Below are 121896 nucleotides of genomic sequence, written 5' to 3' on the forward strand. Positions count from 1 at the left end.
CACTTGTAGAGCTCAGCTAAGAAGAAGTCGAGACGTTTCAGCTCTTCAAACATACCTGCATAAATAAAAATAAATAATCATCAGTGCTTGGAAACAACCTCAATCCAACCCCAATGTTTCTATTTGTTCTCACTCTGCTTCTTGTCCCAGATGAGCAGCTTGTTGAGCTCCGGTACGACCAGGAACGTCTTCCAGCCCTGACGCTTCTTAGATTTCAGGATGTCACCAAAGATGTGGTCACCAACGTAAAGGATGTCTTTACCTTTGACCTCCAGCAGGTCACTGATGAGGTCTGAAGAGCCTGCAAACAGTAAAGAAAGGGCTTAATAATGAATAATAAACACTACCCCTAATGAACAGCAAAAATGGAACCACTGAATTCATAGCATTTACATATTTAATTACCTTCGTCATCTTTTTGACTTCTACTCTTTGACATTTCTAGAAGGTCATTTCAAAATGTGCACTGTTTGGGTTCACATATACAGATAGAAAATCAAATCAAGATTTATTTATATAGGCAAGGCAAGTTTATTTATATAGCACTTTTCAACGCAAAGGCAATTCAAAGTGCTTTACAAAAAATGAAAGACATTAAGCATTAAAAAAGAAAAGCTAATAAAATAAACATTAAAAGGAAAAATACATGGATAAAAGTTACAGTGCAGTCTACAATATGAATAGTTCAATTAAACATTAAAAGAAAAAGTACATGGATAAAAGTTACAGTGCAGTTTAAGATATGAATAGTTCAATTAAAAGCAGCGACAAAAAGAAAAGTCTTCAACCTGGATTTAAAAGTAGTAAGAGTTGCAGCGGACCTGCAGGTTTCTGGGAGTTTGTTCCAGATATTTGGAGCATAATAACTGAACGCTGCTTCTCCATGTTCAGTTCTGACTCTGGGGACAGAAAGCTGACCAGTCCCTGAAGACCTGAGAGATCTGGATGGTTCATAATTTAGCAGGAGGTCAGTAATGTATTTTGGGCCTAAACCATTCAGTGCTTTATAAACCAGCAGCAGTATTTTGAAATCTATTCTTTGACACACAGGAAGCCAGTGTAAAGACTTCAGAACTGGAGTGATGTGATCCACTTTCTTAGTGTTAGTGAGGACTCGAGCAGCGGCGTTCTGAATCAGCTGCAGCTTTCGAATAGATTTTTTAGTGAGACCTGTGAAGACACCATTGCAGTAGTCGAGTCTACTGAAGATAAAGGCATGGACAAGTTTTTCCAAATCCTGCTGTGACATTAGTCTTTTAATCCTAGATATATTCTTTAGGTGATAGTAGGCTGATTTAGTAACTGTTTTAATGTGACTGTTGAAACTCAGGTCAGAGTCCATGACTACACCTAGATTTCTGGCTTTATCTGTTGGTTTGAACATTGCAGACTGAAGCTCAGCGCTAACTTTTAAACGTTCTGCCTTGGCTCCAAAAACCATTACCTCAGTTTTATCTTTGTTTAATTGTAGAAAGTTCTGACACATCCAGTCATTGATTTGTTCAATGCACTCAGTGTTTGAATTGGAGCATAGTCTCCTGGTGAAATTGTTACGTAAATTTGTGTGTCATCTGCATAGCTATGGTAACTTATTTTGTTGTTCTTCATTATCTGAGCCAGTGGTAGCATGTAGATGTTAAAGAGAAGAGGCCCCAAGATGGAGCCTTGAGGAACCCCACATGTCATATTTGTCAACTCAGATGTGTATTTACCTATAGAAACAAAGTTGTTTCTATCCTTTAAGTAGGATTCAAACCAATTTAGAACTATATATAGCACATTTATAAACGATTTTTGGTCGAGCCAAAGTGCTGTACATATAATAAAAATAGCCTACAGTAGAGACATTTTACAGCAAATACAACAGCACCGATTGTTCAGAATATCAGTATGAGAAAAAATGACACCCTCTATACTTAGACCTATAAAATAGAAATCTCAACCAGCTAACTCACTATGAATAAGGAGTGAGGAGATAACGTTTAAAGCATTGTTTAAACTATTTTACAAAGCTTAACACCACCAATAAATTAAGCAAATAAAAGTACATTAAATTGACTTGAAAAATATAACTAGGTAACAATAAATAAAAGAGTAACATTCCAACAACATAGATGAATAGGACTTTCAAAATAAAACATTCTGTAAAAATCCATTGTTATTTATTACTTCAGTATATTTCATGTAAGAGTTTAAAAAAAAACAATAATGAATCAATAAAAACAAGTAAATGAACGTCACCTCCGGAGTACACTGTTCCATGTTGGAGGTCTCCGGTGTACGTCCCGATCCGAAGCTTTCCTGTGTTCTAGGCATTAAATACAACATATTACCAAAACCTGCTCAGTTCATTGACACTACCATGTAACTCTTTAATATGAAAGATGTTTTTTTATACCGTGTCCACTTGTCTCAGCACTGTCCCCTCTCCAAAGAACAGAGGCTTTTTAGTGTCCACCACGATGAGGTCGAAGTACGAGCGCCATGACTCCTTTTGATTTCCAGACAAAAAATGAAGAGTCATGTTAAATCTACATAATCCACTTAATATCTTCTGAATATTCAAAAAGAAAAGTTAAACCGTATTACCTCAACATTACTGTCAAGCAGGTATTTCATAATTGCCTTGATAAAGAAGGGGAAAAAAGCATTTAATGTCTTCACTCTTATTTCATGTAATTGGACGTTTAGTGTAAAGCAGGGGGTGGGGAACCTCCGGCCCCCGGGCCATATACGGCCCGCGAGACCATTTGGTATGGCCCTCGAGGTAATTTATAAACACTCCTTGAACACAACATGAGCCTCACCCTCCGATTCCACCGGGTCCGTCTGCGTCGGCGCCGCGGTTTTGGTCCGGCCTCCTCCGGTGTCATACCCTACCAGGCGCGTTTCAGAATCATTTCAGAAGCGGAGCGTCTTGCCTGCCGGCTCGCAGTTTTTGTTGATTTGGGCATATTTTCTGGACAGGCTACTTTGTACAGACAAAGTTAATAATAATTGTAATATTCCAGTTATAAACGACATGAATCAAAGATGTGTTGCTGTATTTTAGTGGTAAACATTCATCATCATAATTATTCTATATCATTTACACAGTGCCTGTAAACCGGAGGAGAACGCTGGCATTTCCCTACTTGAAAGACTACAGAGGGACAGGGTCTGCTAAATTAGTTTATTTTGGGGATGGGCCGGATGCTCAGACCGGTCCACAGCCTGCCCGGTGCCACTGCGCGTCGCGTCGAAAAATAGACTTGAATCCTATTTTGAGCGGAGCCCAGCGCCGAGACGCTTCTGGGACGCTTCTGAGCCGTAACGCGGCACGTCTGGTGGAATAGCACCCATTGACTAGAGTGGCCGCGATCTTGGCGAACGCCGTAACGCGCCCTAACGCGACGCAGATGGACCCGGTGGAATCTAGAGGCAACGTGTCATCACGTGGTATATGTCTCGTCTGACAGGGGTGCTGACGGAGAGCACCAGAACGTCGCTCCGGCACTTCCAAAAATTGCAGTAGGCATAAGGAGCCGTACACATGCCGCAGTTTTTGTGTGGCTGTGTCTTTAGTTGAAAGCCCAGTGGCGATCTGTTCATCTGTCATACTGATCATACAGTCAATAACTTTGTTGTTATTAGCATCTGGTTAGCTAGCTATGCCAACGAATATAAGAAGCTTTTTCTACAGCCAGTGAGGTAAAGGCACATCTTTATATGATCATTATAGTTATAAAAAAATAAGAGAATAAAGTAAAGAGGTATAAAATACTATGACAGTAAAATAAAAGTTATTAATAAACAAGAATACAGTTTGAAAGGAGAGTGATTTGTAAAATATCCATAAAGAAAAAGAAAATCTGCTTACAGTTCTGTTTCATATGGGTGTTGAGAGATGTATCCATAGATCTCCTAGTGTTGCTCTCAAAGTGCACCAGATTGATGCTATCAACATTTAAAAAAAAAAAAAATTCTCGTGAGCGCATGCCCCCGGACCCCTCTAGATGAGGTTAGGTCCCCCCTTCACTTAAATCATGTTCACATGGATAGGAAACTAAATACATTTGCACACATCTTGTGTCCATATCTTTCTGTTTTGGTGGTCACGCCACAACCGTGCACGTGCATGCATACGCGAGTCATAGTAAGATATCTGGATCAAGAGGTTGCTTTTTCTTTGCACACATGAAAGAAAGGCCAAATGAATGTGCTGTGATTTTAGTATTTTTAAGCAGAGGTCAATGATTTGTACGGCCCTCGAAGGATGTTGAAAAAATTGAAATGGCCTTTGAGAGGAAAAAGGTTCCCCACCCATGATCTAAAGGCTCACCTTAGTGTAGCTGTAGTCACTGTTGGTGGCGAGGAAGACCTTGGCCGTCACTTTGAGTCGGGTTAAGAGTACAGGGAGATTTGGCTGTAAGGAAACAATAATTTATTATACATTTCAACCTTTAATTTGAATAAATCGGTGCATATTCGTTAAGTTTACCCACATCTTTGATAACATATTTCTCCAGATTCTTGACAGTGCATCCCTTCATGGATCCCTAAACAGCAAATGGATACAGCAAAACATTTAGAGAAAATGGCACACAATTCTACATATTCTATAAGAGATATGTTAATTAAATTCACCGTATCATGAATGAAGTCCATCGCGTCTCGAAGATCCTGCAACATACTTCCGTAGGACATAAACAAGTTGCTGTGCTGGAAACCTTTCTCAAGGCAGAAATAATTGAAACAGCAGAGAAAGAGTTCGACAAAGGATTCACTTCTTAATTTAATCAGAGGAAGAAACGGGAGGAATTATCAACCATATGAAGTAAACACTTACTTTGTGTATCTGGAGCATCTGGTGAAGAAGTCCACAAGGCAGGTGTAGAGGTACGTCTCTGCAGAGTGCATGGAGGGTCAGTTAGTGAACACCGATATCATGTATAAACATACTTCCGTTTAGTAATTTAGTTTAAAAGCAAACAAATAATAATTTAAGGGTTTCGATTAAGCAAAAATACCATATTTCAACCTTTTTACAAGTGCATTTAGTACCTGAGAGGTTGAACAGAGTGTTGAGGATGTAGAAACGGTCCGTGTCGTCTCTTTGGATGAACTTGTTGGGGTAGAATTTTTGAATATCTTCTCTATGGATCACAAAGATAAGAAAGGTCAATGTTACACATGCACTGTCTCGGTGTCTGACCTCACCTGAGCCTGGGTTTACAGGTCAGATTTCACTAATAAAACATCAATTTAACATTTCTGTAATTCTGATAAGATTTTATCTTTACCCATTGAGGAAGGTGAAGCCATGACTGCAGACTAAAATATTCCCGTTGGAGTCCACCTTCAGGAGGTTCCCGTATTTGTTGTCGATCACTAAACCACTGAGGGTTGGGAAAAAAGAAAAGGATGTGTGAACAAAGGTATCAAGACGTGACATTAACAACTTATCTGCTAAATATGTCTAGGGGGGGGATTTGATATTATTTGAAATGTTAAATTAAAAAAAAAATGCATATCCTGTTTCCTCAAGCCCAAGGCGATGTTATGTCGTCATTTTTGCTTGATAGTTCCTCAATTATTAATCAATAATCACAATATTTGCCGATTCTTTTTATGACAATCGACTTATCAATTAATTGACTTAACGTTTCATCTTTGAGTTTTTGCTTATTTTGAACATATTATCATTTTTAATGCAGTAATGCCATTGTAATGTGAATGACCTACACACATTGTAATTATGGACTCAAATAATATATACACACAAGGTATATTCAAGATTCTGACAGTATAATTTGTAAAAATGATTTAAAGAAATTCCTTTGATTAATAATTGCCATTTGGACACATTCCTAGTTTTTTTGTTTAAACCAAGTCAATCCTGTTCCAGAGGCTAAATAAATAAAAAATCCCTTTTTCTTTTCATCTTATGTTTGCATACAATGTCAGATAAAATGATATATTTATTGTTGCATGAATTGATGTAAAACTAACCGAGTGGGGAAGCTGGGGTCGTATGTGTAGCGCAGAACACACACTTTTTTTTCATCACAGGAACTTGAATTTCAGGACTTGTCTACCTTGTGTATCTTGTAGTTTAAGGTCCTGGCCTCTTTTTCCTGCTTCTACAGAGCTGGGTGGTGAGTGAAGATGTTATCATTACCCTCAACTATCTCCACCCTTGTTTTAAATGACTGCAAATTACAAATAAAAGCATCCAGGAATAACTTTTTACAGACTGTTGTGTAACTGTACATGGTTTCCTGTGTCACCCGTTCCCAGATGCTTGTCTTTTATCAGCGACACCCTGACAGTCACAGAGGCTATCTGCAGCACCTTCAGTCTCAACCCTCCCTGAGAGTTCATACATATAGGGTTGCTGTAAATAATTTACCTGGAAGCTGTGTGTTGTTTCTGAGCTATGAGGATGCTACGTGATCAATCCTGCACCTCAAGGCTGATGTGGAGCAAGTGTTACTGACAACCCGATATCACGGCAAGACGTGAACATGTGACGATTTACCATGCTGGGAGACGTGAAGATGTCACGAAATGTCATCCCTTCAAACGTGACAGTTACACGGTATTGTTAACCCATGTTAACCATTGGAGAAATAACCGGAAATGCCAAGCAAATGCTACCCCGACGGTCGGTTGTTATTGTCAATATTAATATAATAATGATTTATTTTGTAATAGTCACACTCGATTACGCCAATTTTCTTGTTGCCCCAGCTGGTCGACACCTCTTTTAGCAGAAACAAAGGCTAAATTAATGTATTAAATCGATGTTAATCCATGCGTGTGGATGTGGAATTAACGGATGTGACGTTGTGCGATTGAGTTGCCAGGCAACAGCTTCGGTTCATGTTAATTTACAAACTCTTCAACTACAACCGTAGTTATATTTAAAAACATGTTGGAAGGCCTCACGAAATACTTTAATGCAAATTAAAATGTAAATGTGAAGGAATGTGTGTATAACAAAATACATCGGTGATAAATGAAACCGGAAACTGACGTAGGCAAGATCCTCAGCTCGATGATTGGATGGTTTAGCCGCAATGCATGCTGGGATTTGGGGTTTATGTGATGTGAAATCTGAAAACGTTTTTTAAAAACAAAATAAAACTTTATTCCGAGTGTGCTTGCTTTTCTCTTTGAAAGTCATCACACAACAGCATTGTAATACACGGTTCGGCTGCATTACATTATACATATCTGCCGTAGTTATCTATTTATAGAGCCCTGCTGAGAAGACTTCTAGACAAACAGGAAGAACTGCCGCCAAAACTGAAAACGTGACGTGGATCATAAATATATAAGCAATTAAACATCTTACATTTCTTTTCACACAATACGTCTCCTTGCAGTATCAACACTAATTCGGCTGACTTTTATATTTGATCCAATTGGTAGATCGGCTGTATTTACACCATAACGGTGCAGAGCTGATAGAAAGGGACACCTGGTGGTTAAAGCACGTTATTGAATTTTATTATTAGATATTAATAGGATCCCTATAAAGTATATTCATTACTCATTATTCTCAACTAATAGTTAATTAAAGACTGTGTTGTCACAACAGACTATATAATGACTAGTTTCCAAACCCCTTTCAAGATTTCAAGATTTTCTAAGCTAAGGTTTATTGACATATTATACACAACGACGGTGTAGTTATGCAATGAATGAAAAACTTGGGTCGCAGGTTCCTCAACAGTGCATTACAAGACATCTATCAATATTGTGTGTATACCTCCACCATTATACTGTCATTCTGCACATTTCTTATACTATCTACATCTTATAAGAGTATAATACATATGTATAATATCAGTTTAATAATAAACAAATAAGTGCTTAAACATAGTTAACATTGCAGGAAAGCAATATATTAGACTTTAAGTACTTTGTCAGGCTTAATAGTATCTGTAGATACAAATGTCACTGTGTGTGCTGTGTGCTCTGCATGTGTGACCATTACAGAGGGTTTCATCCCTCCATATTCTTCTTCTATACCCCCAAAGCTTTTTCTTATTCAAAAGAAGACCTTAACCTAAAGTACTCTTTAATGTTTGAATTAAGCCTTATTAGTTTGTCTGTTTTGCACATCCTCCTATTAATATCTAATAATAATTAATAAAATTCAATAACGTGCTTTAACCACCAGGTGTCCCTTTCTATCAGCTCTGCACCGTTATGGTGTAAATACAGCCTATCTACCAATTGGATCAAATATAAAAGTCAGCCGAATTAGTGTTGATACTGCAAGGAGACGTATTGTGTGAAAAGAAAAGTAAGATGTTGTTTAATTGCTTATATATTTATGATCCACGTCACATTTTCAGTTTTGGCAGCAGTTCTTCCTGCTTGTCTAGAAGTTCTCTCAGTAGGGCACTATACATAGAGAACTACGGCAGATATGTAATACTTAATGCAGCCGAACCATGTATTACAATGCTGTTATGTGATGACTTTCAAAGAGAAAAGCAAGCACACTCGGAATAAAGTTGTATTTATTTTTTTTAAAACGTTTTCAGATTTCACATCACATAAACCCCAAATCCCAGCATGCATTGCGGCTAAACCATCCAATCATCGAGCTGAAGATCTTGCCTACGTCGGTTTCCGGTTTCATTTATCACCGATGTATTTTGTTATACACACGAATTCACATTTACATTTTAATTTGCATTAAAGTATTTCGTGAGGCCTTCCAACATGTTTTTAAATATAACTACGATTGTAGTTGAAGAGTTTGTAAATTAACATGAACCGAAGCTGTTGCCTGGCAACTCAATCGCACAACGTCACGTCCGTTAATTCCACATCCACACCAGATCTACACGCATGGATTAATATTGATTTACTACATTAATGTAGCCTTTGTTTCTGCTAAAAGAGGTGTCGACCAGCTGGGGTAACAAGAAAATTGGCATAATCGAGTGTGACTATTAAAAAATAAATCATTATTATATTAATATTGACAATAACAACCGACCGTCGGGGTAGCATTTGCTTGGCATTTCCGGTTATTTCTCCAATGGTTAACATGGGTTAACAATACCGTGTAACTGTCACGTCTGAAGGGATGACATTTCGTGACATCTTCACGTCTCCCAGCATGGTAAATCGTCACATGTTCACGTCTTGCCGTGATATCGGGTTGGTTACTGACTCAAAAGTGCCTACTTGGACAGCGGTAGCTACTGTACCCAATAGAGTCTGGCTGCAGACCGCATCAAGGAGGCGGATCGTATAGGGGCGGATCCTATAGTGAACGACGGGAGCCGGCTCTCGCCCGCAAACGAGCCGCTTTGTTTTGTTTTTGCGGAGGGATCTAGATCGGCATGAAGGCACATTATGCAATGTGCAATGTGGACATTATCCCGCTTATTACACATGGCCACATTCTCAACAAAGTAACGACATGACTCCCAATAATAATTGAAATGCTTTTATGGATTTAGAAAAATATTTTATTGATTTAAAAAATAGTTTTATGTATTGATTTAAATTGACATGCATCCGCTAAGAAAAGTAGTCCGCTGTTACTGTTTGAACTAACGTAACAACGGCAGGAACTGCTTCTATAGTGTTTTTGAGGAGGAGAAAACATTTCCCAACTTGGGATCAATAAAGTATCTTAACTTAAGATGATCGATGGCTACTGCCATATTTGATAAATGTGCATCTGAACCTTGACAAGTGCATGTTTCAGGCTTATCAATTAACAACAGGAGGGGTCACAGACATAAGACCAGCTGTTAAATAAAGCTCTTCTGACCTTAGCTGTCATGTGGTATTAATGCTGCCCATTATGGACACAAGCAATTTTCACCCATGTATTAATTATATGTTTTAAATTTGATAACACCAATGTGTTTCGTATCCCCTAAACCTCCAGGGATGTATACAGTTTAATACTGGCAACTTCTAATTGTGGGAAATACGAAAACGTCTTTTAAAAAACTACATTTCCCAGTAGAGACGTGCCATAGAACATGTTGCGAAACACACAATAGCCAGCAAGTGTAATTCTGGGGGGGAGGGCCGGGCTGGACCCGTCCAAGTCCAGTTTTGGATAGTCTGGCGTGGTTCCATTCCATTTCAAAGAGCTGTTTGACAGCGTAACCTTGTCGCACTGTTTTGTAAAGCAAGGCGGATGTTGTAGTCCCAAACGATAGCTGGGGATTCTGGGTAGTGTAGTGTCTTCGGAAACTCTGTAGTGTCTAAACTCCGAAAAAACTATTTGTTTCTCCGAATCGAAGGTTAAAAACACAAAAGCATTGTACACAATTTAAACCAATCAATATTGTGTAATTAACAAGGATACACTGATGTTTTTTAGTGGACGAGTAATGGAGATATCACTGTGTAATCATTTGACAGTGTGGGGAATACTTCCGGTTTTATTATGAAAACTTCGAGACCGGAAATACTGTTTTCACCCACGCTAACTTTACATGGAAGTTGCCCCATATACAGTACACGTTCTCCTGGCGAGACCTCAAATCATCTTCGTATATCTATCAAACTGTAGATCCTACACATCCACTGGACGTAGATTATAAAAGTACAATATACACTTCTCGCTAGAAATCTAATAAAAAAGCATTTTAATGGCCAAACTATTCCACAATTTAGGATTTTCCAGAGAGGGTTATTTGTGAATAAACGACCCTCCGGAGCGTTTGCAATCGACAGGAGCATGTCGTTTCTTACACGACCATTAGAGGTGCTACACTTTAAAACGTGACTCTGGGTCGTATTTAGCTGCTGAACAATCGACCTATATGGTCGTTTTTTGTAGGAGGACAGGCTGATAATAAACTGAAGAGCCCTTTGGGAGCCGAAAGAGCCGGCTCTTCTTGGTGAGCCGTGCCAAATGATCCGGCTCACTAAGAAGAGCCGGAATTCCCATCACTAGAATGAATGACTTCTTCTGGGGGATTTATAAAAGCAGCTGGAATCCCTTAAATTGCTATTGGATAAAAAAAGTTAGGAAACGTCCCTATACGATCCGCCCCTATACGATCCGCCTCCTTGCTGCGGTCTGCAGCCAGACCCATCTCACTGTACCTGCTGATTAAATCATATAAGTGATGGGGGGGCAAAGCCTCAGAGGAAAGTGACTTGTGATAGGGTGATTATTAATACGATAATACTTTAATGTCAGTTCAAGTCTGGATATTTGACTTGCATCGCAGCAGCTCCATTTGTAACATCAATATGGACACTATACATACAAAAAAACACAATCACTAGGCCTAATAATAGGTTGGTTACTTGTTAATTAAGCTTTCCAGATCTGAGCAATCAGTCACAGATTTAAAAAAACGTTTCCTTTCCACTTTGTTAGTTTGTTAATAACTAAGTTGATATGAAAAGCATTGGGGCTTAGAGGTACTGTACATACCCGTGTAAGGTATTATATTGATCTAAATCAAATGGACTCACATCTGGTCAAAGTCTCTCTTCAGGCTGGGCTCCTCAGAGGGGATGCTGGGTAGTTTGTCCATGGCGTCCTGTCAACTTTAGACGATGCCTGCTGATGTGCTGTGTGTTCACATGCAACTGCGGTCTGCTACTCAGCACTTTTTGCGGCGAGTCATCAGAACAGCATTGAAATGGTCAAATTTACTCAGATTTTGTAGGCGTGTACATACGTGTTTTTCTCTTTTCCGTAGCTTACGCAGGTTGGCACTGCTCCCTGTAACTTGTTTGCGAGGTAAACGACTGCCTAACGCGCTCATCCGGCTTCTGTCTGTTGAATTTGTCACGCACTCGTCTTGCAAGACATTTCGCTTTTACCATGCAGATTGTGTTATCAGAGGCGCACACATGTGTCGGGGCTGCAGCCTGCATAATACCAAGGAGTTCCCGATGAGTCAGACCCGCTGTGACCCCGCGGTGTTCATCAAAACTACAGTTCAGATGTTTGGAGCATGCATTTGCTATGAGTTTGTTTGAAAGCTGCACTGCACAGATGTATCGTCAGCAACATATACTTAACGTATCGAAACTTCATTTATGTCCCATTGAAAACATCAGCCATATGTGGAGCAGACCACAAATCAAAGATCAGTGTGAACAGTTATCGAAAAATAAAGGTTTCATCATCTCCATGGACAGATATCAATCAATGTAGTCAGGAAAAATTGAGGACTATTTATTTGTGTTATTGCTCATTATCTTATAATTTAAAGGCCACAAAAGTTATTCTTGTTGGATAGTGATAACAACTTTCTATTTTGGGAAGGGAACCTTTTCTGTTAAAGACTATATTCATAAAGCTTTGGAGAAGAGACAGTTTGCTGTTTGCAGTGCAATGTTTTATGTAAAAAGTTAGTATTTTTTACAACTGTCGTTTCACCACTGCAACAGAATATTTGATCCTATACCGTCAGTTCTGGTTGGCTCGGATGTGTTTGCATCAATATAAATGAACTGCCCTTTATACAGTAGGCATACACTGTAATTACTCATATGATTATACATCATAAGAAAAGGGTTACAATAACTAATTCAATGGTGTAAACACCTGTATTTGTGAGTTGTTTAATATATAATAATATGCATTTTGTGATGACAGTAAGTCAAATATCAGCCAGTTGTCATAATAAGTCATGCAGTAAACTTAAGTTGCAGGTGAACACACATTGCTTATACAAAAACACACAATGCAAACACAATTCAATTTGTGCTGACGTTTTTGCAACTGGACAATGGATATTTTATCCGTTTAGCCGGAGGTTAAACATGCAGACCCCACTGATAACCAAGGACAAAGATGAACACAGTCTCACCTGTCAGAGTTCAACATAGGACTTAACCACCCAAAAACAATACGCAAAAGACAAGTAAAAAAATAGAGTAAAGCAACTGTTGTTACTCGTGCTGCATTGTTCATGTGGCTGATTTAATACATTTGACCGTTACGTTTTATAATGGAATTTAATAAACTGTATGACTGTATGTAATTGATACATTTAAAGTCCTCTCAGTGGGATATAACATAACTTATTCAGGCTAAATTATTGGGTGTTGTACTTGATGACCTGGTGATTGTGATCATAATTTGGTGCCCATCAAGTTTTTTGTTGTTGAGTTTTTCCTCCCTAATTTTCCAGATTTGTACGGCATCCTCAGAAACTCTGCTGCAATTTGGAGCCCTGTCAAATGTCTTCATCTCAAGGACTTTCAACTGCACTCACAGCCAAAAAGTGGTTACAAATATTTCAACTTTCACCAAGATATTAATGTGCTTTCCACTAAGAAGGGAGAAGCTTCCCCAGCTCATAACACGCCTATCCAGCTGCTAATGCACTGGTATTCAAATGATTTAACGACTGAGTTGGTATTTCCAATGGAGAACGAGCTGACACTACAGCTGAGGGTCAATAACACACAAGTTAAAGTAAGATGTCATAATTAATTAACACCATCATTGAAATCCTTAATAAATGGTTAAGATCGTATTGGTGAACAGATAATGAACATTACAATGAGGGCCTTGTTACAGTACAGAGACCTGACTTTTAAAATAAAAAAATAAAATATGCATTGGACTACTTGTGATTACAGTGTCTGATTTTGAAGAGAATCACTGCAGGTATGGTGAAGAGGATCTGTGTTGTAGACATTTACATGCATTTACAAGATGCTTTTAAATGTTCCTTTGATGCAGTCAGAGCTTGGTAAAGCTGCATTCTCCCACTATGCTCCCTTTTTATGGAATACGCTGCAAGTAAAACTTTGTCTAGAGGCACTTCCTACTGTAAATGCTTTTAAAGGTATGCTACGATTAGCCCTTCATGAAACATGTAACTGTTTTACCTGATGCTATTGCTGATGTGATTATGCTTCTTGCCACTGCACAAATGGCCTTCTGTATTTATATTTGAATTGTATGTTTTTTTTGTTTAATGCCTTTGTTTTATGTTGAAACTTGTTGTGTGCCGTGTTGGTCAGGACTCCCTGGAAGAAGAGATCTTGTATCGCAATGGGACATTCCTGGATAAATAAAGGATAAATAAAAAATAAAATAAAAAATGAACTGTAATATCAAAGGACACACAGGGGGGAGCTCTAACCACACAGCCACACAAGTGTCCCTGATGACATCTGTGGGAGTAGAGGAACGTTTTTAACTGTCATCCTATACAAATGATAGGCTGCTATGCAAGAGAGCCTTACGTTTGCTGCCTTGTAGCTTCATTGGTTGAACATTAACTATTTTTCCTGTTTCTTAATTTAATCTAAAGACTTCCCCATGAATAGAATAAATCAACATTTTGGGAAATGGGCTTGGTTGCTCTATGACAGAGTATTAGGTGAAAATATTGATAACACCCATCTGTAGGGTAAATGTGAAACTAAAGCCAGCTGCATGTGAGCTTTTGACTGCAAACAGCAGGCAGGGATTTGTCCTGTTTAGGTTATAAAATCCCCATACCACCTCTTCTATAGCTCATTAATCAACACATTATATTTATTTTGTTGAATTCATACACAAAGTTGAAAAAGTCATCATTTAACAAGGGTTTATGTCGAGTAACATTTCTTAGCCTTAACACCTCCAATTGAGTTTTAAATGTATATTCTTTCCCACAGTAACATGATTGAAAATAAAGGTTTATTTCAAAGTTATTATAACTTATTACAATGATGACCAAAACATACAAAATATAACCAAAGTTGTAAATAGCACAACCATACGGGGGATTTTTGAGGCTGTATAACTAAAAGCTAACATCAGTATGAAAATTCTCACACACTGATGTGAGCAGGTTTAATGTTAGACCATATTACATGAGAAATAATGGGAATGTCATGAACAGAGTAATACAATTAAAATGACTGCAATGTGGCTGTGAATAACTGGCTTAGTAATTGTGTAATATATGCGAGTTTATGCAAGTTATATAGCAATAAACAATTTAATATCTCACAAGGTAATTTAGCATCAATGATTTGTTTTTTCAGGAAGAAAACCAAAAACTAACGAACATACCAATTGTTTTTTTGAGAGTTTCCGGGAAAATGTACTGTGTCACATAAATCAACAGATATGAAACCGTCATGGTAATAAAGACTTGAGACTTCCTCCATGTTGCCCCCCTACAGAGAGGACACCCTGGGTCTGAGTCCCGTCCACATGTGAGCTATCACTTGAACCTACAATCATCTGACCCCTATCTTGACTCACAGTACACGTATCTCCCCGAGGAGAGGAAGGTAGCGAGGGTGAAACCCACCACCCCTCACAGCCCCTAGTTACATGGTGTGGGTCCAAAGATCGCCTCCTATAGAAGTACATCAGTGATCATACATTTTGAGGTCAATAGCGATCAATACCTGGGTGACAAATGACCAAGGGAATGTAGTAATTGTAATATTGTGATTAATAGAAATACAAATCAATTATCTGTAGGGTTAAATAGGGAGCCAGCAGTGTTGGGCTAGCAGAAATTAAAGATAAGAGACATAATGGGTTTCCTTATACAGCATGTTTACCCAAATGGATGCCGCATAGAAATGGTCCCACCATGATCATCAATAGCATCAACACAGCTCCGAATACAGCTGCAAAATTGCCTTGAGGATGTTTGCTTTCTGTGGAGGGAGACAGACTGTGTTAGAGCCCGAGGACATCATTAAAAAAATAAAGGAAACAAGCTAAAAGTTGTATTTAATTTGTTTTTGATGGAGCCACATTCATTCAAGTTTAATTTGTTTTCTGTTCTTGTACACTCACCTGCCAAAATGTGTAAAAGTCTGGTTCCCTTTGCACTGAAATTAAAAACGTCATATACTGTATATTATGCCAATTAAGTTGTCATTGGGCAACGCAAACACCATTTGTACGAGTGAGTACAGGCGGCTAAAAATGTGCTTATTATCTTGTCAATTCATTTAAACCCTTTGGAAAACGGCATCCAATCAGACAAACAAATAAACCAAATGTAATTTATGTTACAATAATTTTTAAAAGACCTCAACAACCTCAATAGTCTGAGCACAAACACACAACACGTTAGAGAAGCTACATTTATTTAGCTGTTGGCAGTTAGATTGGGATCAGGCTTCTATGCAAATCTCTGCAAAAAGTTTATTAAGTCTCAAAATATTCTTTTAAGATACATCAACTCCTCTGAAAATCCCGCACGTTATGGCGGTGATTTTAAACCTTTGGTGGATTTGTAACCCAAAGTGATTGCAGACTGCCTGATATCACATTGACCTAAGGAAGGAGCTGGTGACGGCTGTCCATGCATTATCAGTGGGAGGCTTCGGATGACACCTGCATCTAGATAGACCACTGAGAGACTGAAGACTCTTAAAACCTGCACAAGGACAGTCTGCTGCAGGAGATGAAAGCCTGCACAACTGCCTGAGAGGCTCTTCTTACGGCTTGACGCAAGCAGAAGTGGCTGACACTGCATGAAAACAGGAATTATAAGCCATTTTCACACAACTGAATCAATTTACACAAAAAAGTTACCCATTCCCCAATCTAAACGGCTGATGCTGCACAAACGCAAAGCCCTGCCCAAACGTATAGGTACAATGAGTTATCACTGTCAAGGTATAATGGTTTACCTTATAGATACAACCTATAATAGTTTATTTTTGCAGTTCAAAGGACGAAATAAATACTTGGGCACATGAAAGTCATTCTGGTGACAAGTTTGAAAGTTCAACCCTGCTCCTTCAGAGTCAGAGAGAGAGAGAGAGAGAGAGAGAGAGAGAGAGAGAGAGAGAGAGAGAGAGAGAGAGAGAGAGAGAGAGAGAGAGAGAGAGAGACAATAGAGCTCAAAGAGGAGAAATTAGAGCACTGAGATCAGAGCGGGAAATATAGAGATGCGCTTCATTGTGCTCAGGAGGGGAAAGTGACAGACACTTATTATAAATGGAAACTGTGGGATATACTTTACCTGCCACAGGCGGGGGAGATGGATGACTTGTTTTATAGCCACTGAAAAGAGCGAGGAAATGGGAAAGTCTGAAATTATATTAGAAAAGAGCTAAATCCTCAGTCCAGAAGCTGTAACATCAGTTTAAAAACCTCAACCACCATTAATTTTCCAATTCATATTTTTGAAAACAAAACAGTCCCTAAGTGAGGTGGATTATGTTTTTAGCCGTTTGCTAATGGAGGACAATATGACACCCTTGGTATTAAAACACTTACTTTGTATTATTTGATATACACAATATGCCTACATCTTTGAAGATGCAAAACATATTTTTTATTGTGAAACAAACAAGAAATAATAATTAAAAAGAGAAAACATGAGCGTGCATAACTACTATGCATAACCCAAGCCTCAAATCTCTGGCAGACTGAAACACAGTTTCCTCAAGTATTTCCCTGTATTTAGCTCCATTCATCACTCCTATTTTTACCAGCTTCCCAGTCCCTGCCGATGAAAAACATCCCCACAACATGATGCTGCCACCACCTTGCTTCACTGTGGGGATGGTGTTCTGAGGGGGATCAGAGGTGTTGGGTTTGCGCCAGACATAACGTTTACCTTGATGGCCAAAAAGTTCAATTTTAGTCTCATCCGACCACAGGACCTTCTTCCACATGTTTGGGGAATCTTCCATATGCCTTTTGGCGAACTCCAAACATGTTTTCTTATTTTTTTTGCGACTCTTCCATAAAGCCCAGCTCTGTGGAGTGTACGGCTTACTGTGGTCCTATGTACAGATTCTCCTCTCTCTGCTGTGGAGCTTACCAGCTCCTTCTGGGTTATCCTCGGCCTCTTTGTTGCCTCTCTGATCAATGCTCTCCTTGCACGGTGTGAGAGTTTTGGTGGGCGGCCCTCTCTTGGCAGGTTTGTTGTCGTGGCCATTTTTTTCATTTTAAAATAATGGATTTAATGGTGCTTCGTGATGTTCAAAGTTTGTGAGATTTTTTTATAACCCAACCCTGTCTCATACTTTTCCACAACTTTGTCCCTGACCTGTTTGGAGAGCTCCTTAGTCTTCATGGTGTCGTTTTCTTGCTTAGAAAGGCCACTTGCTGTGGTATGGAAGACTGAGGCCTTCTACAACAGTTGTATAATAATAATAATTAATTAATATAATAATTAGAGATAATGAGGCACTTGATTGCACACAGGTGAACTTTATATAAAAGCTTATAGTTAGGGCTGATTAGATTCAGCCCCTAGTTTTGCTGATATAGGCTTAGTTTGTCAGGGGACATCTTCCTTCTCTCTGTCTATACCTGTGTACTCTCATGTTCCGATTAACCCAGCTTCCCCAAATGTCTTTCTTTTTGGTGTCTACAGTATACACGCTGGGATCCGGAGTCATGGATGATCCTGCGGTCCTGTGTCCTGGATCGCGAGCCCTGGATCTTGAGTCGTGGCTGTGGTCCTGGATTATAGGTCCTGGATGGATATCCTCGTGGATTCATCTTCCTATTATACACACATGCATTTCCAAACATTTGGACTACCTATGTTGCAAATGTAGTATCTTTTCAATTTACACACGGCATCTATTGCACGTCTGTCCGTCCTGGGAGAGGGATCCCTCCTCTGTTGCTCTCCCTGAGGTTTCTCCCATGTTTCCCTTTAAACTGTGGGTTTTCTCCGGAAGTTTTTCCTTGTACGATGTGAGGGTCTAAGGACAGAGGGTGTCGTATTGTCATACTGATATTCTGTACACACTGTGAAGACCACTGAGACAAATGTAACATTTGTGATATTGGGCTATATAAATAAACATAAATAAACATTGATTTAAATAATTGTGTGACTCTGAAGGTCTTTGTATGGGCTCAATAGCAAAGGGGGTGAATACATATGCACACATTAAAACGTGCTCTTTTTTTCTTTCACTTCACCAATTTTGACTGACTGTGTGGGGTCTTGCCATAAAATCCCCCCAAAAATATTATATTATTTTTGGTTTTAATGCAAGAATAGAAAAAATGGCAAGGGGTGAATACTTTCACAAGGCACTGTATATTGAACATTTTACGAAGGTTTGGATCTGTTCTCTGATGACAACCACAACACACAAACCAGCTGCTGAACGTCACCTATTGCACGGTAGAAGACATTTTGAGAAGCTGGGTGTCTTTTTGTTTGAGCAAAACACAGACGTGTGCACTCTCCAATTTCAAGAAGATCACAGAATTTAGCAAAATCATGTCACTTTTAAAAGAAGAAGTAAAACCTAATAACACATAACTTTCCTTCTGGATACAGCATGCCAAATAGTAAATGTCACTTCAGCGTGAGATTGGAAGCTGTTATTTATTTTTCCTTTAATCAAAATGGCATTTACTGTTATCCAAATATTTACAGTTTTACCATCTACTGTGCCTGCAAACTTTTTATGCACAGTAGTAATTGTATTCATATCCAACACAGTCCATTACAAATGAAATAAAAGTTAACACCTCAGAAAAGGACAGGTTTATCTTAATGGAAAACAACTAATGTGTGAAGCTAAATTGAGCCAAAGATCAACATTTGATGAAGTTACTTTTGTTTGGAGTCCTGCTGCTGTGACTCAGTGTCTCACATTATCAAAGATTGCCAACATCCTTCTGTCACTCAGTTCCTCTTGCATCGTCTTCAAATGTGCCATCAGGGGGCAGTAGCACAGTGTGTGCCCTCCATGTGTTTCTGTATGCATCTCTGAGTCAGGTACTTTTTTTTCCCAGGCCATCATAAAAACGCTTGGCAGAAGAAACGGGCACTCACAAGAAGTTGGGCCAAACTTGTAAGGTCCTCCCAAGTAGACAGAGTCATGGCAACGCTTGATCACGATGAATAATGAATGACTCACAAGTTCACTTTACAAGGAGCTTTTCAGGTTCAGACACACACTCACTATATTCTCATTATCCGAGTGTGAATCGCAGTCCAGGCAAGGTGACTTTTACCAACTGGTGCTTTGCAACTCTTCTACCGCTGCTGAATATTTCCAGAAATAGTCATTGTTCCCTGCAAGTAATAAACTCAGACCTTTCAAATGTAGCCTAAATAAAAAACCATGTGAATGCAGAAAATCGTTTCTTCAACGGTTGGTGGGTGTAGTTTAGTAGAAAGAAAATATTTCCAACATGAAAACCGCTCACAACAAGGTCGTGGGTTATCAACAGAAACCAGATCATAAAAGAGACTGATGCAATTTTATGTTTGGCACTTTGAGCACCACAAGCCGTGTGATGCCAAGTTTCATTATATTCAAGCGAAGGCAGACATCACTCAGGCCTATATACACACACAACACTTCCACACAAACAAGATGATATACAAACAATTCTGGTATGATTTTTTCCTTTTATAGCCTGTAAAACTCAAACTAACATTTTCTGATTTGATTAACTGAAACAAACCAACATATAAACGGCTGTAGTTTAACAAGAGGGTCATGTGCGGTACTGTTCCTTTACTAAGATATTATTCCAACATATAGATAGTTAGCATCTTTTTGTCTAAAGGTGAAAAAATCTGCCTACAAGCAATTCCAAATTCTGCTTATATTAATTAAGATAATAACATACAGTACAATAGATACATTATCAAACTATTGATTCTACTGTATCACAAATCCTTGACTAACCACAGCTTGTCATTTACATTTACAGTTCTTAGTTTTAGGGGATAGTTGTGTCCTTTGTCCAGCCTTATGCTAAGCTAACCGTCTGTGGGCTGTAGATGCAAGTTGTGGCTGGTTCAAAATCTGACAGTCACTCTTGCTTGGAAAAGCTTATTTTCCCATTTTGGGATTTTATCTGGGTCTGGGAGTGTGTGAGAGACTTACTCTTCTCATGTCACCAACCAGTTTCCTGCAGCCAGAGTCATCTGAAGAGGCATTTCGTTATCTGCAGGTGGAAGACGGGACAGGCTAATGGATTTACAGACCAGAGGAGATCAAAGACAGTAAAGATAGAAAAGATGTCAAACGTGGGGATGAATCCTCATCAGTAAGCTGAAACACCTTAGCATAGCTATTGATAACCCTAATGCATTCAGGTTGTCTTTGTCAGACGCGCGCACACAAAAACACAAAGATCAAACGTGCAGGGCTTGTCAAATTTGTCCTCAAAGTGCCAGTCACAACGGATCAATTTTCTTATCTCTAGTGGCAGAAAACCAACTGCTTCAGCTGAAGACAAAGAAAGTTTAACAAAAGGCTTTTTTTCAGGTATTGATCATTATAACATTCATTATTGTCAAATATATGTTTGTAAAGTCACCAGAATCTTGTCAGTGTAACAGCAGACAGTACACACTCTCACTTTGTATGATGCATAAGCCATAAAACACTCCAGTGTAACCAGACAGACCAATAATGCTGTATATTTCTGCCCAAAAACGCAGGCTTGTTGCCCATTCTCCATATTACAAATAAGCTATAACACATTCACAAACAAACCAGCAGAGCAGCAATACACACTCTGCTCTCAGAAATTAACTGGAAGCCTGAGAGTCAGAATCCCATGTTTTATACTTTGCTATCATGTCCTTGTGTGGCACTTTAAAAAGATTGCCTTTAAATCTCCAGCTCAACACCAATAGCTCTTCTGTCAGGTGGGACATGCCCGAAAGCCCTCTGGCTTCAGGTATCGAGGACATTAGAGGAGAAATTGGAGTGAAAACAGGTGCAGAAGCCTGCTGGCTAGTCAGGTGTCCAGTGTCCATATGACTCAAAGCTAAATAAAACATGTTCAATTAATTGTTGGCACAATGGAGATGTTGGGTTTTTTGTGAAACATGGGGGAAAGGATGGATGCATGCAATTTAATAATTACACTTATTAAGCTCTGAGAGACGATTATATTTTTGTTCAATCTGTTTATTTCTTATTTATTCATCCATGTGTGTTACTTTTATTGCCATTGTTGGTGGTTCGTATATTTAAAAATGTTCATATATATTCTTGGTTAAGAAAATCCACTTACTTACCTAATCCATGTTGTCCCAGGCGGGAGATAAGACAGCAGCAATCCTCCTTTGCCCCTGGCAGTGGTGTTTGGCCATGGCTTGGGCCTGGTCCCATGTTGATTTTGTTGCCCCTTTCTTTCGCCTCCCTGTTGGTTTCCATCTCAGGGCAACTGACCGTTGAGCGGCCCGACCAAGCAAGGAGGCAGAGGCAGAGAATGCAAATATAACCCGGTGTGGGCATTTATTCATCGCTGTGGTACAGGATACACAGCCTCAATATTGCTGCCCAGGTGAACACAGTCACCAGCCACAAGGATCTCACCAACACTACCAGCCTTCGCCTAAATACACACCCACTAATCAGCAATTAGACACAGGTGAGGGGGGAGGAGACAACACAGGGCACTAGGTGAAAAATAATCAGGAGTAACAGAAAGAACGGGAGGGGGAACACTTTTCAAAATAAAAGACATGTGCAAAATACAAGGCCCGAAGCCGTTAGTCCGGAAGGCATCCTCAGTATACATGTCCAAGCCAAAGGGATCTCTGTGCCTTGCTTCTTGCATGTGGTTGGAGCATGTGACTCTATCACCAGAAGGACTCTGTCTGGAGGCAGGAATGTAATTTGCTGAATGATACGCTACATGAAGTGCAACAATGTATTTCAGTTAGTTTGATTTCTGTTAAGAAATGGTTCCTTCATCTGTCTTTTTCAATCTTGATTGAAATGAACAAGTAACACTGTTATTTACCTTACACATGCACCTTCAATCAATCAATCAATCAATCAATCAATGTTTATTTATATAGCCCAATATCACAAATGTTACATTTGTCTCAGTGGTCTTCACAGTGTGTACAGAATATCAGTATGACAATACGACACCCTCTGTCCTTAGACCCTCACATCGTACAAGGAAAAACTTCCGAAGAAAACCCACAGTTTAAAGGGGAAAATGGGAGAAACCTCAGGGAGAGCAACAGAGGAGGGATCCCTCTCCCAGGACGGACAGACGTGCAATAGATGCCGTGTGTAAATTGAAAGATAATACATTTGCAACATAGGTAGTCCAAATGTTTGGAAATGCATGTGTGTATAATAGGAAGATGAATCCACGAGGATATCCATCCAGGACCGATGATCCAGGACCACAGCCACGACTCGCGATCCAGGGCTCGCGATCCAGGACACAGGACCGCAGGATCATCCATGACTCCGGATCCCGGCGTATATAGACACCAAAAAGAAAGAAATTTGGGGAAGCTGGGTTAATCGGAACATGAGAGTTCACAGGTATAGACAGAGAGAAGGAAGAAGTAAGATGTCCCCCGTCAAACTAAGCCTATTTCAGCAAAACTAGGGGCTGAATCTAATCAGCCCTAACTATAAGCTTTATCAAAAAGGAAGGTCTTAAGCGCACTCTTAAAAACGGATAGGGTGTCTGCCGCCCGAACACAAACTGGAAGCTGATTCCACAAATGTGGAGCTTGATAAGAAAAGGCTCTGGCTCCCATTGTACTTTTAGAGATTCTAGGAACAACCAACAACCCTGCATTCTTGGAACGCAATGCCCTAGTAGGACAGTAGGGTATAATGAGTTCTTTAAGGTAAGATGGCACCTGCCCATTAAGGGCTTTGTAGGCGAGAAGAAGAATTTTAAATTCTATCCTGTGTTCTATAGGGAGCCAGTGTAAGGCAGAACAGGAGTAATGTGGTCCCTTTTCCTAACTCTGGTTAGTACACGAGCTGCAGCATTTTGAATCAGCTGAAGCGACTTGACTGACTTCTTGGTACTCCCTGATAATAAAGAGTTACAATAATCCAGCCTAGAAGTAACAAATGCATGGACTAGTTTCTCTGCATCGTTTTGAGGCAAGATATGCCTGATTTTTGCAATGTTACGTAGATGGAAGTAGGCAGTCCTTGAAATTGATTTTATGTGGGCGTTAAAGGATAAATCCTGATCAAATATAACACCAAGATTCCTTACAGTCTCACTGGAGGCCAAATTAATGCCATCCATAGTTAGTATATCTTTAGGTAATTTGTTTCGTAGATTCTTCGGGCCAAGTACAATAACTTCAGTTTTGGTCGTGTTTAACATCAAAAAGTTTAAGGTCATCCACGTTTTGAAGTCCTTAAGGCAGTCTTGAATTTTATTTAGATGATTAATTTCATCAGGCTTGATTGATAAATATAGTTGAGTATCATCCGCATAGCAATGAAAGTTTACAGAATGATTCCTTATAATATTGCCTAACGGAAGCATATATAATGTGAACAAAATAGGTCCGAGCACTGAGCCCTGTGGCACTCCATGGCTAACTTTGGTTTGCGTGGAAGATTCATCGTTAACACGTACAAACTGAGAGCGTTCAGATAGATAGGACCTAAACCAGCCTAAAGCAGTTCCCTGTATGCCAACTAAGTGCTCTAGTCTTTGCAATAAGATATCATGATCGATAGTATCAAATGCAGCACTGAGATCGAGCAAAACAAGAATAGAAACAAGTCCCTTGTCTGAGGCTATTAGAATGTCATTTGTGACTTTAACCAGAGCTGTCTCTGTGCTATGATGTGTTCTAAAGCCAGACTGAAAATCTTCAAATAAATCATTGTTTTTTAAGTAATCACACAGCTGTTTTGCGACTGCTTTCTCAAGAATCTTTGAGAGGAACGGAAGATTAGAAATAGGTCTATAGTTGGCTAAAACCTCTGGATCGAGGTTGTGCTTTTTAAGAAGCGGTTTTATCACTGCTACTTTGAATGATTGTGGAACATAGCCTGATAATAAAGACATATTCATAATATTTAATAAAGAAGTGCTAATTAATGGAAAAACTTCCTTCAACAGCTTAGTTGGAATTGGGTCTAACATGCACGTTGATGGTTTAGAAGAGAGAATCATTTAATGTAATTGTTCAAGGTTTATGGCTGAAAAGCATTCTAGTTTACTATCTAGTGTAATATTAGAACTTACGTTTCCGGGAGCTGTTGATAACACTATACTGGTCAAAGGCAAGAGGTCATTAATTTTGTTTCTAAGAGTAATAATGTTATCGTTAAAAAAGCACATAAAATCATTACTACTGAGTGCTATGGGAATAGAAGGCTCAATCGAGCTGTGGCTCTCTGTCAGCCTGGCTACAGTGCTGAAAACAAATCTTGCATTATTCTTATTCTCATCTATTAATGAAGAGTAGTAGGCTGCTCTCGCTTTACGCAGTGCTTTCTTATATTCATTGAGAGTAGTATGCCAAATTAAACGAGATTCTTCAAGTTTAGTGGAACGCCATATCCTTTCAAGTTGTCTAGACTTTTGCTTTATTTTGCGGGTTTCGGCATTTTGCCATGGAGCTAATCTATGTTGTTTTATTTTCTTCTTTTTCAAAGGAGCAACAGAGTCTAATTGTATTCGCAGCGCATCTATAGCACTATCAACAACATGATCAATTTGGGGTGGTGTACATTTTGTATAAGTTTCCTCCCTTACATGTAGACATGCTTTCGAGTTAAGTATTGGTGGAATCTCTTCCTTAAATGTGGCAATAGCACTAACAGATAGGTTTCTGCTGCAAGAGCTTTTGACTAATGCTTTGTAGTCTCGTAATAGCAGCTACTTCAAAAGTTACTAAGAAATGGTCGGATAAAGCAGGATTATGCGGTTCGACTAATAGTTGCTCAATTTCAATACCATAAGTCAGAACAAGGTCGAGAGTGTGATTATAGCAGTGGGTTGGTTTATTTACACTCTGACAGAAACCAACAGAATCTAATATAGAGTTAAATGCAACAGTAAGGCTATTTTTATCATCGTCAACATGAATATTAAAGTCACCTACAATAATTACTTTGTCTGTTTTAAGAACCAAAGTTGATAAAAACTCAGAGAATTCTGATAAGAATTCTGAATAAAAGTGCTGTTCAGCTCAAGTGTGCTGTTCAGCTCAAGTGTGGAAGCTTAAAATCTGCATCACAAAGTGGCAAAATGTTTGGCACTGGCTAGCTACAACACATGATAGCAGCTAGTTTGCTAAATTAACCATTTTTGTTAGCACTCATTATTCCCACAATTTATTTTGTACATCTGTTCTTTGACATTGATCCTTAGTAAGTCTTCTTTTGGCCAAAAGAGCAGGGGCAGGTAAAATGGCATCTTATAGTGAGGCAGCAGGAAATGGGAAAGACCAACTTTGATTGCCCGAGGAGAGTCTGACATTTAGGGTCCTTGTGAAAAGTAATTATTTGGGTAATTACGTTGTTGTTGTTTTTTATTTGAGAGTTATTTTAGGTTAATAATATTTTTTGTGTATGAATCTATGATTTTACAAAGGTTGATTTTGACCATAGAGTTAATTGTTTATTCCTTGCCCCCTGTGTGCCTGTGCAGGCCAACCCTGGTCTATATAAGCCTTCCAATAAACCTTGCCTTTGCTGTTTTAGGTCAAAGAAGCAATGCAGTAAAGCTTGTGTGAACATTTTCAAAAAGTATGACAATAAAATAAAAGTGTAAGTTCAGTCTGAAGTCAAGGTTTGTTTAATGAGCCACCATTTAGGTTAACAGTTTCTTTCTCAAATGCTTGTATTTTTGTTGATTCAAATTGAAATGTAACTTCAACCTCTTGAAGTCTTTGAGCCTTACAGCTTGGTCCCTGACAGTCGAGATTCTCAGGTAGGCCCGTCATGCATGCGGGGAAAAGACTAATGCTATTTTGTTTCACATCGTATTTGACACTATTTCCCCTGTTGTTGTTGCTATCTAATTGGTTATTTGGAGTAAATGGTGTTAGAGCATGAGTGATGTTGGGTGCATGATTGCTGAGCTGCTCTATAATGTGGTTGCAGAAAACAGATTGATTCAGGTTAATAATTAATCAGTTATTTGTGAGAGTGTTGGAAGCAAAAAAATTGCTCTTGTTTTCAGCAAGTAAACTACATTTAAAATTGCTCTCAGGCAAAGACTTGGATTGTAATATAAACTTCCCAACCCTCATCAGTTGTTACAAACTTTGGATTGTGGCTGAAAGATTATAGGCTGGCCGGACTCACACATAGAGATAGGGGTAAGAATGTAGACATCTGGAGGAGGCTTAGAGTAGAGACGCACATTTAAAGGAGCCAGTCAAGGTGGTTCGGATATTCCTTTGAGGGTTTTTTGGAGAAATTGTAAGCGAGACCAGGTTAGACCTTGAACACACTGGCTTGGGAAACTCCTCGAGACCCCAAAGGCAACATGGAAATTGTTGCTGGGTGTCGGTGTGTCTGTACCTCCTTGCTTTGGCTTCTGCCTCCACCAAAGATAAGTCCCAGGAAATGGATGAAAAAACGACAATCTTATTTTGTAAATAGGCTTTTAACAACCACATTGTAAATTGTAATAAAAGTCAAATAAGCATATTGAACCATATAAATACTGCTGTAAGACAAATAATAATAAAAAGTAATTGTCTGCTTTGAAATGGAGAACATCAAGAAGAAAGCCTTTTCACTTTCTTTTGCAGGAAAAATATGAACATGTTCTGGTGCTCTCTGTGTTTTTTAATAATTAATTATTCAGGTGAATTTGATTGCATTACTATCAACTGTCAAATTTGGTGGTGACCTTTTAAAATGTATGAGATTGAAGTTACTTACCCACAAAAAAGACCTACAGGCATATGTAGGAAAAACGTAATGGCAAAAATAATATGTTAATAGATTAATGCCAACACTTGTAATCGTTTTTAAATGCTCTTAAATGATTGGCTGGAGTCCACTTTAGTAGTAGTAGTAGTAGAACCTTTATTTATCCAGGAAAATCAATTAAGAACAAATTCTTATTTACAATGATGACCTGACAGGAGGCAAAGGCTTCCTGAGGGGATGGGGTTTGGGAGGAAATAAAAAGACACACTCTGGGCACTACAGAACCCAGGAGACAACACAAACACATAGAGCAAAGATGACAGGCATAGCAGTTGAACATATAAAAACTTTGCCAAATTCCCCACCAAAAGGTTTGTTGCCCTCGTGTATTGTGTTACACATTAAGCAGCATTTGTCAGTCCCCTGAGGATGTGAAGTTATTAAAAAGATGTCCTGAAGCAAGAGGAAACCTAACAAACAAAAGCAATTTCTCCCATCATCATCGTGGGAATTTAAAGTCGGTCAATGTTCTTCAACAAATAATGTGTATTGTAGGTCTTAAAATAGTGCGTTAGTTAAGTTTTTGTTGGCATATGTGTCTACTCTAAGTAAACATGCACGTGAGACACTGTAGGACAGAGTGAAACGATCTGAAAATGACTTTCTTCCATTAAAAAATCATCTCAGAAAAGAGGTTGAAACGAATGGCCATGACTCACAAGAAGAAAGTATTTAGGTCAAGGGTGTTCTTGATGTTTTTGGTCTTAATGGACCGGTACCTTCACCCAAAAGAAACTAGGAAATGACTGCAGAGCATTTTTAGGCTGCTTCTGTTTACCTAAGCAGGCAGCTTACTTTGCTACTTGCCTTAAAAACGACATGTCTGTCAGAATAATGAAAACACAGTCCAGTAGGTAAACACAAGAGAGGATTAAAGTGCTGCCAACTCTGTAATTGTGTAAGGCAGCTTATTCCCTTTTTAAAGTACATCAGAAAGGAGAGGGATGCACAAATACGTAAGGGCTGAAGCCCACAACTCTGAAACTAACTTTCTTTTCATGAGCTTAACAGCGGTTTTTATCTGCAGGATTCAAACCATACTTGATCTGAATGACATTTTACAGTTTAGGAATGATTTGAGATGGCATTTCATAATCATGACAGGCAGCTTACATCTCTAATGTAGATATCAAATCAACAGAGTAAATATGATGATTGATAAATGTCATCATTTTTCTGACATGCACACAAACTGAGCACAAACTTTTTTCTAACAAAATAAATACTGTTGCAGTGGTCAAATATTACATTTGATTACAAAATGACGTGCTTTTTCATGCTCATGTTTAAGCAAAGTATTCTGCCTTCTGTCCAAAGTTTTGCAGATAAAATCGCCTACAGAAATAGGTTCCTTCCCAAAGCACAACTTTTCATAGTCATTCAGACAGAAAGGCTCAATATGCACGGAGGTAATTTTACTGCAAAGTACCTCCCTTATGTTCTCTTATACAGGCCAATAAAACTGAAAGTGAACCTCAGACATCCGACAAAGTCTGTCCTCCTCTGGAGTGACAATAAACATGATATTTAGAGCTAGTTGTAATGTTCCTCAGTGTCACACAGGGATCTATGTGTTTTGCTTAATTGTAAAGCACATTAAGTTCTACACTTTAGTCCTTAATGACACAATAAATGTGCATATCAAAATGTTGCCTCTATATTATGTTTTTATTTATACATTAACATTTAAATATTGTATGTGGAACTTGACTTTTTAATCTGGATTTGCATTTTTTAATTCTCCTATAGACTTGTTACAGTATTGAAATGCATGCGGTTCAATTTTCTCTTAATGTTTTTTTCTTTATCGTTGAATCCTTGTTCCTGGAATAGCTGATGTTTGGACATGGGATGCCTTTTTTTATCCCAAACATCTGTCTGCTGTGTATGTGTCATCTGAAGGACATTTATTTGTATCGGGGAAAAATGTCAGTACTTACTTACCTCACTAAATTATGTTTCTCCACACCTCCTTTGAGACAGTCTCCACATTCATTTTCACCACTAGGGGGAGCAACAACTAGTTTCTGATGCACTGATACAGAACATAAATGAATAATATGTGCATGGCCAATATGAATGCACTTTATTTAATTATAGTTCATTGATCATAAATCTCTGATTGAGTGAATAACTGGCCTCTAGGACTCTCATGGGACTCTTTGAGCCTCTACGGATCATCCCAGATCTCCCTGAGCAGGGCCTTAACGTGTGAGTATATAAATAATGATATCGAATTATAAATGATCTTATATTATGTCCTACTTTTTACTATATTTTTAATTTTTCCGCCTCCAAAATATAGGATTGTTCATGAACATCCTTTAATTTTTGATATTTTCCCATGATTTTGAATCTTTGAATCTTGTTATCAGATATCCCCTGAAAATGATATCTCAATCTTAATGGGACACACCTGATTATTTAGGCTATATGTGAAACTCTACTTCATAATATTATGATTTTACAGCTATAAACATCAAAGATAGTTAACACTAAACACACAAATGAATTTGGTTTCTAAATTAGCGTGGCGCAATGTGAGCCATGCTATTTGCAATTTTACAATAATCTTTGTTCTGGTTGGAAAAGCAAAACCTTGTGCTGTGATGTAAAGTTATATGGCTGAAAAAAACGTTTTGTAAGTATAGGACTTGATTCTGTAGATGGATAGAAAGTTCTCTTAACGTTCAGATTCATAAATCAAAATGAATAACTGCTGGTGAGCCTCGGTGTTAAGCTGCAGAGGTTAGGGAGCTTCTGATTAAATGACTGAGGGGGGGGGGGGGGGCTAAGGGCAAATCGGACTACTTTCGGTTAATACCAAGATTAACTGGAATTAATAGGTGCAAAAAAGTATATAGCAATACAATATAGAAAGATCACTTAAGTGAACAACTCCAGCTCTTCCTTCTGTCTCTGCCACACACAATAATAACAACGTTTTCCAAAATAGGAAACCCTGTGGCTTGAATTATTGCAGAATGTCTCCATTCACTGGACTCCACGCTCACAGAGAGGAGAAAAGGCTGTAAAAGGTGGGGGTGAGTGTCACGTGGTATGCAGACCCAGCCAATCAGGATGAAGTGCGCATTGCGATCCTGTGCAGAGGGCTTGTTTTATTAAAGGGTTGGTAGTGATCAATGAGCGAGTGGAGCTATCCATGGTGTTGAAAGTTAGTTGGATGAATGATGGATTGCCTTTGAGCACTTTGCACAGCTCACAGCTACACGTTTCTAGCTCCCGTTCAAAAACAATATGTGATTTATTTTAAACTCATCCTCTTTCAACTTTGCAGATGTTTTGATTTGTGTATTGGTGGTGTATGATGTATATCAGAGAAAGACAACTTTTACGAGTCCAATGCAACTGAAGCTCTTATTATAGTCCCAATACAAATATGAAAACATAACTCCCATATTGTCTAACAGCCCTAAGACTAAATTTGTTGTTGCTGCATGCACCAGGACATGTGGATGATTGGGTTTCAGCATTTGCTTTATGCCTTCACAGCTGCTCAATCTCGGGCAGTTGGCGGTATTTCCTTAGGGTGATATAACTCTTCTTTTCCATTAATAACGCAGCCACCAGCGGTCACATCAATCTGTGGCTGCAGACACGAGCTCTGGCCATATAGGTGCTACAGGCCTGCACGATCACATGGTCAGCGGCCAATGAGCTGAATGGAATCAGCACCGTGTAACTCAGCGGTGACAGCGAGCTACGTGTATTTCCTATGAAGTCAATACATGGGAATAAGTCAGGGATTTATGAATAGGTCCTGGCTGATGGCTGTTGTGTGCAAAAGCTAAATTACAACCGTGTGAATGGCAGTATCTCATAATGCAGAGGTGTTTTCATATAGTGCAGTAAACAATGAGAAAAACACCATTTATGTGTTTGAATTTACACTTTAAAAATATGTTTTGCCCCGAAGTTTTACAAAGAAGTTAGGCCTACCTCAAGTTCAGGTATTTCTAAAAATGCAAGAGTACAGGTATATAAAAGATGAAAGCAGTAATATCATTTCTGTTGATCCTAATGGAATGAGGCTGGGCTTCACGTCTCATGGTTGCAACCTTTTTTTCATGACGTCGAGACAGTTGTTTTGGTCCCCTCTGCCCAATCGGAGGCTGTGCTCTCATTCTACCGGAGCCGAAATGGGTCTATCCATGCAGCGGCTCTGTCCTCCCGTAAGTACCATAACGCCCTTCGTGGGGTGCTCTGTGGTACCCGACTGCTGCTTTAAACGGTAGCACTGACATGGAAACCCCATTGCAGCTGCAGAACGATTTCTTTCCAGAGCAGCAGTTCCAGCACTGTAAGTACCAGCACTACTGCGGGCGGGAGGATCGGATCGGCAAGCAGCACGACCAATGCTGCACCTGCAGTAGCTGCACCTGTGATGCGAGGAAAAGCCTCGTCTTTCGCGGGACGTCGCCGACCACTGTGGGAACTTTGAGGACACCTTCGGAAACGTCTTCGAGACAAGGTTGCCAGTACAGCGTCTGCGAGTTCACACCCTCTAGTCATGGTAGTTCATCCAGGCATCATCATCCTCACCATCAGCAGCAGCATTGCCGCGATCGTCAGCGGGGCAGCCTGGGCAGCAGCCACAAAGACAGTAACTCCTACAATGAAATAGCCATGAGCAGCTGCAGATACAACGGCGGCGTAATGCGGCCGCTGAGCAACTTGAGCTCGTCCCGCAGAAACATACACGAGTTTGATTCCGAGTCACAGCCTTTGCAGCCCATCTCGGGCGCAGATGCGTCGGACACTTTAGTATCCAAGCCGGACAATAATTCCACCACACTGATGCCTTACGCATCGGGAGACGGAGGGGGAGGCTGCGGCCACAGCGGCGGCAAATCGGGGAAAAAGAGGAACCAGAACATTGGGGAAAAGCTGGGGCACAGGAGGGCCTTGTTTGAGAAAAGGAAGCGGCTCAGCGACTATGCTTTAATCTTTGGGATGTTTGGGATCGTTGTTATGGTTATAGAGACTGAACTCTCATGGGGAGCTTATGGAAAGGTACGTATCCACACAGAAGCCAGACACTTAATTTATGACGCTGACGGAAGAAGTAATTAAGACAGAACTTGTGCAAAAAGTGTTACATAAAAGTTATGTAAAACACTTTGTCTTGACTCACTGCAAAGTGTCCCAGGTAGTCACATTGTCACATGCAGGCCAAAAGGCCCACTGCTGTCCATTCATCGACCCTAATAGTAGAAGAAGATATCTCATGTCAGAATTTGTTGCAGCATAGGCTACACTTTAAGAAGCTGCATTGTTACTTACGTATGTTTTTTCAAGCTTGTGTCTTACATGTTATAGTAAGGCTGATTTACCATCATAAGAATGTGCTTTTATGTCATGATGTTGCTTGTTGTTTGGCTTTAGTGTTGTTGCTCTTTTCCAGGAGTCCCTGTATTCATTAGCTCTAAAATGCCTGATAAGCCTTTCTACAATCATTCTCCTGGGGCTGATTATCATATACCATGCAAGAGAGATACAGGTAATGTTGTCACACCTTTATTATTCTTTAACTGTTGGTGTTGAATGGTCATCAGTCAGTACATGTCTCATCACTTTCAGTAAATGCTCCATTTGAAGTGAATTAACCCATCTTTACAGGAAGTCACTATGGTCAAAATGTCCCAACATTTGCTGTCAGGGATGATGTTCTTTATTGACTTTTAAAATGTGCTAAAATAAGTAAGTTGTATAGACAACTGAAGTGCAATATGTTTTATCTGTGCACTGTGGGACTCAACTCAATGAATTCATATTATTCTTTTTCATATTCTTTTTCTTCCCAAAGTTACCATGAATAATGTCTGTCCCAGGATATATTGAACACCAAAAAAAGCCACACGACCCTGAGATTGCATAAATGACAGTAGAGGTTTTTGCCCAGTAGAGTCTTGTCGACTGATGATCATCTTTTGAAGCGCCATTAACAGTTCATTATACATTTTGATAAGATTTAGGAACTCCTCGCAAGGCTCAGTGGATGAATATAGATTGTCGGCGTCCCCTGAGATGTTCTAACACTTTGGCAGTTTTATGACCTTGCCTCGGAGCATTGTTGCATTACTTACAGTTCTTCCTGCGCTTTAGCACTTGTGTCTTTGTGTAACAGCCACAGAATGAATGGTGCCACTGTCTGCAGGGTGGATGTATGTTGCCAGAAAGCTTTCATGTATCAGAAACTGTCTTTTCTTTTTAAAATTAAATCAACCTAAAAGGAAAACTTGTCTTTTAAAGAAACCCAACTCAAGCATTTTTGTCAAATCTTGAATGACACAATGTGTAACCATGTTAATGGGGGATAACGAAAATGTTGATTAAAAAAAACAACCTTTAGTAGAATTATATTAGCTGATCCAGCTTTTTTTTAATATGATTATATTTAAGATTGAGAATATGTTTCAGGACACAGTAAATGTTACATTTTTCACAATTTATCTTTTGCATTTAAAGTTGCATTATTCATCAGCGTTGTTGGAAAATGCAGTGCTTACTAGTCCCAGTGGAGAATCAGTTATTGAAAAAGACCAACAGTGAAAGTGTTGCCCCCTTCACAAGTTTCATTGTAAGCCTTTCTTTATGAGGAATGATAGAAACACACAACATTACCATATTTCAATGCATAACAGAAGAGTTGTCCTTTCCCCAGCAGACAGTTCCCAGTAGCTGTTTATAAATTACAAAGCATACTGTAAGTTTGCATGAGAGTATCATATATCAGTCTTCCCTCCCATGGCCTCCGCACCTTTTACTTAATCCTGTGTAAATTATTCAATTCTTAAACTGAACTTGCTTGTGTTAACTTTTCTTGATGATAAATAATGTAGTGATTTAGTTGTGACTAATATCTGGCAAAGGTGCATTTTTCATCACGGCAGGTTTCCATTTAGAGTTTTACAACAGATTGTGTTAAATGAGTAGTTGTGCCTGCTGTACGTTTATGATCGTTGTAAACCAGTTAAGTGCTTAAGCTACACACTTTTATTCACTGTTTCCCATATATTCTCGCTGTCATGGTGCAGCAACACATCTGTATTTGTCAATATAGTGATAATAGCAGTTTAAAAAAAAGCTATAAGCCGCTTTATTTTATATAGTAAATGGTTTTTAAGCAATACAATTTCCTTCACACTGAAATGTTCATTGTTAGCTCTTAAACAAGCTTTTTCCCCCACATTCCTTTAATTGTCAGGAGCTGCACATTTACCACACCGGAAGGCTGTTTCAAACCTCTTTGATCCAGACTCCTCTGACAGTCACGTCGATATCCAAAACATTTCTCACCCCAGATAGCGCTCTCTCGTTTCACAATAACATTGCCTCTTTTGCTGACCCAGAAAGGTTTATTGAGGCAATTGTTTGCCCTTGAGTTGATTACTGCAATGCACTCTTCACCATCCCCTCTTCACAATGATTTATACACCATTTATTGAAACGTTGAAGCCTGAACACTTAAATGAATCAGAAAATGTCATCACGTCACTGCAGTGTTACTCACTCCCTGCTCCTTCTCTATAAATGTTGATTGTAAGGTCTGGCCTCTAATTCATCAAGTCCTCTTCGAAACAAACTATCAGCCAGTTCCTGGAAACTGACTCCGTCTTACTATTTAAATCCAGTTCATGGTGTTTATGTTTCAACTTCCACAACACACTCCAGCTGCTCCGTAGCTTTCCTGCCTGAGGGACTTCAGTGCCTGTTGTTGCTAGTCTGTCAATGCTTTGTTCCTGCAGACTGACCTATGTACTTGCACAACACACACACTCACATGCACACACTGTTTACTATTGTGTTCCCTTTTCAATTGTCTGCGCTTTCGTCATTTGCATCTGATAAACATATGTGGTTTGACTTCATATGCATTCATTCTAAATGTTTACATTTGATTTGTCCTGTCTGGTTAAAAGCCATATGTTTCAATGTACCCCTGACCCCTGTTTTTAACACTTGTCGTTGTTTCATTTGCAAACTTGTAGTCTTCTTGTCCAACTGACGCTGACTCAAGTGATGTCCTCAGATGCAAATTATGAGACCTCTAGAAACCCAAAAGGCATGTGATATATTGTCAGTTCCCCTTTAAAAATCTGCCGAGCTAAGCTAATACACTGAAATGAGTACAATTCCAAAGCTTATCCAGAGCATCATACATTATACAACTATCTTCAGATGCTGTGCTGTACTCCAAATGACCAGTAAATGGACTTCGACATGAAAGCATCAATGGAGAGCTCTTTTACGTTATAGCGTTCCGACATAGAATTTCACTGAACAAACACAAACCTCCTGTCTAATTGACTCCATACATATTACAACCATCTCACCCTGTTATGTTATTCAGAATACTGAATGTTCCTGTTTTGTGTACCCCACTTCATTTTTGTTATGCCTACACGAAGCAAAAGTGAAATTAGTAAAGTGCTTTTTCTAAAGTGCACTTTTCCATGTGAGAATTGTTGATCCTGCAGTGAAATAGATTATGCATGCACACCCATGTGTACTCACAGGTGCCTGTCAGATGTAGAAGCATAAGTCAGGATGATGAAATATGTCTTCACCACTTCTAGCCCCTTAAAACGGATTTACTTATCGCTAAAGACGGTGCCCTCTCATGTTACGGGGTAAACCAACAGGAAGTTATTCCTCCTCAGAGTGACTGCAATCTCAAAAGGTCAGGTCAGAGAGGTCAGATGTTGGACACCAACTGTCATTTGAAATTGTTTATGTGCTGAGCTGCGATGGCAGTGATGGTGTAGAGCTAAGTGCATTAACAGAGATGAAGTGTGTTCCGCTAAATATCCATTGACATGTGCAGCCGTTTACAATCAAAATACATCATATTAATCCTTTGTACATATTGATGTTGTTCAGTGTCTTTTTGTACTTCTTCTTCAAAGGTTATTGGCCTGATTTATCCCCGCTGATGTCTCTTGTAACAGCTGGCGATCCGCCTGAGGAATTCTTAGACTTTTCAGTTGAGTTTTCTGCGTTGTCAGGCAGCGACTTACTGTATAGGTCGAGTGGAAGTCTATAGCTGCTGCATGCCTTTGATTCGTCATTGTCAAAGTCTGATATGAGCTACGAGCTGGGAGCATCGTTCTGCTCTCGCTGCTGAGATAGTTGATGAGTTCAAGTTTTCTCTCCTTATATCAAAGGCTTGTTGCCGAGGGGCATTTGTGTTAAGGCCATTGTTTTGTCGCCATACCTTGTCATGACAGTTCTGCTGAGTTTTCTTAAACTAATGCAAAGTGCTTTGGGGGCTGTTCTGTCTTTGATGTGTATACTTTTTGTGATAAAACTCCAGCACTGATGTTTTCACAGTTGCACAGCGTTACATTTTACAATCTGCAGAAAAGATCAAATAACAACAAATATCCAAAACTGTGCCAGTGAATCCTGCCAAAGTCAAACTTGGCCGTGCTTGTCAGACCGCCTCCGGGTGCGTGTATGTGTTAGAGATATGGTGTAACTTCAGGACATGCTGTGCGTTTCTCACTGCGAAATCTGTCCTCTACCTGAGACTCCAGACAGGAGTCAGATAACCACCACTGGCTGGTGACCTCAGAGTTTTCACTGAACATACAGGATTTCAAGGGCAGAGAAACGCCGCCTCCCATAGAGCTTACATTCCTTGAAATGATTGAAGCTTTTCAATGTGACTCACATGCAGATGATCTTTAGGTTATTAATTTGTTGGCCGCAGCAGCAACACTTTAAAGAAAGAACGATTTATACAAGCTTTAACTTTGGCTCAGAGAGGCTTAACTTTGCTTGAATAGAAGAATGGGTATGCAAATGCGAGACTTAATTTAAGAAACAGAAGCAAACTGATTCTGCAACCGCTTCAGATTTACTCAGTAAAGTGGTCTCTTAGTGGCTCGCTTTGATATCATAAATAAAGCATTGCATTAATCGAGCAGGACCTCTCAACCTAATTCACTAATGAGATTGAGCGATTTCATTTTCAGTGACAAGATATATGTTCCCATCTCCACATTACACAGATTAAATATTGAGCCGGATTCCATTAGTTATATTGAGCGTTGTGAAACCAGTAACCAACCCAGCTTAGCATGGCAGGTGAGCTCCTCTGATACGGCACAGTGTTGACGCATGCAGGCAGAGAAGGATCTCAGGACATATTCAGCCGTATTGTCTTTCGACCTGACATGAATACAACTTCCTCATGATGATGAAGGGGCATGCACTCTTAGAGATTAGACTGCATTTTGTGTCCATCAGAAAACAAGCTGAGAGAAACGTGACTGCTGGGTTTGCCCTCAAATTGTCCTCGTTGTCACTCACTCAGTGTTTGTTCTCTAAGATGTGTTGCACCAAGCAGGGGCTTAATGTGGGTGCTCTTGTGCTTTGTCTTCACTGTGAGGAATACAGATTTATTTGGAAAGAGACGACATTTTGTCCGGGGTCAATGTTAAAATGAGGTTTAGAATAAGGCTTGCATACTCCAATGTCCATAATAATAAATAAGAACACAAAACCTTTAAGAAAAGTGTCCTTAAAACAATTAATTCAATGTTTCTGTTTAATTTTAACCGAAGACAGTTAGTTTGTGTCTGTGGTCCGCCCCCCTCTTTGAAATGTCTTAACCATTTTTTATGGATTTCACTGAAATGTTGTGCAGTGATTCATAGTCTCCAGAGGATGAACAGATGACTCAAGCCTATTGATTCCCTGACTTTTCCTCTAGCGCCACCATGCGTTTGATATATGGTTTTGATTGAAATGTCTCAACTGTTTGATTACAATTAAATCAGTTCAGATATCCATTTCCCCCTCAGTATACATTTCTTACCTTTTATTGCCACCATCTGGTCAAAAGGAAATACCTACAAAACATTCCCATCAGCCTCAGCTGTACTTTGTGTGTTGTGATGACTAGCATGCTAACACACTGAATAAGATGTTGAACATGTTAAACACCAGCATGTTAGCTTTATCATTAAGAGCAGAAAGGAAATGATATGGGTAAATGAGACCAAAACTATCTGAATGCCGATGCCAGTAATGTTTAGTGAGAGGTTGTGTTTACTTGATTAGTCATTTAAATCAGGTTACAAACTTTCCATGATTTCAATTTGTATGTTTGTTGGGTTCAGAAACTGATGTTCCTCTTTGTGTTTGTGTAAGGTGGAAGTTCCTTATGACGGATCTTCGTTTGTTTCTCCTTTTTCAGTTTTACCGACCTTTCTGTAGTAAAAGGCAGTATTATAGTTTTTGTTTGATGTGTTGTGTGGTGTGTTTCATTCACATCCTTAAATCCCTCTTCCGTACACATGAATGATATTTGATTTATATCGTGATATAAACAGATAGACAGTATCGTCAAAGGCTTGTTTTGTCAACCGTGTAAGTTAGCTAACATTTTAACTCCTTTTACTTGCTGTGTTTCAATTATTTGGCAGCCTCCTGTAGCTAATTTACAAGTGTCCTGTTTCATTATGTCTGTTTTAATTCCTAATTCTCAGTGTCTTCCTCTACATCGTATTATGATTAAAGACATGCAGTTTAAGGTTTTTCCACTGCAGATGTCATTTCCTCCACCTCCCTTTACTTCCACATGCTCTGAAGTAAAGGGCCCTTGAGTATTGTATTTCAGCTCAGCCATTACCATAATTGCTTTTAACCACCAAGTAGGCTTTCCTTATGCAACCTGCGCTTAAATGTTTAATTGCATTGTTTTGAGGTAACAAACTTTTTAACTGCTTTTGAAAGGACGCCTGTGTTGTTCAAAATGTAAAATAAAACGCTGCTTGTGCAGTGTGCAAACAATAGATGTAGATGCATTCAGAACACTAACCCTGTAAGTAAGAAACCGTAGCAGAGTGGAGTCACAGCTTGTGTTTCCATGTCTACATTACACTCACTTGCTAAGCCCTACAGGGCGAGCTTGGTTAGAGTTACACACTTCTTTGACAGATGTCAGTTTGTTAAAAGAGCTCGGTGTCGCTCATTTGATATGAACAACTGCCTCTGAACATTTAATGAATGTGTTTTCTGTGTTTGGGGAAACTTTGATTGTACCCTTTAAATAAATATAAATGAGCTGCAGCGGCTTTGTGGGTCAGATGAACCGTTTGTTCGGGGCATGTGTTAGCTGTAGCTTGTTTTGTTTTTGTTGTTATGGACCAGCTTGTTGACAGTTCTTGTACAGTGGCTGTTGGACATATAATTGGCTCAGAAGCAGTAATAAGAGTGCAGTGTTTGTTGTTGTTGGGTCAGTGAAGTCTGTGTGTTGAAGCGCAGCGCTGCAGTAGTGCTGGAGAGCCTTAGAGGCTGTCAAACTGAAGCATGTGGAGCATTCATGTATGTCTGTGAGAAAAGTGGCCGTGCACACCATTATTGATTTGTGCTTTCTTTGTCCTTGAACATTTTGAATAAGGGCTTTAATTTCAGAATGAGAAAAATGACTACTTCAGCAATTCAATTTGATGTATTACTGTGAAATTGACAATCTAGGTCACTGATCCCATTAGCCCTCTAGGATTGGGACAGTTTTCCTTTTTTCTATAATGAACAATTCCAGGTAAGACTAAATGAAGAGTAGTTGGCAAAAGCCCCAGTTGTGTTGTGTGCCTTAAGTGTGTGTTAGAACATTGTACTTTAAAAACCACTGTTCAATAAATCAATGTATACAGTATTTCAGGATTAAACAGCTAAGGGACTGTACGACAATTAGTTCGGAGGGGAGTGTGGGGCAAAACCTTATGTGTGACCCCAGGGTTGTTGATACGTGACACAGAGAAAATAAAAAAACATTATACACTACATTTCAAGTTTGATTTCAAGCTTACTTTAATGTGATGAATGTAACTTTAGTTCCTATTTAATGCAGAATAAAAAAAAAATACAAGCTAGTAAACCAATTCATTGCTCTGTGTACAACAAACTTTATTTGCCATGGCGCACACGAACAAAATGTTTTTGATCTAACTTTACTGCAAGAAAAGGAAGGATTTAAATATAAATCCAAGCCATTTAAGAATACAAAAATTGAGGCCGTCCTCCTTTATAAAATCAAAAATGACATAACCCTCCAACTGTTATAACCCCGGCATCATTCTCCCAGTTATTTTTGTGTGATCCCTAACATGTGAAAGCATATCCCATTCTCCCTCACTCTTTTTTCTAAGTAATGCCATCAGCTATTTGTGGAGTTGAAAAAATTAACTTGAAATCCAACTGCACATTTTAAATATTGAAGATGCGCTGAACTCAAAGATGAATGACGCACAACCCTTTTCTTAGCGATGCCAAACTCTAAGCAAAAACATTGTACTGTATGTGTGATATTTGCATTCAAATTCAGATAAGTCCCCAGATGTTGTATAATTCATTACTATCCATATCAAGGAGCTGTCCAACAAATTATAATCATGTGCAGATTTTTTCTTTCCTTTTGAGAGGCTTCTGCTCTCATGGCAAATACAGCCTGCAGGAAACCTCGCCTGTATTTGCTGACGGCAACATTTAGTGAAATATCTGCTGCCAGTTGTGATGGCCTGTAGCAGCAGGCAGAGGACCTTGAGGTGATCGAGTGGATAGAGTAGCAGCTGTGGAGGAATATCAGTGTGGTGTGTCAAGAAGGGATATTATTTGACAAATGTGAGTGAATCCAATACAGTTTGATAGTATTTCATGTGTAAGCCACAGAGGCAAATATAACACTCGGAAAGAGGAGTAAGATTGAGAGTGCATCTACGACTGTAAGCATGACCATGGGACTGTGACCCTGCGGTTAGTTCAGGGTGAATGCACTGAGCAAGTGAAGCTTCTGGCCGACGATAACTGTAGATTGGGTTGAAAGTGATGAGGAGGAGGGAGGGGACGGACAAAAAGAGGGCACAGCAGAGGTGACCATGTGAGGAAGCCGCTCTATATGACAAAGGACAGGGTGGAGAAGAGTGATGAGGGGTGTTGAAATCCGCCCACACTGAAGTCCCTGGTGCGACGCCCTACCTTCTGCTCAGGGTGGCCAGGCGATCAGAAGCTAATGCTAATGTGGAGGCGGCAGATGTTCTCATCAATAAAATGCATACTGCATGCTGCTAATGAAACAGTTATTTTCTAATGCTTTTTACTCAAGGAGTCAGAAAGCAGAGGAATAACAAACCTTTTTCTTTTCTTACAACAAAGCACTTACTTTATATGAATTCTTCCCAGAGCCCAAAGTGATTTCTTGAAATGCTTTGTTTTATTCAACCAAAGCTAAAATAGCAAAGATGTTATATTTGCTACAATAATGACAACGAGAAATAGAAAATCCTCCCATTCATGAAGCTGGAAACTGGAGTTTTGTATTTTTCTATTTTCTCTATTATATGATATATTTTATATCATAATAGCTGAATCATAATGCTTTTTGACTAATAGATTACAAATCTATTTAGCTGTAATTTTAAGTATCTTGCTACCTTACGGAAAGCAGTTGAATTCACTTTAATCAAACTAAAATAGGTAATCTCGCGATTTTCTTAGTATACTGAAAGTAATAGAAATAACAGGCAGGTTAATTTTCTTTGAAAAATATACAAAAAAATGAATGCATGATTCTTCATGTTGCAACCTTCATCAGATGCCCCAGTGCATAGCTAAAGGCCATATTTGGCCTCAAGAGTGTGTAGCGTCCTCTACTTATCATATGAGTTATCCAAATCCTCCAAAGGTTGTTTTTAGCAAAGGGATTAATTGTATGCTCTTTAAAATGGCCAGAAATAATATGATGGATATATCATTTATTTTAAATGGACAAAAACATGGAGAAAAAAGTCTGAGACTAAAAAATATGACTTAATGACCCAAGGCTATTTGTGACTTATAGTTTAATAGGGTTTAATGATTTCCTGTAGCTTGCTGTGTCACCATGATGGAAATGTTACCCTCTATCAGCCTCACCGTGCCCTTTCCTTGCAGTTATTTATGGTGGACAACGCAGCAGATGACTGGAGGATAGCCATGACATATGAGCGCATCTTCTTCATCTGCCTGGAGATCCTGGTGTGCGCCATCCACCCCATCCCAGGGAACTACACCTTCACCTGGACGGCACGTCTGGCCTACTCCTACGTGCCCTCCAAGACGGATGCAGATGTGGACATCATCCTGTCCATACCCATGTTCCTGCGGTTGTACCTCATCGCTCGCGTCATGCTGCTGCACAGCAAGCTCTTCACAGATGCCTCGTCCCGCAGCATTGGTGCACTCAACAAGATTAACTTTAACACTCGCTTCGTGATGAAGACCCTCATGACCATCTGCCCCGGCACCGTGCTGCTGGTCTTCACCATCTCACTGTGGATCATTGCTGCATGGACTGTGAGAGCCTGCGAGAGGTGCCTAGATCCCTTTCTCACGCTATGCAGCACTGCTCAGCATGAAACATAGATAAGGCATAAAAATAGATAATGCACACAGTGCTTAGCACACTGTGTCTAAGCATCGTAGAAAGATTCCCAGGAAATAATGAAAGTCCCGCAATATGCAGACAACACATTTTATCTCATGTACAGAACTACCAGTATTTCTTTATGTTTTTTACAAATGAGAAATAGTCATGAGGTTAATCTGGAGTGCATTGGATGCATGAACCTTATGCATTTATTATTTATTGCAGGTACCATGACAACCAGGACATAACCAGCAACTTTCTAGGAGCCATGTGGTTGATCTCAATCACGTTTCTTACCATTGGTTATGGGGATATGGTCCCAAACACGTACTGTGGGAAAGGAGTCTGCCTCCTGACTGGCATTATGGTGAGAAAAGCAGACTGAGTGCTTGCCTGTGAATATTCAAGTAATGGTAGTAACGTCTGTGTTACTATAATTTCGTAAAGAAAAATCCACACCATGTATTTGTGCCTGAATGTCTTGCTATTTCACAGGGTGCTGGCTGCACTGCCTTGGTGGTGGCTGTGGTGGCAAAGAAACTGGAGTTAACCAAAGCTGAAAAACATGTCCACAATTTTATGATGGACACCCAGTTAACAAAAAGAGTAAGTCAAATCTCCACATTTTGGATAGTAACCTTTCTGATTTCTAAATTCAAATGTTTCCTCATTTATGTTTTTTGCTCTTTAGGTCAAAAACACAGCTGCGAATGTTCTCAGGGAGACGTGGCTCATCTATAAGAACACCAAACTGGTGAGGAAGATGGACCATGCCAGAGTCAGGAAGCACCAGAGGAAGTTTCTCCAAGCCATTCACCAGTAGGTACCCCGCTCTCAGCCGCGGACCCCCCTGTTCATGTCGTTCTAATTCCTTTCATCCCCCAGAGTGTTCACTTGATACTGATTAAACACTCATCTCAAATCTGACTTGTTTGACACCTGTAGCAAAAATATGTGCTGGAGGATCTTTTGTTTGTTTCACATGACTTAACAAACTTTACATTTGCAGCTGTGGAAATTAGTTGGCTTGTTGATTCTGCTTCAAAAAGAGTGGTAAAATAGGCAAGATAACTACATTTATGTGAATAGGATTCGCTGATGCATAAGAGGAGATTGTAATACATTTATATAAAAAAAGAGCAAGAATTGTCATTATGTAAGTTGCATATTGTATGTGGAAATGGGAATTTACTTGGAATGAGATTGTAATCCTCAATGCTCGTGGGATATAATGGTAACAATCAGTCCTCAATTGTACAATTTTTGAAAAAATCTAATTTTACCTTGAAATATTCTCAAGTTACAGAATAGAAAGCAGTATGATATTGATATATCTCTGCTTCTCTCACCTTCCCTGCCACATTGACTGGTGTGTGTTCCTTTTGCTGTAAATGTCAGGTTGACCTCGGGGCCTGACACATGTGGGTTCCTACTTTTCTAACCGCTGGTCAGACACTTACCTGTCAGCTAGTCTTTTAGTTGGTCCCCAAGGACCCCCGAGGTGCTATCTAACTCCAAAACACTATTGATTTTAGCCGCACTTCGCTCCTGTTTTTCTTCAACCTACAGTGCTTACAAGCACATCCAGCCTGTGGCCCTTTCCAACAACTGGCAATCAGCTCAGTGCTTCATTAAAATAACTAGAGGTGCATTGCTATTATGTAGCTTTATGCCCAAGTGAAATGTCCCCCGCTTGTATGTTTGTTTGCTGTCTGTGGTTTCATGTACTGTATGTATATGGGTCTTTGTTATGTGCAACCTTGATTTGCTCATGAATCTTTTGGACATACATTCATGTTTCATAAATATGTTTAATTACAAGGTAGAGAGGTACTGAAACAACAACACTGTCTGCTGCTGCTGCTGCTGCTGCTGCTGCTGTAACCTGCTTCCAGATTTGTACTGTTTAATAGAGTTTTGTCACGGTCGCTGTGATGATGTCCTTGCTGTCTTATTCAGCCGATTCGCAGCGGTAATGACAGCGACTCATGTCCGCCTCCTGTTCTCTAGGACAGCCTGATAATGTAAAACCCTTGGAGCTAAATCTAAATCTATAGAGAACCAGATTCAGTGGGAAAAAGTCACATCCAGATCTGTGTGCAAGGACAACTACTCGGCATGGAGTCAACATCCTCCCGTCACACCTTTATCTTTTATCTATTTTGCTCTCAAGGTAGTGTGTTCACAGGCTTTATCTTGGAGAGTTTGAAGTATTGCCTGTAGGTGAGATGAATATAGGACAGGAAGTGTTCTGACAGCGAGCAGTTCGCTCAATTGAAGGGTCGGAAAAGACCTACAGCATACCTTGACTTCCAGAAGTTTTCATGAATCACTGTAAAGGATGTGAGGTGTAAACATTTTCTGAATGGAGCCATAGACGCCTTAAGGCACTGTTTGTGTTGGGGAATGTTTACAGGAAGTTTGTTTTGATCTACTGTGTTTCTGATAACCAGGACAAGTGTTCAAAAAAGGGATTAGACTTAGAGAGCAAGCAACGCTGCAGCTACTGGAAAACAGTCCAAACTCAGAGACAGATAACACGCTGGTTGCAGGAAGAAATAAGTAAAGGGAAAATAGTTGCCGCTGTTCAGAAGTGAGGTGACAGCGTACCAATAAAGCTTCAAGCAGCCAGACTTGAGAAAACAGATTTTTCCATCTGAATATGTGTATCTAATGTTGTAATAATTCATTTGTCTACTTTATGTTTCCTTTTTTTTCCTGGTTGTGTCGACACAATGCAATAGAGCTCGAAAGTAAGTCTTCGCCTCACATGTAGATACAGACCTGTTGTGTGCATGCTAACGAGAGCTTGTCCTTGAACCCAATAATGTGACTACAAAATTACACTCCCTCATTTGATAAGTGAAATTCATGACACGAAAAATGTCATAGCGTACACTGATCAAATCATTTTGCATGACATTATCATATTGTTGCAAATTATTTCATTTAAGATGCTACAAAGGTTTACATTAGAGACTGAGTAACAATTTGATAAAACATACATTAACCTCACATTTGCCATTTACCATTTTTTTAAAAACGGCTTTCAATAACAAACACCTTTTTTACGTCTTATTATTGGGTAGACTTTTGCTGCACTTCATACACCCATGATGCATCTTAAGTGAATTTTAATTATCGGTGATGGAGGGTGTTTTTCTTTCCATTTCTGCATGGATGTGATGACAATTTGATCTTTAATCAGAAAGCCACTGATTAAACTCCAATCAACTGTGCTTTCACGTACCGAAGGATGACGACTAGAGCTCTACAGGAGACAGGCCTGCAGTAGCACAAGTATACAACTTACAATATCCCTCAAGTCATGTTATGCAACTTAGCAGTCATGCTCATACCGATCAGGGCTCAGGGTCATCTTTCGGCGTGTGGAACCATTGTTACGCCTGTTCTGCTACATTTGCAGCCACATTTCCTCCATTTCTCTGTTGGATGACACAGTGGAAGACGCTGATCTAGTGTTATCATGGATGGTAAATAACACGGACACATAGCTGTCATTTCTGCACTAAGTACAAGTATCAGAGCAAGTAGTAGATACAGTTTAAAAGTCCTGAGGTCATTTGGATGGTGCTGTTTATCCCACCGCAGGCAGGATGTAGTGTGCATGCAAGCAAATGTCTCACAGTATGTTCGAGGCCATTACAGCTCCTACATCCTGTGTCTCAGAGCAGTCAGACCATCCCCTTTGGGAATGCTGTCCCTTTCCCTTTACAAGGTTGAAGTGGGAATTATGGCACGGGGCAGGGCAGTGAATGCTTGTTAGCTCAGAGATCAGTGATTGGAGAAACAGGAAAGTGACCTGAGAGGAAGGTCAGGGTAAAGCCTCCGAGCAATCCCGTTTGTGCCCGAGAGGCTGCCACGGTGACCGACAGCATGAAGCTGTCAGCAGGGACAGTAAAAGAATAGACGGGCTGCAGAGTGGACACCCTGCCCATTACACTGAAGATAAATTAGCATTTCTTTCCACAATGAGGTAAAACGAGGTCATGACAAAGAAAGCAAGCCGAGAGGGTAAAAGATATGGCACAGCACTAACCGAGATTGCCTTAACTGATTTAGTGTGGTAGTGAAAAGCTTAGCGTAGCCCTTTTCCTTGATGCAAGCACATTTAGAGTGCCCATTGAAGAGGGGAAATGCTCATGAGGAGTGATTGACTGGGGGAAAGAGACACACATTATTCAAAGACAGGCCAAGTGGGTTTCCTCGTCCTAACCTCGAGCTGCCCTTTGCTTTGACCCCATCCCCAAGGTAATGGTCATCCAACTGTGAAATGTATAATTTCAACAGGTCTTACATCAACTGTAAGGTCATTTAACATTGAATATCTATGACCTTCCATCACTTTGGATACACTTGTTTTTCTTTTATTTAAACACATGATTAATACAAGTTAAATATTAGTCTGTACTTGTCTTTACAGTCTGCTTTGTATAAAGCATTTGGTCCTCCAATGTCAAGACACCCTCCTTGGCCTTTAGTTGTCTTTAGTGACTTCCCTCTGAATGTGTACCCTGTCATCTTCGCTCAACATCCGCCTGTATTCAGGAAACAGAGAAATGATCACATAATGCATGAGAATAGGTGCATTTCACCTAATTAACAGATCCACCCTCCCGAGGGCCCCTTAAATCCTCTATTCATAAATAACCTTATAATCATCTCAAACTGAATTCACTTCTCAGTCAGCCATAGGTTGTTCTTATTACATAAGAAAATCTGAAACGTTGGCAAACTGGCCATCATGATGCTATTCTGTGTATTGCGCCCAGTGTAATTTAGCATGCGTGGGTGATTCAGGAGAAAAGAAACCTCTTTAATATCTGGAAACCACGTGAGGTCGACTCTCTACAATACTGCACAGTTGCTGTTTTTGAGCCCCCGGAGAGGCTGAGTAAAAACAGGCTTTAGCAGCCTAATTAAACAGGCAATGTGAATAATTCAAGCATGTTGTATGAAGTAGGCAGTCTTTTAGGATGGTAGGATTTTTGGTGGATAAAAAAGTGGGCCATTAATTTACTGACACTGGGGAAATTATGCCTTTTATTCCTTTTTTAACAAGTAATGAATAATTTTCTATTCTTGATGGAAGATTAACCGGATTCCTTTTAAAGGGCAGATTGTGTAATCCAAATGTTTGTATTGGAAAGTCTCAAAAGGAAAACAGTCCACATACTGTATGTGCAGCTGACAACTATCTAAAGAAACGGTATTCTCTATGTTAACATAAAACAGTGTTTGATATCTGCGGCTTTTGAGTGACTTAATAATTCATACAGAGGAAAAGTTGGCTTAACCAAAAATATAAGTTTAAAGATACAACAGATTTTGGTGTTTTATCATCTGACATGTTAAACTTTAGGACTTGATCAGTCCGCCTGACTTCTTTATTATGGTACGTATTGTTTGAATAGGATGTTGAGCTGGTCTCATTCTCCTCAGTGGCAGCCCCTCACCCTCTGTGGTCTCCTTTTCACTTGCATGCAGCTCAACCAAACAGACTGATCCCTGCATTATCGACACACATCCTGTGCATGTCCTGGGAGTGTTCTCCGTGTGTATGCCTTGTGTGTGCACAATTTTAATGACGGTATTCTGATAGCGTTAATTTATTGGGTTCTGAATGGTCTTGTGTTCAGATTGAGAAGTGTTAAAATGGAGCAACGCAAGCTGAATGACCAAGCAAACTCACTAGTGGACCTTGCTAAGGTAAGCTAGACTAACAGTCTACTGCTGCATTGTACATTAGGCAACACAACTATCCTGATAAACTTCTTTCCTGTGTGATTGAATTCAATGCATGCTAGTTCACTCGCTGAATTAGTTGTGTCTTCTGATATAATAAAGTCTACAGGTGTCAAATAAACAGACAGAATGATTATACTTACATCTGTGTGATGCCTCTGGTTGTCTGCACTCAACTGAGATTCTGGTTTTTTGGGTTTGAAATAATAACTATATTTGATTTCACAGTGTAAATTACTATCCCCAGGACATGTTCTTCGGAAAATGTATGAATGAAAGTGAGGAGAAACCCCTTTCTGCCGGTGCTGTTGTACACTTTATGTATTCTCTGATGTTTGTCTCCAGATGCACTAAACAGAAGTTAAAAAACACCTTGGGGAAAGACCAGGCAGTGTGCCAGCCTGACACAGCAGAAACAGTAACCTGGGAAGGGAGACACACTGTGATCTGATGATTCAGCCAGAAGTTAAGGCAGAGAAAGCGAGAAGAGAAAGGCAGGGGCTTTGACATTCAAACGTACAGCACAGTCAAACTCGATGCAGGCCAGCGTGTCACGTAAGGTATTAGTAAATATTGCCCAATCACCTCGCGCTGTAAAACAGCAGCGAGAGTTGGGATGTGACATTGGATAAAAAAGTGGCTTAAAGCCAGTGCTGGATATATAAGCGCTGTGATAAGAGTCTGTTGCCATAAGAGGGCAGCGCAGCCTCAGTCTCCCTGTGCTTTTTTTTCTGGAAAGATGGAGCTAAATAGAGCTGAACATACCATTGGCAGCTGCATTGCCACTGCAGTGCAATGGGAAATTCCTCAGAACTCAATGTATCCCCTTAACTCATTATCTCCTCCCCAGTCTGAGGTATTACATTTGTTTGTTATTCTTTTTATTTGACACACTGTTTGAGTGAATGTTGTCTTTCCACAGCATTTACTTTTTTACATGTTGTCATTCAGACTGAATTAGATGTCCTCAAATTGCAAAATTGCTCACTGAAGCTGCTGTTTGAAAGTTCTCTGCAGCTCTCTTCTCTCGCCTTCTTTAATTTTGTTGTCCAACACTGGATATATGGTGTCAATTTGTGGTTTTATTATACAGTTGAAGTTCATCCAACATAACCGCAGTTTCATCCTCTACTGTATGTATATGTGTTCCCTCCCTATGATTTACTAAGTCCATTTTTTTGGGTCTCTAGCATTTTATGCCATCACTTTTTAATGTTTTGTTTTTTTTGCAATTCATGATTTACAGATGAGGCTCAGACTTGGGTCAGTTTAGCTCCACATGCAATACATTTCTGATAATAGATAATACATCCATCAATTTCTTTATATATTTTATCAAAACACAAGCTTTTTAAATGTTGAATTGCAATTATGAGCAACTGACCTATGACATTTATTTAGTATTTCATTTATGTTAAATCCATGATACAAACCCTTGTCTCCACTAGCTGTCAGGGTGAGCGCTGTCACTGCTAGTTTTCACTGATTCACATAAACAACCCATCCCATTACTCCCGCCTCAAATCAGAAGTGGACAAGGTAAGTGATGGATGACATCGCCTCCAGGCTGCCAGCAGGGATTATTAGTCCTCCGCTGAATAATACCTCAGAAACCGCCCTGCAGCAGCATCACTTCCACAACTCATCCCAAATGTGACATGGATTTCTTTAGAGTGTTGTTGACTACTTTTAAAGAGTGAACCTCAGGAGTTAAAAAGCAGAAGCTACAGTATATTTTCCTGATGCATCAAAAGAGCAGAAAGCATCATGCGTAATCAGCAGGCACCTTTCCTGTCTCCTCAAGGTTAAAGGATAATATACTCTCCTCTGCGTGGTAACGAGAAGTCTTGTAAACTGGTTATATAAAATCTACCCTTCTCAACCGACCTTTGCCAGAAAGCTGTCCTCATGGTTGTAATTTAACCTGATGTTGCCCCCGGACTGGATCACTTGCTGTGAAATTGCAGCCAATAAACTCGATAACAAAGAATCCATTATGGTACCATAAATAAAGATTTTACTTTAACTTGTAATATTTGATTTGTCATTTTGGCAGGATTTGTATGATGCTTACTGATATTTATATTTCCTCCTATTTCTTTTTGCGTTAGATGCTGAGATTATACTGTAGGATGGGTTAACAATTGTTTTAATAAGGTATTAAAACAATTCCCATATCAAAGTTCAGTACAAAGTATACGTAAAATGTTTAATATGAGGCTACAGCTGTGGGGTTCAGGGGGGTTGCATTAAGTGGGTAACTTCCAAAGTAACTTTGTTAAAAAAAACTTCTTTTGTGTTATTTCCCCTCCACTGTAACTCGGAGAGTGAATCCTTTCAACTGAAATACTAAAAATGGAAATACAAAGACTGTAATTTTAATAACTTTGGCTTCTGAAGCCTCATATTAAATTCTGTCCCTATCACTTACATTGGAATCACTTGAGAGGGGGATATCTTTGCCAGCACAGAGCAGCGAGAAAAGACAATGGCCAGAACTATTAACACTTTCAATGTTCAACTGGGTATATGAGTCTTGTTTTCTGACAGACCACTAATAGTGAGTAACGACTGATCCATTCGTATGTTTTTTTCTATTATTTAAAGTCTGAACAGAATGTGTTGCAAGTGAATATCTAAAGTGGAGGTTACGTTCTTCTATTTCACTTCACTTCTTTTTCAGAATGAAATCTTTCAACTGTATAGTTATTGAAGCAACAAAGTAGCCTTTCTTTTTCTGCCTGTTTCATCCTGATTGTTAATAATGGGTAGATACAGTATGTTATTTTCAGGTTGTCAATCAAAAATAACACCAATTTGAAAAATGACAATATTAAGTGTATTTCCTCTCCACTCTTTCAGACTCAGAATATCATGTATGACATGATATCGGACTTGAATGAGAGAGGAGAGGACATGGAGAAGAGGATTGCGCTGCTGGAGACAAAGCTGGAGACTCTACTGAGTAACTTGCAGGCTCTACCGGGACTCATCAGCCAGGTCATCAGCCAGCAGCACAGGGACTTCCTGGAAGTGCAGCTCCAGCCTTATGACAAACACAGCCCTGAGCGCTCACAGTCAGTGTCCCGACGAAGGTCGTCCTCCACAGCACCGCCCACATCCTCAGAGAGCAGCTAGAGTCCAAGGGGCATGCCTCCACTGATGACTTTTGCCATCATATGGCCAAGTTGCATTTATCGTAAAGCCTTATGGTTTCAATAAGTATTATCCAAATTCTGATGACAGAATCCACAATACTGGGGACAATGCATTTTAATGGATAACTTCATGCTGTTATTTGTTTTCTAATACCTCAAAAGATGATGTTATCCTTGCTCTGGTGACATGACCCCAAAGGCACTTCCCTCAGTAAAAGGCCTATCGATGGGGGCACGATACAAACTCTACTCCATCTCTATGCAGAGATAGCCAGTTTTACGTGGCAAGGTAACCATAAGTGAAACTATTGCACTAAAATAGTGCTTCTCACAGACTTTGTGCTTCCGCTGACTTGAGTCAGTTGCCGTGTTCCTCAAAGCAAACTGAGAAATCACTGAGAAATCAGTCAGGAAGCATGACAGTGATATTGGGGAAAAGTGCTGTGTTTGATGAACTGGAGTGAACTGAGAGCAGGCTGCAGATGAAAATCAGTGCTGCACACTGTCACTCAGAGATAACTTAAAAAAGCTTGAAATGAGGGAAAAAAGCATATATCTTTTAGGTTAGGAACAGCATCAACTATAGCGATTTTCCTTTGCAGAGCGCCCCTGTAGAATGACTATTTTTGGGGCGACACTGCAAATAATGTAATCCTCTAGTCAAAATGAATGCATCAAAATCTGTACTTGCACTTACTTTTTAATCAATGCACTTCAATGCTGACTGACGTATTATATAAAAATGCGTTGCTCATTAAAAGAAGAACATTTGAGATGTTTGGGCATGGGTTTATTATTGTCAATTCTCAAGTTGTGGCTAATGTTGATGAATCAAGTCAAAGCCCTTTTTCCCCCACAAAGAAGCATTAACTTAGAGCTGTAGAGATATGCAGGAGTTTAGTTAGTGGTCAGTAATTACCCCTTGTCTTGCTGTGTCTCACCTCCTGTTCATTTTTTCCCTGTGCTATTTATGCTTGCTGTCCCCCCAACCGGGCAACAACAAATGCTGAACAACAACTCGCTGAAACACGTATCTACCTTTTAAAAAGAAAATGCCTATTTTTATATATTTTGATGAGGACAAGCACACCTACTACAACAAACAATAACGGGGATGTATGAAGCGACAGATTCAGCATATCTAGCATTTTGTTTAAAATGTATTGGACTGGAGTTAATACATAAGTTGTCTATTCAATTATTTCCTGATCTTGATTATGGACTATTTCAAATTTATATTATTCTTTAGATTGCATTTACTTTTTACAACAAAGGCTTTTGATGACAATTTTGACTGAGCCGGAAGAGCAATATTAAAGAGCAGAGCTGGTAAATCTATCTACAATTTGTATTAGGTTTTGAATTGTTCAAAAGTAAAAAAATATATATAAGTAAATATCCTCTTTGGCTTTTCATACAGTCAATCTCTGTATCGACTGTTTGAAAAGCCCTGATGTTGCCAATATACCCACTAGATAGATAATATTCACTATACGAACATAGTTTTAATGCAACCTTTATTAAGGTTCACAGAGCATAGCATGGGCCAGAGGAGTTAATCCAACTTACAGCACTGATCTTGTTCAACCAGCCCACCCACTGACCAACAAGTGGTCAACAAAATGACAGATGTTCAGTCCACAAACTTCAGCAACATAGAAACCAATGAGAGATTATACTGTATGCAACTTAAACAATAAACAATTAAACAATAACAAATATACAAGTTGTCTGCATCCTTTTTTTGTTGTGAGAGGATTTGTATTTATGTTTGTTTGTCTGTGTTAAATTAGATTTTTGGCATGACAACCTTTGATTTTCCACTGACCAAGACAAATAAAGGTAGGTGTTTTCAGGGTACATTTTGCACTGGGTGATAATATTTAAGTATCCTAATGTACACTGTGAAAGGCTGACCGTCAGAGAGAACAATACCACAATGTGAAAATATTCGAGTAATAGATCCTAAATGTAAATTCTACTTAAGTAAAAGTACCTTAGTGTTATCAGCATAAAATAATTGAAGTGGTACCTATCAAAAATAGAAGTAGAAACGTTCAATGCAAAAAAATACAACTAAACTCACTCAACTCAAAACCAATGTTATTTTCAGTACCTTGTTTGGTTCAGTACCTTGTTAATATTGTTTAATTGTGATTTGCAGCATTGTATTACACTGAAAAAGTAGGACACTTTGTTTTTCTATTTTAAAGAAAAGTCTATAATCTTATCAATAGTTTCCATGTCAAGGGACCTAATGACTTAATCAATGCAGAATTGTAATACTACACTGGGCAGGTGGGTATCATCCCTTTGAACTGGATCTCTTTCTTTCTTTTTTTCAAGTTAATTCATTTCCATTTTTCGCTCCTAGTCTCTGTCCTGTGAGTCAACGCAGCGGGCAGAATGCCAGGCCTCAGTCATCGCGAGATTTCGCGCGAAGAGGCTCTTTCGTCGTGCGGCCCCGTGTGTGCATGCTAAAGAACATCTAACTTTGCCAAACTCCACGTACAATCTTTCCAATTTCTTTCGGTAACGTTGGTGGAACACAGGAACATCCGCCATCATGAGTATACTGATCAAAATAGCGGAGATCGAAGCCGAGGTAAGATATTAATAGACAGCCGGTGAATCAGTCACGTTTTAGCTGCACGCTAACTGCTAGGTAGCTAACTAGCTGTTAGCGCTGTAACCACACAGCTAACACAGCTGGGCCACGTATATTTAAGTAACTTATATTTCTAGCACACCGTTACTTGAAAGTTAACAGTGTGTAAGAAAAAGTAGTTATACTTGTTCACTCGAAATATATTCATAACCAGTTGTAATAAGTTATAGGGTGTTGCTACATTAGGTCAGTAACGTGGATACGGTCACTGCTCCATATTGTGTTAGAACGACTGGTGACCAACCGGCTAACTTTACAGACTTTGTGTTCCAAAGTCCCATATTTACAAAATGGTCAATTCCCTGTAGCCCACAAAAACAACTACATGTATTAAAAATGAACTTAATATAAAAGAAGTCTTGTTTTGTTTTTAGCAGCCAGCATGTACTACATATATATAAGGCTAATGGGGTTCCACCACAGAGATAATACAAGATGATTTAACTGAGAAAATGGTGATATAGAGAGGACAAGTAAAGAAAAACCTCCAATTCAAACATATTCCCATTGTTCTCAGTCACCATTATGTCATTTACTACCAGCTGGTTAATTTAGAGTACCCTTTATTTGTATATTAAAAACAATCATCGGTTGACTATAGGAACATATAAACTGTTTTTGAATATTTTAGTAAGTAAGTCCTTCATGGTTATTAAAAAGTATCCTGCTAATGGACTTCCAATGTATGCGATTGTCCCCCCTAAATATGTAATTTATAGTTCTTCACAAGTTATTGTTTTTCTCTAGTTGTGTAATATTTAGTTAACTAGTCAGAACATACTGCTCGGTCCACTTACTACAAGACTCACTGCCATTTAAACAACAAGTATAACATCTGATGCGATAGAATTACTAACAAATAACTGCTAACAGAGCACTTGTATACTAATAAAGGACTGGCTTATTAGTATATAAGTGCCAGTTGAGTAGCACTTGAAATGTTTGGCTCTATGAAACCTGATGTACTTATATGATTCTGTTTTCTTCAAGGTTGTGTCTTCCTGGTCGAATGTACTTATTGTCAGTCGCTTTGGATAAAAGCGTCAGCTAAATGCAATGTAATGTAATGATGCTGGTACTGTTAACTGTAGATGGCCAGGACGCAGAGGAACAAGGCCACAGCTCACCACTTGGGTCTGCTCAAAGCAAAGATTGCCAAACTGAGGAGGGAGCTCATCACCCCAAAAGGAGGCGGAGGTGGTGCAGCAGGAGAAGGTAAGACCACATGCTTACAGTTTCTATAGGTTTGTGACATGCATGCCTATAAGCCTTTTCTGCCATTTAAAGGATAACATTAAATATGTAGTTGATTTGAATTGGGTATTCTTTTACTTTTTCTTTCAGGCTTTGATGTTGCAAAGACCGGTGATGCCCGTATTGGCTTCGTTGGTTTTCCCTCAGTGGGGAAGTCAACCCTTCTAAGTAACCTGGCAGGTGTGTACTCTGAGGTCGCTGCCTACGAGTTTACCACTCTTACCACGGTACCTGGAGTCATTCGCTACAAAGGAGCCAAAATTCAGGTACAAGAAAGTCCTGTTTGTTCAGTACCTGGCTACCTGCATAAGAGTTTTCAGTGGGTTTTAACTTTCTTTCCTATTCCCTTTTTAGCTCTTGGATCTCCCAGGAATCATTGAGGGGGCCAAGGATGGCAAGGGTAGAGGCCGACAGGTCATTGCAGGTAAAGATGTGATCAGTGGGGTTTTGCTAAGACACGTTTCCATTAACGAAATATGATAAGAGGTGCATCTTTGCCCGGTTCAAACAACAACATGTTGTATGTTTCTAGGTTCATTCATTGTATTTATGGTTTTCATTATAAAACATGGTAATTTGATGTGTAGTGCGTACATTTAAGTATTTTTCCAACACATTTTAACAGGGAATTTAGTATTTTTGGTTCTGTTTTTTTATTTAATAAATGTCCATATTTTTTTCTTTTCTACAACAGAAGCGGTGAGTCTTTTATCCTCTCTGTCTAACTAATATCTTCTCCCCCCTTCCTGTGTTTTAGTGGCTCGAACTTGCAACCTAATCCTGATAGTGCTCGATGTATTGAAGCCTCTTGGTCATAAGAAGCTAATAGAAAAAGAGCTGGAGGGCTTTGGCATCCGACTTAACAAGCAACCACCCAACATTGGCTACAAGAGGAAGGACAAAGGAGGCATCAACTTCACCTCTACAGTATGTCTCACACAGAGTAACAGCAATTTAAATACAGAAGTGAAAGCTTCTCACAGTTTTCACAAAGTCTCTAAAATGAAGAGTGTAATGGTCATATGGGTTTTTTGTTGACTTTAGAAAAGTGTCTGTGTGACAGTGTTTTAAATGCTGGTCCTTTAATTGTCCTTCAACCAATTGAGCTGAAAAAGTGAAATTATCATGAAAAGGACCACCACTCTATACCTCAATGGTCAATGAAAGGATGTCCCTCAATATAGCGCTTATTCTGGCATGCAGGATTTTAGTTGTCGGGATATCTGTAGATGATTGTCGGTCTGTTTTGATAGTGGTCATTTTTCAGGCATCCCATTAGTTATATGTGAAAGCCTTTAATACTGTGTGTTTGTATAGATGAGTTATTTGAAGGTTGGCACTGATCTGCAGAATCAAATGCAGACAACACGTTTTTACATAAGATGTGTATCACCTTGGTAACAAGCAATGAAACCCTTTAAAATGTCGCTCTCTGGTGGACATGTATGAGAGTACACTTAACTAAATTGCTCCGACACATTTATTCTTCTGTCCTGCAAAATATCAGCATTTCCTTTGCATTTGGTAATAACCATCAGCCTCATGTTATTTGACTGATAGATTTCCATTATAAAGTATTTCTTTATTCATTTCATATTAAATCACTGTATTGTGTTGAGATCATGCCTGTCATCCCCTCTCTCATCAGTGTGTCCAAACGGAGCTGGATCAAGATACTGTTAAGAGTATCCTGGCAGAGTACAAGATCTTCAACGCCGACATCACTCTGCGCAGCGACTCCACAGCTGATGACCTCATTGATGTGGTGGAGGGAAATCGGTAAGCTGCTGAAGAGCCAGAATGGGCCTTTCTTAGTCATTCCCCGTGGGTGTGGCTTCTGGGAATCATAAATGTCATTTAATTCACACTGCAGTTGCATATGAAAATGCTATTTTTGGGTTCCAATCATATTTTTTAGTCCACTGACGAATTTTTCATTTCATGTATATTGCAAAAAGCTGTAGGACTTCCATTACTCGATAAAAAAATCTGCAAATATGTTAAAATTAAGCAGATGGATAATGTAGGGTGTGGCTTGTGCAGCGGGTCTAACTCCTGTATACTGGAAAAGGACCTCATGTCCCAAGACTGTCTTTCTACATTTTATTGAAAGGCACCAGACAACAGCCTAACCTTCCTGCAATTGTAATGAAACGGAGCATCCACAGGGTCTCTCCTGCATAAATGCTCTGTGCGACATGCCAGGGTAAAGAGCTGAACAAAAGGGAGAGCATAATGCATTAATATTGCAGTGGGATAAATAAAACTCTTTGAAAAAATAGCCGCTACATATTCTTTCTCTAAAATATTACAAGTACAACCGGAAGAAAGGCAATAACGCACATGTGCATTTGTAGAGAAACAAAGCATTCTCTACATGCTCTATTAGCATAACTGCTCTCTGTGTCTAACACAATGGACAGTCATAAAATGCTCCATTCTAACTAACATGGTCCCAGCAGTACACTCCTACCTTTAAGGATACACAGCATTAATACCACCGGATTAACAGATTCACATTTAATATTGAATACAATTTTATTTACAAATATTGGTACATTCACATTACACGTCTTAATTAACTTAGTGTTACAAATGTAGACGAAACGTCAATGCAAAGGACATGCTGTACAAGATGGGAAAAGATGTCCTCTGAAGGACATGCACATGAATTCTTCTTATAAAATAATTCTCCCATGTAAATACATTAACATCATTTTGGGAAGCATGGGAAATGGGAATATAATACAAGAAGGTTCAACCTGAAGAAAATCTCGAAATGCAAAAAAGATTTTACTGAATTTTGTACATCATGTTCACTAACAAGACCAGATAATACAGTAAACGATTAACAGCTGTTTGCTATTGGTGTAATTTGTTGTTAGATTTATTTTATTAAATACAGTTTAAGCCGACACCACCATGGTGAAACCACTTGATGTATGTTTGCTCACCAAGCGGACGGCAGCCACTTACGGTCTCTTGTCTCAACAGGGTCTACGTCCCATGCATTTATGTGCTCAACAAAATCGATCAGATCTCCATCGAGGAGCTGGACATCATCTACAAGGTGCCTCACTGCGTGCCCATCTCTGCTCACAGCCGCTGGAACTTCGATGACTTGCTGGAGAAGATGTGGGACTACCTAAAGCTTGTTCGCATGTAAGTGATGTTTCAACAGTCCCCACTAGGGGGTGTGAATGGAGGTGGAAGAGAGTTGGGGATTTAAATGGTGCACAATGAGTCAACTGTATGTTAGATATAACATGGTGTTGATTCAGGCTGGAAGATTTGACTGAGATCATGTGTTCCTTTGCAGCTACACGAAGCCCAAAGGTCAGCTTCCTGATTACACGTCTCCTGTCGTGCTCCCTGATGAACACACTACTGTCGAGGACTTCTGCTTGAAGATTCACAAAAGCCTCATGAAGGAACTTAAGTAGTAAGTACTATCTATTGGCTTTCAGTTTTCTTGCACACCGCTCCCTACAGAACTGCTGCCCAAACACATGTTGGAGATATTAAAGGGAGGAATAGCTATTCAGTTATCAAACCTCTGGTGTCATTTTAAAGTTATATGGACAGAATATAAATAGGTTTATCCACAAAAAGCTATCTTCGTACCTGGCATTGTTTATTTGTATTCATTTACACATGAATTAGAGCTGTAACATCTTTAAAAAGTGTGTGTTTGTTTCTTTTCTTTACCTTTTTATGGAAAGATGACAATGTTGAGGCAGAAGGCTCCTGTAATATTTTGTATCTGCTTTATTTCATATTCCTTCTTGCTAAGATGTGTTGATGTAATTAAACCAGAAGGAGAAGTGGGCAACAAAGGTTTAAAACAACAAAGTCACTTTAATCACTGCCATTGCCCTTTTTACGGTGAGGTTCTCCAGATAAGCATTAATTCAAGAGCCTGGATTAGGATCTGAGATGATGGGTTGCACCACCTTCTCCAAATGGAAGAGCTAAAACCATCAATCAGTCGGTTTGTTAGTGCTGCCGAGCATTACCTGTCCTCCAGGGAATAAATGGGTCAAACAGTGACACCCACGATTAGAAAGCCTTTGTAACTGAAGGATTGCATTGCCCCCTGTACCTTATTTTATACTGCAGAACCATTCTGTAGCACAGAAAAAAATGTATAGTACCTATTTAACCAAAAGTTTTTGATTTGGATTATCACATGACACACGCTTTCATCCTGTTTTACATGTCTTAAAGGAATAATTCATGTTAAATCTTAATATCATTTTTTCTTTCTTTTAGTGCCCTTGTGTGGGGAGCATCGGTGAAACACAACCCTCAAAAGGTGGGCCGAGAGCACGTGATGATCGATGAAGACGTTATTCAGCTGGTGAAAAAGTAAAAGGAGTCAAAGTCCCTGCACGGCCTGTGTATCACTAAGAGTTCTGTTCAGTTGCTCAGTAAATCACCAAAAATATCTATCGGAGCATCTGCGTCATGCGGTTATTTTTGCCGCAATTCAAAAGATCTACATGTAAGTTTCCCATATAGAAGTTCCCACAGTACTTGACACCATGAATAGTTCATATTGAATATTGGTTAAGGCTTGCATTGAAATAAAATACAAATCTCTTCAATAAAAACAGTAAGAAGTGTTGCTGTTTTCATTCTTGCCCAACATTTACCTTTTTTGTTCAGCTTTATATTCAATAAAATGTTGCACACCTCCTGCCTTACATTATGGCTAAGTTCCAAACGCATACATTTATTTTATAGTATGTACAGCATTGCCTTTACACCATACTGTTACATGCAGAATTCATTACATGAGGACATACTACCTTGTCGTATCACCTCCGCTTAAACATTTGACCCTTTTTCTTATATATTTGCTGCACAATGGCTGCTGGCTTACATACTCTAAAATGTGATTGTAAGCAGGACAACAACCTGGTAATTTCCACATATTGCATTTTAACTTTCTTAATATTTTTCTGACATACTAAATTGTATGGAACTGTCAGTTGAAGCTTTATTCGGCAATCTTGCCTTCATCAGGATGGTCCAATGTATTCAAGTGTAGCCGGGCACAGTTTTTCTCTCTTTTGAAATAAATAAGATCTAATGTGCTGCATGCAGTCTGCTGCAGAAGCGTCACAGAAATGTTGCATCATTGAATCCTGTGCTCATCACAGTATCATGGTCTCCTTCAGAAACGCACTCAGCAACAGCGTTACCGCGGCCATTTCAGTGAGGCTGGGAGAACAGAAGTCATTTAAATGCCCTGTCCTGCTAAGTGATTTAGGTGACATTGATGATGGAGGCAGTTATTCAGGCTGCTGGACCCCCCCTCTCTCTGGAGGGGACGGCCACTCAGGTTAATCAGTTCGTTCACTCGGTCGCAGTCTGGGGATATCATACCCCAGCTGTTCACAACTAACAAGCTTCCACAGAGTAAAATAAAGAGCATTTCATCAGAGCTGGGAGCCCTTCTGGAAGCTTGCATTATCTGATGTCGATATGTTGCATCCTGCATGAAGTGTAGTGGCCATTTTGTGTCTGAGCACTTCATACCTGCCAGTGATTCAGTGGATGGTGCCAGTGAGTACCTAAGTATATAGACTATAGTATGATAAAGGCAGAGGGACATTTAAAAATAAACACTTGAAGCAAGAAGATGGATACAATTCAGCTTATGTTTCCAAAATCTATTATTCAGAAGCATTTAATGTGCTGCAAAGATGTGATACTGGCATTTATTCAACTGCTTCTGTTTAAATTAAACAACCCTTGCATTTATCTTATACAACACATACAAATGTGTCCAACATGAAAACCTAGGCGCGCAAATATATAAAAAATAAAAGATTGGGGGAAATCCCAAAAATATATTATATTTTAAATATGTCTACATTTACAAAAACATGTAATCACATTTGCAATAGCTCATTACAATTTTCTCAATGTTATTTCAATGTCTCCATTGTAATAATTTTCCTTTGCATTTGAGAAGAAACTGCTTTACGAGAACACACGAAGAAAATGTCCCCGCTAATAAATAAGAATACATTTAATAATAAGAAGGGCTATTAATAACGTCCATAAATTACTGCTTACTCTGTGTCTGATGAAAAACACTGTTATTCTGGACGTTCAACAAGGTCTTAGACATGCAACAGGATTCATGTTCATAGATATGAAAAAAATCCTGACAATATACTCACAATATTTGCTACAAGGCAAGTTTATTTATATAGCACCTTTCAACACAAGGCAATTCAAAGTGCTTTACAAAAATGAGAGGCATTAAGAAACATATTATAAGATTGCATTTAAAAACACTAATTTAAAAGCAAAGATATCAAATGGCACCTACAATACTATAATGGTCAACGATGATGCTATCGAGTGTATTCGATGTTATCAACTAACGTTTCTTAAAGAGAGTATAGCCACTTTGGTAGGAAAAGCTGCAGTGGTTGAGGGTATTGCATGCCTGTCCCGTAGCAGAAGGACCAACCCTCCTCAGACACACCATCTCTCCCCCAACCCCCTTTTACCCAGTAAATTATGGCAGCACTTTAGCTAATGAAAGAGTTGAAGACCGGGCACTAATAAAAGCCATTAAGTGAATAAAGCACTTCCCCTCTAACAAAATTAAAGAATCTACCCATTTGGAGAGGGAGGACTTTGTATTAATATTTATGAAATGCGGAACTGGCGGCCCCCCCAAACACCCCAGCCACGTCCAATCCCAGCCTGAACAAGTCCTCCTTGCCAATGCACCTATCCCAAGAGAACATGGTCAACCCCTCCTTGCTTGAAGGAGGGGCAGGAGATGGGGACTTGAAGGGTGCTGAGGACGCAGCCAGGACAGTCTGTCTGCAGTTGAGCAAGCTTGAAGACCCCAAGACGCAGCTCGCATCTCAGAGTCTCCTTCGTCAGCCCTCAGCGCGCTGCACCTAACACCGACTTTGGGACCAGAAGATGGAAAGGTGGGTTTCTTAGATAGAGCAGCTGGAGGTTTTCAGTAAGATAAAAAGTAAGTTTTGACTAGTTTATTATTTGTAGTGTTGTATTGGTAATTAGTTGGGTTTTGACCCTTAGTCAAACTAAAGATTTGTTATACTTTGCTTTAAATCTGAATCTTTTAATGTTAAAGATCAAGAACAATTGAATATTCTATAGTCAAATTAAGAGTCAGATTCTGAGATACATGAGTTTGAAGTGCAACTTCTTTAAAACAGTGATAGTGATGATTCATTTAAATTTTTGAGGAAAGAAAAACACTCCAAAAACAAGGTAAGAATCCATAATTATGTCTCACAATCATCAATGCATTAAAAACATCACACCATCCCATCAGTCACACTGCATCCCTTTGAAACATCCTCATTGTTCTGAAAAACAGAGGTCTGTTTCACCGCCGTCGCCCACCATTTTCACCCAAAGAACTCCCATTTTCGTGCCATTTTGTCAACTAACAAACGCAGGGTTTCACTTTGGTGCATCAATATGCTTTGTGGTGTAATTTCATCACACAAAGTGGTTCAGTTGCCAGAGCTCTAAGTTGATTATCGCACCATGGCTTCTCATTTTAGTGAAAGGTCCCTGGGGAGCTGAAAGAGACACAAGAGAAGGTAACAAGATTGTTAAAGCTTTTGGAGAAACAGATGTCTCTTAGCTTGATGGTATCATGACTCTTGACATTGCACTCAGGGACCGTTAACATAGTTAGGACTAAATTGGCAGATCGGGTTGTGTCTTTACTCTAAGAAGTCAGCAAACGTCTTCAAATGGACAACAGTAGTATAGCTATAACTATCATTCTTGAGTCCCTTGGTATCTCTGGCCACCAAGACTTAGGTTTTAGTCAATTACATTTAACATTTCAAAGACTGGACTCTATAAGATGTTGCGTTTCCCAACAAGTCACCGACAAATTACCCAAACTCGGTTTCCATTGATCAGTTGAATAGTACCCAACAGACTGATGGAAAACTAATTTGATTTAGCCACCATTCCTCAGGCCTGCTGTAAATCTTTTCCAGAAAACGTTAAATATTTGAACGTTTCTGTCATTAAATTGTGATAATTTGTAGATTTTTTTCAATCGTGTTTCTTTGAGTTGGGCGCGACGGGCGGGAGGGTGTGGTTTGTCGCAGTTCGTGCGCAGAAAGGGTGTAGCCCTTTTTTCCGCAGTGAGTTTGACCTGTGACTAATCTTTTTCACACTGCAGATGACTTTAACTGCAACTGTGTAACAATCCTTTTCTAATCATTGGTGAGATTTGTCTTTTTTAACAATATAACCATTAGCTTGGATCTCCGCCCTCACACCTTTGGACTTTTTCCAACTCTTGGACTGAAGGTACAAATCCAGCCATGGGATTGTCCTTCAAATGCAAGAAACTACTTTGACAATGATGTATTTTAAGAGTTTTATTACTTGATGAATTGGTTGACTAAAAAGTGATATTACGTTTCACTGTTTTTCTCCACTTTATGGTAAGCCACACGACAAAGCGTTCGTGTTCCTCGGATGCCTTTGAGCGGGATCACCTCTGATCTGTGTTGGGTTTTCTGTCTCTGCCCAGGACCCCATTGTGCTTGATCTAACCATGCAGTGTATCTTCTGTCCATGGTTCTGCCAAGCACCTTGGAGGCTTGTGAGCACTCTCTGCAATTTAAAAAACTCAGATTTTAATTTTGAAGTCAGAAATGTAACTGTCAATTTTTTGAATTTGTGTACAAATAAACTGAACTCTAAAATCAAGCAATAAAACGTAGATATTTGGAGAGAATCAAGACTATAAAGTATGTTTAAAAAGGACCATCATTATTTGAGAAGTTTGTTTTATTCTTAATCCTGTTGTTTTCTATCATGATGTATTCCATATGTATGAGGTTTCTCCCATTTTTTCCCCTTAAACTGTGGGTTTTCTCTGGAAGTTTTTCCTTGTATGATGTGAGGGTCTAAGGATAGAGGGTGTGGTTTTTCTCATACTGATATTCTGAACAATATGTGCTGTTGTATTTACTGTAAAGTGTCTCGAGGCTATTTTTTATTATATGTACAGCACTTTGGCTCGACCAAAAATCGTTTATAAATGTGCTATATAAATAAAACTTGATTTGATTTTGATTTGATACAACCAATAAAGAACATTTTAACATCCTGTGTGTTTAATTTCAATTTTTTTTTTTTTATGTTGAATAAAGGTCAACATTGGATATAAAAAATATAAACAGAGTGGGCCTCAAAGGATTTGTAGCATTCTAAAACTATCATTTTCTAAAAGCCGGTTGGTGTATAACATGGCAGATTTGTGGAAACGGATCAATTACTGTAAGTGCTCTGTGGCTTTCAATAATGGCTAATAATTTCAGACAGTTGAGATCATATATTAAAACAACGGCACTCTGTTAAGACTGTGGACACATCACCGATCTGTAAATCAAACCATGTGACATAGACGCTCGTATGTTTCGTAGACGGAGTTTATGTTCTTGAAATGTTGATTAAAATCATGTTAGCTTTGCTCTAGTTGTCCAATAAGTCAAGTCATAACTAGTACATTCAAACAATAAATGTGAAATTATAAAACCAGACTCATCCTTTCTTTATGACTCTTATTTCTTAATGATTACGGTCTTTGTGCACAGCAGGCGTACCGTGACTACATACACTGATGAATATTGCTTTAAGACTTTTAAACTTGATTCTCTGTTAGAGTGACCATTAAAGCGATGAAGTAGACAGATTTCTCTTCTCATGTTGTACAGGGGCAAAGAGCTCTATCCTGGAGACATATGTATTCATGCATTTCTCATATCAAACATTATCCCTGAAAAACGTGACTGTCCTTATTTGGAAGTTCAGCAGTGTGTGCCAGTTAAAATAAATATTGTCTATTTTTGGTTTTGTTTTATGTGTATGGGATTGCACTCTCCCCGTGGATGAGTTCATGTAACTCCTAAATTATATATACCATCATAAATGCAGTTCTTATATTTTATTATTTCAAAATGCAATTAATAAAATGCATTCCTGGAAGAAAAAAAATGCAATAGAATTGTTTTTACCATCAGACAATTTTCTTGTCAACGAAAAGCATCAGTGCATTTTTGTACGTCTTTTATACATGAATAGGCTATGTGTCCCCGGTGTTCCAGGGAACTCAACAAGTGTCAGAAAACACAACCCTCTCTATTTTCCTCCATACCCAAATCTCTAAAAAAGGGGCTGCGACGGATCTGATACAAACTGATCCAGATTTGCGATTTGAACACTGTTCTGACGTCAGGATGGTGGCGCTACGGCTATTGGACCAACTCTCCACCTATCAGGGGAATGTGGGGTTGGGCCCATGGGTTGGGCTACGGCCGGCTATTGTTGCTCGAAAGCGCTGGAGACGCTGTAGTACATATGCCAGGCCTGTAAGTGGCGCTGTAGTCTGCCACAAAATCAGCGAAGAAGAATTCCCGTGCATGGTTGCCATGGTTGCCCTTCTGTTTATTCTCCGCCGTGGCTCTTTTTCTCCCTCCCCGAGGCAAGCGTTTGCTCCCGCTGCTGTAATTCAATGCAATCCCTCCCCGTCGAGGCAAGCACTGTAATTCTCTCCGGTTAGTCCACCAGCAGATGACAAGCACCTCCTCTTCCAAAGAAGGAGGGGATCGTGCGGCAGAGTTTCAGTTCGGTCAAGATGTCCGTTAAAGTTTAAATCTTCCGGACAAAATTAGAAAAGTGCCAGTCAAAGGTCTTCTTTGTTATTTATTGAGCTTTAAAACAAATGAATAACGACTATATAATAATATAATATAACACGGAGGACGGAGATCTATTTTTCTCCCCCTCTTCTGACTTGATCAGAGCACGCTCCCCTCTCCTGCAGGGGGGTGTGGTCAGCTGCAGCTCACAGAATCAGCCCCCTGCAAAAACAGGGCTGGAGAACAGCAAATAGAGCGAAATGAGGCATGGCTAAAATGCATGATCTGTTTGGTATTTTGAAAACAGAAACGTATAAATATACCTTATATAGGTATGGCCCTACAATATATCATTTAAATATAGCATGATAGGTGTCCTTTAAGGATGGCTCTGCTGTAGTTAATCAATCAATCAATCAATCAATGTTTATTTATATTGCCCAATATCACAAATGTTACATTTGTCTCAGTGGTCTTCACAGTGTGTACAGAATATCAGAATGACAATACGACACCCTCTGTCCTTAGACCCTCACATCGTACAAGGAAAAACTTCCGGAGAAAACCCACAGTTTAAAGGGAAAAATGGGAGAAACCTCAGGGAGAGCAACAGAGGAGGGATCCCTCTCCCAGGACGGACAGACGTGCAATAGATGCCGTGTGTAAATTGAAAAGATAATACATTTGCAACATAGGTAGTCCAAATGTTTAGAAATGCATGTGTGTATAATAGGAAGATGAATCCACGAGGATATCCATCCAGGACCTATAATCCAGGACCACAGCCACGACTCAAGATCCAGGGCTCGCGATCCAAGACACAGGACCGCAGGATCATCCATGTCTCCGGATCCCGGCGTATATAGACACCAAAAAGAAAGACATTTGGGGAAGCTGGGTTAATCGGAACATGAGAGTTCACAGCCAGAGAGAAGGAAGAAGTAAGATGTCCCCCGACAAACTAAGCCTATATCAGCAAAACTAGAGGCTGAATCTAATCAGCCCTAACTATAAGCTTTATCAAAAAGGAAGGTCTTAAGCGCACTCTTAAAAACGGATAGGGTGTCTGCCGCCCGAACACAAACTGGAAGCTGATTCCACAAATGTGGAGCTTGATAAGAAAAGGCTCTGGCTCCCATTGTACTTTTAGAGACTCTAGGAACAACCAACAACCCTGCATTCTTGGAACGCAATGCCCTAGTAGGACAGTAGGGTATAATGAGTTCATTAAAGTAAGATGGCGCCTGCCCATTAAGGGCTTTGTAGGCGAGAAGAAGAATTTTAAATTCTATCCTGTGTTCTATAGGGAGCCAGTGTAAGGCAGCCAGAACAGGAGTAATGTGGTCCCTTTTCCTAACTCTGGTTAGTACACGAGCTGCAGCATTTTGAATCAGCTGAAGCGACTTGACTGACTTCTTGGTACTCCCTGATAATAAAGAGTTACAATAATCCAGCCTAGAAGTAACAAATGCATGGACTAGTTTCTCTGCATCGTTTTGAGGCAAGATATGCCTGATTTTTGCAATGTTACGTAGATGGAAGTAGGCGGTCCTTGAAATTGATTTTATAATTTAATTCCTTGCATTTATTATAGCGCTTTTTCCAGTGCTCAAAGCGCTTTACAGATACACATTACACACATATGTTTTATACATGCAATGGTCACTGTGGACAATACCCACAGGAGCAAGTTCAAGTGTCTTGCCCAAGGACACACCGGCTTTACAGACGCAGCAGCGGCGGGTTTCACCCCTTGATCTGATGATCATTGCACAGCGCACTGCGTCACACCGTCCATCTTCACGCCTCGAGGTCATCGAGGCGCTTTTACAAGTACACATTAGTATTATACATGTACTGTGGACAATACCCACAGGAGCAAATCCGGGTGAAGTGTCTTGCCCAAGGACACAACGGCCTGACGCAGTGGCGGCTGGAGCGGGTTTCGAACTGGAGTTCCCCAGCACTCCCCCTTGATCTGATGATCGGATGCACAGACCACTGCGCCACCCGTCCCCAATTATGTGGGCGTTAAAGGATAAATCCTGATCAAATATAACACCAAGATTCCTTACAGTCTCACTGGAGGCCAAATTAATGCCATCCATAGTTAGTATATCTTTAGATAATTTGTTTCGTAGATTCTTCAGGCCAAGTACAATAACTTCAGTTTTGGTCGTGTTTAACATCAAAAAGTTTAAGGTCATCCACGTTTTTAAGTCCTTAAGGCAGTCTTGAATTTTATTTAGATGATTAATTTCATCAGGCTTGATTGATAAATATAGTTGAGTATCATCCGCATAACAATGAAAGTTTACAGAATGATTCCTTATAATATTGCCTAACGGAAGCATATATAATGTGAACAAAATAGGTCCGAGCACTGAGCCCTGTGGCACTCCATGGCTAACTTTGGTTTGCGTGGAAGATTCATCGTTAACACCAGTGGCGGCTGGTGGAAAATATTTTTGGAGGGGCTGTTGATATAGTAAGTAAAAAAAAAATTATTGGGAGAAATGACCCCTTAAATTAGGACTTCTGGTGATGTAATGGCGCGTTTCCAGTGCAGCGCGGAGCTCGCTATGCTGCGTTCAGACCGGACGCAATGCGAATATTCGCTTCGCTCTAAACGCTCCTATCGCATCGCTCTAGTCGCTCGAGTTTCACCGCAGCTGCCAGCTGTGTTTACTCACATCATTCAAACAAGACGCGCTGGCTCGGGAGCTACAATTACAACTAAATGAACATATTTTACCGTGATTAAATTGTAATACACGTTTGTAAATGATGCCGACATAACAACATACTGATACCGGTTAGTAAAAACCATGAATTAATGCTTTGACAAGTCTGCAGACAGACGGCAGGCGAAAAACCTTTTAGAATGCTTGTTTTCTGAATGGAGCTTGGCTAAGCTAACGTTATATGCTCCGACCGTCCACACTCACAACAACGGCCTACAGACATAAATAAACCAGCGACTGTATTCTCCATGACACAGTCTGTGGTTTGTACTTGTTTAACTTTTGTCTAGTTTCTGAACAGATCATATCTGTCCCCGGCTGTTTGAAGAGCAAGCATGGGAAACAAAAGATAGCATTTACCTGTTTGCATCCAGCTAGCCATGTGAGAAGCCTCGTTGATACGTTTTGTCTTTTTCACGAGCTTGCTGTGATATATACAAATCGGGTTTGTCCGGTCCAAGGTCTTTAAGTATCAATTTATCTCCCAAACTTCTCCTTTCGAAAGGATTGGAGAGTAGCTCTTGCAAGGAATTGGGTGCAGACCGAGGTCCGGCGACTCCACCTGCACACCATTCTCATCCAAATACTGCGTCACCTTGGTTACTCACGAGTCTAATAAACAACTCACGTCAACGCACGTAAGCAACATGGGCGCCAACATGGGCGCCAACATGGGCGCCAACGTGAGCGCCCTCGTGACCAAAATATTTGACGGCGCTGATTGGCTGAAATTATGTTTCGGCGGCACAGTTTACTATTGAGACTTTTGCAACGTGCTGGTTGCTGCTGTTTGGCTCGGGGGCTCCGCCCGGTAATGATAAACTAATGCCATGGGCAAGGCCAGGCAGGAAACATGTGACTTATCAGTAACTTTAGACATCGTAACACAATTTTAAACGACATTGTATTGTAGATTATACATTTGTGTGATACCAATTGTATGATATTTACCTTGTTCATTACAAATTTAAATATAAAATATATATTTAAAAAAAATATATATTTTTTTTTTTGTATGTGGAAAGAGGTGGGGCCGCCCCTATGGGCCGGCCGCCACTGGTTAACACGTACAAACTGAGAGCGTTCAGATAGATAGGACCTAACCCAGCCTAAAGCAGTTCCCTGTATGCCAACTAAGTGCTCTAGTCTTTGCAATAGGATATCATGGTCGATAGTATCAAATGCAGCACTGAGATCGAGCAAATCAAGAATAGAGACAAGTCCCTTGTCTGAGGCTATTAGAATGTCATTTGTGACTTTAACCAGGGCTGTCTCTGTGCTATGATGTGTTCTAAAGCCAGACTGAAAATCTTCAAATAAATCCTTGTTTTTTAAGTAATCACACAGCTATTTTGCAAGCGCTTTCTCAAGAATTTTTGAGAGCAACGGAAGATTAGAAATAGGTCTATAGTTGGCTAAAACCTCTGGATCGAGGTTGTGCTTTTTAAGAAGCGGTTTTATCACTGCTACTTTGAATGATTGTGGAACATAGCCTGATAATAAAGACATATTCATAATATTTAATAAAGAAGAGCTAATTAATGGAAAAACTTCCTTCAACAGCTTAGTTGGAATTGGGTCTAACATGCACGTTGATTGTTTAGAAGAGAGAATCATTGAATGTAATTGTTCAAGGTTTATGGCTGAAAAGCATTCTAGTTTACTATCTAGTGTAATATCAGAACTTAGGTTTCCGGGAGCTGTTGATAACACTATACTGGTCAAAGGCAAGAGGTCATTAATTTTGTTTCTAAGAGTAACAATTGTATCGTTAATAAAGCACATAAAATCATTACTACTGAGTGCTATGGGAATAGAAGGCTCAATCGAGCTATGGCTCTCTGTCAGCCACAGTGCTGAAGAAAAATCTTGCATTATTCTTATTCTCATCTATTAATGAAGAGTAGTCGGCTGCTCTCTCTTTATGCAGTGCTTTCTTATATTCATTGAGAGTAATATGCCAAATTAAACGAGATTCTTCAAGTTTAGTGGAACGCCATATCTTTTTAAGTTGTCTCGACTTTTGCTTTATTTTTGCGGGTTTCGGCATTATGCCATGGAGCTAATCTATGTTGTTTTATTTTCTTCTTTTTCAAAGGAGCAACAGAGTCTAATTTTATTCGCAGCGCATCTGTAGCACTATCAACAACATGATCAATTTGGGGTGGTGTACATTTTGTATAAGTTTCCTCCCTTACATGCAGACATGCTATTGAGTTAAGTATTGGTGGAATCTCTTCCTTAAATTTGGCTATAGCACTAACAGATAGGTTTCTGCTGCAGGAGATTTTGACTAATGCTTTGTAGTCTCGTAATAGTAGCTAGTCTACTTCAAAAGTTACTAAGAAATGGTCGGATAAAGCAGGATTATGCGGTTCGACTAATAGTTGCTCAATTTCAATACCATAAATCAGAACAAGGTCGAGAGTGTGATTATAGCAGTGGGTTGGTTTATTTACACTCTGACAGAAACCAACAGAATCTAATATAGTTAAATGCAACAGTAAGGCTATTACTATCATCGTCAACATGAATATTAAAGTCACCTACGATAATTACTTTATCTGTTTTAAGTACCAAAGTTGATAAAAACTAAGAATTCTGAATAAGGACCTGGTGCACGGTACACTGTAACAAATAAGATTGGCTGCAAAGTTTTCCAGGTCGGATGCGTAAGACTAAAAACGAGGCTTTCAAAGGAGGTATAATTAAATTTTGGTTTAGTATTGATAAGTAAACTTGAGTCAAAGATTGCTGCAACTTTTAAGTTAAGTGTCCCAGTTAATAAAGAACCCTGAACTGCAGAAGGAATTCAGCCATCAATCATTTACACAAACTGTTACGTGTCAAAAATCAATATAAGAACTTTCAAAGATTATCTCGGCAAACAGAATCAGCACATGTTTCTTTCAAGTAGTAAATATAAACAATATTCAATAAGCTTCTCAAAACAAAAGCCTATCAACACCGAAGTATTTCTGTGTGGTCCTTTACTTATTTTTAACAAAATCATGAAATAAATCTATAATTAAAGTATGCTTAAAATATCACATTTTATTAAAAAATGCTAGATTCTCACAACATTTATAACATCCGATCCACCATGCCTATCTGATTTTAAGCAGGTTTTACGTGGAGTGTGATGTTGATGGATACTAGATAAATTGACAGCTTAAGTAGTACACTATGATCATATGTAGTGCATACTGTCAGTACTCTATGATATGAACAGCACATACTGTATGTAATAGGTAGTTCATTTGATTTAGGAAAACAGATTTAGCTATTAGAGTAACTTCCAGGCTGACGTGTTGAGCTGTCAGAGCGTTCAGTAAACTGCGGAGCCTCTTTGCAGTCCGTCACTGACCTTTTGCCCAGACAGGCAGAGTGGGGTTTACAGATTATCCCATTAGACAGGACTACGTTGGCTGCTTCGCACAAACACAAGGTTAATCACCATTTTATCTAAACAAGGTCAAATCCAAGAGTGCTCTGCAATGAACAGCTGAACCCAGTACGACACAGATGAAAATGTTTATTTGATCTGATTATTCACTAATCCATTTCAATCAGTCTTGAAATCACAGGGTAATAAGTGCACACAATTATTTTTCTGTCCCCAATTCATTCTCATGTGAAATCAAATTACAACCCAATTTATACTGCCTGCTAAAAGAAAACACAAAAGCATTATGCGACAACTCTTCTAGACTATGGCAGATGGCACAAAGCCGTCAGCAAATGGCAGAGCATTAACAGATACATTCGCAAACTGAACATTAGCAAACACAATGTTTAATTGGTTAATATATCGTGAGAGTCCATGTTGTTTGACCACAAAAGATAAATATAAAAAAACTGTCACACTTTCAACATATCTGTATATCACAGCTTACACTGACATTTTTATGAATATAATAGCTGGAAATATCATTTCAGAATTTTACAAATTTTTCAGTAGATATATCATTTATACTAATTCTGCTTTATCTTGAGATATCTACTGCCGCGTATTCACTCAGATTTACCACATGACTATTGACACAACATTTTAGAGCAAGATGGGATGTTTTTAAACACAAATTAATTTCAATATATTTTTTGACAGATTGTCAGGCTGTAAACTGTGTATTTGATTAGGCAAGGTTTTATTTCACATCATGTGAAGCTCTTGGTACATTCACAACACAGGGTTGTCAAATGAATTACAAAAACAACAAGGATGACTTGGAAGGATGGATTATAATTTCAGTAGAGCCCACGTAAATAACAAAAACCAAAGAAATCAAAACGCAGGACAAACATGTTACAGAGCTTGTGAGAAGGGATTTTTAGTATCCAGGCAATGTTCTTTTTTATGAATGTACAAGATCTAGAGTAACACAAAGAAAAAAAACACACCAATAATTTCAAAAGTACAAACTCCAGTTATGTCTGTTGTGGACACCATAAAAAAAATATTATATATATATGAGAACACATGAAATGGAAAAGGATGGTGGTGGGTGTTCCAAATTTCTCTAAAAAGGGCATTTACTCATTAAATGTGTCTTGGAGAAGTGCATCAGTACAATTGTATTTGAGGATTTATGTTGTTGTTGTAAGACACTATGCCCATATTGCTGAAGGACTGGTTCATCTTCAGAAGGCCGTTTTGTCAACGCACACATTTTCTAATAATAGCATCATTATATCTTTTTTTTTTTCATCCCATCCAGTCCAATGAAGAGCAATAAGCCATGCCACAGTCCATGAGTGGTAGAAATAAATCCCCGCCGAGGCCTCAATTCTTCATCGTCAGTACAGAAATTGTGGCCGTAGGTTTACAGTTTTCTGTTTTAGTGATGTCTATTAGAAGTCCGTTCATGTTCCATGTCCATTTCAACAACATCTCTCTGAAAACACACCTACAGTAATACAGTATTGTGGCTGCGGTCTGAACAGCCTTTAAACTCGAGCCTTGTCGAACAATGGAAGACAAGACATAGAATGACAATTGAGAGGAAGTTTTTTGGCAAAAGCATCTCCACAATTAGGAATTTTGGCTCGATCTTGACAAGAAATACATCATTACCAAATGAGGCAAATAATAAACCTGCGAGGTTAGGCCCTTATAGGGCCAATGTCAGCAGTCTGAATGAAAATCTCCACAGAAACGGTTGCACCAAAGCACAGTAATGCTGCCTTCACAGTCCATTGTTCTTGTGACAGCTCATCTATCACCGATTTGGCCATGTTATTTACTTGTCTTTAACGTAGGTTACAACTTCCATTTGCAGTTCATGCAATCTACTTAAAAGTTGGGCTGGAGGGTATAATCAAAGTTCAAGTGCACGTGAAAACACACCAACATAACCCCAGGTCTATATAATATCCATCTCAAGCGTAGATCTGTCCAGAACCACCTTTGTGTGACTTTTCTCCTCCGAGACGCTCCTGGCTCGATTGGCGGTTGGCGTCACTGGATTTGATGACACTGGCGTAGTCGAAGATCCCCACTTCCAAGTTCTTGGCCCTCAAGGTGGCACTATGCAGCTTCTCTAGAAAATCAGGCATACCTGCGAGGCACAAAGGGAGAGACTCCTTAGTGTCAGGTGTACAATACTCGGTAGGAAAACATTGAATGCGAAGAGTGAATACGAAAGCATAAATGGAAATTAGCTATTAGCTATAATCTGGCATATTGCATCTCTTCTCTTTGCTGAGATTAATGTATTTGTATGCATGGTCCTTCTATAAATAAATACATATAGATATAAAAATGCAGAAATATGAACGTAATAAAAATGCTTAAAATGTCCAGATTACTTGTGTAAGGATCTAAAGTGTGTGAATTTGGTGGTTATGGGGATACTTTGCTGCTTGACAGTTGATAGACAGGTAATTAAATGTGATCAAACGTAATGGTTCCATGCGGCCCAAAGTAGTTTTAACCAGTGAAAAGAGCTCACCACTTGACACCATCCAGTTCACGCAGTAACGGGGAAAGGCTGTCTGAGGGTCGTCACTGTAGGTCAGCAGATAATCAAATCCATTCTGTAAGGAAAACATACGTCAAACTCAATGGCTACAAAAGGACCCTGGATGCAAATTAAATACATTTGTGTCACAACAGATGCAGGACAAACCTCATCAAAGGACTTGTGAGGGCGGATGACCATCTTTGACTCGTATGAATGGACCCTTACAAACTCCTGAGTCTCTGGGACTCTGGGATGCTGGACGGCTCTAAAACAACAGAATTACAAATATTAAAAGAGTCTGAAAAATACAGACGCAACTACTTTATTAATGTATCAAAAATACAGCACAGTTGAATCAAGATACATTCTTTTTTAAGTCCTACCTGGATACCAGAACCATCAAGTTGTTTTCTGGGTCCACATCATAGCGGCGCACGTACACATAGTCCCTTGAGTACATGGGATACTGTGGGGGGGGATTAAACAAGGTTAGCAGCTGACAATCTTAAGCAAAAATGACCACTTCATAAGCCAAGGTTATACTTTGCTTGGACAACACATCAAAGGAAAAGTTTGAAGTTTCAAGGCTTTATTGTCATATGCACATTAGCCACAGTGTAGATATGGCAATGAAAAACTTAAGTCACAGGCTCCTCCAACAGTGCAACATGAATATATATAGGACGCAGAATTTCCGTTAGAATTTTTTTTTGCCGGTCAACATGTCCGTTAAAAATTTAAATCTTCTGGACAAATTGAGAAAGGTGCCGGTCAAAGGTCTTCTTTGTTATTTATTGAGCTTTAAAACAAATTGATATGATTCGATATTAAACAAACCAATTATAATAGATTAACTACATTATTCAAAAGTGTACAGTAACTTACAATAATAAACAGAGCACTCTCTCCCTCTCCTGACAGCCCGTCAGTATCACGCAGCTCGTGGATCAGTAATGAGTGACCCGACAGTAAAAATAAAACATATTTATAACTAGTTACGGTAGTTTGAGAGGTAATTAAAATAGCTACGTGTGATTTTCTAACCTGAAGTGCGTGTTTTGTCCGCTCACCGCTGCAGGTGGTCATGCAGAGCTGCGTGTCGACTTGTCAGCAGCAGCTGATCTCTCTCTCTCCCGTCAGATTAGACTTCACTCGCGTTTATGTCCATATCGATCAAATCCAGCTAGTTCTAGCTAATGATAGGACTACCTGCTTATTAAAAGACACCTAAACAATAAGCGTCGCTATGCAACCGGGTGAGGCCGCAAAGTATAGCGCAGCATTATGCATTTGTTTACATGCCCACCGGAACCCGAGGCATTACCAACAGATCAACGCACAATCAACCCATACAGGACATCTCTTTCTCCACATTAAATGTTAGACATTAGAATTTACTATTCTTATCCGTCACATACTATTCTTGTCTGTCACATAAGTGGTGCAACCGATGTGGTATTGTGCTAAGGGGAAATTATTTTGACTGGAGAGATTTAGATTTAGAGTCCGGTAATTACCGGCTAACGGAAGCTCTGATAGGACATCAAACAAATAAAACCTCCCTGTTAACACATTATGTAGGACAAATTCCCGGGAAAAACTCACAGGAAAGTGTGTAGCCCAGTGCACAACTTCAGAGCCTGTAGAGACATCTCTGTCCACCACTTCCAGCTTGATAACCAGTGCGTCCCATGTCTTCCTGTACTCTGTATCCAACTGGGGGAAAGCATAAGTCAAGGGTTGGGTGCTTAATATAGCACACAGAGCGAGATTTACGGTTGCTTTTGTCCTGCAGTGCAAACATGCTGGTTGCGCAATAGTAGCTGGAAAATAGAAATGTAAAACAGGCTGCAATATAAATACCATAAACATAACCCATGAAAAAATAAAAGTCCCAATGCTGTATATGAATTGCTTTACAAAATGACAAACATTCCCAGTTGCCTTTTACTTCAGTAATACACGGTTCATCAGTCAGAATTCCTAAGGGAGGAGATTGCAGCAAACCCAAAACCCTGATAAGAGATTAAGATTGCTGATCCCTCCTGGCTCCAGGTGTTTTTCTGATTATAAGCCAGCATCTCAGTAGAATAAGTAACTTTTGAACATATGTTTTGTATTAATTAAAGAAGAAACATTCATAGTAGCACATATCAACATTTGAAAAGTTTGTACCTGTACATTGAAGAACTGCCTTGGGGTGACATCGTTGTAGGAGCCCAACACTGTTAAAAAATAAATAAAAAGCATGCCGACTTCAGACCAACAATATCACCACCACCAAAGTACCATGAAAAAGCTACAAGCACAAAAGTAACTCGGAGTTAAATGTGTGCTTTTATTATCTGCGTTCCAGAGCCTGGCTACATATGTGAGATTGTGAGTTGGCTGACCTCTGTATTCGTAGAGGTGACTGTCAGGTATGGGTCGCTTCCACACTTTGAAGCCTTTTTTATCCATCACAACTTCCCAGCCAGGTTCAAGTCTGGAAGCTGTCCCTGAAGCTGTGTTTTGACATTTGACAGACTCTATTTCTTGTAGTTCAAGTCCACACCTTCAAATAGATGCAAACAACAGTGACATTATTATGGAACGCTGAATTTCAAATGCAAATGGTAGGAAAACAATATTGTCTGTTCTTGGAATAATTTAAACTGGATTAAGATGTTGATAATGTGAAAACAATAGCATGTTCACATGACTTTCATTATTCACTGACATCTGTTCAGAAGCTGAATGTCTTTTCTTGCCATTTTCTAAATATTAATTTATGTATAATTACAAACCTGTGAATGTCTTCATCTTGAATCTTCTCACTATCCCACATGAATATACCAGCCAGGGCCGCGAACAGCTTCCCACTGGGTGCATTCTTGCTTTGAAATCTGCGCCATAGGTTACCAACCAGGGTCCACCTGGTACGCTCGGAGTACAGGTTAGAATAAAGCTCTCCGATCTGGCACGAACGCCGGAGCCTCTGTCCGGTTACAAAGCCGCAGTGATCGGCAAATATGGAGAGCAGGCCCTTCCTCTTCTGTGCGGATCCAGCAGCCTCACTGGCACCGACACCTGCCCTCTGCAGCCAGGACAGCAGCAGGCCCATGCGCCTATCCAGCCATGGGAGACTCTCAAGCTTTCCTCTCCCCTCCTCGACTGTTCTCCTGAATGTCCTGCCGCTTTGAAGCTTTAATGTAGTTACACCGATCTCACAGATCGGACGACGGGGCATAGAGTGAAACATGCCAGCAGCGTTACCGTGACACAAGTTTCTAAAAACAAATTAGTTTCAGCAAAGTGCAGCAGCTAGCTAACAAACTTCTCAGCTAATGATAAAGGGTATGTTGAGATGCACAACGCATAACCTTTATACGGGTAAAAACACGGATTTATGTCCAGCAAAAGTCATACTTTGACTCTGGTTTTAACGTTAGTTAAGGAGATGTCCACGAGCACGCGTCATGTGTCTTTAGCATCAAGCTAGTTAACGTTATGAGTCAAATGTCTACAAGTACCACACTCAACACCGCCTTCTTTCTGAATCGATTCTCTAATAACGACAGTGTAGATTATATCTTCAAGAGTAATTCCAACACAATTGTCTACCTGTAAATCTTTCCTCCACAGCTTCACGCTTGCAAACTCTTGTAGAACATTTGACCTCCTTTTACTAGTCTCCTACACACCCACACGGAAGTCCCGCCTACAAACTGTACGGCGGCCGGTCATTAGACGTTTGTTTTTCAAGGCCTATTCTGATTGGTCCCAGTGGGAGCCTGTCTTAAATGAATTGTTCGGGCACAAGCAAGTACGCTAGCCCCTTACCTAAGCCCCCCACTTTCCAGTTTCTTCGATTAACTGGGATCAGATTTAGCGTGTAGGGGGGGGGGGAGTTAAACATTATAACAAAATCGCATCGAATCACCTTATAAAAGGATAAGGACAAAACACCAATTTCTGTTATGTATTGTATGTTATTATAGTAGTATACGGCAGATGGCGCTGTTTAATCATACATAAAACTAGGTTTCAATATGTCAACAAACAGTCCATAACTCATCAAATAAATAGTTATTTTATCAAAAGTAAAAATGTTATCAACAATTTTTTTTTTATTGTACATCTGAGCACTGGCCTCAATAATTTTTATAAAATATTACATTGCATTGGACACCACTCAGGCTGCCCAGATATCAATGGAAGTGTCTAATGTGTTTCGATTTATCGGACAATGGCCCTTTCTCATTTCATCAAATCCCCCTCCTCGACTCCTCGGTCCTCCGGTAGTGACCCGGAAATGAATTTCAGCGCGCCATGTTGAAGGACATCTCATTTCTCTAAATGCACTTCGAGGACCGAGGACCGAGCATCGAGCATCGAGGAGGCTCTCTGGATGAGCTCTAACCGAGCGAGGATACACTGATGGGTCCTCCACGGTCCTCCACGGCTCCATCGTGGATGCATTTCCGGCAACAGAGATGTTTCATAAGAGGCTTCTCTCAATTCTTAAATTTCCCCTCCTCGACTCCCCTCCTCGAGACTTAGTCCCGCCCACAGGAGATGCGAGCGGAGGACCGAGGAGGGGAACCGAGGAGAGAGGAGGGGAAGCAGCAGACGTTTAAAGAAATGAGAACTCCTCTCCTCTGAGCGGTCATATTAAAGCGACGTCTGTTCATTATTACGTGGCAACAGCTGCATCAGCTGTCAGTGTTTTGTCATATTTTATAATCTCTGTTAGATCAGCTGAACATTGTTCCCCCACATATTTACTTTGAATTCATTGAGAGTGCGGTATAATGAGACAATAACAGGCTACAGATGCGGACACACACACACAAATATATTTATATAAATATATGCAATTTAAAGTATGAGAGCACTCTCATAATAACCTAACACAATCAGAGACTGGATATATCCCCCCCCCTCTCTCTGGTCGCTGAAATGGAGAATTGAAATTACGGGCCAAAAGTTGTATTTGCAAGTATTAAAAGTAAGCAGAGGACACCAAACCAACTGAGACCTGTCTGTCCGCTGCATCTGCGCACTGTACAACACACACCTACACACTGTACCACACACACCTACAGCTCCTAAAGCATAATCAGGCTACAGCCGTTGTGTATTTTATTATGTGAAGCACTAAATGGTCTTAGAAAAATATCGACTCTTTGTTTGTAGATATCTACTAAACTAAAGCAAATAAAGAGAGTAGGCCTGTTATACTGAGTGATATACATTTTACACACTGCTCTGCTTTCTGCACGGACCTCACAGCTGTTCTCACTGTAAACATCGCGTTGCGATGAGAGCAGTTTCTAAAATAATATCCAGGGGATGCACGCCTCCACCGTTCCCGGAAATGCATCCGCGGAGGAGCCGTGGAGGAACCATCAGTGTATCCTCGGTTATAGCTCCTCCAGAGAGCCTCCTCGACGCTCGATCCTCGGTCCTCGGTGTGCATTTAGAGAAATCAGACGTCCTTCAAAATGGCGTGCTGAAATTCATTTCCGGGTCACTACCGGAGGACCGAGGAGTCGAGGAGGGGAAATGTGAGTATTGAGAAGCCTCTAAAGAGTCGTGACGCACGGCCGGACTTATCTCAGCCAATGACAGCTCTGCATGCATCCCCTGGATATTATTTTATTAACTGCTTTCATCACGACGCGATGTTTCCAGAGAGAACAGCTGTGAGGTCCGTGCATGCAGAAAGCAGAGCAGTGCGTATAATATATATATCACTCAGTATAACAGGCCAACTCTCTTTATTTGCTGTAGTTTAGTAGATATCTACAAACAAAGAGTCCATATTTTTCTAAAACCATTTAGTGCTTCACATAATAAAATACACAACGGCTGTTAGCTGTAGGTGCACGTGTGTGGTACAGTGTTGCGTATATGCAGCGGACAGACAGGTCTCAGTTGGTTTGGTGTCCTCTGCTTACTTTTAATACTTGTAAATACAACTTTTGGCCTGTAATTTATTTTCCTCATTGTAGCGACCAGAGAGGGGGGGGATATATCCAGTCTCTGATAGTGTTACGTTATTATGAGAGTGCTCTGTTTGATTCTGAAATTGTATATACATAAATATATACATGTGTGTGTGTCCGCATCTGTAGCCTGTTATTGTCTCATTATACCACACTGTGAATGAATCAAAGTAAATATATAAGTAGTCATGAACACACAGGGGCGGCGCCAGGGGGTATCTAGGAGTTGCTATAGCAACTCCAACAATTGGCCTAGCAACGGCTTAGCAACCCCATTGTTTTGATATGAAAATGTATCATATTTATACACATTCTCGCAGCCCGCGAGAATGTGTATTATGATACATTTTCGCGGGATCTATCAGGGGCGGGTCGTTGTAATTTACTGCGTGAACTGTTACTTGGCTAATTCTCAGTAGATCGAAAATGGAAACATTTCTCACAGTCACAGTCACAGAATGAGGCCAGAGAGGAGGAAAAGTGCGTTATTTAGGCAATGTTGTTGGTGGGAGTTAGGGACAGACCGCCCCTTCCAGGGGCCTATACTACGAAGCTGGTTCAACCTAACCTGGATATGTTTGAGTTAGCCGGTTGGCCTAATCCAAAACATACGCGCTCTCGCTAAACTGTACTACGACGCTGGTTATCAAGTGGATCGCTCAAGCCAGCCGTGTCCTATCTAGTTAGGTGCGCGTTCACATGAAAGGGGTGGTATCTGGAGCATTCGACCAATCACAAACATGGAGAAGCGTACTGACAGCGCAGCGTCATACTTCCTGAATGAAAAGTCAACTTTAATACTAGTCAAAAATGAAGAAGTTAAACTTTAAACATCCATGACTTAAACACTTTATCCAGGATAAAAGCCACATAGCTGCACCTGCAAGGTGAATACAGCTGGAAAAAGAAAAAGTGTTTGAATGCGTACATTAACAGGTTTATGATATCACTGCCCCGTCTAAAACACGATCTGACTTTAATTACATTTGTCTCGAGTGTTTCGTCAACTTATGTGTTGCTTAAAATAATACTTCTGCATACAGTATGTGACACTTTGAGTGTTGCACGGCCAGATACGGCTCAGCTGACTCAGATAAGGAGATATATGATACATTATGAAGTGATATGCCGCGGACTGTACTTAATGTACTCTGATCCGGTTACTTATGTTGTGGCCGATATTTAAGTAAGCGTTCTTAACGCTAATGTTATAATAGTCAGATTACTCTGAAGATGGAGGTGATATTCTATTCATGTTCACGTTCACACAGTCGGTGATTTTTGCCGGCCGTCTTTCCTGCGACGGCAGTTTTTCTGTATTTCCTTTCTCCTGTAATATGACTTGATCGCTTTAAACTCCGCACACTGAGCTCTGATTGGTCAGCAGGCGGTGCTTTCACTGAGTTGAGCTCTTAGCCTGCAACCTAACCTGGGGCCTATACTGCGAACCTGGTTCAACCTAACCTGGATATGTTTGAGTTAGCCGGTTGGCCTAATCCAAAACATACGCGCTCTCGCTAAACTGTCCTACGACGCTGGTTATCAAGTGGATCGCTCAAGCCAGCCGTGTCCTATCTAGTTAGGTGCGCGTTCACATGAAAGGGGTGGTATCTGGAGCATTCGACCAATCACAAACATGGAGAAGCGCACTGACAGCGCAGCGTCATACTTCCTGAATGAAAAGTGAACTTTAATACTAGTCAAAAATGAAGAAGTTAAACTTTAAACATCCATGACTTAAACACTTTATCCAGGATAAAAGCCACATAGCTGCACCTGCAAGGTGAATACAGCTGGTAAAAGAAAAAGTGTTTGAATGCGTACATTAACAGGTTTATGATATCACTGCCCGTCTAAAACACGATCTGACTTTAATTACATTTGTCTCGAGTGTTTCGTCAACTTATGTGTTGCTTAAAATAATACTTCTGCATACAGTATGTGACACTGTGAGTGTTGCACGGCCAGATACGGCTCAGCTGACTCAGATAAGGAGATATGTGATACATTATGAAGTGATATGCCGCGGACTGTACTTAATGTACTCTGATCCGGTTACTTATGTTGTGGCCGATATTTAAGTAAGCTTTCTTAACGCTAATGTTATAATAGTCAGATTGCTCTGAAGATGGGAGGTGATATTCTATTAATGTTCACGTTCACACAGTCGATGATTTTTGCCGGCCGTCTTTCCTGCGACGGCAGTTTTTCTGTATTTCCTTTCTCCTGTAATATGACTTGATCGCTTTAAACTCCGCACACTGAGCTCTGATTGGTCAGCAGGCGGTGCTTTCACTGAGTTGAGCTCTTAGCCTGCAACCTAACCTGGTCCCGACCAGGTTAGCTGCTTAGCATATATTACCATGGAGATCTAGCCTGCTAAAAAGAGAACCAGCTTCGGATGACCGGAAAGCCGGAGTTTTCCCTGAATTTAGCCGGCTAAGCGAAAATCCTGCTTCGCAGTATACCCCCCTGGTCCCGACCAGGTTAGCTGCTTAGCATATATTACCATGGAGATCTAGCCTGCTAAAAAGAGAACCAGCTTCGGATGACCGGAAAGCCGGAGTTTTCCCTGAATTTAGCCGGCTAAGCGAAAATCCTGCTTCGCAGTATACCCCCCAGGTGTGTGTGTGTGTGTGTGTGTGTGTGTGCGTTTTCCGGTGTGTGTTACGTGAAAGTCATGAGTGTTACACTATTGATTGGTTCTGTAAATAAAGAGAACGTTTTCGACATTGAAGGCTTGAGTGATCTTGAATAGCGGTGAACGCTACAATATGAACAGGCTCGTGCTTGGCCCACTGGTATTGTTTGTTTATTTTGAAAATTAACTAGCAACGCCGTGCTGTCATATAGCAACTGCTAAGCTACTACAGCAAAAAAATCCTGGCGCCGCCCAACACATCTGTCCATCCGACAGAGGGCTGCTGTGCCTCCTGTCATCATTAATGGACGTCTCTTTAAAATGACCGCTCAGAGGAGAAGAGTTCTCATTTCTCTAACCGCCTGCTGCTTCCCCTCCTCTCTCCTCGGCTCCCCTCCTCGGCTCCTCGGCTCGCATCTCCGGTGGGCGGGACTAAGTCTCGAGGATAGGAGTCGAGGAGGGGAGTTAGAGAAATGAGAAAGGGCCCATGTCTTTCCCATGAAAGGAGTGAGGGATTTCAGTACCATAAGACCATTACTAGATATTTGTTTACCTCGTGCAAACACAGCATGTGCCTTTTTATTTTTTGTCTTAACAATAAAAACAACAGAAGCAACCGACATATCGATTATATTCTGACTGCTATAAAAAGTTAGAAAACCTAGGCTACAACATTTGACTAATGAGCACAACGTAAATACATTTGTTTACTTCACATCGTTGAAGGAGGTCGATGATAAAGCCTGTTATTAACTGTTGGAGTGAAAGCTAGAAACACAAACGCAAGTTAACTTGAATGTTACTGTTTTTCTCTTTATTGACATTGACAATCCTCCTATCTAATCGTTTATTAAGTCGAGGTCACGTGTTTGGCTACTAGCGAGGAAGTAGAAAACAGGTACATATAACTGTCAGTAACTTGTATATTTCTCTAAAGACAAAAACAAATTAAAACACAACAAATACACATTTTGAAGTTACGAATTCGATTTTTCTTTGTTATTTTTCTTCAGATAGCGTAGTTTAAAAGTCACCGATTGACGAATTATAAAACAGATGTGAGCGCCACTCCTTCCTTTGTGAAATGCTGCATTCAGGCTCCAGCATAAGAATCGTATGAGAAAGTACCAGTGATCACTGCCGAACCATCCCTAACCATTGCCCAATGGATTTAGAATGAGGAAATGTTCCATGATCCTCAAATTAGTGACGTCAAGTTGGGATAGATAATGAGGGAGTAAGGACAAAATCAAAATAACAATTATATCTAAATACATGTTTCATTGTGTTATGTTTAGTGAGTTCTAACAGTTGAGGTTGTTTTGTCATGCAACAACGATTTTGGCTAAACTATAAGTCATCTAAACATGTTTTGCTGTGCTTATTGAGCAATTCTTCTTCCATTCAACATATTATGTCTCTCTTGAACACAATAAAAGAACATCACTAAAGAAAAAGTCTTTTGTTTGAGGGTGAATGTGTTATGATTTCCAGTCGAATGCACTTGAATGAATGACAAGTCCTCTGTAATGCAGTCAACATCCCCACCACCGGGTGTTTTCCTGCACTGTTTTGACGGGACATTGTTTGCCTCGGATGGAAAAGCAGTGGTTAGGGCTATGTGTTTTTTGTCTGCTACAAGGTTGAATTGTAAATGCAGGTCACATGAACATGTAGGTAATGGTTAAGGAGAGACACAGCAGACAGACAGAGATATGTTATATTATCTCATGATTGTATTTTTTGGGTTGTAGTTATGCATTAATGTGCAGGCAGCATTTAGTTTGAAGCAACCAACTTTGAATACTGTTGGGTATTTACCTTGTTAATGTAGTGCATTTTATAGGATCCGCATATGTTTAGTATATAATAACCTGATATGCAAAATAGCTATCTTTGAATGGGATATGTGCAGAACAGTAGCCTGCACACTTTACAAAGTACATAATGTTCCTCTCGCAAAAAGTGTAATACAGTTGTATAATAAAGCAAAATGAAAATAAAAAGTACAAGCAACTAAAAATTGTACTTAAGAGTATTATTCACATTAAATGTAAAGTAAAGTACTTGTCAAAAAGTGATATAACAAGACTTTTCTCTGATGTGTGATGCTTTTTTTTCTACTATATTCAAGAAAATATATACGTACATCAAATTTTAAATACACACAACACATCGGGGGTACACAGGTACACATACAGAGTAAAAATAATAATAAAAAAGTAAATAAAAAAATATAAAGAAAGCAATGTAAAGAAAATTATAATAATTTAAAAAAGGTAACATTCAAGTACAAATATTTATCAAATACTCATTTACTTTTGATTGCCTGCTTGATTTTAACCTTTTTAATAACAATAGCGCTTGCCGATTGCCGTAATGAAAATATGCAAAATGTGGTTTAGAGTCAGTCAATTTATTCTTGTGCATGTGAAAATAAACAAACGAGTTGTAAACAACATTTGATCAAATCCATCACAGTTAAAGCTTATACAAATATCCTCATCCTGAAGTGTTATCTTTCGTCCCATGTTACCTTTAAGAAAATACTCTGATGTGGGATCCTCTGACGAACATGCACTGGACTCGTGATGAGCCTAAAAAAAATAAAAGGGCCGGCTGACAGCTGGCCACGGGGCGGGGCCTCACGAGGGTGTATCCATTGCCAATAAAGAAGTCTGTTCCGCTCCCCGGTACGAACAAGTTCTACACGCGGCTGTGCGAGCTCATTCAATCATAGACGGTTCTGGATTTGGAGTTATCTCACATCGTATCGTAATTAGCTTTTTGACGTTGATTCTTTATTACCTTTTTATTTTTTTAGAGAAAGTCGTCTTTTCGAAGGGGGTCGTCTTCAAATCCGTTTATTTATCCGTTATCCCGCGCGCGCTACCGTAACGACTCTATCTGCGCTAATTAGCTTACTGGCTAACGAGCACTGTGCTCCGCAAGTCTGACAACTGCTACGTTTGGTAAGTTTTTCTAACTCAGACTTTCTATCGGAAGATATAATGTACAGTGTTGCGTATGTTTTTTCACTGAACTCCGGAAATAAGGCTATCACCGTTAAATGTAGGCTCAAAGCTAATGCTAACACCAGCTGGTCAGATACACCATTGTGTACTCACAGCTAACCAAGGAGTTTTTAGTATAAGCGAAGGGGGAGACGCGGCTACCGGGATTGTAGGTTTAACAGCTTGTTTTAGGATAGATTATAGTGTTTGCTTCCGTGTCAACATTGATGACTCGAACCTAGGTTAACGGGATGAAGGAAATGCAAACTATTTTATGTTGAGCTTTAAAAAAAGGTTACAACACACGCATATCAGCGAATGTCGTTGAGTCACATCCGGTTGCATCCCCTTTTTACAAAAGAAAATACATCAAACATTATTGAAACTGATACCTTATCCATTATAGTAGCCATAACTGCCTTTTACATTAATTTAAGATATCGTATATTCGAGCTGTTTGTCACGTGAAGCGGTATGAACAGATGCTCGTGTTCAGGGTTGTGTTCTGTGAATGAATGACGGCACGTGCACACGCAAACACTACTATCATGTCCCCTATTAACTAAGGCACTCATTACTTCGTAATGTCATCCACAGTCAGCAGTGCTAGAAATGAAACTTAATAGATCGTTATACAGGTGGTAAATCGGTTAAAATTGAGGACGTTGGGGTAATCTAAGCTCCGGTTTCTTCCTGCGACATTTACAAAAAATGGCTTCTCGTTAGGTTTCCAGGAAAGGCATCTAGTAGAAACCATCCTTCCGATTGTTAGCGTTTACTACTGTTGTTTCCACGTTTCTGACATGTTTTATCTTATCTAGAGGATGTTTAACCCGCTTGAAACTATCCCTATCTGTGCTCCGTTGTGTCAGTCTTGTTGTGTATGCTTCTTCATGACCCTCCACGTGAAGGTCGAATGAGAAATAACAGACTTTAAAGCAGCCGTTTTTTTTGTGTCTTTTGTCTTTTCAGAATGTACCCAAGCTCATCTACACTTGAAGTTGCACAATGGCAGTTTTAATCTGTGTGACATCTCAGCACAAAAGGAACAAGAACAGATCTAGTTTAATTACAGGATAGCAATACGCCCACACTACACCTCTGTTTACCTTAATCGTTTTCTGGTCAGTACCAGTTAAACACATTACAAGTTTGCACCCTGTTTTAAAACAGGCAAGCCTAAATAAGATATTTATTAACCATTTACCTCTGTTTTTATTTAAAACTAGCTGCTGTTTTTAAGTAGCAATATAAATAACTTCGACAGGCATTATTTCCCATTTAAAGATTGTGAAGCAATTTCTCTATAGTCGAAAATCATGGTTTCGACAACTGCCACTGCAATAATACTGGCGAGCACAGTGGGGCTAGCGACCCAGTCCACTTATCTGACAGAATACACATGGCTGCTGGTTGTGGGCTTCATCATTGCCTTCGTCTTAGCTTTTTCTGTGGGTGCCAATGACGTTGCCAACTCATTTGGCACAGCCGTTGGCTCTGGAGTGGTCACCTTGCGACAGGCATGCATTCTGGCCACTGTGTTTGAGACTGTGGGGTCTGTGCTCCTTGGGGCCAAAGTGAGTGAAACCATCCGCAAGGGTATCATCGATGTGGGCATGTACAACGGCACTGAGCAGGAATTGATGGCTGGATCCATCAGCGCCATGTTCGGTGAGTACCTGCAGCATATCTTGTGTGTAGTTAAACCTACGGTCATTGAACCCTGTGAATAGATCTGTGTGGAATATAAGGCTGTGCGCCATTTGGTTATCACAACTGGAGCGTGTCAAACCCACATCTGGAAATGTGGATCAAACTAATTGTTCGTTGTTTGCAAAATGTCTGAATAAAGTTGTCAACAAATTATTTATATGAATTGGCTTACTGCAAATATTTTTGAATGTTTTACCAAAACACATTCATATTGTGTTTTGCCATATCCACCTATTGCATTTATGTTTATCTTTTTAACTGATTTCTAAAGTTGACTAAAAGCTGATTATGTGTTGGTTTGTCAGCCTAATATGATCAATGATTGTTTTCTCTTTTAGGTTCTGCTGTGTGGCAGCTGGCTGCATCCTTCCTTAAACTCCCCATCTCTGGAACACACTGCATTGTTGGTGCTACTATCGGCTTCTCACTTGTTGCCAGAGGCTCGCAGGGAGTCAGATGGCTTGAACTTCTCCGTATCGGTAAGTCAAACACTCTTATCCGCTCACTTAATTTCCCCCAGTGATTAATTGATATACGTCATAGAATATATTAGGGGTGTAACGGTTCACAAACATTTCGGTTTGGTACGTACCTCGGTTTTTTGGTCACTGTTCGGTTCGGTACGTTTTCGGTACAGCAGAATTTTTTTTCACAAAACAAAACATATATATATTTTTATTATTATTAAACTGTGAATAATGTATTCACTCAAATAAATACAAAATAAAATAAACATAAAGGTGCAGCATTTCAATGAACTGAAATAATCTGTATTTGAACTTTACTGTACTAGTAGCCTACTCACAAAACAAACTATTAGTTTTGGGTTTTTAATTATTATTAAACTGTGAATATTCACTCAAATAAATAAAAAATATAATAACATTAAGGTGCAGCATTTCGATTAACTGAAATAATCTGTATTTGAACTGTACTGTACTAGTACCTAAGCAGCCAGTTTGACATTAGGACTTGCTTGTCATTGTATTTTCATGTTTTTTTTTTAAAGAAAGATGAACTTGTCCACATTGCTTGCCGAAAGGGCAGATCAGCAGGCACTAACAATGTCTCCTGCTGTGGAGAACACCCTCTCGCTAGGGACAGAGGTAGCAGATACAGCCAGGTAGCGCTTTGCTAACATGGCAACATAAGGATATTTGGCGTTTGTAATAGCTTTGGATCGGTCTGAACTTTTTGCGAGTGGTGGAGGCTTAAATGCTAGCGGGAGTTGGGTTTGCACTTCAGTCTTTTTTATTTTGGTACCGGTGATATTCACGTTCGGGTGATGCCTTTTCAAGAGTGTACAAGTTTGATGTATTGCCAGCCGCGTAACCAATGTTAGTTGAACAATGCAGACAAACAGCATTGGTTCGGTCCACCTGTCTTTGTCCGTCTTCCTTGTACGTAACTGCGAAACCAATATGTTCCCAAACCGGAGACTTCAATGATGCTGGAGGATTTTCGAACTCAACTTTATCTGCGTTCGCCATTAATTTTCGACAGTTCCTCAAATTACTGACTACATTTGAACGCATTCCTCTGACCAGCTCTCATAGTATGCCCTCTCATCGCGTTGAACCCAATGTGAGCAAATTACTCTCAATGCTGCGACGCAGCACCTGAGATTACTTCCAAAAAGTTGTTCTCAATTTTTTCCGTTTAACGTTATATTTGTTCGGCACACTCGTGTACCGAACCGTAGGGCCCGTACCGAATAATTTTGGTACGTGTACCGTTACACCCCTAGAATATATTGATGTTATGGCCTGGTGTGACTAGTAATTGCAATTATAACATATCAGCCAATGTTTTATCTGATGGCCTTCAATACTTGGGTAATCAAAGAATTAGACATTTGGGAAGGATTGCACATTTTAAAGCTGAAATCACCACTTGTACAATATGTAATGTTGCGATTTTGCTGTCTAGGTTTTAAATGTTTGATGCTCAATGCTTGTTAAAGAATGAGCCAATTGAGAATATGAGTCAGCAAGCTTTACAGGAATATACAGTAGCAGCTCTAATTTCACAAGTTGTTTCTCACATTTGTTGCATTAGATGATAGATTGCATCGCAATGTTCCTCTATTGAAAGCCCAAACCTGATGAAAAAGAGTCTTCCCGACAAAACTGAATCCGTTTCCCGACAAGAAAAATGTTTTCTCTTTTTTTTAAGTATATGTATATGTTTTTATTTATTTGACAGAATTGTCAAACTGTTGCATTTCCCCTAATTGCAATTCATTCTTGCATCGCAGTTGCTTCCTGGTTCCTGAGTCCTCTCTTGTCCGGAATAATGTCAGCCGTTCTTTTCTACTTTGTGCGAATGTTCATCTTACACAAGGTACGCTTGCTTTTTTTTTTTTCAAGTTGTAGATAGTATTTGTTTCTGATTTAGAGGATATTCTTCCTGAGAGATGTTTTTGGGTCAGTTTCAACTCCCCCCTCCCAAAAAGAAAAAGAGGAAATGTTTGTTGCATGGTAAGAATCAAGCTACTGTTCTCTGAAGCAGTTTCTTATCTACATCATGACAGCGAGATTCATATTACTGTAACCTGACGGCAAGGTCTGGCAATTCTGTTAATGCGAGTGGAATGAGTTTTTCTGACTTGGTGCTTTGTTTTGTCCCTGTAGAAAGACCCTGTGCCTAACGGATTGAGAGCCCTGCCTGTGTTTTACGCTGTGACTATGGGAATCAACGTTTTCTCCATCATGTACACTGGAGCTCCGAGTGAGTATCATTGTTTCAGTCATTTTGCTCTGCATGCCTGCCCACAGCCACAGCTTAAAATAAACTGCTCCCTCAAACAGCCGGATGCCCACAGCTATTTCAGACTGAACCAGACTGTTTACCATTTTCACAGAAGCTGTGTTTATTTTAACATGTTTTTTGGGGCTTTTCTTGCCTGTGGTTCTATGTGGGTCATAGCTGGAATGAAGTTTTAGAGCGGAGCACAACAGGGAGATGGAAATAAGATTTCACTTTACTGTTGACGTCACTGTCTGCCCTTCATGAAGGAGGAACAGAGAAGTAAAGAGGGTGTTTTTAAATGGCTATTGTTTTATTACTGCTCACAACTTGTATAGTAATTCATTAAATGTTGGCATTTCGTTTTCCAGAATCTCGTCATTAAACGAGCAACTTTCGCTCCTTGTGTTTTCTTCTCTCTACAGGGCCTAACAGTTCAAGATGTTAGCTGGCCTGGGCCATTAAATGGCGGCTACAGGCCAGAGTTTGACCAGAAATTGTGCACTGATGTGTGCATGCACATCAGCGGCACGCTCACAGAGAGGAGATGCAGTTCCAGCTTAGCCCATAACCCTGCTTAGCCAGGCACATTCTGTACAGTTGTGTGAAGTCCCTCACACCTCAAAGCACTGTACATGAGGACCTGTACCTGGGTACCTCACATGAAAAAGAAAAAGGTGCGAGACTGCATTTCAGACACCTTAGCAATTCTCATTGTTAAAGCCTCAAGACTACAGTTGAGCCGGTTTAACATTAACCATCGATTCCTGCATGATGAATTACAGCTAATTACGTATCCATCCATTTAATTATATATTTTTTAACTGTCGTGTGTTTATCATCCAAACCAGACTTGAGTTGCTAAGCTTGAGCCCAGTTCTGGATAGTATACTTCCCTGGCTCACATGCCAACGACAGCTCAATATTGCTGGTATATGAACTCTAATGCAGCAGTGATATCTTCTCCCAGCTCAATACAGTATGTTTGCTTCCCTGATCTAGATCTTATCACAGTGGTGCGAATGGACACCAGGCATCCCACAGCACATTCTATACTCAATATATACACCAGTGCCAGAGACCTCAAGTCAGCATGTGCATGCAATTTTGGCCAGCAAAGAATTTGATGGTCAGCTGTTGCTCTGTTACAGACAAAGCTTACGGCCCGTCTACACTACAGGCATCAAAAAATCTTGAAGCTGGGCGTGGCGATTTCTCGCGACCAACAACCAATCAGGAATCTCCCGCCCGCCCCCGGCATACAAAGCAATAGCAATGTTAAAACGAAGTAAACTGGATATAAACTCCCCCAAACAGGCGAAAACCTACCAGTTTCACCCACTGTCTCTGCCACCTCCCTCCATGCCTGGTTCCTCCGGTTTGTATCCCGGTAAATAGTTCTGGTCGTAAAGAACCGGGTGATTTGCTACCGTAATTTCTCGTTTGGAATATGAGGAAATGAACTCTGGCTCTCCCAGCTTGCACGCGGTTTGATTGGCTAGCGCTTGTACTGGCGGGATTTGCATAAACGGGATTTGATTGGCTGATGCCATCATCGGGAGCATAAAAAGTTGAACATTGCTCAACAATGCAGTTCGGCGAAGATTCAAAATCTTCTACGTCACCCCATTCAAATGAATGGGCGAAGCGTTGAAAGCATTTTTCGATGCCTGTAGTGTAGACGGGGCGTTAGTGTAACTTGGGCTTTTAACACCTTCAATCACTTCAGTGCTGTCACTCATTTCAATGAAAATCTAACACATAAACAGATTAACGATAATGGTCCTACTCCACATTACTACACCACACACATTTTCCACATGCTTGTCACCTGGATAGAGAGAAAAGGTGGCTTTCTAAGTTGCTATAGAATCACTTCCATCTACTGACAATCTGGGCGAGATACTCGAAAAAGACATTCCAAAATATAAGAACGAGTAACAACAAGGAAGGAAATCTTAAAGGCTACTGTAGGTATTTTTCAGAGCTTTTGACAAAGAATCTCAGATGCAGTTCCCCATCAGCTAAGTTGTCCCTGAATTCTGTCCATGTTGCTGGCCTATTTCATGCCGTTCTAAACACCATTTATTTTGCGTACCATTGTATGTTTCAAAGTGCTCTGTGTCATGGAGACAGTACATTTTGACCCCACCTACACAAGCCTCAATGTGTTAAGCTAGGAACACATTTTCTGCCTGGGTTACCCTCTGAAAAACAAACACCCGGTAGTGTTGGTCACTCAGGGGACGCCAAACAATCAGCAACATGAGATGATGCACACCTTTTGAATTCCAGACTTATTTTGACCTGATCCATTGTCCTCAAACAAAGTCTTAGTCTTCAGAGACTGTCATTGATAGAAACGTATTGTCTAGCTGGTCTTATAGATCCCTCCAGAGCAAAGACTTAATACAGCTGTAACCGTATCCTAATACTGTTGCTAAGTTCTATTTGGGGCTCTAGACAGAAGTGAGAAGATGTAACTAAAGTTTACTTGCCAAGTGAGTCAGAAACTGCCACTTTACATCTTTGTAATTTTGGTTTGCTGCTTGATTCACATATGGTAGTGGAAAAAACAACAAAACATGTTGTTGTGTAATGCAGGCCACGGGATACAGAGGTTTATGGGAGGGGTTTGGACGCAGCCGTGGTTAAAGTACATTTCCTGTCCCATCTCATTCATCCCACTGCATGGCTGTGGTGTCGACTCACCCCTTTGTGTGGGAGGGTTTATCACAAGGCTAGACCTAGGCTAGCCTTTAAATCCGCTCTTTTATATATATTGTTAGAACAAACAAGTCACTGTGACAAAGAGTGTTCATCTGAATTGTGTATGTAGTATGTCATGTGGAAGTTTTTTTTTTTTTACTTTTTCTTTTGAGTTTTCCTAAGTGGTGACAAATCCCACCTGTTACTGGGTGTCCCACTACATGTGAGCTCAGTGAAAGACGAGAGCTGCTGTTACAGAGCCTCCTTCCGGTTTTTTCCTCTCCAATCCTGACGGGAGTGAGCTTCCATTGCGTAACTAAATAAACATCAGTAAGGGGCTCTGCAGTCTCGTGCTGCAGCGTGACTCAGTGCAGAGAGTGGACCCAAAGGAACACAGAGACACTTATCACTTAGCCTTGGCGCTTGTTTACTCCTGTTTATCATAAACTCGGAGAGAATGTGTTTTTGTGGTTCTTATATGCATGGCCAAGGTCACCTCACTGGTGGTGGTATTGTTGGGATTTTCAGCAGACCTTTGTTTTTGTTCTCTCAGAGCTGCACTCCCTACTTGCATCTTCTCTGTATGACACAGATGAATGCTTCCCTGGGGACATTTAAACTGTTGCTTTTTACCAGCACGTGCTGCATTATATCCAGCTCTTCTGCACCAGCTTTGCTGCAGTCTTGGCAGGAGCGTGTCCTTATTGCTACAGCAAACTCAGAGGTCCAGTAAAGGACTCTCCCTTCTTTTACTCCTTTTTAATAATGTTGCCTTTTTAAGGAACTTCTTTTCCATGTGCAGTGTTGGTGGGGCATTTTGGGGTCATGGGGACATTTGTGTCTTTCACCTTTTTTAGTGTTGCATAATTATTTAAAGCAGGGAGTACACATGCTTTCCATATTTAACTAGGACGTGGCACAATGACGCAATTCAGGCGTGCTTGTAAAAACTAGAGCTAAAGGTTGACACTTGGTCAGATGTCATTGATGTTATGCTATATCACTGTAATTCTAATTGATCGTTGATTGATTCGGGCATCCTTGTTTTTAAATAAGAATATTTTCATGCTAACATGACTTCATGATACTTACTAAAAATACCACCAACATGTCTTTATAAAATGGCTCAGTTTGCTGTTTAGCCTATTTGTGTGTTGTCCTAGAAAGGCAGCACCCGCTGCCCTGTTTTTTAAAACTGCCTTTCTCTGTTCTCCTTCTTGTGTCTGTCTGATTCTGTCCCTGGCACCTGGCGATCCTTCAGTGTTGGGATTTGACAAGATCCCTTGGTGGGGCATCCTGCTCATCTCCTTGGGCTTCGCTTTGCTGACGGCCCTTGTGGTCTGGTTTATTGTCTGCCCACGCCTCAAGAAGAAGATTGAACGTAAGTCACATTTATGTTTTTGATGTTTTGGTACCTGATGATTCAGTTTTTCAAATTCTTGTCATTTTCTGCTGACCACAAAAAATATGGTTTTCCTAACCATCATTGGACAAGCAAGGGATATAAGATGGCACTTGCAACCTCAAACTATTCACACTGCGTTCTCGTATTCATCTGGTAAATGGTGCTCAGGAACGTCGCTCTAATAGAAATCAGAGGAAAATATTGTCATTAGCTTTTGTTCCATAAACCGGGATTAAAGGCAAAACCCCCATAAGCCATCTGCACGCACACACCCATTGTGTGGTTTCAGCGTTGAAGGGTAATGCCATCCATTTCAACCTTTATGAATGTATGCAGTCCTCTTGTGTCTTAACAATACAGTGCTTTGTATTCAGTGGTCCCTTCATAACAAGTCTTTAAGTCAATGTGAACTGCATTAACAATGTAAGGGCAAATAACAGAATAACTTTCTGACAAACTAGGGTTTAGCACCAATGTTTTAGTTTTCAAAACACTTTTTTAACATTCAAAACTTGATTTATAAAAAAAAAAAAAACTAGGGTTATGGTTCTCTACTAAAGTATTACATTGTCAGAGACTGATCTCTAAATATTTGTATGCAATACTTGCCTGTCTCTTAATGTCTCTTAGTATCAGATAAATGTCTAATTCTAAAACAAGTCTAAATCAACATCCACCCTGCAGCCCGGCTGCCTAATCTGGTCATAGTGATCGACTAATTGGCCTTTAGCTCCTTGACTAAAATAGGCCTAACAGTTCGGTTGACATGGCCTTTGCCGTGCACGTGGGTGGAAGTCAGAGGGTAACTGAGTGCTTCACGTCAGCTTTGACCAGTTTGGATGATGCAATGTTGCCACCTAGTCAGAAAACTGAGAAATATCAAATACAAATATTATCTCTAGTATCTGTTTAAAACAACACATAATTGTTATGTGAGCCACTGGCTGTGTTGACTCTTGTCTTTCATAAGCTGAGCAGTAGTGTAAATATGTTCCTAGTAATGTCATAATCCATTTATCTGATCCTGTGAGGTTAGGTTGCATTTAAAATATTTTTTTCTTGACTCGTTAGTTATGCAACATGGACCGTGCTGGTATATCTAGTGTACACTGAATATGTTTCAAGCAACAGCTCACTATTACCCCTCCCCTACTAGGAGATCTCAAGTCTTCCAGCCCCTCTGAGAGCCCCCTGATGGAGAAGAGGGAGCCGAAGGAGGCCACATGTCCGATCCTGAAACAGACTGCCACGGACACGACTACCACTCCACCTGTCGATCAAAGCGCATCTGCTCAGCCCCAGGCCGCCTCTGAGGACCGCAGGGTGGCGTTTGACTTTGGAGATTCAGACGATGTTGACAATAATAAGGAACGCAGGGTGGCGTTTGACATTGGAGACTCTGATGACAATGACTGCAGCAATGAAAATGATGGTACGTGTGCCAAGAAGCATCATAGTTAAACACTTAGGATTTAATTAAATAAGTAACCTCATGGTTTGTGGTGGTAATGTATGTTTTCTGTTACATTAATACAATTATGAAAGGCCTTACACATAGGCCTATCACAATAACTATTTTTGTTTTGATATATTATAACAGTAATAATCAGGACAAATGATAATTCTATTATAATTTTATACTACCGATAAAATGATGGAATTGTAATGTAAGGACAACCTTGGAATATTTGTTTTATTAAAAACGTTCAAATATTGAACCACATTACCCAAACAATGAATGTCATGAGCTTGTGGGAACTTCCAAAGACTCATAAAGGGAAAACCCTGCTGGGCATTCTGGCCTCATGTTGAGGTGAATGTATACTTAATGGGCAACATTGAGTTTAGCTTTAAGAGAACGGTCAATTCTATATCGTATGATAAAATAATGTGTTTTTTCCCCCACAGTCCTAGACAAATGCTATTAAAGACTTACAAATGTTTTCTCCCCCTTTCTGCAGACAAACAGGTTCAGTGTAACGGTCAGGCCAACAACCAGCACAGCAATGGCGCCGCAAATTCAGCTAACCAGTTCAACAACAGGCCGGCACAGATCCCCAGTAACGGGTACAGCCAGTACCACACGGTGCACAAAGACTCAGGCCTCTACAAGGACCTGCTGCACAAACTCCACCTGGCCAAGGTCGGGGACTGCATGGGCGAGGGGGGGGACCGACCCATCCGCCGTAACAACAGCTACACCTCCTACACCATGGCCATCATCGGCATGCACGGAGACTTCAAGCACAGAGAGGGAGAATATCGTGCCTACGAGGATGGCGACAAGGTCACGGCATTAGGAGGGCAGGAGAAGAAGCGCGTGCGAATGGACAGTTACACCAGCTACTGCAATGCTGTGGCAGAGCACACCACTCCCGAAGCCCTGGGAGAGGGGGACGTGACACTGGAAATGGCGAAGGAGGACGCAGGCAGCAGCCAAAGCTCTCTGGAAGACGATGGCCTTGAGGCGGACAAGCCAGAAGTCTCAACTCTCTTCCAGTTCCTCCAGATTCTTACCGCCTGCTTCGGATCCTTTGCCCACGGGGGAAACGACGTTAGGTATGCAGATTCCTTCATGAAGGTCACTTGTTAACAGTCATGTAGCTGAAAAAAGATACTTTTGTATTTCTGGTATGTTGAAGTGGACATTTTTACTGGTCACGGTTCATCTCAAAAGTCAAAAATAATTATCCCCTGTTGAAATCATTCTATTGTTTCCTCTGCAGTAATGCCATTGGACCGCTGGTAGCTCTGTGGAGTGTTTACAAAAGCAGCAATGTGTATTCAAATGAACCTACACCAATTTGGCTGCTGCTGTACGGCGGCGTGGGCATCTGCGCCGGACTCTGGGTGTGGGGCCGCAGAGTGATCCAGACTATGGGCAAGGACCTTACACCCATCACCCCCTCAAGGTATTCACAGAGCTGTTTTTCCTTGAGTCATTAAACCACATCCTCCTCAGACATTAGTATAATTTAGCTCGCACACAACCCGCCGGAGAGATTTAAGTGTTTTTTTATTTCCCTGCAGTGGTTTCAGCATCGAACTGGCCTCAGCCTTGACCGTGGTGGTAGCTTCCAACATTGGCCTGCCTGTTTCCACCACCCACTGCAAGGTAAGCAGCTCACACGCTGTGGTCTGGGAACGAGAGACAGGGGGAGGAGCCTAATTCAGAGGGAGGGAGGCCACACTTAGCAGGAACCCAGTTTGTGGAGCAACTTTCTCATAACTTTGTAGTTCACAATTCAGGTTTGCAGACTAGTGATGGGACAAAATACGATTTTTATTTTTATCCTCAGTTTAAAAAAAAAAAAAAAATGCTGTCTTGATCTCTGTCCTGGCTGAGAAGTGACCAATAGAGCCTGCTTTAAAATATTCATTTTAATCTTTTGTTTATGAAGCAGTACTTTGTTATTTTTATGATTTGTTATGAACTTGTTTTTAAAAGGACTTATTTATTTATTATTTTGCCATTTTTAAAAGAGTTTTAAGCACATTTTAAAGAATGTTGGGACAATATTGTGAATTGCAATCATCTGGCCAGGATCATTTACATTTTTCAATATAGTTGCATACAGATAATTAAGTATGACCAGTTTTATTTATAATGAGTTAAATGAAGATGATGGGATTTGTCTGACCTCTGCTGTGTTTCTAGGTGGGCTCTGTGGTTGCGGTAGGATGGCTGCGCTCGAAAAAGGCCGTCGACTGGCGTCTGTTCAGAAACATCTTCATGGCGTGGTTTGTGACGGTGCCCATCTCTGGTCTGATCAGCGCCGCCATCATGGCCATCTTCATCTATGGCATCCTCTGAGCACTCGGCTGCCCCCCGAGCAGGGGAGGAGGAAGAAACCGCTCCGGCGCACCGAGAGGAGGAGGCGAGATGGAAGGCCAAAATATATCGCTTACCTCAAGCCAACAACTTTGGAAGAATGAAGGAAAACAAATGTTTGAAATGACTTGAGATTTGGGCCCTGGTTCTTGACTGCATCATTTTCAAACTAGAATTTGCTGTTTGTTCCATTTGGGCCACATTACTTCCAGCGGGAAGATTACATTTCTTTGTTCTGACTTGCTTTTTCATCTCATCGATCTGTAACGAGTTAATCTGAAAGCTTCAACTTTTTGTGTTTCTAATACTCATTCTTCCATTTATTTTTTTTACTTTGCAATTATGTATATACAACTATTTTTATTTTTGTTTTACACGTTTAGAAAGTAATGAATAATTGAAATGCAGTATAAGCCTTTTGCTGATGTAGCTCTCCAGTCATAACACATGCTGAAAGTAACGTAGATGCAAAAGTATTTTTAGGTGAAAAACAAGTTAATTTGAGTATGTGTGCGTTTCCCCTATTTCAAGTAATTATTACTATTAATGTTTTGCATCTGGCTTTCTTGTATCCCCTAAACTGTGGGACCTTAACTCCCCCCCCTAGTGTTATACAACAATATTTACTTTAAACTGTAAAGTTTACTCTGAGAGGTTAGTGACAGTGTTTTCCGCCATATGTAGAAATGTGATGACGTTTGCAGTGTTTTATGGCACACTTATCTGAATAATGAACTCTCACTGGATGACCGCCTAAAAGACAGCCGCCTCTGGCATGAAATGGCAAAGGCCTTATCATTAGTCTTAATGGGTTATCAATCCAGTTCTTTATCAGAACTTCTTGAGGCTCTATGTTCTTCATCAGCGCAGGAACAACGGCCTGAATATTATTTACTTGAATTTGAGAAGTAAAACAGCAGAATGTCATTGAACGTCTACTCTCAAACAAGACCTTAAGTCTCCTGTTGAAACTTGAATGCATCATCTTTAGGTGTCCTACGGCGTAGTTATTTTCAGTTCACATTGTAACTCCTACTTCCCAGTATGTTGGCTCTTCTGTGGAGTTTGCACCTGCTAACCAGTTATTCTAGCTTTCATCTGAATTTCCTGGCCTTCTGAATGTGAATAAGGTTATTAACGAGGACACACAGGAACCCTAAAGCTGGATGTTAACTGATCTGGTATCTTGTACAACGAAGGCTGACATACGCTGCATGCCATCAGTATGTGGTCATTTGGCTGCGGTACTAAATGCATATCAGATCTATAGATGCTGTAGTTGCCTTAATTGTTTTGATTTTCCCTTTAGGTACCAAAGAAAAGTTTTGTTTTTTTAATGCACATACACTTGTGGACGACAAAAAAACAAATAAAAATGGGAAAATGATACTGTTGAACTTGCTTTTTTTGTACTACTTTTGAACTAAATATTGTTATTCTCACACAAATAAAAAGGTAAAGGTCCCAAAAGGCAGTTCTGAAATACTGAACAGAAGTATTTAGTCACATTGAAATAAAAGAGGACGGAAGTTGTACAGAGGTGGAATAATTCCCTTTTTTATTGGCAGTAGGCTCGGTGCGGCGCGGGCACCGGGTGATGAGCGAGCGTCTGGATCCTCGTGCTGCTCTCTCACTCCAGGACATCTGTGAGGCAGGGACAGAGAGGATTCCTTTACGCTAGCTTTACATTGCAAACACTACAACTCAGTAGTTTTCCAGGGCTCCCAGAGCAGTTACACGAATGGCCTCTAGGTGTGGTACACATGAATGATGACTGCATCAGTGAGTCATTATACTGCTGTACAGAACAAAGCAAGGCTTATTCTATCCAGGAAAAGGTTATGCTGGTACATAAAGCTATTCTCTTTAAGCCAGGTTCATGGAGGTGTGTCTTTCCGAATCATCAGAAAGGCGACCTTTAACACTGCATCATTTTTAAACAATCTTTTTAGGACAGGGACAATGCATCCTTGTCTCAAAAATAGAGTGAAAACCAAGCACAATAACCACCAGGGGACATCTCAGAATGCCCTGGATTCTTGTCCTAGATGTAATCACATACAAGGAGAACTGTATTCAAATAAACAACCCCAGCATCTTATTTTTGTAGGCCACTCTGCGGTGACTGGAATATCTAGAAAATTCATTGTTTTTTTTACATTAAACTGGAACACATAAGTAGTTTTAACAAGCTCTCCAGTTAAACATTTGTAATTGCTTTTGAGTCTGTGTTTACTAGTCCTCAGCCTATACAGGTCTGTAAACAAGCTGAGACTGGCTCTGACTGGTTTCGTTTTTACACATTCTCTTTATTGCATAACCTCCAATTTAACTTTCATTGTGTTGCTTAAACAGTTGACCACATCTTGCCTCAGCAGGTACGAGTCAGCCTCGGGGAAGGTGACGCACATTCTCCAGATAATACCAGTTAACAGATAAGGATACATTTCGGATGTTAGTGTAACATTTACAAGTTTCAACCTTGTTCTTTCTTGGTGGAATCCTGACTGGCTTCATCTGCAGAGGAGAAATGAGAAAATGGAGAGTTACAGCAAGGGGTAATAGAGTGGGGAATTTATCATTCAGTCAGTGAGGCCATTTTACTTCTTACCCAAAATGCTCTTAGTCTCTGGCACTACCTCATGATGCTCTGTGAAGACATTAAAATGTACTTTGAGTTCAAAATATTGGGATAGTAAAATGCATTTTAAGATTCATTTGGCCAAACTTTCTCTTGTGGTTTTATCTCGGAAGGGGGCACATAAAAAATAATAATCCGGCATTGTAAAACAAATTATAGGATATGACGGTGTTTTTGTTCTGATTTGGGCATGTTTTGTATTGAATGTTTAATTTAGTTTGATTGGGGTAGGTTTTGTTAACATGGGGTAGAAAGTTGGAATATTTATGTATAATGTTAGCTTGTATTAAATATAAAAGAAGGTGTGCAGGCACTTGATACGTTTTGAGTTTGTCTTAATTCTTTTTGACATAAGATTCAATTGATTTGTTTGTATATTGTAAACAGAGGTGGGAAGTTACTAAGTAGATGTACTCAAGTAATGTGCTTAAGTACAATTTTGAGGTACTTGTACTTTACTTGAGTATTTAAATGTTTAGCTACTTTGTACTTCTCCTGCACTACAATTCAGAGGGAAATCATGTACTTTTACTTCACTACATTAATGTTATATCATTACTGTTACTTACTAATTATAAATAGATGTAACAACTATAACATTTCAATATCTGATTTGAATGAAACATGAGTTACTATGAAACAACACCGTAGCTGATTACACACAGTGTGTATTGTAATGTTTGTTTGACTGATAACTGTTGGTTGTAGTATTTTAGATTAACATTACGTACCCCTCCTCTGTCTCCCTGTCAAAAATAACAAAGACACAATCTGTCATTGACAAAAGCTAGAATTAGAGTTTGAATGTGTGACTGAAATAAACTAAGGAAAAAAACCTAATGTCACAATCTCACCATCTGCTTCCTCAGAGGACTCAGACTGGGACTCTGTGTGGAGAGGAATCAGACACAAGGTTATGATATTTTACATGTAAGTGAACTTTAGCGCCTGCAGAGCTTCTCCAAACTGTCCTTTATCACCATCTACAGGCTAAAACAAACCTCCCTCACCTTCATGAGCTGCTACGTCAGAGTTCCCACCTCCCTCTGCTGGGGGAGTATTTCACAGTTAGGTAATGTTGCATGTAAGGTACATAAAGGTCACATAATATCTTTTACATATCATTAGGAGGTTTTTTTACACACCTGTTTTGGCATCTACAGTTCCAACAGGCTCCTCCACTGTTGGAAACATTTCAAATAGTGTTAAAACAGGATCCATATGTGTTCAGATTTGATCATTCATTCAACATCCAAGTTTAACTTACCAGATTCATCTGTAACAGCCTCTGTGTAGAAAATATTGAAATTCTTTATTACACAAATCAGCTTCTGTTTTTATTTAATGAGTAGCAGTTCCTCTTACCAAGGTAGCGGGCTTCCTCATTCTGTTCCTCGGTAACTGGACAGGAAATGGTAAAGAAAATAACTGTTTTCACAAATAACAAAATGGATGAGAGGTATATTTGCTTTTGAAGTCAGCTAATTTTTGGCTATGTTCATTGCCCTGGACTTTGGTCAAACGTACCATTCATCTGAGCAGCCTCGTCCTTTTGAGTGGCCTCAAACTTCATCTGATCTGAGGAGACAGAGTGATCAAATGATAAATAAAACAAGCGAAAAAAGCCTATGGGCAGTTTGTGTAACCAATAATTAAATGTAGTGTTATGGTTCAAACATAAATAACATTGGAAGTGTGTGTTAGGCCTCTCTTGCAATCCATTTGTGCACAAAAACGATATTGCAAAGGTAATATTTAAAATGTGAGTTCACAAAATAAATCTAACTTTTTCAAAAGTAAGGATTTTAGAAACATTTCTAACATTCACATTGCATATAAGTATTATTGATATTCAACTTGTAATGGGTTCATAGATTACAAATACTTGATGCACCTTGTACTTTATGTAGTACAGACATTTGATTGTCATACTTGTCCTAAATCTCAGAGGACTAATGTTTTGTTTTGTTTTAATATAAAGAAAAAAAAAGTAGTCCAATTTGCCTAAACACTCGCTATTGTATAACACAAATTCTCTCTCTGAGAACACCAGGGAAGGTGGGTTAATAAACATACTTGCAAATACAATACACAAAACACATTAAACATTAGTTTCATAGTCAGCTGGTTCTCAATTGGACCACAGTACCTATTTTCTGCAGTTCACCTAGCCCATCTGGATGAAAAGACAACACATTGGGATCAGCTTTGAGTCATAAATATATCACTATAACCTGTTTTTTATTGACAATGATATCTTTACCCTTGGGATCAACTACTTCCTCTTTCTCTGCAGATTCCAGAGATGCTGAGAGAGCTAGGAATCATCACAAGTATTTCAGTCAGGCTTCTAATAAATACAAAACTGAACATCTTCTGGCATAAATAAGCAGACATGTGTTTTCGTATTAGTAGGTAAACATATTCTTCTTACCAGAGTGAAAGGCAGACACAGCGAGGAAAACACACAGTGGCACTAGAAACCTCATCTTGGCTGTTGCTCGGGGTAGTGGAAGATGTTGGGTTGTCGTCACTTCACAGCCTCTTATATCTTCAGTCACATCACATGTTTGTTCTTTATGGACAGGCGGCTCTGGTACCATTGTCCCTCCCTACCTGAGAGCACAGCTGGGCGGCACATCAGCACACAGACACATCCTTATTCAGGCCTTCAATGCCCCCCTTTGTTGGCTCTTCTGTCACGCGGGCCTTTATTTGGGGTGTCACTGTGTCTGCAAAGGAGAAAAAAAGAGAGTCCTCGCATTTGAGCTGAGAACAATGTTCATTTCCTTTTGGGAATGAACATGGGTGATTTCACCGCACATCCTGAGCTTATGAATGATGTAATTCAGTTAGACAATTCATCGTTTAATAGTGCAGATCAAAGAGAGGATGCAAAGAGCTGTGACATGCTTCTTACTGTGTCCTCAGTCACTAATCTGTCATCAAAAGAACTCCAGAGCATTTTATTAATTAAAAGGAATTAGAAAAATCGGGATTTTAGATCATAGGGAGAAACACATTTTATTTATTTTTTAGCCTTTATTTATCAGGTGTAGATCTCATTGAGACACAAGGTCTCATCTTCAAGAGAGACCTGTTCAGTGGTAACACTACCACACAACGTTACGGACAGACAGGACACTAAACACAGAGGCAGCACTCAAATACAACACCGTTAATGGATATTAAAAGTCAAGAGAGGAAAATAAATGTAAACAAGAGTATCATTTGGGTAAGATATTCTAGTAAAAGACTAAAATGTTTATCAATGTAAAAACACAAACAGTGAAAAGCATTGGTCTGATCTCTTTATTGTGATTGTAAACACTTGACAAAAAAACAGTTTAGTCCATAAGGTTCTACTATTGTTTAAAATGACATTAAATCTGAAATGTTGTTTAATTTGTGCAGAAGAAGTTAAAATACTCAAAATGGTCAGTCGTATTGGCATTTAAAAGAGAATTAAGTGTAAACTTGATACTGCCCTTAACTGATTTTATATAATTGCTAAAGTATGTCTTGGCATTTACTCACAACAATATTATTTTCTTTCAAAAATCTAGAAAAATACACTTAAGAAACATTTAGCTACTTACAGTTGTCTTCCCAAAGTGGCTAAAGAACATTAAAGCAGTTCAGGTATGCACAGTGACATCAGATAAACCACAGGTACAGAAAACAAATGTTCTTCCATGTTACAACAAAACATAGAACGCATTGTACTCTTTCCAATTGGTCCTGGTTGTTAGACTTTGATTGCAATTTAAACTTCATTATAAATAAGCCAATTAGTCGAATATCTTTAAGGCACATACTAGTTGAATGTATACACCCTGTTTGCACGATTAAAGTGTCCAATTATGGTCTTATACAAAATATCAGTACAATTAAATAGAAAGAAAAAAACATGGACAATCTCTCAGGCGCACACTGCAGGTCTCTTGCTAACAACATACACAGTGTTCTGCTAAGGAGGTAGAGGAACTCAGAAATCAGAAGAGAGACTCAAATCTATCAATACAAGGACATCTTGGTTTATGTGGCACCGACAAGCTAGTTTGCTAGAAGCTATCTGTACCGTGTTCCTAACAACAGCAGTGCATTTCAAAAAAGAATACTAATCTAAACATCGTTTTAAGACACACAGGTAGACAGAGGAACCATTAAGAGCATGTTACTACTCTGGAGTGCAGCGTGGTTCCCAGTGATTCAAACATTCAGCTCAGTACAAGGTTGACCCACTTTTAGTGTGATTTGTGCTACTCAAGGGGAATGATGAACTGAGGTTACTGGTAGGGTCATAAAAAGATTATTTCCATCAATTTTTCATCTAATGTCAACCTTCATGATGGAAGCTGAGGAAAGGCAAACAAATAAATATCATTTGTCTTCTTTCAGGCTAGTTAAAAGAAAACATTCAAAATACAAATGTAGGTGTTTATTTGACTAAACTGTGTCTTTTTGCTTCTATAGATTTGTCCTGAATTGACCAAAAGTTAGCATTAGATAATGCCTCGTGGACATTATTAAACGTAAAATATAAGAAAATTTGTAATTATTTAATATTATGAAAGATTTGTATCCTAAAGTAATGGCTTCTTTTTCTAATGGCAGTGTTTTCTGATGTATTGAGTGATACAAAGAGATGACCAACATTCCCATCGTTTTTTCCATTATTCAGATTTACAGATTTGTAATACAGTGTAAGTCTTATTGTGATCTATTTATCAAATGGTTTTACCCTGTTCACCTGTAGTGTCTCCCTCTTATTAAAGGGATCCTCGTGCCCCACACCCCTGAATAGAGAGGGGGTTTTATAGTGCAGTATGTGCATCAATGAGGGTCCGTGTGGCTTTGTACTGTGCTTGAATGATGGTTTTGTATTGCCATTAGTTTAGAGTTCCCCTCTGAGTCGTGTGTGCAGGTCTTCCTGGTCGACCTTGCCCTCCTGCTGGTGCCAGCGGTGGTGGGCCAGCAGGGCCACGTTCCTGGCAGAGATTGCGCTCATCTCCATGGCGCTGGCTGCCCACTCCACAGCATTCAGGTAGTACAGCCGGTTGTGCAGGATGAAGGGAGGGGTCTTACGTTGCGGCGGGCGGTAAATAGGATAAGCCAGCCACCTGCTCTCTGACGATGAGTCCCAGGTGATGAACATGTCTTGCAGCTGCTTCTGGGTCAGCGGCTGTGGAGAGAACACCTTCCAGACTTTGGCCACGCTGGCAGGGGGCCGAATGTACCCCTCTGGGATCTGAACAGGGTCAATAGAGCTCAGGCTGTTGATGATGGAGTCCTTTGAGTCCATGGTGAGGATGTCAGACACAGTGAAGTCTGAGGCCTTCTTTGTGCTCCCGAGGAAGGACATGTTCAACCTGCCGTGGATCAGAGTGGAGACAGTCTGGTGGTAGCGTCCGGGGTAGTGAGACGGGAGAGGGGGGGAGAAGCCTGAGAAGATGATGTCCGACTTTCCCTGGTGAAGCGGTGTTGCTATAACAACGATATCATACAGAGAGTGTGCTGAGCCTGATTCTCCAACATAATTTACCTCGTAGAAATTAGTTGTGGTGCCTAAAAATTGGAAACAAAAGTTAAAATGAAATACTTGAGATATTAAAAGTGAACAATCCCTCAGTGGGAGAAAAATGAATGATAGGATACCTGACTTGGATGGTCGAACTTTGATTGAAATGGAGGTCACTTTGGCAGTGATGAGCTCAGTTTTGCTGATGTAGAGCAGTCCGGAGCACACTCTCTTATTGCCTCCGTCCACTGCCCACAGGCCTGAATCTACGCCTGCTAATGACACTGCCCCTAGGAGACAAAACATACATACAGTACATTATATTTCTATTGAGGGTTTATCATTTACGATTACATATACATATTCCTCTGATCTTCATTCAATTAAAGCCCTAAATGAAGTAAATGTTTTTGTGTTTGCCTGAAATACAGAAACTGTTATCTCTGGAGTAGGAAGATGGCATTTTGTGAAGTGGGCAAGTATGTTGCACATTGTATGAAAATCCTCCAAACCTTGTATGTTAAGGATTAACATAAACAAACATTTTGCTACAGTAGCTAGGCTATTGTGGAATACCCAATTTAACAGCTGTTTAAACTAAATACATTGAGACATGTGAACCAAATCAAACTATTGCATTAAAAGACATACCCACAAAGCCATTGAGGCGGACACTTTGGCCATAGTTGACACGAGTGATGGGTGAGACGACTTCGTTGATAAAGACCTGCGAAAATCCTTCGGCCATCATCGTTTCCTCCAGAGTTTGATTCAGCAGGGTAAGAAAACCATCTCCACCCATGGCATGAAGGAGTTTATCCACACTGGAGAATGAGTAACCATACTGCTGATACTGGTAGATCCTGTAAAAAAAAGCAATCACATTATCATCTGCCTTGATAATCCTGGATCTCATGCTAAAAAGGAATGAGATTTCATTATTTTTCCTCCTCACCTCATAAATTTGTCCAAAACGGTCTCCACCCACATATGCATTCGGAGAAAGTTGAACCCGTATCGCCAGAGCATGCGCAAAACATTTACTATATACCAGTCACTCTCTTCAAAAGTGAGCTCCTTTCCATCAAAGATTGCCGCCTTAGAGCGGACATCTTTCCTTGGAGGAATACCTGCAAGAAAATTAAATGAGGGTTCAATTCTGTAAACTAAAATGTACCAGAATAAATGATGGTTTCAGTCATTTGGTGGCGAGTCTTGTATTACCTAATTACCTAAATTACCTAATTTTTCAATGAAGTGTTTCATGTGTAGGTTGAGAGGATGGATCACTGCTCCTCCCGTCTCATAATCCTGATCTCCAAACTTCACTGTCGCAAGTCGTCCTCCAACAGTATCAGGTTCAAACACATCGATCTTTACTCCGGGTCCAAACTCCTGCCTCAGGTAAAACGCTGCAGCTGAGCCACCAATGCCCGCTCCCACCACGGCTTTAAAGGGGAAAGGACCACACTTTAACTCATTTCTCAGCTGTAATCACTTATTTAAATATACACATTTTCCTTTAATTCTTTCATTATCCTTCTTTATGGCAATTTGATTAGTAAAACTGGTAAAACTGAAGGTCCATATGCATGTTGAGTGTGTATTTTATTTGACACATGCTGCTTTTATTCTGTGAGATACTTAAAATACACACAGCTAACATACAATATTCTCTCAAGATGCCATGTTTAAAATGCTGCACTACAGCAGCAAATAGTATTATAGATATATGAAAAAATATATATTCAAAATAAATAAATAAGACAAATGTTTTATATAGACTAATGTATTTGACCAGGCACTGCAGGATGCCCAGGACAACTAGTCAGCAATTAAAGTGTTGATGGTATTTCTTTGCAAATCCCCATGTGAGCTCCATACTGTATCATTGAGTTTGAGATCAAAAAGCAACTTAATTTGCACATATCATGATCTTTATACACTGTTACCTTACATACACATGATTATTTCTAATATTATATTTTTTATTTTTTGTATTGATGTGTTTTGTTTTTACATGCACTCTGAGAAAGGCTTACCTATCTTTTGTGGTTGGATCTTCAGCTCTGGGGCTGAGGCTAGACATCTTCTCCCAGTTTGCCAGAGCCCCAGAAACAGCAGGGCTCTCAGTGACAGGGTTTGTGGATTCATTGTGGGTGTCTAGTTCTATGCAGCACCTCGGAGCATCTGTACAGGCGGAATACAAGTGAGCCATGAATAGTTTATGTTGCTAATAACCTGAACGCAACACTCTCTATCAGTCTGGTCAAATTGGTTACTGTTGTTAAAAGTCACGCAAAGAATAACAAAGACAGGAAATATAAACATCAATTATTATGCAGTGCAGAATAACGTTACGGTGTGTGTTTTATATTTCAAAAATACGTTTAAATAGAAAGCGTTGAAAGCTGTGGACTCACTATGTCACAGGTCGATAACGTTACAGAAGAGCTTGCAGCGAATCCAGAAGTAGCGTTAGAGAGTTGTTTCAACGTGACACTTTAAGATAAATTCAAAGCTTATTAAAACTTGCCAACGGAAAACCGAACTATTACAAAAGCTACTATAAGACAAAAAGTGTCAAAAACTAAAACTTGTTTTACGGTTGAATCATGTCGGAGCGCCCTGGACGTATCCTCCTAATGTTGAGACACACTTCCGGGTAAATTAACATTAGAGTTTCACAATAAAAGCCATAACATCGAGATATAAACGAATGTGTGTAGTTTCTATCGCAATGGTCAGCAAAAATAGTTGATATAAGGCTTATTGTTTACACAGCATTCTATAATTCAGCTTTCAAAAAATAGAAGATGACGTACACTTTGAACGAAATGTATAAACTATAATATGCGTAGTTGAATCCAGTTATAAATATCAATTATTTTATTTTCAAATAAAATACAAATTGTAAAAGCTACTGCAAAGTTAAAGAGTCACTTTTGAGGTATGACGACTGACCAGACTACCACACAAAACGGAAGATATGTTTTCCCTAAAACCGGTTGCGGAAGTAAAGCGGAAATGACGCAATCGTCTACCCATTTTGAAACATGCTTGAATGGAGGTGACCTTAACATCAAATTGTAGAGAAACGGAACTTGCCTTGGACGCCGGGTGTACATCGACTTAGATCTGCGTGCTTTAAGTGCTTAACTTAATCTTACATTTTAGTAAATATTTAGAGTAACGAACAGAGATGGCAGAAGCACATCAGGCTCGCGTGCATGCTGTGGTGGAAGACATGGTCCAAAGCCTGGAGAGGGACCACATTCGTGTAATGCAGGTAGGCGTGTTAACTGTAACAACTTGAACTGTGCATGCAGTGCTTTATCTGTCTACTATTAAGCACCTGTATGACGCTTTAAATGTGTGTGTTCTTGCTGCAGGGTCACATGTTCAGGTGCAGTGCAGACTGCTGTGACCGCTCCACTGACTCCATGTCTGTGGTGCATAACTGCATCGAGAGGTGTCACACTCCTATGGCCAAAGCTCAGGCACAGGTCACTTCAGAGCTGGAGAAGTTTCAGGTAAGGGGACATTTAAGTGTGTGGCATTTTCAATATAAACGTTAGCTTTCCTGGTCGCAAGTAAAGGCTGTTGCTGAAACTTTTCAATGACTGGTTATATTTCAGTGTGGCATTTCTATTAACCAAACCTGCTACAACAGAACATGATCAGTTAACCCACATGAGGTCTTTGGGGTAGATAACGTGACTAAGATGGAAGTATAAACCATGTAAGAACATAAAAGCAATGTTTGTTTTCTTTACAAATAAAGAGAAAAATAAAGAAACCGTACTATTCCAAACAAAAGCATAACTCACCCCACATTTTGTCTTATGCACCCAATTTATGAAAGAAAAGCCCCACCTGGAGAAATATGTCACCTGTCTTTTATATGTAGCTAAACTTCTTTCAACATTTGTTAGAACCATCAAGCATAACTAAAATGTTCCAGCACAGTTTGAGCCAAAATGCTTCATTGCATTTTCAACTCCAAATCTCTAAACATGCCTACTACTGGAGCTTCTCTCTTGCCTGTTTCAAGACTAAACCATTCCTTTTCCCCCTTAGGACCGTCTGTCCCGATGCACGATGCACTGCAACGATAAGGCGAAGGATCTTTTCGACTCTGGCGCTAAGGAGTCAGCTGTTCGAGCCCTGATGGACAGATGTGTGGGCAGCTGTGTTGACGACCACGTGAACCTGATCCCCAGCATGACCCGGAGAATCAAAGATAATTTGGACTCTATAGAGTAGTGATGAACAAGATGGGTGGCTATAGTCCATCCTGAAGTCTCAGCCTGAACGCATTACACACAAACACAGGAGCCCAGGGTCAGTTGACCCAGCAAGTTTGACCAGTTACAACCGAAGGATAAATGGCTGGAACACCATAAAGGGTGGAAAGAGTGACTTAAAATGGAGCAAAGACACAGGTCTTGACAGGCTGCGACTTTACATGTTGGTGAAGTTTTAAAACGGCTCACTCTGAGATTTGTTTTTGTACTGTGTAATTAACAAACGGTAACCTATTAGAAGCTGACAGAAAAGAAAGAATGATGCATGTGGTGTGTAAACAAAATAATATATCAAACAAGTTAAGCATGACAGTTTAAGATATGGAGTATACTCAACAATTAAAATGATCTACATCAGTTTTGAATGTCCTTTACATTCAACTTTTAAGCCCCATTTAATTCCTAAAATATCTCTAGTGTGAGCCCTTTCATCCTTCACTCTTGTCATTTTATTGTGGAGTTGTTCTGTAATTGTCTGATCTCATGGTGAAATATGTTTATGAATTAAAAGTACCGTAGCTGTTTTGGACCCGCATTACTTCCATAATAACATGAGCTGAGGTTGAACTATTGAATTGAGGAAATAATAAAAGCCAGTAATGCTTTTCTTATATATTTGAATGATCCATTTACTGTCTCATATATACAAATGGTACAAGAAAGGCAACACTGTAGGTAACTGCAATATAACTTTATACATGAACAATTCAAGAAGCAATAAACACGCTGTAAATATAATGCAAACCCCACAACCCATTTAGTTAGTTAGGGAAAGAATCATGGGATAGCACCACAGTCGGGGGGCAGTTTTCATTGGCTGTCAAGAACTGTATACATATTTTCTTTTGAAAAAATAAATCATACAAATTAAGTAAAAAATAAAACACCTTTAACTTTGAACTCAATGACAGTTACAGTGGCGACTATACACGCAGGTCAACATGACCACAATGAGTTATCAGTACAAGTCAGCTCTACAGGTTTTCAAAAACAGCATGAGGTAAAAGATATCAAACATTTCCCAACCAATAGTGACCTAATCAAAATTATACAGTTACATATCTTCAAAGTTTTTTTTCATTGATCGGTCATCCAAGTAAAAACTGTTGATAAGGCCAACACACACAAACACATTAAAAAGAATAAAGGATTAAGTCTGAATTTGTATCAATGCAGGTTAACATTTGGTACGTATGTAATATCAGTGGGCTTTGCAACTCTACGTTTATAACTTGAATTCAATGTTTTATAATAATTGGAATATGGCAGTCAATGTTATTTACAAGGATACTTTTTACTGTGTATAATCTGGGAGTGATGAGGATGTTTTCTCCAGTTTACAGAAGAGGTGGTGGACATTCTTATCTGAAAGCCTTAACAGAAGTGGCTCGGGTTTTGAAATGTATGATGTATTTTTTTTTTAAACTTACGCCCATAAAGCATTTTGTTTTGAATTAGAAATGCAGAGACATGTCAAACTTAAGACTGAGGGAGATGGACCCCCAGCTGTCAGAAAGAGACAAAACAAAGGCTTAAATTCCTGCTTTTACTGCATCGATCAGTTACTTTGGAAACAAATGTGTAGTCATCACATGCCCTTAATTTGACCGTTCATCTTGTAGTGCATGTACCAGCAGGTATGACGTTAAATCTCTAGCAGCTGATAATCAACAGCAGCCTTGCAGAGAGGCTGTCAGACTTTAAATACAATTTTTTTTTTGTGTTGGATAATATATTGTACAGTATATTTTCCTAAAATGTGGAAACATTCACAAGTCAAATGAAATAACTTGTTTACAACACTGTTGGCATACATGGTCTGTTCTTGATTCAAATCAGTACAAATGACAGGTGAGTTTTTGAGTGCAGTGCCACACCTATGACCACAATTTACATATTGGTCCATACGAGCAACACGGGAAACATCCCGCACACGTCAGTAAAGGTCCAGTTTCACCCTCTGGAGATTTCCCCTCATGATGTTCACAAATTGTAGGATGATAATGCCCCTACCTACATGGATAAATTAAGGGGTTCCATTAAGATGAGTGATTTGGGGGTAGTCTGTCATCCCAGTGCACTCAGTTCATGGCAGAGGTCCAAAGTTTGAAGCTGCTCTGAATACAAAGATGGCCTGACACCTCCTGGCCACTATCTCCATAACCCTGGAAACCCCATGTATGTGAAGCAAACTCTCAATGTGCCAAAACACGGATGGGAAAAATGTACCCCATACATCTCACTGTGTAACACAAGCATGCAGATGGTAGGTATGTCCAACGACAGCTGATGGAAAATGTGGCGGTGGATTGTACGTACAAGCATGTGTCAGTGTCTCAGCGTTCCCAGAGGGATAGTTGCAAGTTAATGGCGACTGAACGTGCATCAGGACACGATGCGGGTAGAGCTTTCCTGTTCCGAGGAGTCTGGACGTGGGTCAGAATGAGGCGATGTATACAGGAAGTTACAGCACACATAGAGGGGGAATGTCAACAACCGGCTGTCCAGGTTCATCACCACATACTCCTGAGATATTGAAGGGAAAGGAAGATTATTTAGCACTGAGCATGTAATACAAGCTAATGAATGACACAACGGAGCCATCTATATCTGCAGGTGAATAGTCCTCACTGACCTGGTCTTTCTCAAGGGTGAGGAGCTGGTATCCTGTTGAGCGACTGCACACCAACTTTCCACGGCTATCGAAGGAGGCAAGACGCAACCTAAACAAATGAAGATTGTGGTATTTTAAATTTGTGGACAACACACTTATAGCCTCTCATGCTGTGAGTAAGATAAGAAGATTGATACCACTCACTTAATGTCTGTAAGCCTTAAAGAATGGTCACCATTAGATGGCTAATGTAGCTTAGCATAAAGACTGCAAACATTAGGGGAGTCTGTTGAGGTCTAAGGATAACGTCATTTTCCAAAATGTCAAACTGTTACTGTAAGAGTTTCAATACACTACTATCACTTCCAAATCATCTGTACACATGTTGCCATGTTCCAAAAAGTAAGGCATGCTTCTCTTGCAATTTCAGTAACTAGGATCTGAATACAATGAGGTAATTAATAATAACATTTGCTCAAAAATGATACCTTAGATTTGTATAAAATCATAATCTCAGTTACGGCTGTACTCATCATTTAGATAAATATTCCCCACCTGAATGCCAGATGCCTTCGAGCCTGCAGACTCACAGCGCCCCCACATGGCTGACTCAGAGTGTTTCTTTTGAAGACTATGAAGCGGTTTGTGTAGGTCACCAGCAGATCAAAACCAAAGTTAAAGCCTGTCCAGCGCCAGCAGTACTGAGGAGAAGAACATTTATGTTTGATTTAAGAATAAGAATAAACAAATGTACATTGAACAGGAGCAAACGGTTATGTATCAGAAATGTTCCAACTCACATCTCCATCTTTAGTGAGTTTCCTGCCACACCTCATGCTGCTCAGCTCAAACTCATCTTTGTTTGCTTCCTGGGGACTGATGACAGACAGGAGGTTTTTTTCAACTCGCTCGAATGCATACAGTTCTTATGGCTGTATACACATGTGGCAGCAGCTGAAAATTACAGGTTACATTACAAGTGTTCAGTCTCAGGTTCTCACCCATTATCATTGTCAAATTCTGTCCGGAGCATAGCGAACCACTGGTTTTTGTACACTGACGTTAGCCAATCTGGAAAAGAACATTTTAACAGTGCATTAACATATAGAAAAACACAATTCCTACAGGATTTGCACGTTTGTCAAATCATAGTCTTTATACCGCTTAGTATGTAATGAGACAGCTTAAGCGATTGAATTAAGTACAAAGATGAAAATAAAATATTTGTCTACACAACTAAGCTTTATATCCTAGAATAATCAGTCAAATAACAAGAAAGCACATGAAAACTGAAATTAAATCAACTCAAACCATTCGATGGCTTTCATACTAGATCATTAAATTAAAGATGTATTTAATTTAATTTGTGAAGAAGAACATTCAAGATCAAATTAAGTCAGACGGAGCACTATCTTACCAGGGGGCAAAATATTGTCTCTCTCCAGGATGCGTGCAGATGCGAGATCATTGATGATGTACTGGAGACGGACATATTTGAACACTGAACAAAAAGATTCACCCTCTTCTGTGTTCAGGAAGGGCTCTTGTTCACACAGGTCTGTAAAACAAAGACGAGACATCGCGTCAAAAATGTGTGTGCGGATACCAACGAAAAACGTCCACATGAAGGTCGCTGTTTTGTAAGATGTGGACTTCTGTACCGGTCCTGCGTTTGCAAAGCCAGGCGTCAGCGTCAGCCAGAAGCTGCTTGATCGGGCCGTCCCAGGACGGATTGAGCTGCAGAAACATCCACTGCAGAGAGAGAAAATATGAACACAGCTCTGAGAAGCAGGTCTGATGCTATAGTGTGTTTATTTGGAGTTATACTTGTTTTCATGTACCTTTTTCAGAGCAGTGTACACATCCATCTCTACCTGCATAACAAACAGGTCCGAGGACTGGATCAGCTGCTCCATTATCTCTGCCCTGTACATGCAAACACAAATGTTTAGTACACCCATTTCTACATCATGGTTGGAAAAATAATAACGAAGCCATTCGCTTGTCCTCAAACAGGCACAGACAAACTTTACTTTAACCAAGCAGAACAAAATCAATCCAACACAACATTTGATTTGATACCTTCATTATCAAACCAGTTACAATGACACCTAAAGAAAGCATAGATGGTGTGAAAATTAAAGAACTGTGAGCTGAGAAAACACACCCAAGTTCTTTCACCAGGTCGACATTTTGGTGGGTCATCAGGTTGTTTAGAAGCCACTCAAGACACCTGTAGAAAAGTATACAGTGTGATATCAGTACACATAAAATATAGTTAAACCAATTAAACACTGATTTAAAATATTTAAAATCTGACTTTTTCATGACTAAGTCCAAGCCATAGATGCTGGCACAAGCATAGAAGCCACACACAGTCTTGGCACTGATGTTTTCCTTCATGGTCTCGCCACACTGCTGGATCAAGCCATCCTGTAGACAACAGCAAACCACGAGACTTGATTACATTTTGTATCATATGACCGCATGTACAAAACCAATCAATCATGATGGTAATTTTGCGTTTCTTTTAATTCAATGTACTGACCAGCTGTAGCATACAAGCAGCGGCGAGAATACTGACAACTCTGCTGGGCTTGATAAGAACATCATCCCGGTACAACGATCCAAACACGACTTGTAGAGCTGAACGCACACAAAACAGTAAAGTTGTATCAGTAAAACAGATAAACACAGTTGACAGCAGCTCTAGGTGACTGAAGTCTTTTACCTTCAGTGTCAATGTTCTGATCAGGGATCTCCAAGTTGATTTCCATCATGTTGGACTCTTTCCAAGAACCACTGAACATGCTGGAGAAATACCCTGACTGCAAAAAAGTAGGGAGAGAAACAAGAAAAAGATAATGTATTAACCCTTGTGTGGTGTTCGGGTCAAATTGACCCGATTTCCATTTTCAATGAATAAAAAAAATTATAAGGATATTTTCGTTCAACCTGAAACTCAATGGCCGGGGCTTATTTATTGTGAAGGACATGTGGAATTGTTTTTATTTTTTTCCACTTATGAAAAAATGCCCACCCGCATTTATGTCCTTCATAAGAGGACAGAGAAACAGAAAGAAACACACACACACACACACACACACACACACACACACACACACACACACACACACACACACACACACACACACACACACACACACACACACACACACACACACACACACACACACACACACACACACACACACACACACACACACACACACACACACACACACACACACACACACACACACACACAGAGAAGCTGTTTGATCCTGTTTTCCCTTGATCTTTACCCTTTGTAGTGTGTACACAAAACTATCCGAGAACATTATAAACATTGTAGATCTTCCAGAAATGTATAAACATTTTACATTTTCTCGCACTGTCCCCCCTCGACTAAACAGAGACATAACCTCAGTGTAGTAACAGTGTAGTACAGAACTACAATTATCTACCAACAAAATGGCCAAAAGGTATTCTGCTCAGTGAGCCTTGGAGCTAATGATGGATGAGAGTGAGTGGAATGCATTAGAGGAACACGGTGAAGTGGAACAGGAAGACATTTCTGAAGATGAGGATAATGTGGAGGTAAACTCAGAATTTGACAGCAAATTGGAAGATGAACTTGACTCAGAGCCAGCTGCTGGAAGACCCCCACAGCCAGCCGCAAGAAGACCCCCACAGTCAGCTTCTGGAAGACCCCCACAGCCAGCTGTGGGGTCTGTGGACCCTCAAAGGACTCCAAGACACAGACTACATGCAGCAACTGCAACAAGTACATCTGTGCTATACACACAAAGAAGTTCTGTACATCATGTGTTTCCTAAACAGACCTGCCCATTGACTCACATGATGTTCTGCAGCGTCACTTCATCAAAAATATTTTTCGGATATACAGTATTTTATGAATAGTGACTGTTAATTGTTTTTATTTGCTTTTTGTTTATATCTGTTCTTTGTCATTTATATGGATGTTTCATTCTCTCTATATTTCACAGCCAAATACTTTTGGATGTGTAGTTCTTGTGTTCCAATTGCTGATAAATTGCTTTATTTCCTTCAGGGCTTTGATTATTATATGACAGATTAAAAATAATAAACATTAATGAAAAAATGTTTCATTTACATTAGTCCTAGAAAAGCATGAGCAAAATGTAAACTTAGTTTTTATTACAGTGTATTTTTTTTTAACATAAATTACATTTTTGTCACAAAAAACAATGGACACTTCCATTGTTAAATTTGATCTAGCAAAGAGTATTTTCAAAAACTAATCATATATTTCATTTATATTGTTGGGGAATGAGTTAAAGACAATATATATAAGGAATTGTGCATGTTGAATTTAGTTCTGTATTTTCTTTAAACCCTGAAACATGTCCCGGGTCAATTTGACCAGAACATTACCAAAGGGTGCGAAATGTGAACATAACACAAGGGTTAAAAGACAGTGAAAGAAAACATGCATTGAATGATATATTGCTCATTGTCTTTCTGGTGTTGTATTGATGTTTTTACCTGGCACAGATACACTTTGTGGAGGTTCCACTCCTGTCCCAGAGCACAGATGCGAATGTCGCTGTTTTCTCCATTCAGAAACAAAGTCTGATAAATGTAACGGGATGTGCTTTTCAATTTCTTCCTGCTCAAGTTTGGAAAATAAACAAACAATCAGAGGAGAGTCAAAAACAAATGTAAGACAGATTTTGATTACTTAAAGATATCCGACTCTTATTTGTCTTTAACCAGCCTTGCCTGCGAGGTGTATCTAAAATGGCATCGTCCTCCTCTTGTTCACTGTCACAGTCACACTGGGCATTTCGTTTCCTCTTCTTACAATCACACCCATGCTTGTGGCTGGTACTTATTCCCTCAGCAGCCTCCTCTTGTCCCGGAGACGGGGCCTGGAACCCACTGCTCAGACTCCCCATCACTACACTGGGAAAGAAGTAGCACAAACATAACACTCATCACAAAAAGGAAGTCAGATGTACTGTTTCTTGACATCAACAGAAATGCATAAATCAATATAATATCAAAATCATTAGAGCAGATACCATTAGGGACTTTAGCTTTTTGCAGGAACACAATTGTTTTGGTGGAGTTTTCTTGTTCCTTGTCTTTATGGTTTTAACAAACAAAATCTAAATTATTTCTTAAAAATGTAACTTTTTGTAACAACAGTTGGAAATGTTTTTTGTATTAAAAAAGGTATTTATACAGTGTATTATTCCTACTGATTTGAACTGATTAAATTAAGTGTCTACTTACTTTTCCAAAAGTGCTATACAAATTAAATGTATGAGTATTCATTAAAAAGGCTTTACCTAGGTTAGATAAATGTTCAAGATTACAGTACTTGACCTTAAAACAAATGTTTGCCCAGTTAGTGTGGGGCTGTCATACCAAGCTGATTGAAAGAAAATCTTCCCAAAAAAGCATAAAAATGTGCATGTGTTTTTGAGTCCAAAACAAATCAACACCGGATTTAAGTTTCAGTAGCTACCCTACACACAGGTCAGCTGCACAGGCTTCTGCAGCATATGCACACCAGATGTAAAATATGTGTACTTAAAACAACGACTTACCTAGTTTACCGGATGGTCAGCAGCGGGCAGGCTAAGAGAGAGGTGTCGGGTAACTAAAGACAGGCAAACACCGGCTGATTATCCCTGGTTAGAGCAGGTTAAAAAAGAGCTAACCTCCTAGCTAGCTTAGCTGCAGTATTCACAAACAAGGGCAGGGAAATAACAACGTTGCTTCTGACAAGCTACTACTCCACACAAGCCTTCAGATCGCAAAACTCTCCTCGGTTTCAGTTACATGTTTCTGGATTAGAGGAACTGTAAACCCAGAGACAGGAGGAGATGATGATGTGTTCCTGCCCTGAAAATATGTGGCTGCTTTTGTTGTTCTTCTTCTCTCGCTGGTTAATGGTAGTATTCTACGTCACATGTGTCTGGGCTGCTCAACGTTGCCACCTACTGTGAGACGAAGGGAATACATAAACATGAAACGTCTTAAATTGTTTTACACTTAACCCTGTAAGGCCCCAGGTTGTTATTTTACAACATCACCTAAAGTTTAAGCAATCCTAAAAAAGTCAGTACATTTTTAAAGACTATATTTACATAGTCAAAAAGTACTTTTGTTCAGCCTCACAATGCTATTGGGTAGTACATGTGTGTGTAGGTCCTTCCCTCTGGCCACACTCACACAACTTCCGAAACTTCAAACAAGCAAAAAACATGTACATATTTAGTTATTGTGGAACACATTCATCAATTTGATTTTGAACAGCTTATGTCTTTGTTGCAATGCATACCTGGGTCAGTGTGGTCAAAATAGCATGTGCACCATACACATGGACATTGCCCTTCCATATGTTCACATTATAGAAATATAACACTAATAGAAATGTAATGTCTTTGATAATTCACTAAAACTAAGTTCTAAATGTGATTTTGAATCAAGACAAGAATTGAGTAAATTAATACATTATTAATAGTATGAAATTATATTTGAAACTCTACTTGTATCTTATCAGTTAATTAGTTACAAAAATACATTTAACTCTTCTCTGCTTCTGGCAGAAACAACTATTTCTGAAATGCTTTAGGACACTTGGATGTATCCATTTTAGTATGATAATTAGCCTATTATCATTAGCCAGACAGTATTGTGTGACTTGTTGAACTGGTTTACCTGCATGTATGGGTGTAGGTATTCCTTTGATTGTGATAATAGGCTAAGCCAGACAGTATTGTGTGACTCGAGTGTAAATAGGATTCAGATGCTTTTTGCCATCGGGACGCCTGGAAGGGTGGTGGTGCATGCATTCCTTTTAGTATGATAATAGGCTAAGTAAAAACAATTTAGGCCCTTGTACTTCATTTGAGCATTTTAATCTACAGATTATTTTTGAACATTAATCTTTCACTAAATTAAAGATAATCAATTTGAGATGATGAATAAAGCATTTACTGCCATTTTTGCATGAACACTTTGATTATCAAAATAGTCTGCGTTTGTGGTAGAAATACCGTTTACTGTTTAAACGTATTTGTATTTATATATTTATTTGAACAAGGACCATGCATATAAAACATAAATCTCAGAAAAGAGAAGAGATGATTGAACATCAACACTGCTCTACATAAATACTCTTTTACTTAGATACAAATCTAAGTAGAAGTATACAAATATTAGCTTCATAATATACTCAACTTGCAAAAAGTAAAATGACTCATTATGCAGATTGGCCAATTTTTTAAATAATTGTCTACACTTATATACAAGTAGGTATGACATACTGTTAATTACTTCAATGTTTCACCTGATAAAGGTGGGAAACATTTTAAGTAGCTATGTATATACGGCTGGGTAGTTTATTATGTTATAATTTAACAAAATATATTGGTTGGTTTATATTTTGTAGCCTATTCATATTCTCAATCTGCAAAGTATAA

At 39.7% G+C, this 121896-nt stretch overlaps 9 protein-coding genes across 25 annotated transcripts in view; 4 read left to right on the forward strand and 5 right to left on the reverse strand.

The window, feature by feature from the left end:
* nt5c2l1 (5'-nucleotidase, cytosolic II, like 1) overlaps nt 1-11745 on the reverse strand; it is a 14906-nt gene extending 3161 nt beyond the window's left edge. For 4 of the 5 annotated variants that reach the window (XM_034096111.1, XM_034096113.1, XM_034096115.1 and 1 more), the window contains exons 1-12: nt 11461-11745; nt 5283-5378; nt 5044-5135; nt 4829-4886; nt 4627-4672; nt 4485-4538; nt 4322-4405; nt 2590-2625; nt 2399-2491; nt 2242-2308; nt 134-301; nt 4-55 (exon numbers count right to left, since the gene is read on the reverse strand). In XM_034096111.1, the coding sequence (XP_033952002.1) occupies nt 4-55; nt 134-301; nt 2242-2308; nt 2399-2491; nt 2590-2625; nt 4322-4405; nt 4485-4538; nt 4627-4672; nt 4829-4886; nt 5044-5135; nt 5283-5378; nt 11461-11522 (908 nt within the window). In that variant the 5' untranslated portion in view covers nt 11523-11745. Of the gene's footprint in view, nt 1-3; nt 56-133; nt 302-2241; nt 2309-2398; nt 2492-2589; nt 2626-4321; nt 4406-4484; nt 4539-4626; nt 4710-4828; nt 4887-5043; nt 5136-5282; nt 5379-11460 lie in introns of those variants that run through there. The other variant, XM_034096116.1, reaches the window with a different exon arrangement.
* A 20047-nt stretch (nt 11746-31792) lies between these two features.
* Nucleotides 31793-53655, forward strand: kcnn2 (potassium calcium-activated channel subfamily N member 2). 3 transcript variants are annotated; one of them, XM_034095401.1, is made up of 9 exons: nt 31793-32643; nt 33035-33130; nt 42574-42992; nt 43274-43415; nt 43544-43654; nt 43740-43867; nt 45793-45801; nt 48709-48778; nt 51677-53655. In XM_034095401.1, exons 1-9 carry the CDS (start codon nt 31873-31875, stop codon nt 51950-51952), a joined length of 2022 nt encoding a protein of 673 aa, XP_033951292.1. In that variant the 5' UTR covers nt 31793-31872; the 3' UTR covers nt 51953-53655. The 3 variants fall into 3 exon arrangements, with proteins under 3 accessions (XP_033951292.1, XP_033951293.1, XP_071061196.1); XM_034095402.1 differs by lacking the exons at nt 45793-45801; nt 48709-48778 and having other exon boundaries at nt 51677-51797; XM_071205095.1 differs by lacking the exons at nt 45793-45801; nt 48709-48778 and having other exon boundaries at nt 33038-33130; nt 51677-51797.
* A 721-nt stretch (nt 53656-54376) lies between these two features.
* drg1 (developmentally regulated GTP binding protein 1) lies at nt 54377-60519 on the forward strand. Its single transcript, XM_034096527.2, has 9 exons — nt 54377-54577; nt 55732-55855; nt 55985-56160; nt 56249-56318; nt 56652-56821; nt 57543-57673; nt 58889-59056; nt 59214-59336; nt 60167-60519. Exons 1-9 carry the CDS (start codon nt 54539-54541, stop codon nt 60264-60266), a joined length of 1101 nt encoding a protein of 366 aa, XP_033952418.1. The 5' UTR covers nt 54377-54538; the 3' UTR covers nt 60267-60519.
* A 12313-nt stretch (nt 60520-72832) lies between these two features.
* On the reverse strand, nt 72833-79006 carry stard7 (StAR related lipid transfer domain containing 7). Its single transcript, XM_034095834.1, has 8 exons — nt 78067-79006; nt 77674-77834; nt 77456-77505; nt 76886-76996; nt 75664-75746; nt 75446-75545; nt 75269-75353; nt 72833-74875 (listed from the first exon to the last, which is right to left on the reverse strand). The coding sequence occupies exons 1-8, from the start codon at nt 78519-78521 to the stop codon at nt 74697-74699; spliced, it is 1224 nt and encodes a 407-aa protein (XP_033951725.1). The 5' UTR covers nt 78522-79006; the 3' UTR covers nt 72833-74696.
* Nucleotides 79007-86543: 7537 nt separating this feature from the next.
* Nucleotides 86544-100719, forward strand: slc20a1b (solute carrier family 20 member 1b). Of its 2 annotated transcripts, none has more exons than XM_034095271.2 (11): nt 86544-86604; nt 87898-88596; nt 88977-89117; nt 90896-90981; nt 91272-91368; nt 95357-95476; nt 96657-96932; nt 97462-98059; nt 98227-98412; nt 98531-98615; nt 99159-100719. In XM_034095271.2, the coding sequence occupies exons 2-11, from the start codon at nt 88245-88247 to the stop codon at nt 99312-99314; spliced, it is 2097 nt and encodes a 698-aa protein (XP_033951162.1). In that variant the 5' UTR covers nt 86544-86604; nt 87898-88244; the 3' UTR covers nt 99315-100719. The 2 variants fall into 2 exon arrangements, with proteins under 2 accessions (XP_033951162.1, XP_033951161.1); XM_034095270.2 differs by lacking the exon at nt 86544-86604 and adding an exon at nt 86611-86883.
* Nucleotides 100720-100862: 143 nt separating this feature from the next.
* Nucleotides 100863-104517, reverse strand: LOC117455739 (uncharacterized). Of its 9 annotated transcripts, none has more exons than XR_011644189.1 (13): nt 104408-104517; nt 104237-104290; nt 104123-104149; nt 103501-103551; nt 103339-103401; nt 103241-103261; nt 103119-103154; nt 102984-103019; nt 102828-102860; nt 102705-102744; nt 101944-101982; nt 101814-101849; nt 100863-100976 (listed from the first exon to the last, which is right to left on the reverse strand). XR_011644189.1 is itself a non-coding variant. In XM_034095272.2 (13 exons), exons 1-13 carry the CDS (start codon nt 104460-104462, stop codon nt 100963-100965), a joined length of 456 nt encoding a protein of 151 aa, XP_033951163.1. In that variant the 5' UTR covers nt 104463-104517; the 3' UTR covers nt 100863-100962. The 9 variants fall into 9 exon arrangements, 7 of the variants coding, with proteins under 7 accessions (XP_033951163.1, XP_071061087.1, XP_071061086.1 ...); XR_011644188.1 differs by having other exon boundaries at nt 102984-103022; XM_034095272.2 differs by having other exon boundaries at nt 102705-102719; nt 102984-103022; nt 103339-103374.
* Nucleotides 104518-105271: 754 nt separating this feature from the next.
* On the reverse strand, nt 105272-110182 carry pcyox1 (prenylcysteine oxidase 1). 2 transcript variants are annotated; one of them, XM_034096122.1, is made up of 8 exons: nt 110101-110182; nt 109918-109996; nt 109537-109684; nt 108727-108942; nt 108450-108624; nt 108146-108357; nt 107632-107784; nt 105272-107541 (listed from the first exon to the last, which is right to left on the reverse strand). In XM_034096122.1, exons 3-8 carry the CDS (start codon nt 109646-109648, stop codon nt 106871-106873), a joined length of 1539 nt encoding a protein of 512 aa, XP_033952013.1. In that variant the 5' UTR covers nt 109649-109684; nt 109918-109996; nt 110101-110182; the 3' UTR covers nt 105272-106870. The 2 variants fall into 2 exon arrangements, with proteins under 2 accessions (XP_033952013.1, XP_033952014.1); XM_034096123.1 differs by having other exon boundaries at nt 108736-108942; nt 109918-110141.
* A 312-nt stretch (nt 110183-110494) lies between these two features.
* Nucleotides 110495-112325, forward strand: fam136a (family with sequence similarity 136 member A). The gene is made up of 3 exons (XM_034095764.1): nt 110495-110783; nt 110887-111027; nt 111575-112325. The coding sequence occupies exons 1-3, from the start codon at nt 110697-110699 to the stop codon at nt 111758-111760; spliced, it is 414 nt and encodes a 137-aa protein (XP_033951655.1). The 5' UTR covers nt 110495-110696; the 3' UTR covers nt 111761-112325.
* Nucleotides 112326-112498: 173 nt separating this feature from the next.
* Nucleotides 112499-120593, reverse strand: gmcl1 (germ cell-less, spermatogenesis associated). The gene is made up of 15 exons (XM_034095763.2): nt 120016-120593; nt 119183-119365; nt 118946-119069; nt 117147-117243; nt 116964-117061; nt 116736-116848; nt 116583-116648; nt 116257-116341; nt 116077-116167; nt 115833-115973; nt 115417-115486; nt 115216-115291; nt 114971-115116; nt 114437-114524; nt 112499-114327 (listed from the first exon to the last, which is right to left on the reverse strand). Exons 2-15 carry the CDS (start codon nt 119356-119358, stop codon nt 114187-114189), a joined length of 1512 nt encoding a protein of 503 aa, XP_033951654.1. The 5' UTR covers nt 119359-119365; nt 120016-120593; the 3' UTR covers nt 112499-114186.
* Between the last annotated feature and the right edge of the window lie 1303 nt (nt 120594-121896).

This window comes from Pseudochaenichthys georgianus, chromosome 12 (assembly GCF_902827115.2).
Source record: "Pseudochaenichthys georgianus chromosome 12, fPseGeo1.2, whole genome shotgun sequence".
NCBI lineage: Eukaryota > Metazoa > Chordata > Actinopteri > Perciformes > Channichthyidae > Pseudochaenichthys > Pseudochaenichthys georgianus.

Bases quoted from the DNA above. Each gene is read 5' to 3' on its own strand.
- gmcl1 (XM_034095763.2), bottom strand. From the start codon at position 119,358: ATGGGGAGTCTGAGCAGTGGGTTCCAGGCCCCGTCTCCGGGACAAGAG. The intron at 117,244-118,945 runs GTAAAAACATCA...ACTTTTTTGCAG, and splicing joins ACAAAGTGTATCTGTGCCAG to TCAGGGTATTTCTCCAGCAT. The intron at 116,849-116,963 runs GTCAGTACATTG...TGTTGTCTACAG, and splicing joins CTGCTTGTATGCTACAGCTG to GATGGCTTGATCCAGCAGTG.
- drg1 (XM_034096527.2), top strand. From the start codon at position 54,539: ATGAGTATACTGATCAAAATAGCGGAGATCGAAGCCGAG. The intron at 56,319-56,651 runs GTAAAGATGTGA...CCTGTGTTTTAG, and splicing joins AGGCCGACAGGTCATTGCAG to TGGCTCGAACTTGCAACCTA. The intron at 56,822-57,542 runs GTATGTCTCACA...CTCTCTCATCAG, and splicing joins GCATCAACTTCACCTCTACA to TGTGTCCAAACGGAGCTGGA.
- fam136a (XM_034095764.1), top strand. From the start codon at position 110,697: ATGGCAGAAGCACATCAGGCTCGCGTGCATGCTGTGGTGGAAGACATG. The intron at 110,784-110,886 runs GTAGGCGTGTTA...TTCTTGCTGCAG, and splicing joins ACCACATTCGTGTAATGCAG to GGTCACATGTTCAGGTGCAG. The intron at 111,028-111,574 runs GTAAGGGGACAT...TTTCCCCCTTAG, and splicing joins CAGAGCTGGAGAAGTTTCAG to GACCGTCTGTCCCGATGCAC.
- pcyox1 (XM_034096122.1), bottom strand. From the start codon at position 109,648: ATGAATCCACAAACCCTGTCACTGAGAGCCCTGCTGTTTCTGGGGCTC. The intron at 108,358-108,449 runs GTGAGGAGGAAA...TTTTTTTTACAG, and splicing joins GTTTTGGACAAATTTATGAG to GATCTACCAGTATCAGCAGT. The intron at 107,785-108,145 runs GTATGTCTTTTA...TTTGTCTCCTAG, and splicing joins CCGCCTCAATGGCTTTGTGG to GGGCAGTGTCATTAGCAGGC.
- slc20a1b (XM_034095271.2), top strand. From the start codon at position 88,245: ATGGTTTCGACAACTGCCACTGCAATAATACTGGCGAGCACAGTGGGG. The intron at 98,060-98,226 runs GTATGCAGATTC...TTTCCTCTGCAG, and splicing joins CACGGGGGAAACGACGTTAG to TAATGCCATTGGACCGCTGG. The intron at 98,413-98,530 runs GTATTCACAGAG...ATTTCCCTGCAG, and splicing joins ACACCCATCACCCCCTCAAG to TGGTTTCAGCATCGAACTGG.
- LOC117455739 (XM_071204985.1), bottom strand. From the start codon at position 104,462: ATGAGGTTTCTAGTGCCACTGTGTGTTTTCCTCGCTGTGTCTGCCTTT. The intron at 103,155-103,240 runs GTAAGTTAAACT...TGTTTCCAACAG, and splicing joins GGCTGTTACAGATGAATCTG to TGGAGGAGCCTGTTGGAACT. The intron at 101,850-101,943 runs GTAAGAAGTAAA...TCTCCTCTGCAG, and splicing joins AGAGACTAAGAGCATTTTGG to ATGAAGCCAGTCAGGATTCC.
- kcnn2 (XM_034095401.1), top strand. From the start codon at position 31,873: ATGGAAACCCCATTGCAGCTGCAGAACGATTTCTTTCCAGAGCAGCAG. The intron at 33,131-42,573 runs GTAATGTTGTCA...CTTTCCTTGCAG, and splicing joins ACCATGCAAGAGAGATACAG to TTATTTATGGTGGACAACGC. The intron at 43,655-43,739 runs GTAAGTCAAATC...TTTGCTCTTTAG, and splicing joins ACACCCAGTTAACAAAAAGA to GTCAAAAACACAGCTGCGAA.
- stard7 (XM_034095834.1), bottom strand. From the start codon at position 78,521: ATGTTTCACTCTATGCCCCGTCGTCCGATCTGTGAGATCGGTGTAACT. The intron at 77,506-77,673 runs GTCAGCCAACTC...ATTTTTTAACAG, and splicing joins TCACCTCTACGAATACAGAG to TGTTGGGCTCCTACAACGAT. The intron at 75,747-76,885 runs GTGAGTTTTTCC...CCCCCCCCACAG, and splicing joins ACTGGGCTACACACTTTCCT to TATCCCATGTACTCAAGGGA.